The 144,179-nt window shown below is 35.7% G+C and overlaps 3 protein-coding genes across 4 annotated transcripts in view; 2 read left to right on the top strand and 1 right to left on the bottom strand.

The window, feature by feature from the left end:
- Positions 1-18,119: 18,119 nt before the first annotated feature.
- CREBRF (CREB3 regulatory factor) lies at positions 18,120-66,728 on the top strand. 2 transcript variants are annotated; one of them, XM_051978915.1, is made up of 9 exons: positions 18,120-18,216; positions 38,203-38,388; positions 47,050-47,175; positions 48,552-49,638; positions 55,047-55,241; positions 55,966-56,155; positions 56,852-56,925; positions 58,835-58,957; positions 60,978-66,728. In XM_051978915.1, exons 2-9 carry the CDS (start codon positions 38,380-38,382, stop codon positions 61,091-61,093), a joined length of 1,920 nt encoding a protein of 639 aa, XP_051834875.1. In that variant the 5' UTR covers positions 18,120-18,216; positions 38,203-38,379; the 3' UTR covers positions 61,094-66,728. The 2 variants fall into 2 exon arrangements, with proteins under 2 accessions (XP_051834875.1, XP_051834876.1); XM_051978916.1 differs by lacking the exon at positions 38,203-38,388 and having other exon boundaries at positions 18,124-18,216.
- A 17,572-nt stretch (positions 66,729-84,300) lies between these two features.
- On the top strand, positions 84,301-97,922 carry BNIP1 (BCL2 interacting protein 1). The gene is made up of 6 exons (XM_051978917.1): positions 84,301-84,417; positions 90,666-90,758; positions 92,775-92,866; positions 94,035-94,133; positions 94,799-94,917; positions 95,966-97,922. Exons 1-6 carry the CDS (start codon positions 84,334-84,336, stop codon positions 96,160-96,162), a joined length of 684 nt encoding a protein of 227 aa, XP_051834877.1. The 5' UTR covers positions 84,301-84,333; the 3' UTR covers positions 96,163-97,922.
- Positions 97,923-142,751: 44,829 nt separating this feature from the next.
- The window catches only part of NKX2-5 (NK2 homeobox 5), a 5,006-nt gene continuing 3,578 nt past the window's right edge, over positions 142,752-144,179 (bottom strand). The window contains exon 2 of the mRNA XM_051973765.1: positions 142,752-144,179. This exon is cut by the window's right edge and continues 272 nt beyond it. Coding sequence (XP_051829725.1) covers positions 143,844-144,179 — 336 coding nt within the window. The 3' untranslated portion in view covers positions 142,752-143,843.

Consider the following 144,179-nt stretch of genomic DNA (forward strand, 5'->3'; position numbering starts at 1 on the left):
CTTTTATGTATATAATTGTTTGTGTGTTACCTCAATTAGAATGTGAATTACTTAAGGGCAGGTATCATGCAGGGAAGGAACATCCCAAGGACTTAACAAAGTATCTGGTACATAATAAGCACTTGATATTTGATAGATTGATTAGTTGTCTCTAAGAAGCTAGGTTGTGAAGAACTTTGAATACCAAATGGGTATTTGTATTTTTATCCTAGAAGAATAGGGAGATTTGAATTTATTCAGAGTATGATGGAGTTTGAGATGGGAAAGCTGGTACTTTAAGGTTCTGTTGGCATATGTGTTGAGAATGGTTTAGAGCAGAAGGATATTTGAAGCATAGAGCCTAAATTGGAAGCTATTATGCTATTGTTCAAGTCAACAAGCATTTATTAAGTGCAAGTGTGATAAATGCTAAGAAGATAAGCAAAAAACAGCTTCAGCACTCAAGAAATTCACAGCTTAATGGTGAAAAAACATGCAAGCAACTGTTTTTTGCGTTTGGCATTTGCTGGTAACCGGCCTTTGGTATTTGAAGGTAACTACCTGTGAGCTTTACATGTTTGGGAGTGTGGCTGAACAGATATATACAGGATAAAATTGTATATATATCTGTTTGTCTATGTATCCATCTGTATCCCCAATTCAGGTGAGAATAAGCACCCAAACAGTTGTGGATATGTGAATGAAAAGGATGGGCTTATGTGAGAGAAGTACAGCGAGAATTAAGATTTCATTGCTGATTGTATATATTGAGTAAATCAGAATAAAAGACAGAAAAGAAGACTGGGAATCTTGGTGATGAAATATTACTACCTTCTGCAGTAAGAGGGAAATTTGTTCTTAAAAGACATGGATTGGGAGTAGGAACAGACAATTCTATTTTAGTCATGTTTAGTTTGAGATACTTGTGGGAGATCTAATTTGGAATATCCATTAAGCATTTGGTGGTTAGAGTCTGAAGCTTTGTGGACAGACTAGGACTCACAGATATATAGATTTATGAGTCATCTGCAAGACTTGATAATTGAATCCAATGGGAATTGATGAACTTCCAAGTTAAAAAAAAAGTCGAGAAAGAAAAGAATAAAATCTGGTACAGTCATGGAGTTAACAGTGATGACCCAGAAGAAGAGACAGAAATGGTGAGAAAGGTAAAAGAAGAAGTTGTTCTGAAGTTTTATGAAAACCTAGAAGGGAGAGTATCCAAAAACAGGATCATCAGCTATAGGGTGGTCAAGAAAGATGCTTGACAAAATGTTATTTAATTTGGCAATTAAGGGATCATTGGTCATTTAAGAATGAGCAGTTTCAGTTGATAGATGAGGTCAGAAGTAGAGTTGCAGAGGATTTAAAAGAGGGAGAGGAGAAGAAGTAGAAGCACCAAGTTAGAATGGCTTTTTCAAGAATTGCTAGGAGGAAAAATAAAGGAAAATTGCTAAGAGGGCCAATAGGATCTAGTGAAAGGGTTTTTTGTTGTTGACTCCTCCTCTCCTCTTGTCCTCCCTCCCTATCCTGGAAGGATAGGAAGAGTGCTTATAAGGAAGGCTTTTTACATAAGTTAAAATTTTGAATTCTGTAAGTAGAAATAAACTTGTTTTGGGGGTTTATTTTTTGGAGAAGGGATTCACACACACTCTCAATCTCTCTCTCTCTCTTTCTCTCTCTCTCTCTTCTCTCTCTCTCTCTCTCTCTCTCTCTCTCTTTTAGACTTGTAATCAGCCTGAATACTTTTCTCTGAAAACAGTCTTGATTGCTACATAACAGCTGGTCTTTCTTTTGCTGCTGTTTTCCAGTAGTCAACAGTTAAGCTGCTTGCTTTTGAAGCTTCCAAACTCAGCAAATGTTTTGGAGAGTCTACTGTATACCAGACACTGTAGCTATGTATCTTTAAAATTTTTTTTGTTTCATTGCTTGGGAATTCCCTTTCACCCATATTCCAAATCCAGTTTATTACAGTATGACATTGTTGCATTGCAATATTCCTAGATAAGATTGTTTTTCAGGATTTTGTATTGGTTACTTGATCTTTATATAATAAATATTTGTTAGATTGCATATGCTAGAAGAGTAGAGCTAATTTCTGTGTCATATCCAGATCCATAAACTTTATACATAGAATGTTGTTAATCCAATGGTACTGTGTTATGTCAATTAATTCTCACCTTCCCCTACTACTGTTTACTTGGAAGTATTAATATTTTACCAAAGTGTCATTCAATTAAACTCATTGAGAAGTATATTTGATTAATTAGGTTTCCAGAGAATATAGGTTTTTTGAGAGAAATCACTTTTTGGTCTTTGTTAGCCCCAGAATTTAGTGGGTGACTTTGATAACTATTTAGTTGAATAGTGTTTAAGGTTACAATTGTACACAGAAGTTATATGAAAAAAAATACATGTGATTAAATTATCTGTTAATAATTCTACTTTGGGACACTTGCAGTCTATATAGAAGTGAATTTTTGAAAAAAAGTCAGAAGATTGACTTTGAGCTCTTAGCATTATTTGTCTCTTTCCAAAGTCTTACTCCACTTTCCAAAGTCTTAGTCCATGCTTAATCATGGGTGTGGAAATGACCTCATTCTCTTGTATACTATGCAAAACTGAACTCTACTATCATAAGTTCTACCTTAATGGAAAAGCTTCACATTTGTGACTTGAAAGGCAGACAGATAACCACTTTTTTGTTACTTTATTTTGCCACATGAAATTCATGAAAGTTATTTGTTAAAATGAGGAGAGGCAGCAGAAATTGTTATCTGAGTGAGGAAAGAGAGAAACCAGTAAATTCTTTTTGAAGAATTAAACCTGAAAGTGCCAGTCCTATACTTTAATCAATTCTGTTCATTAAGCTTTGCTAGTACTACACGAAGAAGCTTAAAGTGATCTTAACTACCTTACCAAAAATAAAAAATGAGCAAAGACTTTTAATGTTTCAAACCCTGCTTAAACATACTCATATTGAGCTGATGGTTCTAAAAAATAATGTCCTTGTCATTCAATAGAGGCTATTTGATCTCAAAACTAAAAAGGGTGGTTCCAATTAGAATACTTTTGGAGATAAAGGTTTTGGTAGCACGGGGCATCTTTTTAAAACAGAGCCAGATACAGGTTTTAATTTAAATGGTTGGGAGATTGTAAGTTCCTTAAAAGGCAGGAACTGTGTTTACAGTTTCCCCTTTGACACCCTAAATATGATTATTTAGATATTTTCAAAATAAGTAACACAAAGGCACAAATAAGTCACAGGAAGGGGATGTTAGTAAAAGGCAAATCCCTTAACTCTGAGAAAACTGTAAGGAGATTCATTTCACTTTGTAGGTCTTTGTCATTAAGTAGTTTTCCTGATAGCATCTTCAAGTTCCAGATTGGATGCACCTGATTGTCTCTGACTTCCCTTTTTTCTATATCTCCCACACTTTTATTCTATGCACAGTCTTAGTCGAATGAGTTCCTTTCTAGTCCTACTTCTAAATCATAAAAGATGAGTCTTACTAGGCCCAGTACTCTGTCCTCTCACTTAGTTGCCCAGGGGATATTAAGAAAACAATAAAGAGGTTAAGACTTTTGAGGAAGAAGAGATCATGTTCAGCTGGATCCCCTTTCCCCCAAAAAACTTAATTATAAAGGAATCCATATATGAATTGGAGGGACATTAAAGGAAATGAAAGACTTCAACAGCAATATATAGGGGTGAAAGATGCCATTGCAGGTATGGAAAGGAGGCTATATAAAAGCAAAGGAAAGGATTGTATAAGAGGGAAAGGGTGATGGAAAGCTTCCAGTTTAATTAGACAGAATCTGAGACTAATGCCATGCAATAGAGATCCTTTAAAACCATGATCAGGAATTTATACTTTTGAGATGGAATTGGTGTTAAAAATCCAGGACCTAATCGTAGGAAAGGGGTTCAAAAGGAAGTATTAATTACTAAAGGTCAAATTGTAGCACCTAGTGCTTTCATTATAAAGTAAGAGCCAGTCCCTTGAATGAATTAAGAAACAACACCCTAGGATGAATGGTGATAAGCCAAGCCTCTAGATGACCTTTAAAAATCAGTTCTATAAGTGAAGGAAAAGAAGGAAGTCAGATCCAGGCAAGATATGTAGATGTACAGAACTGGAAAAGGAGTTTGCAAAAAGCTAAAAAGGAGCTAGAATAAAAAAGATGAATAGAAATGACTTGCACAAAAAAAAAAAAAAAAATCAGGATTTTAAGGAGTGAGGCTATTTAGGACTGTTGCTCTGATGCTGAAAATCCCTTCTTTTCCCCAAATGTATACCTAAGCACCATTAAAAAAATCTTTATAAACAATGTTAACTTTAGGTTTTTGGCTAGTTAGGGTATATTTATTGGAAATACTGTTGAAAGGAAGTGTTTAGTAGGGAAACATCCCCAAAGAAAAGGAAACAGAGATAGACACACACATACAGAGAAAGCTTTGAAATACACACACACACACACACACACACACACACACACACACACACACGCGCGCGCGCGCGCAAATTAAAGAACAACTTCCCAGAATAAAAAAGATAATCATATCAGATAATGGTGTATGGTGAGGCAAAAAGGAGTAAATGAACAACAGTCTTCACCACCTTATTCCATCATTGCATAATTAAATTCAGTAAATAATGGGGAGCCACTAAAGTTTTCTGAATAAGGGAGTAATATGATCAGAGTTAAATGTAGTGAAATGGGTGGAATAGAGATGGAATAGACTTACAGTGGTCTCCAAACTACGGCCACGGGCCAGATGCAGCAGTTGAGGACATTTATCTCTCTTACCCAGGGCTATGAAGTTTCTTTCTTTAAAGGCCCACAAAACAAAGATTTTGTTTTTACTATAGTCCTGCCCTCTAACAGTCTGAGAGACAGTGAACTGGATCCCTATTTTAAAAGTTTGAGGACCCCTGGACTAAAAGCAGCAACAATAGTAAGATGCCTATTACAGTAATCAAGGTGAGAAAATAGGAGGACTTGATTAATGATGATTGCAATGTACATTGAAAGAGGGAACTATAGCCCCAAAGAGAGAGAGACCAAAGAGGCTGAATCTGATGTGTGGGGCTAAGGCAGAGGAAGGACTTCCTTACTGAATTATAAACTCAGAATAATGTCTATGTCATAGATAGTCTTTGAATTCCTAACATAAGTACAGAGCATTACTTACAATATTTAATGTTTAATGAAAAGTTTGTTGATTAAATGATTACACTTAGCTTCTAAAAGAACTGCCACATTCTTTCTTGGCTTGACATGTGCTTCCCTAAAGGCAGAAAAAAGATTTCCTATGATTTAAATCTCAAATGATAATGCCCTTCATCTATCAAATTTCTTAAGGTTTAATCTCTAAGGAAAATATTCGGAATCCCCTTTGCATTAGATATTTCTTAAAAATTGCTCATAAAAAGGACAGCCAATTTATTGTCGTAGGGTAGAGGATCTTAACTGGAGAATCATGAACTTTTAAAAAATATATTTTGTTATTTCAATATAAGTTGGTTACCTTTGTAATACTATGCATTTTATTTTATGCACTTTGAAGCATTAAAAAAAACCCCAACACAAAAACCCCTAAGAATTTTTTTCCTAGGTGTACTTAAAAAAAATACAGTGAGCTGTAGTGAAAAAAGTGCTACATTAGGAATAAGAGAACCTGAATTCAAGTCTTGACTACCTGTGTGACAGTAGGTATGTCTTTTTCTCTCTCTCGAGGTTTCAGTCTTTTCCTTTGATTTCTAAATTCTATGCTAGCTCTAAATAATGCAATCAGGCATGTCCACAAGTCTGAGAAACAGAACTTTCGTCAAGTTTAGGAAATCAGCTATCTATCTGACTATACCCTGTTTTTATTTCTAAGGTACCCTATTTTTATTTCAGATAGCTGTTACTATCAGCCTGGGCATCCATCATACACTGACATATACAAACCATATGTATTAACCTCAAAAAATCAGCTGCCTGAAATTAGTGATTTTCAAAATGGAGTTTGGGGACTAGCAGATGCCTTTACCAGGGTTAAAGATAACCAAAGACCTCATCCATCAGTGAGTTGGGGGATGTCTACCCCAACCATGTGAAGACTTTTCCCTGTGGAATGGCCATGAAGGTGACTGAAGCAGGTATTGTGGACAGCTTAGAGCTTGATCACACACCAAAGCCATCAACAATTGTCTTGATTTTTGTCTTGCCACTGGAAGAGAGAGTGAAGCTGACAACTTTTTGCAATTGCCTCACGTAAAACCAATTCACTCATGAGTCAAGATATCACCCCATGATGTCATTGATCTTAAAAAATTAAGGACAAACATTAAGCACCTACTATGTGCCAGGCATTGTGCTGAGCATTGGGGACACAAAATAAGAAAAAGAAAGATAGTCCTCCACCTTAAAGGAGCTCACAAATGAATGGGTGAAGACAAAAGCAAGCTGGAACTGGTGAAGGTACAAATCAGAGAAATTCCAAAGTATTGCAGTCATTTTAGAAATGAGGCAATGTTCTGATCTGAGCTTCCTTCTTAAATAGAAATTTTGGAGTTCCTGACTCCACCCTCAATTCAGAGGGAGGAAAACATTGGGGTACCAAGGTGGATGAGAGCTTACAGGATGATGAGGTTTTCTGAATATGGAACTTCTTGCAGCATAGTGGAGAAATCAGATAAGTCCCAGAAGAACAGTGCAGCCCATAAGAAATTAGGAAAATCCAGAGCTGGACAGGATTTGAGAAAGCATCTTGTCCCTCTCCATCCCATTTATAAATGAGAAAATTAGTCTTATGAGGGAAAGTGACTACACACCTGATCATAATTAGCTGAACTTGGATTCAAATGCAGGTCTTGTGGCCTCCAAATATATTGAATCTGTTTGACTTAGGTTTTCCTAATAGATAATATAACCAAATTCATACAAATATATATTATAAACAAATTCATATATAAATATTGTATTCATACATTAGCACATTTTGCCACACATGTCAAATGGTGGATTTTAATATAATTATAGCATGTTCTATGTTTGTTTTACTCATAATACATGGTAAACACAATGATTGCTGAGCTTTGGGAGGTTAGGCTTTGGTTTATGAGTTTGTGTTGTTTAGACTAAAAAGTCAGGCAGAGAAGTCGAAATCTTATGGGAAAATTAGTTATGCATGATGAATGAGATGGAGCAGGGATATATAAATCAATCACATAGTGGGTATAAGTACAAAGAATAAATGAATATAAAGAATGATATTTTTATTCTGCCTAAACTTTTTTTCTTGATCATGCTTTTCCCCCTAATTCTTGGAGGTTCTTACTTGTTTTATGTTGTAAACTACCTCCTGAAAATTCAGCCTTAGAGTTCACTTCCTTTGGGTTGCGTTGCTGTCTCTAAGGTCATTTTTTAAAAATGGGAAAACCAACAGTTAGTTTTTAACATCTTATTGTAAGTGAATGTCATGATCCTTTCCTAATACATAATTGTAACCAAATTCATATAAATATCTAGGGACATTTTGAGAAGACTGGGTATCTGGAGAGAGCCATTAAATTGAAATTTAAGCATAGTTGATACGTCATAGTTTTACTTAGGACCAGACATGGAGTGTGATATTGAAAAGTGGATCTCAGAATCCTCATATCATTTTTTGTTCTTCTGTATGGTCTAACTGTAGTGCTCAATAAAGGTATATAGAACCCATAAAGGTTGGACTTGAAGGGTTAGGCTAGCCTTTCCAACAATCACAAAGACTATTATTTGTAGCTTTTTAAAGAAAGACATCCATTATGGTAAAACAGAGACTTCAAATATTTTTGCCTGGGGAGAAAGATGAAAGGGAAGCCAAATGAAATGTGCATAGACATTTGACCTCTTTTAATTGAGAAGTATCTTTTTACTTTTTATAAGGATATTGCAGATATTTTCCATTTTCTTGGTCATCATTGTTAGACACTGATTATATATGTATGTATATTGAGAGAGAGAGATTTATTGTTAAAAATTTTATTGATTTATTTTCACATTAAAAACATTTCTAGATGACCTTCCATTCTTGAGAGATCTCTTATAACAAAGTAAAAATAATTAAAACTAACAATACTGTGACCTCAGTGTAAAGTACATGCAACATTCCACATTGTAGCATCTCCCCATTTTAAAAAATTGTTTTTTATTTAACCAAAATATATTTTTTTCTCCCTACCCTCCTCCACACCATTGGTGGTGAAAAGGGGGTTGGGGGAAGAGAAGGGAGAAAATAAAAACAAGTTCCCTGTAACAAATATGCATAATTAAGCAAAATAAATTCTCTTATTAGTAAAATATATAGATAGATATAGATATATAGTCTCATTTTGCATTCTAAATTTATCACCTCTCTGTAAGGAGGTAGATAGTATGTTTCATGATCAAACAAGGAATAGAGAAACTCACAAGATAAAAACACTTACTTTCAACTACATAAAATTAAAATTTTTTTGCACAAACAAATCCAATAAAGAACCAAAAGGAACCAGTTAACAGAGGAGAGAAGGGTGGTCTTTATAAATGTTTCTGATAAAAGTCTTATTCCCAAGATATAAAAAGAACTAATTTACATTTATAAGGAAAAGAGTCATTGTCCAACTGATAAATTCCTTAAGGATATGAACCAGTAGTTCTCAAAAAAAGATAGTGATTTGCAGCAATTTTAAAATATCTTTTTTTTAAAAGTTTCAAATCACTATTAATTAGAGAAATGCAAATTAAAACAATTTGGAGATTCCACTTATAACCATCAGATTGGAAAAAATGACAAAAAGGGGAAAAGGTAACTGTTAAGAGTGAGAAAACAGTTTGTAATGGATGTAACCATTCTGGAAAGTAGTTTGTAATTATACACAAAAAGTTACTAAATAGTACATGGCCTTTGACTCAGCTATGCCCCTGCTAAACTTAAGCCCTAGAGAGATCTCCCTTCCCCTCACCCTCTCCTTTAGATGGCAAGCAATTCAATATATGTTAATCATGTGCAATTCCTCCATACATATTTCTATAAATATCATGCTGCCCAAGAAATATCAGATCAAAAAGGGGGGAAAAATGAGAAAGAAAAAAAAATGCAAGCAAACAACAGTAAAAAAGTGAAAATACTATATTGTAGTCCACACTTAGTTCCCACATTCCTCTCTCTGGGTGCAAATGGCTATCTTCATCATAAGATCATTGGAAATGGCCTGACTCATCTCATTGTTGAGAAGAGCCTTGTCCATCAGAATTGATCATCGCATAATCTTGTTGTTGTACAATGATCTCCTGGTTGGTAGAAACTCTTTTTTTTTTTTTTTTTTTGCAAGGGCAAAAAAAGGAAGCTAAAAGGATATCTATCAATTGAGGAATGGATGAATAAGTTGTGGTGTATGAATGTGGTGGAAATCTATTGTATTGGAAGAAATAAAAAAAATAGATGAAAGATTTGGATGAACTTATACAGAAGGGAGAAGAAAAATATATACTATAACACCAATATTATAAAAATGAACAATTTTTAAGACTTTTATAAATTAATAAATAAAATGAGTTTCTCATTTATAGTGAAATTTTTTATTCAGAATGAAAATTTCTGATTGAAATTATTGTAACGAAGTGACATTTGTATATTTGATTTGTACAACATTAACTGAACAAATTCACAATATTTATTATGAATTTTGCTTCATTTTATCCATCGTACTTATAGATGAAAGGCAGCTAGATGGCTCAGGAGATACAACACTCTATAGCATAGATAGAGGGCTTAAAGGCAGGAAGGTGTTGAGTTCAAATGTGAACTCAGACACTTACTAGCTATGTGACCCTGGGTAACTTCTACTTGCCTTAATTCATTGGAGAAGGAAAATGGCAAATCACTTTAGTGTCTCCACGGTCAGAATAGTCCACAGGTTCATGATGTTGGACATACTGAACAAGAAGAACAAACTTGTTGATAGGATTTTGTCAGTAAAAGCTGGAAAATTCTGTGCAAATAAAAAAAAAAAAAGGTGGTGGTAGGGAACACGATTAAGATAGGGAAAATGACTTTTGGATTTACTGGTGGAAAAAAATCTGGCATTCTTTCTGAAGTCATGATTTATGATTATTATATCAATTCTTTCTTCTTTGATTTGTTTTTTGTATTATTCTATATAAGAAGCTCAACTATTTCAAGTGTCAAAAGACATTAAATAATACAAAATAACTAAAACAGATGTAATACCTGGACTTCTTATTTTGGATTCAACTCATACTATGTGACTTTGTGCAAATTATTTACTTCTCAGTGGCTCATTTTCCTTTCTGGTAAAAATCAAGGCAATCAACTAAAGGAGAGGAAGCTAATAAAAGTACCTACCTGTACTGTCTTCAACCAATGTGGTTGATAAAATCAAATGAGAAAATGTTTGCTACAAGTTTATATATATGCAGTTGTTATTGAAGCACAGTTAAACTGAACAGGTAGGTACTTTTATTAGCTTCCTCTCCTTTAGTTGATTGCCTTGATTTTTCTAGTTTTTATTTATGGAGCCTGACTCACTTTTTTCTGTACTAAAAGAAATCCTAAGTATCTTGCATTTCAGCTAGCCATCTTTTATAATTTCATTTGCTATAAATTTTTAATAAATAAGAATTATCATATTTGCTTTGTTTCTTCTCAGTCTGTTCTTCCACCTCATTAAAAAAAAATCATTTTATTTCTGGTTTCACACACACACACACAAAATGTCCTATTATCTTTTCCTTTGTTCCAATTATTTTTACCATCTTCTCTAACAAATAGTTCATTGTTTTCTCTGTCTTACTTCCTCATTGCTATCAATATTTCTGGTGGTGCCAACATACAGTTTGCCACTGAGCAACACACATGCCAAACAAATAAGAAGAGAAAAAAAAATTTGTGCTAGGTTTGCAAACTGAGTGAAATCAAATTGTAGATACAAAAACACTGTTCCTTTGCTTCTTTCTTTTTTCTAATTGGCTTTCAGAATGCCCTCCCACATAAAATAAACTTCTTACACCTCATCTGATCACAAACTCATACTTCTATAGCCCTCTCAGTTTTACAAAGTGCTTTTCTCACAGCCCTATGAAGTAGGTAGTTCAAGAATAAATATCATTGTTTTATAGATAAGAAAATATGAGGAAACAGGCTTAGTGAGGTGAATAGTCACCTAGCTATTAGGAGCAGAATGGTCACGACTTCAAATCAAATACTCTTTCCCCTACACCACACTATCTATCCTAAGAAGATATGATGTTCCAACCAAAAAGTATTTGGGAAAATGCTAGCCCGAAGTGCTATTTTCCCAACAATGTTGGTCCAAGGTAGGATGGAAGGTAGGAGGTAATTTGAATAGTTTTAACTTATCAGCTTGGGGAGAGCAGTTTTGGCTGGCTTCAAGTTAACCTAGATAACTAGGTGAGGAAGTGAATAGAACATTGGTCTGGAGTCAGGAAGATCTGAGTTCAAATCCAGCCACAAACACTTACTAATTGTGTGATCTTGAGTAAATCATTTAACCCTTATTTGCCTCCCTTCTTCATCTGTAAAATGGGGACATACTGGAGAAGGAAATGGCAAACTACTTTAGTATCTTTGCCAAGAAAAGTTAACCTGGTTTTTAAAGTAGTTAAGAGATTTTTTTTTTTTACTCTGAACTACATAAGATATTAAATAAAGGTACCAGATTGAAGCCAGCAAATATTCACATACAAGTCATTTTTTAGACACATCTAATATGGGAATTTGTTTTATTTGAGTATGCTTATTTGTTATAAAACTTTCCTTTTTCTCTCTTTTAAAAAAAAAACTCCATTCATAGTAGGCAGGAGGAAATTAGGAGCGAGAAAAAGTAAATGCTTGATAGTTGAAAAACTAGAATTAAAAAAAAAATAGAAACCATTCCTAGAAACATAAAGATGAAAACTGGTCATCCTTTGCTGCTAGAAAATCTATTAGATAAGACCAAATAAAGGACAAAAGACCATCTAGAATTGGTCAGGACCAGATTGAATGAATGAATGAAAAATCATATATTAATCACTTATATTCCAGGCACTGTGTTAAGTTCTAAGAATACAAAAGACAAACAAAGCTACATTCTTAGTCCCTGCTTTTAAGGAAATGATATTCCAATAGAAGACAATGCTAAAGGAAAGGCAGAACTGCAAAGGGAGAATGGGCTGGTATAGTTTGGAAATATCCAGAAAGTGGTGTGGTAGCCTGGTTTCTGGCAAGCTAAGGTATAAAAACTCATCTATCAGAACAGTGGGTCCAAAAAGCAAATTCTGAATTTACGTGGAAAGAGTTGCAGGTCTGTGCTGCAGGTAGCATATTTTGGAAATGACCAGGAAGTGATGTTTGAAACTTGTCACAATGTGTCCTGCTATGCTCAATGATACCTTTTTTGGCCCATCATGTTTTCAAAATTATCTCACAGGTGGTTATACCAAATATTTTATAGAAATGGTATTGTATACTATTTGCATAGACAGAGATATATAGATAGAGCTATAGATAGGCAGCTAGGTGGCGCCATAGTACACAGAGTGTTGAGCCTGGAGTCAGCAAAATCTGAGTTCAAATTTGACCTTAGACCCTTAGTTTGAACCTGGGCAAGTCACTTACCTCTATTTGCTTCGGTTTCTTCATCTGTAAAACAAGTTGGTGAAGGGAATGGCAAATCAATCAAGTATCTTTGCCAAGAAAACTCCAAATGGGATCATGAAGAATTGGACAAGCCTGAAAATGACAACACTATCACATGCATACACACACAGATATACAGCATAGGATTGGCAGTTAGGAAATCTTGGCTCAAATTTTAGTTCTACCATCAATTTTTCTGTATGTCATTGACAAAAGTCACTTAAACTGTGTGGATTAGATGCCTCAAAACTTTAAAATTATGTGACATAATAGAAATTTGAAAGAAAAGCAGTATTCAGAAAATAGGGAGAATCTGGATAATGTGTCCTAGGAGAGAAGGAAGTGTCATAAGATCATTAGTGTCAAATGCATTAGAGATGTCAAGGAGAATAAGGACAGAAACAAGCCTTTTGGATTTATCAACAGAGTCAACTGTCACATAAGAATGGTATTACTCTATGTTTATTTACTTTGTAAAATCCCTGCAAATCTCAGATCAGTTTCTCTCTTTTCTGATTCCCCTACCAGGTTGTTAAAGATCCTCCCATCCCCTCTCCCCACATTCCTTTCTCCTTTTTTTAATCCACATTTGTTTCTCTGTAACATGTTATTTCCTGCTAGTATAATGTCAGTTTTTCTACTTTCTAACCTAGTAATTCCTTTTCTTTGTCTTTTTATCACTTATGCTGGTGCCCAGAATATGGCATGCACATGTATTTGTTAAATGAATGAAAGAAAAACTGAATGACCTTAATGCAAAATGTTTGCCCAAGTACTTGAATTGGATAGTATTTCACAGTCCTTAAATCTCTTACTTTTAATTGGGGGAAAAACTTTTAAAATGTGGAAAATTTTTTATAGTCATGAGGAGAAAGGGAGAAAAGAGATTCTCTGCTAGTATAAAAGAGAGGGAAAGAAAGTAGTTTAATGCCATGATTGTTAACATTACTATCTTATATAGATCACTTGATGCAATTCCCTAAAACTGATTACACAAGAGCATTTTCATTCTCTTTATCTTCTTGGTAGTACATTCTCAAATATAATAAATGGTGCCAGTAGGCTGGGAAGCCTACTACTATACAATATTTTTCAAGAATCCTTTGCATGAATTGGTGAAATTATCTTTCTTTATCAGTATTAAATGTCATTGGCAGCTCTCCTCCAATCTAGGATTCAATCTAGGCTTTTTAATAACTAGCTCCATTGAGATATTTCTTTGTCAGAGCCAGGAGAATTGTGTTTAGATCGGATTCCTTGAGAAGCCACCAATTTGTGATATGAACTATCATTTTAATGTTATCCTTATCAACAGAATCATCATTTATTTAGATATTTATTAAATACTTACTGTATGCCATATCAAGTAGGAGCTGGAAATTCAAAGACATTGCTGAAATCTGTTAAATGCATAAGTCCTTGGGAAGAGTATCCCATACCCAGATCTTGCGCAGTTCATTCTGGGTACTTCTACTATGAACAAAGATATGCCAAAAGACAAAAACCAAACCATGCATATATCTTATTAAAAACTCAAGAGATTAGGCAGGATATTTCTTCCTTCCTTGAAAGAGAATCTTTATTTTAGATCTTGAGAGAAAAGTTAAGCAGAGGAAATAATAAAGGATGTGGAGTAATTATGATAATTAATTAAGATCTGGTTTGGATTTAATTTTGATTCCTTTGATTTGAAAATGGTTTGAAAAAGATTTAAAAAGAAAAATTTTCCTGGAGATCTTTCATGCTAAAGAAAATTCATCTCACCTTGAAATTTATGAAAACTGAATTTCCCAGTCCAAAATGGTTTGGAAATCAAATTCTCGGTGTCTACAATTGCTGCTAAGAATCATATAAAGGTAATCTAGAACCTGTTCTAACAGATCATAAGGGGACTTTATGTGCAGGACCAGTGAGAGATGAAATTGGAAAGGTAAATAAGAACCCAGATTATGGAGAATTCACAGGAAAATGGCAAGAGTTTGGATTTCATCCTTGAGACAAGGAAATGAGATTTTCTTTTTACTACTTTGTATCAGTCTTCCAAGTTCAAAAGAAGCCTTTTCCCCCAAATGTCATTGCACCGATCAGAGCAGTAAAATCCCTTGATATCAGCTTGATGGTATAATATATATACACAGTGAGTACTCAGTGCTTTATTGAATCACAACATGATGTATTATTTGGGATGTTTGAGATATTTGGGATGGCAAGAGCTGTTTCTAGGTAATTAATGGCTATGCTATTTTGTTTCACGTTTTGTTTCATTATGTCTTTGAATTATATCTTCGTTTTTTTCTAACCATTTCAACTAACCATAAAACTGTTTGGCTATCTAGCAATCAATTAATGACACATATAGGTTGTGCTAGCCAAAATATTTATCATCTATCTGTCAACCTTGTGGTGATGAGTGTCGGCACTTAGGTGAGCTGCCCCTTAGACATTGACACAGTCTGTCACTGAGATGGTACCAAAAGTCTTTTCAACTTGAAAGAACTTGCCAGGTCTTATATTCTGCCTTTTAGAGCCCAGAGCAACCTTCACACCAATATTTCCTAATGAAATTATATAGCTGGCAATCATATATCTCTATCACCTCAAAGGAATTAAAATTGCTAGTGACCCAAAGAGCAATGGAAACAAGCATATTACCAATCCATTCAATTCAGAATGCATTTAAATGGTTGATATATGTTCTAGGCATTGTGCTAAACATCAAGATGCAGACAAAAATGAAACATTTTTCCCTATGGAAAGTTTGGGGAAAATAATTTATATGCAAATGAATTCATACAAAATACATGCAAAATAGTGGATTTTTTTTTTTTTTAATATGGGGAAGAAAGCAGTAGCAATAGGAGTGATCAGGAAATGTCTCATGTTGGAAGTAGAATTTGAGGTAAACCTTAAAGTTATGTAGGCATTCTAAGAGGTGGAGATGACATGTAGGACAGCCTGTTCCAAGGTGTGGAGGTAAGAGATAGAATACTAAGTGTGGGGTACACAAATAGAGAAGTAGAGGCATAGAGAGGAACCAGCCAATCAGAGAAAGAGAATGCAGGAATGGAAGGTATTTCCAATGTAAAATATCCAGTCTACGGATTAGAAATCTGGAGATTTGGAAGTGCAGCCTAGAGGGGACTTCAGATGACAAAAATTGGCAATGACTTAGATATGGAATGTGAGGGAGAGAGAAGAGTCAAGGATAACTACAAAGCTGTGAATTTGGCTGACTGAAAGATAGTGATTTCCCTAAACAGAATAAAGAATTTAGGCAAAAGGTGGGCTTCAGGAAAAAGATCATGAGTAATCATGACTTATCTGGAATAAGAAGAGTAGATGAACTGGTCATTTGTCAAGAGTCTATATACACATTATTCCTCATTATATACTCTTCCATCCAGAGACATTGGACTCCTGGTTGTTTCATGAACCAGACACTCCATCCCTCACCTCGGAATTGTCTCTGCCTATTTATATGAAGTTCCTGACCATCCTGCTTATTTTACTTTTTTACTGATTGATGCTAAAATGGACAGAATGATGCTTGAGTGAAAGATATCATTGGAAGCTGGTGGTTTATTGAAATCTTGTACCCAAGCTACTTCATATGCCAATGTAAAATATTTCTTTGAAGCTCACTCTTAGCTTTAATCAAGCTATCAGATTGGGTCTTCAAAGAATCACTACTTGACTCTTCAGGAATTATTAGCTTAAGAAATTTTTTTATTGTCATTTATGAATCTTCATCTAGTATGTTCCTCCAGTATCAAATAACCAATTACTATCTTCCTAATATCACTTAAAAAATTAACATTAATTAGCCTTTACAAAGAAACATCTATGAGAAAGTTTAGCAAAAACTGAAGTACAATCTTGCTCTCAGGGAAGAGTCTACTCAAAGTTGAAGTGGTTGTGGCAAAATATTCTTCCCTGTCCCTATCCCCAAGTTCACTTCTGGGTGTGACAACAGATGGGAATTGTTGCCTCAGCTGTTGTTAAATTAGGTTAAACAATTTGATTCTCAGAATTGGTTCCTCAATGAGTTCTGTTGTTGCAGCTATAGATAGATTGTAATTGATTCTGGAATCTGATGGTTCTCTCAACCTTTGCAGATTCACAAGTTTATAATAATCTGGTCCCTATCCATTTCTAACACTTTAATGCATTTCTAAGAAAGAAGAAATAGAACAGATACAGAAGAATGAGGGGCATCAAGGTTTCACTTACAAATGGCTAGGAGGAGAAATAAGGCAGATGAAAATATAGGTGGCAGGCTTCTAACACAAACACTACTTTCTTCTCCTACCTCCTGCAATGGGAAACCTAACCACAGGTCTTCTTCTCAATGACCAGAGGGGAGAGAATAAGTTCATCGGTTGTAACCTTTGCACAAACACTCAGTTCTGACTCAGTAGTCAATAAAAATGCTTTTTGCCACTATGAGAAAACCCATAGACAACTGACAATACATGCCCAGGTACTAAAATGAGGGGGAAACGTACCTTTTCATCTGGTACAGCATATCTCAGGTTCAGCAAAATTTTATGTGTTTTTTCAAATGTTCCAATGCAATTCTTAACCTGGGGTGGAAGAATGAGGATTCTGTGAATTTTTTTTTTTAACATTTTTATATTATTTTCCTTTGGTTTTATGCATTTAAAAACATTATTCTGGTCCACGTACAAAAAAAGCTAAGAACTCCTGTTCTAATGACTGGGCTGTAAAGCAGTCTAATTGCCGTTATATTGACATAAGGGAATATGTCAGAGCATTAAGAGTTCATATAGTGATCTTTGGTTAGGAAGATTTTTTCCTAGGATTAAATCAAAAGGAAATAATGAAGTGGCATTAATTGATTATTTAAAATTATTTCCATTTTACAGGTGAAGAAACCGAAGATCAGAAGTTATGAGACTAGCTCGGGGTCACATAAGATGATAAATATAGGGGAGGGGCTGTGAAAACAAGTCTATCTTGACTGCAGGGCCAGCTCTATCTGGCTATCACGATGTCATCTATTTGGATAGAGACACTCTTGAAATCCTGGTAGAGATGATAAAGAGACAGAAAAGTAGAGAACGGATCAAGCAGACATTACTGAGCCTTCCTTACGTTAAGTTCTGTGTATAGGGTTGACTATCTCTAATAGCAACCTGTAGTAATAAAGAGCGAGCCTAGACGTCCCAACTGACACCGAGGGCCTGATACAAAAGGACTACGCTCACGATTCGCAAGTATAGGACTTTTGACACCTCCATCATCACTACTCTTCCTATCCCCTTCTCCCAGTCACCTCCAGGTCACATGACAAGGGTGCCCTTGCGGATTAGACTTCTGATTGGTCGTTATGGGACAGCCTTCGATTGGTCGGCTTCCGCTTTGCCCCCGCCCTCCTCCTCGCCCCGACCCACGTGAGGGGGGAGAGTCACGCGATTTCCGGGAACCCGTCAGGAAGGACATAAACAAAACAAACCCGAAGCAGCATGGAGAGGGGCCGCGGCCCCCGCACCAGGACGGGCCCAAGCCCCTAAGCTCTCCTTTAAACACAGCACCAGCAGGTAAGAGTCCTCGCAGCCTGAGCTGGAAGGTGGAGGCGCGGGTAGGACAGCACTGGGAGCGAGTGGTGCGGCGACGGGGCCGGGGGGGGCTGGCCCCTGGCTGAGGTGGCACCCGGGGCCCTGCTCCTGTCCCTGGCCGGCAATAGGAGGGCAGAAGACTGGGGGCCCAGGGAGAAGGACAAGAGGATGCCGAGCGGGGTGTTGGGGGAATAGGCTAAGCACGGGACGGGAGGAGGGGGCTCCATACTTGAGGCTGTCGCGGGAGGGGGGTGTGTGGGGGGCGGGGAGAGGAAGCGGGTCTGTCGAGGCCCGGGCCACACACCTGCCCCAAGCAGGTGACACGGCTAAGCTCAGGCCATGGCTTCTGAGCACTGGGGCGGGGGTGGTGGTGAAACGTGGGGAGCAGACCTGACCCTGCCACGCTGGGGGAAGGGGGTGTTTATCTGCTCGCTGCCTGTCACTATCATTCTGGGCATGGGTGTTCCAGGCAGGGGCTCTAGAGTCGACTTCGAGGGAAATGGTGGTGCTCTTTCCCTCTATCAGAAAAATTTTTAAAAGGTTTAGAGAGCGAGGACAGGTTGTTACATAAATCCTAGAGATGTTTAGAAAAGCAAAAACTCATAGGCTGTGCAGAAATGCGGGGTTGTCAAGTTGTTACGAAGTCTCCCTGGCTTTTTCTGTCTGGGGGTGATAGGCAGGAGACAGAGTTGCAGGGTGGGGAGGGGTTGTCACTTCCCTCTCCCCCTTCTTCTCAATCTGGAGGAACTGAGGAAGGGTCTTTGAAGGAGATCAGGTTCCTAAAATGGGGCGCTGGTCCCCATTTAGGATATTTTCCGGATGGACCCCTTGCTGTAGGACGTGATGTTTCTGACAGGACCAGGGAAAGGGTGGGAGGGGCAGCGGAGAAAAGGAAAGTAAAGGGGGACTAGGAAGAGGGTGGGGATAGGGAGGAGGAGCGTGGGGGGGAGGGGTCGAGGCGGGGCTGGGGCAGGAGCGGCGGGGGGAGGAGGAAAACAGGGAAGAGAAAAAGAGGCGGAGGAGGAAAAGGAAGAGGAAGAAAAAGAGGAGAAGGAAGAGAGGGAAAGGGAGAGGGGTGGGGGAAAAGGAGAGGGGTGGGGCAAAGGGGAAGGTCGGATGGGGAAGGAGGGGCGGGTGAGAAGCAGAGGGTGGAGCAGGTGGGGGCGGGGCATGGGGGGGCCGGGGCCAGGAGGTTACCCCGGAAGAGGGGGCGGAAAGGGGCGGGGCGGGCGAGGGAGTCTTGTGGGCACCAACTCTCCTTATAGGATAGGAGAAAGTCTAGGTCTACTTTGTTTGGGGTTGATGAAATCCCCATTGGGGAGGAGTAAAGGAGAGGCGATGGCCTGGAAGGCCTTTCTACAGGGATTTGTTTATGTGTCGCCTCAAGGAAGCTTGAAATGCCCCTAAGGCGGGATCCTGATTCCTTAGTGGCAGGCACTGCTGTCCAATCACTGGTCAGGACTGGTATAGGCTCGACTAATGAACGTAGAGAAGGCGGTGCCGGCTCCAGTTGATTAGGCTGTATCGAGGGTGGTTTGGGAGGGGCGGCCATGTTGGATTGGAGGGGAGATGTGTTAGTGGGTCATAGGGAGGAAGGGTGCATGGGCTAGGAAGGATTGGGGAGAAAGCATGAGTTAGGTAGCTGTGCTTAAATTGCGGTTTTCTCAAGCAACTTAGATTGGCTTCGGAAAGTAACCCGGGGCTGCCGCTGACCTACTCTTTGGTGGCGGAGTTAGCACTGAGGATGTTCAAGGGTTTTCTGGGGAAGGTTTCTCTAAAAGAAAGGGATTCCAGATTCTTGACTCTCCGCCCCTGCTCTTCCTTCTCTTATCTCCTTGATTGCTAGACTCTGGAACCACTTTGCTTCAGTTTAAGAAGTCAGACCTTTCAGCCGACGAATACCGTATCGAAGCGACATTAATAAAAAGTGGGCTCAATTTCTCTGTTAGGCCTCAGGGCTAGTCAGTGAGGGGAGTGGGAAATCTGCTTTTCAGGGTTATGAAAGAAAACAGACCAGAATTACTCAAAAGTTGAGGCCTTGTTAATCAGACTCTCTTTACTTTATTAGTTGTCAAGGAATATTTTCTTTACAACGCATAACGTACTTCAACTAAGCATAAAAACTGAGGAATAAGAAAATGAATTGGGTTTTAAGCTTTTAAAACAGCATTTCCCATGTGAATCTTTTCTGGAAGTGAGAAAATAGTAACACATTTTTGCTTTTCCTTTTAGAACAGAAAATATTGTGTTTTGTGCTAATCTGGTTTTAACTGGAATCACCATTACACATTCATTTTTGTTTAATATTATATTAATCTGGATTTTGTATTCTCTCCTCCCTCCTTTCCAACTTTTTAATGTTTTGGCAGATTTACTTCCTGGAAATTTTTAAACTAAAATTAGGTTAACATTCTTTGAGCACACAGTTGCATAGAGTAGAATCTATTGGTGTTTCTTGGGATTGTGCTAACCAGGCAGAAACTAAGTCATGAATCAGAAAAATCCTCTGAGTATAAAAAAGATTATTAGTATTCTAGGTAATATGAAGTTTGCTATATTTATACACTGATTCTCATCCATTCCTGTTTTCCCATTGTATTTCTTCCAATGATTAATTATAGAAATTTTCATTCTACTCAAATTTTTTAGTTTTGTTAAAATTTTGAATCTGATAAGTTATACATTTTTAAGGAATAAATATATATAAATGTTCTATCACTAATAATCCTTAAATCTGTAAGTTTTAGGGTAACATTTTTTAATAGATCAGAAACATTTGTAATTGGTTAATGTTTTTATCTAAATTATAGCCATTTATAATGCCATAGTTATTATATAAGTAAAAAATATATAGTATCTTTGAAATTATGTTTAAATTTAGAATAAACTGGTGTTTTACTTGTTATAGTCTGGGGTTCAATGCTAGTCAGTGAAGTCAGTTAAAAATAATTTATACAAATAGAAGAATGAACACACAGTAAATGAAATTAGTTATAACTTCTCACTTTAAGTTTCATAAATAAAAGAATAAATGTAAGAGAAGAACAATTGAGAGGATAGAGAACAATATCTGAGGCTGGATTTGAACTCCGATCTTCCTAACTTTTAATAAAACCCAATGTTCTACTTACGGTGTTATCTACCTTTTTGGTTTTCTAAATAGCATGAAAGAGGTTTGAAAACATTCATAGATTTTTGTCAATTTATTTCTCATGTACCTTACACATTACTTCTGTATTTTTGACATTATTATACATGTTAAAACTGAGAAATAATAACTGACTTCCTTTAATCCCTGATGAGTTTGTAACCTGCAACAAGTTTACTATGTATATCACCAGCTTATTTTTTTAAACAGAAATGTACTTTCAAAGCTACTGTAGCATATGTGAATATTGAATAGTATCATACGGCTCTAGGATGAAAACGATAACTTGAAGTATAATCTCTTGTATCTTTTGGAAGTTAACTAAATTCACAACATAGTACAGTATATATTTATTTATGTATTGAGTATTTAAATAACAGGTTTTAATAGGATCAGAAAACTGAGTATATTGCATCTGTCTTTAAAACTTAGTTTTGGTGAGTCTAGATTACTTGGAAATTTGTTTATTGTAGCACTTGAAGGAAATGCTGTATTTTTAGTCTCAAGCAAGACTATAATACCGGAAATGCTCTGAGTAGAACATATACAAGGAACTCATCCATGTCTGTCCATAGGTCGAAGGTTGTATATAGTATTTTTCATTGTTGCATTGCTGTTTCATATACTATTCTAAGGCATTAGGAACCAATTTATTTCATTTAGTTAACTATCTTTTGTTCTTTCCATTTTCCATTTTGGACCAGAAATATATAGTTCTTTTGTTGTAGGTATTTGAATAGTGACAGAATATTTAAGAGACTGTTTTTGCCTTAAACTTTTAAAGCAACATAGCACATGACATGATATGTTTTGGTCTCATTTTACAGATTAGTTATTCCTTGAAAGTTCTATGTAAACCAGATGTTTGTATAACAAGTCATCTTTTCCTGGTCATCTCTATTATTATTTTGTTGTCATAGAAAAAAAAAACTACTTCGGTTTAAAGGCATAATAGATATCATACTTAAGAGTCCTAACATTAATTTCAAGGAATAATTCTAATAACTACTTCAGGAACAATTAGTAAAATGGACCTTCATTCTACATGATCTTTGTATACCTTTTAAAAAGCCTTGTATAATCAATGACTTGTTTATTCACTATAGAACTGAGAATTTAAACCTTCTCATATTGCTATGTATTTGCTTCTGGCATTTAGCAAAAATTAGCCGCTTGAAAGCACTTCCGCACTTCCCCTACCCCTAAGCTCAGAGACTTTAAATAGTTCTTGATTTTATATATACACACACACACACACACACACACACACACACACACACACACACAGAGATTGATTCCTAGCTGAATATGAGTAAGTTAGTTAACAGCACTCTCATCAAATTTTCTCCTCTGTAAAATAAGAATAATATTACCCTACATATCTCATTGGATTGTTTTGAGGAAAGTTTTATCAACAGTAAATATTGAACTGCTCAAATGATAAAAGATTTATTTTTTCTTTAATTGTGGGAACCCTGGCCACATTTGACAGAATAATTGGGAATAAAGAAATTCCAACTATGTGATGTCTCATTTAGAACATATTGACTTGTTGATTGAGCAATAGGAGTTTTCTATTCCATTGCAATTTCTGTTAATGCAGACTAGTGAGCTGCAGAATGTTGCAGTGGAGTGATTCAAAATGTGAAGACTTGGATTCTAATCTTAGCACTGCTACTTACTATCTCAGTGATCTTGTACAAGTTACTTCATCTTTCTAGGATTTAGTTTCCTCATCTGTAAAATGAAGAGCTTTAATGAAATGGCCTTTATGATCTTTTCTGTTTCTAAATATATGATAGTTACTTTTTTCCAGCACCTCCCCTCTCTCCAAGACCACAATTCCTGACACATAGGAAGTACTTAATAAATGCTTGACTGACTTTAACATGAAAAATAAACATTAAATGAACATTCTTAGTGAGGGGTTACCTGTGTGCACAATTATACATATTCATAAACCAAAATATTTTGGTAGACTTACTTTGCTTTTATTTTCCATTTTGCTAATTTGGAGAATTAATATAGATAAGTTGGAAAACTCCAAAGTTTAGGAGGGGGAACACATTAACCTGATTGCATTGAGAAACAGTTGAGATCTGGAAGTCCTTGTTTCTAGTTTTAAATATGTTGTTACATTGCTCTGTAACCTTGAGCAGACATCATTTAAATGTCTCAGTTTATCATTTGCAGAAGAGGAATTAATGGTATCTTTCCTACCTACCCTAAAGAGAAAGTTTTAGATTATTTATTTTGGAGAGTAAAAACTCCCCAAAGTCAAAGAGAATGTTATTACTAAAGGCAGTGAACTCTTCTAGGAAGGAAAGTAGATTTTTTGGGGTGGAGTGAGAGAGCTACTCAAACCTTGTTATAGAGAACATTCACTTGTCACCTTTAATTCTGCTTTATTCTATCCCCAACTTCAACTTTTTAGAGAAGTTTCTTGAGATATTTTTCTTATCTGAATTCTATGTAATTCTTATGTTTATTTTTGGAATAACTAAACTATTAACAATTGTTGATGACTTTCTCTGAGTCCTATATAAATAACAAAAATAAGTTTGTTTGTTTTTTTTTTTTTTAATCCTTTTGGATTTGCCTTTCACTTGTGGTATATGTGATCACTAAATGTTTGGCAAGAATAGAGTTATGTTATAGTGAGGGTATTCTTATCTCTCAGGATAGATCAACTAAGCTTGGGGGAATGCACATCCACACACAGTCTTTTCCTGTGGATGTCTGTTATGTTAATTTAGAAATTCATGATACAAAATTGCCTGATACAAAATACAAAAACATGGTACAAAATTACAACCACTAAGAATCAGATAAGGGTTTGTGGAATACATTGCTATTATTATGATTCCGTTCCCCTTTAGATGACTTGTCACCAATACAGGTCTCATTCCTTTTTCAAGCCCTGTTCAAAATTCACCACCTTAATGAAACTTTTCCTAATTAACCCAGTCATATTGCTCCTCTGTTCTGTGTATTCTTGTTACATATTTGTCATTGCCTATGTATCCTTAGTTATCAAATATTCCTTTTCAGATGTTGATCTTATTGATTTTGACAGATAACCAATTTCAGAGCCTTAGATTTTCTAGATTCCCTTATGATTCTTCTCAATGTTCTGATAACATTCTCTACTCCCTTCTTTGACACATTTTTTTTTTTAAATTTTGTGAACTGCTTAGAGATTTTTGGGATGATATCACCTCTATAACTACATTCTTTCAGTGATAGAACTTTCCTTCCTTCTTTGAGTATGCATTACTTTAAAAAACAAACTTATAATAGGTAAATTGAACATATAGTTCACTATTTACTTTAATAAATAATTCATTCTAATTTTAAATAACAAGCTGTTAAAGAGTCTTAACTTATTGTTTTATTTATCCCCTTTTAAAATCTTTGTTATTGTTAATTTCTTTCAGTTGTATCTGACTTTTTGTGATCCCATTTAAGGTTTTCTTGTCAAAGATGCTGGAATTGGTTAGTCATTTCCTTGTCCAGGTCAGTTTACAGATAAGGAAACTGAGGCAAACAAGATTAATGACTTGTCCAGGGTCATAGAACTAATAAATATCTGAGGCCAGATTTGAACTCAGGAAGATGAGTCTTCCTCACTCCAGCCCTGGGACTGCAGCTCAGCTCTATCCACTATACCACCTGGCTGCCCCATTTTCTGTCAAGTTTTAATTTTTATGAAAACCGTTGTTTAAATCAAATTATTTCTCACAGACAGACCAACAGAGACAGCATGGGTTAGTGGATCTAAAACCTCAGTGTTAGGAAAACTTGAGTTAATACTTATCTCCTAAGGTGGTGGCTATTTGACCTTGGGCTAACTACAACTTCTCAGTGCCTTAGGACCAGCAGCTCCAGTCTAAGACTATAATTATCTCTATTGAGAGGGAATTTCCTCAAGGAGAGTGCTTCATGATAATCAAATTACAAGTCTTGGTCAAAAAAGGAGAGGAAATACAGACTGAAATGACACTAACTGAATTACAAAAAATGCCAACTTTAATACCAACAGAAATGCCAACTGTAGCAAATTTAGGGGTTCTTTTAAAATAACTTATCTATTCCTCCACCCAACTAATCCTTTATTCTTATAATTTTTTTTTTTACAATATATTGTCATTTATATTCAAAAGATGCTACAGTGGATGGTGGTATATGACAATTTGGTATGGTAAAAAAATTTTAAATCAAATATTCTTTTTAATAAGTTTTTATTGAAGTCTTTTCTGTTTTTTACATATTATAGTTTCCTCCCCTATTCTTCCTTCTCCCCCTCCCAGACTTCCATCTCATATAACAAAGAGAGAGAGAAAAAAATCAGCACAAACTGATCAATGCATTGAAAAAGTCCAAACATGTACAATGGTACAACACCTGTGGAGCCTACAGGAAAGGATGGGCTTGGAGTGGCCTCTTACATCTTTTTCATTCCAGACATATTCGATCTTTATAATTCTATTACATTTACTTTTTTGTATGTGTCTACTTTGTGGTTTTTTCTTTGATTTACATTATAGTTATTGTATATAGTGTTTTGATATTTTTTGGGGGGGAGTGGGGGGGTCTTTATTTCAGAATATGTAGATCTTTTCATGCATATCTGTATTCTTCACCTACCTCATTTCTTACAACACTAATATTCTGTTACATTCATGTATCACAATTTGCTTAGTCATTTCCCATTTGATTGACACCTACTTTGTTTCTAATTCTTTGCTATCACAAAAAGTGTTACTATAAATATTTTGGTGTATATAAGGACTTTTCTTATTGATGGCTTCTTTAAGGTATAAACTAAGGCAAGTTTGTTTCAAAGAGTTTGGATAATTTTTATATAAAGTGGACAGGCCTTTTTTACAGTATAATTATTTATACAACTGCAAATTACTTTCCAAAATGGTTATATTATTTCACAGCAGTATATCATTCCACAATTCCTTCATCATTGACTAGCGCCATCTTGTTTGTCATCTTTGTTAATTTTCAGGATTGTGAGGTGAAACCTTACAGTGTTTTGACTTGTATTTCTTTTATTATTAGTGATTTAGAGGATTCCTTGATGTAATTGTGAATACTTTGCACTTAGTTAAAAAAAAAAACAACTTTGTTAATATCCTTTGATCATGTTATCAGTAGGATAATGGCTGTTATACATACGTATGTGCATATACATATACACTTATATATGTGTATATATATGTGTGTATACATGTTTTTATCTTGCATACTAAATTCTTTTTTTTTTTAATTTTATAATAACTTTTTATTGACAGAATCCATGCCAGGGCAATTTTTTAAACAACATTATCCCTTGCACTCGCTTCTGTTCCGATTTTTCTCCTTCCTCCCTCCACCCCCTCCCCTAGAGGGCAAGCAGTCCTATATATGTTAAATATGTTGTAGGCATACTAAATTCTTAACAGAGAAATATGATAAAATATTTTTTCTCCATTTTAATGCTTTCCCTTTTATCTAGGTATTTTAATTTTGTCTGTGGAGAAGCATTTCAGTTCTGTATAACCAATTATACATTTTTGATAGTTTCTTTAAAATTCATTTAGAATATGTTGGAGAGTGTGATATAAGATATTGTTGTTCAGTTGTGTCCAACTTTTCATGACTTTGTTTGGGGTTTTCTTGGCAAAGATACTGGAGTGTTTTGCCATTTTCTTCTCCAGTTCTTTTTACAGCTGAAGAGACAAACTGGGCTCAGTACTTGGAGATCGTCTGAGGTCGGATTTGAACTCAGATCTTCCTGATTCCAGGTCTGGCACTCTATCCTCTGTGCCATCCACTTACCCAGTTACCCAGAAAGGTATTGATCAAGCCTGCTTTCACTTAGATTGCTTTCCAGTTTTCCCAGTGATTTTTATAACTAAGTTCTTTTTTTCCTAGATAATTTATGTTTTCCATTTCTCAAACACTAGAGTTATTGCATTCCATTCTCCCCTGTCTAGTCTGCTCCATTGATCTGTCTCTTTATTTATTTTTTAAATAAGAATCAGATGGTTTTGATGACTCCTCATTTGTAATAAAGTTTGAGATTTGGAAGCCTTATTCCCCCTTCATTTCAATCTCTTTTCATCATTGCCCCTGATATTCTAGATAATTTAATTGGTATAACATTAAAAGTATAAATTAATTTTGGTAGCACTGTCATTTTTATTATATTAATCCACCTCAGTTATGAACAGATCTTTATTTCTTGAAGGAGCACTTTATAATTGAATATATATATATATATATACATATATATATATATATATGTATATATATATATAAAAGGCTTTTGTATGCTTTGGTAGGTTGATCCTTAAATATTTTATATTTATTGGAATGGGACTGGGGTTTCCTTTTCTATTGTTGCCTCTTAGATTTTATTATGATGATGCATAAATGCAATTGATTTTTGAGAGTTTATTTTATATCCTGCAATTTTGCTGAAACTCAGTTATTATCTTTACTGATTTCCTAAGATTTTCCAAGTCTACTACAGAATAGGTTACTTATTTGCTTTAAAAAAGCATGTACCTTAAATTTATTTTGACATATTCTTAAGATAGGATACTTTAAAAAACAGTACTACTATAACTTTTTCTGCAGTTTGTGTTTGCAATAGGTACCACAACCATACTCATATCCACATCCATACCCACACTCACATCCATAATCACACCCACACCCCCACCCACACATATAAATTCTACATCTTTGTATTCTCCATTTCTCCATTTCTTCTTCTGTAAAATGAGCTGGAGAAGGAAATAGTGAATAACTACAGGGTATTTGTGAAGAAAGCCCCACATGGGATCAGGAATAGTGGGACATAACTGATCAGACTGAAAACAAAAGGCAGGTAGAAAATGTTTATTTTACCCTGGCATTTCCTGCCCTCTGTCCTGCCATGATTTCCTAAAATTCTAACATTATTGGTTCATTGGTTCATTCCTTTTAGTTAAGCATTACTTTTGACTTTTTAAAATTTTATTTTTATTTTTTATTTTTGGTTGAGGCAATTGGGGTTAAGTAACAGTTAGGAAGTGTTAAGTGTCTTGACATCAGATTTGAACTCAGGTCCTCCTGACTTCAAGGCTGGTCCTCTGTCCACTGAACCACCTGACTTGCCCCACTTTTGACTATCTAAAAATGCAACTATTTCTATGAATTTATTAGATTTTTTCCACCTAAGATGAAGATATATAGTAGCTTTGAGAGAACTCTAGATGCCTGTTTTGGGGATATTGCAACCTTTTTCTCAATGGAGCGTATTCTCTGATTGAATCACTGCACTGCTTGATAGCTCTTGATAATATTGAAGTTATGTCACAGTTCAATATCCTTCTGTTTACTTTTTTCCTTTATACTTATAATAGCACTATAAATTATATTTACAATTGTTAAGCTATGGGGATGGCCACATCTTTGCTTTTATAAGTCATTTGCAGTTCTTTGTTAGAGTCATGACTTTAGTCATTTTGGTTAGCTTTTTTTATGCTGGTATGACAAACAAAATGAACCGAAATTATTCTCACCATTAGTACAAATGTGGAGGAGCCTTCTATTTAACAAGCCAGGGAGATATATTAAGTGACCTTTTGCCAGGGTTGGTCTTGAGTTCACCATATTTCCTAGTTTTTTATAGCTCTTAGAGCTTTCTAGAAAAACTAGTATTCCTGATTACACATCTTCAGAGTAGTAGTACCAGAGAACAAATAATATTCCTATCAAAAAGAATCAGTAGGATGTTGCTAATGTATATTAGTTATAGTTAGTTATAGCACCTCTTTTTTTTTTCTCTCCAAACCAGGATGACTATTAAACTTAAAGCATATCTACATTTTCTAATTAAAACTAAGAATTATTTATAAGGACTTTATAATGGCTTTGGGACGTCTTCTAGAAGTCAGTCTTTTAGCTTCAGCTCTTTCATCTGTAGAATGAAGTATTTGGCTCCTTTTTTTTTTTTTTAATAGTATTTTGTTTTTCCAAATACATGCAAAGATTGTTTCCAACATTCACCTTTACAAAACCTTGTTCTAAATTTTTCTCTTTCTCCTCTGCTCTTCCCCTTCTCCAAAACAGTAAGCAATGCGATATAGATTAAACATGTACAGTTCTTCTAAACATATTTCCATATTCATCATGCTGCACAAGAAAAATCAGATCAAAAGGGGGAAAACACAAGGAAAAAAACAAGCAAACAACAAAAATAGCTGAAAATACCATGCTTCAATCTACATTTAGTCTCCATAGTTGTTTCTCTGAATATTGATGGCATTTTTTCATCACAAATCCATTGGAATTGCCTTGAATCACCTCATGTTGAAAAGAGTCAAGTCCATTACAGTTGATCATTACATAATCTTGTTGTTACTGTATATAATGCCTTCTTGGTTCTGCTCATTCTTCTCAGCATCAGTTCAGTAAGTCTTTCCAGGCTTTTCTGAAGTCAGCCTGTTCATCATTACTTATAGAACAATAATATTCTATCAAATTCATTTACCACAAATTATTCAGGTACTCCCCAACTACTGGACATCCACTCAATGTCCAGTTGCTTGCCACTACAAAAAAGGCTGCTACAAAAATTTTTTGCACAAGTGGATTTTTTTTTTTTTAAAGATTTCTTTGGGTTGCAGATCCAGTAGAGACACTGCTGGATCAAAGAATTTGCAAAATTTTATAACCCTTTGGGCATAGTTCCAAATTGCTCTCCAAAATGATTGGCTCATTTCACAACTATACAAAAAAATGCATTAATGAATCCTCCAATATTTATCATAATCTTTTCCTGTTATTTTAGCCAATCTGAGAGATGTAAAGTGGTACCCAAGATTTGTCTTAATTTGCATTTTTCTAATCAAAAGTGATTTTTAAAAAAAGAATTTTTCTATATGACTAGAAATGACTTTAATTTCTTCATCTAAAAATTTATTCCTATCTTTTGACCATTTATCAATTAGGGAATGGCTTGTATTCTTATAAATTTGAGTCAAACTATATATTTTAGAAATGAGGGCTTTATTAGAAACACTGACTATAAAAATTCCTCCCCCTCCCCCCCCAGCTTTCTGCTCTTGGCTACATTGATTTTTTAATGCAAAAACTTTTTAGATGTAATCAAAATTATCTATTTTTGCATTTCATAATGTTTTCCAGTTCTTTGATCATAAATTTTTCCTTCACATTTCTGAGAGGTAGACTAAAAGGATTTGACTTCTACAGTGCCTTCCAAATCTAAGTGTGGGTCTTCAAATACAATAGGATCAGTGTTAAATAAATATCTGTTGAAGAATATTGAAGGAGAATTCTGGAATGTACTCAGGTGATTCCTGAAAAAATGACAACTATGTGGAAAAAGAATAATGAGTTGAAGAAATGTGACAGAAAACCTCAGCTCATCCAGAGACCCTTGAAGATATTTCTGTAGTCCTGCCTTTTGAGTTTGAGTGCTGGTCTAACAATAAAATAAAGTTTCATTGTGTCTTGTACCATTATAAAAAGTGTTGAAAGGTGAAGGTGCTTCCTCTATTCCAAAATGATATTTTGCTTTGAATTTTTTTTTTGTCTAATGCTTTTATCTTTTATAGCAAAGCATGTCTTCCTTTCCTCCTCTCCCTCTCTCTCTCTCCTCTTTCCTTCCTTCACTTCCTCCCTTGTTCCCCTCATCTGAATTTCAGTAAGTCGTGTTTCCATTTGATTTTGTCTCCAAGGTGGTGCTGATTGTAACTCTTGCTAAAGTCTAAGATCAATAACACTTTGACTTTGTGTTCTTGCACGATTTTAATTTAAATTTATCAAGCCTTCTATATCTATGTCTGTGCAAAGAATACATTTTCTCACTATTTTTATTCAAGAAGGTATTGACATTCAATTTTGGGGGGTACAATTCTATAAAGAAATCAGATCCTTAGGTAGAGTTTTGATCTAATCAGTGTTCTTCCAGGTGACACCCCCTTTATATTTTATAACCCTGTGTGAAGTTACATATTCTTATTCAGTTAACAAGCATTTATGAAGTGCCCATTCTGAGCCAGTTCATTCCATGTCTTATAAAAGGGCTTCTTTAAACTTTTTCCACTCTTGACTCATTTTTACCTGAGAAATTTTACTCAATCCTTGGTATGTATGTATACACACAATACAATACAAATCAAATATTTATTGATAATAAATCATAAAGAAATTGATTTTGAAACAATATACATATAATTTTACCATTTACTAAAGATGAAAGTAAATTTGTATATTAATGATATGGATGTGTTAATTTTTACATAAAGAATTAAATCTTGGTGGAATATTTGATAGCTTTTACTGTTGCCAAATTTTTTCACAACCCCCACATTCAGTTACAGGATCCCTCATGGGTTTGAGACCCACAGATTAAGAAGCTTTGCCCTACCATACCTAATGCTATCATTGCTTTTCCAGACTCTTTTTCTTCTCATCTTTTCCCTGTTGAATTCCTGTCATATCTCATCCCTTTGTCATCATATATGACCAGAAAGGTATGCATTTGTGAGATTGTTGCCTGATATTAGAAATGCAGTACAGAATCCAAAAATATTTTCTGTGTAAAACTGTAATGGTACCATTCACACATAGACTGACTGACTTAGTTTGTAGATAAGAATTGCATGAGAGTTGATTTTGTGTTTGACTCTCTTTTGATAAACAGCTGTGAAAGGTAGATGCTATTATCTCCGTACACTGATGAAGAAACTTTTGAGGCTCTTAGATATTAAAAGAAAAAAAAAAAACAGTTGATTGGATTGTCCCCTTTTCACACAGCTTTTTGTCTGAGGCAATAGTTGAATCAAGGTTTACCAACTCCAAATTCAGCATTTTTTTCACAGTATCTTGTAGCCTCATTAGAGGCATATGAAACAAAATTGCTATATGAGATCTAAGGAAGAAAATGAGATTCAGAAAGGCTTAGTGAAAAGGTATTGTTTGAGTTGGATTTTAAAAGATGGTAAGAATTCAATAAAAAAAGATGAGGGTATGGTGTGAAGAAAAGTATAGAGATGGGAATGTGTGTTTGGGGGGAGATGAGAGGACAGTTATGGGAGTATAAAATTAAAGGGGAACAATAATCTAGAAAGGCAGGATAGTATCAGACTTTGTAGAACACTGAATAGAACTTGAATTTGACTTGGTAGGCAGTAGGAAGCTAGATGGATGATCTTATCCAATCTCTAACAAAAAGTAGATTGGGGTCTGGATTTCTTGGGTGATACACTGGGGAGAGGGCTCTGTGCAGGACTCTGATATGAATATAATTATTTTACCTTCATCTCTTTCTTAGGAACTAATTTGCTGATGAGGAAATGATGCCCAGGGCCCTAAACTGATTTGTCCATTGTCACACAGATTCCTTAGATTGTATATGAAATTGTTAAAACAAAATATACAATAAATAAAAGGAAATAATAGTTAAACATATGAAAGCTATATAATGATCAAGCCTGATCTGGAGAAGAGTTGAGAAAATGCACCTCCTTTTTTCATTGCAGAGGCAGGACTCAGTGTACTGTTTGGTTTTGTAGAACTGTGTGGTTTTTAAAAAATGGTATTTGTTACAAAGGGAAGGGTCACTAGGAAGTAAATAGATTTATCAATATTATGAGGTAAATACTATTATTATCACCATTGTATGTGAAAAATGAGGCAAACAGCTTCACTTTTTCTCATTCTGCTATTTTCTAAAATTCAAACATAAAAACTAACATATTAACCCAAGATAATCCAATTGTTGTTTTTCTATTTCTAAATGAAACCTAGTCCTCAAAACATCTTTTAAAAGTTCAAAATCAAGCAAAGATGATTTTTTGAACACTTAAAGTAATAAACTGGATGTAATATTTGAATTATATTTTTTGAAGTATTTTGGCCCATTTACAGTCAGGGGCCATTTTGTCTGAATCCAGCAGATCTCCCATTCTTCTCAGTCCATTTTATTCTAGAGGAAGACTCTACTTTCATATCTGTTGTTGACCCCATCACAAAAATACTAGTCAAAAAGCTCTTATCATACAACTTGAAGTCTTGCCTTTATCTTTCCCTCCTTTCTGAAATTCCCCCCTCTCCACTACTTACAACAATATTATTTCAGTAAGATAGAAAATAGAGCACTTTCCCCCATTTTTTTGATATCTCATGTTAGCAGAATCACTGATTACATGGAAATTCCACTACTTAATTGACATTTGATTCTCTATTTAAAGAAAAAGAAACGATTCCTAGCCTGCAGAGAGCTCTTGGTTTGTAGTTTTAGTTCTGACTTACTTGGAATTTCTTATATAGTATTTATTTTCAATTTTAAAAAAATGAGTTTGAGGTTCCCATGATTGATAAGGAACTTTTATAGTCAACTCTCCTTTCTTTCCCCTTTGGAAGGATTGGTTTCTTCAGCTTTCCTAAGAAGCTGGATCTCCATGGAGAAGTGGAGAACTGGACTTGAGGGACTTCACAAGAGTCTCAGAAGGATGAGAATAGAAAGGGTGAAGATGGAAAAAGTGTATGTGGGAGGGTCTTCACAGAGTATACTTAGAACACTTTGGCAGAATGAATCTGGAGAATAAACTCAGAGGAATATCTCAATGTACACATATTTTTGAATGCCCTCTTTAAGTCCTGAAGAGAAGATCCTTGGCACAGTTTCAATGGTAAATGTTTCTACATCATTGGTAAGTAAGTTCAGGAATGAGGTGGCAAGTATTTAAATGAGAAGTTAGGAGTTTTCATCCCTTGAATGAATCCCTTGAAATTTTTAGATATATTCCTGTTCTAAAGGAAAAAGGGAAAGCAATAGAAACTTCAGCCTGAATTTATAAGACTAAATCAAAGCAGAGAGTACTTATCCTTCCTCCATTTTTTAAAAAAAGAGTGTCATCTACTCATTTGAAAATTGGGAGTCACTTGAGTGTTTCCCCAGTTTTGCTAGGGGGAAGTACCTATGGTAATAAATGAACAAGTTTTCAATATGGAAAACTGGATTTGCTTTAACATTGCCATATAACTGTAAGATATTGGACAAATACATTTAACTCCTCAGCTTCTATTTCCCCACTTGTTAGGGGATGATGGGAATGATAATAAATATTTATTAGGCACTTACTATAGATAACATACTGTTTTAAGTGCCAGGAATAAAAAGAAAGGCAAAACCATTCTCTGCTTTAAAGATTTGTTATGAGAAAAAGATCTATGGGTGAGGTATAATGATAATTATTTTAGTCAAGGATATTGGATAGTACAGTGGGATAGAGTAGCTAGGGCCTAAAGTTAAAGTTGGAAATTTGTTCCAGTCATGTCTGACTTTTTGTGACCCCATTTGGAATTTTTCTTGGCAAAAATCCCATTTCCTTGTCTAGCTGAGGCAAACAGGGTTAAATGACTTGCCCAGGATCACATAGATACTAAGTGTTTGAGGCTCTATTTGAACGCATATTTTTCTGACGGCAAGCCCAGCATTCTATCCCTGTGCCACCAAGCTGCCCTGGAAGTAGGAAAGCCTGAGGTTTGAATCCAGCCTCAGACACTAACTCCAAACCCTGGGTAAGTCATTTAACTGTTTTTTACTTCATTTCTTCAACTTTAAAATTGTGATAATAGCATCTGCCTGACATTAAATAAAATTAATTAAAATAAATTTGTAAAGCATTTAGCATAGTGCCTGATACATAGTAGGTGCTCTGTAAATACTAGTTATTACTATTATTTATCTCTCTGGTCCTCAGTTTTCTTATCTATAAAATGTGAGGATTAGCGGTCCCTTCAAGTTCTAGACCTGTGAACCTCTGATTGTATTTTTAATAAAAGGAATTCCACTACATTTACTCTTGATTATGAGCAATGTCCTCTATCAGTGCTCTGTAAAAAAAAAAATGACCTTCAAAGTTCCTGAATGGTATTTTGGGATATCAATTCCCATTAGTGTTTCAAAGCTGGGTGGGGGACTTAGCTGCTTTTTAAAAAAATTGCTCATCCATGACCTGTGAAGATAAATGTAAATAAATAGCTTTCTTTTTTGAACTCCAAGGAGCTGGCAGAAATTCCTAGATTCATTGGAGCATGCGCATTAACAACTGTTGAAAGGACCTTAAAATTTATGAGCAGTGAAAGCGTAGGTGTTGCACAGATTGCATAGATGTAGAGTTGTACTTTTGGTGCTAGATCCAAATTGACAATTTGGTTCATTTTCATGAAATTATTGCTTTGCTAACAAACCAGAATTGGGAGACAGCATAGTGTGATGAATGTGTAGTAGAAAATTTGAGTATGAGTCTTTGTTCAGCCACTTAATGCTCTTCTATGTGGTTTTAGGTAAGTCACTTTAATCTCTCTGAGTCTTAGTTTCCTTCCAGTACTTTATCACATGGGCAATTGTTTTTACCCTTTCAATGCTAGAAACACATCTCTTTGAAGGATATCTTTTTGAGTTTAGGTACCATGCTAGATCCTGGAATATACAAAGACAAAAATGGAACAGTCTCTGCCCTCAGAAAGCTTATAAACCTGCAAATTTGATATTCTTCTCTCTGTTGAATTGTCACATTAAAAGCTATGTATCTTTTCTGAAAGTGGTCAATTTTGTAACCAAACAAAAGGAATTTTCATTAGACATCTCTGAAAAATGAATGCAAGTTGTAAGAAATGCATGGAGATGGTGGGGAACTTAGTTGGGGAGAACAGGGAAAAGCAAACACCATTCTGTTGGAGTCAAATGGGGAAGCTACCATGTTACATCTTAGATCTGTTTTTATTCCCATTTTATCTCATCAAAAGGAGTAGAAACCTAGGAATCCAAGAGGAGCAGCTTTATTTTTCAACATTTGATTGGGGGAAGGGTGTATGTCACATCAACTTCTAACAGAGAGCCCTTATTTTAGAACTATTGTGACATTTTTTGAAAAGATCTTTAAGTTTGGATGTTTTGTCTTAAGGGGAGAAATTGAAAGGGCACTGCCCCAAAAGAAGAGACTGAACAGCTGTCTAGCTGTTAAAGCTGTTTAAAGAGGGACCAGTGAGTCTAGAAGTGGGCAGTTTCAACCTGTCTACCCAACATACTCCCCTGCTGCAGGTTAAGGAAGCCCCATACCTGTAGTCCTACCAAAGGAGGTTTCTGAGCTACGTTTCCTAGAGTAGAACTTGGAACCAGAGTGTACTTGGGAGGGATCTTAGGTCCTTCCTTCTCATTCTTCAGCTTATCCTCAATCATGAAACTGGGATCACTGTTCTGAAAGGGCTTTGTGAACCTTGGCGATATTTCAGATTACCAAACTTCAACAGCCTGAATAAGAGGACTCTGGATTCAAAATCCTAAAACCTGGGTGGTCCCTATTCTTACATTAACTCAAGGCTTCAATTTCCTACATTATAAAGTGAAAGAGATGACACAGGATAACTCGCAGGTCCCTTCTGGTTCTAACAGTCTTTAAGTTTTTGAGAATTGGGCTCAATTTGACTCTACCTTAGTAATAGCCTCAGTTTCATTGTAAATTGAATAGGCCTTCTTCTGTGATTCCTGGCAAAAGATTCTTTTTCTTTGGTGCCTCAATTCCTTGTAAAATGAAAATATTGTAGTAAATGAGTGAGAAGCAGTATAGAAACTGGGAGAGGTCCTGAAAGATAAGGACATTTTCCTGGCAGTAATAGTAACAGCAGCTACCTTGTAATATATCTTGGATATATTATATCCACTACTTTCTGGACTTGGTCATTATAGTTATTCAATTTTGTTTCCTTCTAGTGTTACATCATTGTTGTTCATTAATTCATACAAATCTACTTGTTTCTCTAATTTCTCTAAATTTTTTGTTACAACAACAAAGTGCTGCTTTGAATATCATGGCATCGTGGCATATTTTTCTGCCTTTGACAGCATTATAGATCTCTGATAGTTGGGTTGAAGAGTCAGAGGATATAAACAGTATAGTTACTTCTGTATAATTCCAGATTATTTTCCAGAAAATTGAACTCCCATCAAAAGTATGTTAATATCTGTCTTCCTACAGTTTCCAATACTCATTATTTCTTATTTTCATCTTTGCCAATTTGATGGGTATAAGGTAAAATTTCATTATCATTTTAATTTGGATCTGTCTGTGAGGTGGAAAATTTTTTCATATGTTCATTTTTATACTTTGCAATTTTTTTTTAGAAAAACTTCATACCCTTTTACCATTTTTTAGGGGGTAATAGATCTTGATCTTATTTGTGTTATTTCTATATATCTATATCTATATCTATATCTATATCTTAGATATTTGATTTTTAGTTGTGATATTTGATACAGAGATTTCCCCCTACTTAGTGTTTTCTTTTATACGGTAAATTTTTTTTTATATAAAAACTTTTAAATTTTATGTAGCTAAAATCTGATTTTGACTTTTTTGATCATCTCCATCCCTTGTTTGGTTAAGAATTCTCCCACAACCACAAATGTAAAAGATACTTCCTTTTGGTATCTTCTTTTTTTTTTTTTAAAGGAAATTACTTTTTATACTTAATATATTCATTTAGAAATTATTGAGGTATATGGTATGAGATACTGGTTTAAATCAAATATTTTGTTAAATTGCTTTCCAGTTTTCTTAGCATTTCTTTTAAAATAGGAAATCCTTACCATAGTAGATTATATTCTTGGGCTTATCAAACATTGCTACTGTTTTAATTTGTTTCTGCTTTTTTGCTTCTGTTAATGTGATTTTGATTATTTTTGAAAGGTTAAGTTTTTTTTTTTAAAGTTCAGTAAAGTTACTTTTTTTTTTTTAATTCATTAGTTTCATGCAGAACTACTTAACGAAAACAGAGGTCCAAGCGATTGAACTGAAGGTATTCCGGTGAAAATCTGCCACTTATTGTATAAATTATTTTTTATCGTGAATTTAAAGCTGGAAAGGAATCTACAAGCAAGAAAAAAAAGTTTGGAATTAGACTCTCAGGATCTGGGCTTGGAAATGCCTCAGGTAAATCTTACTGAGTGTGAGTAGTCTTTTCTTATATTAGCTCAACAGAAGTCAGTACTATTGGTGTTGTAAATTCCTACATCTCTGGTAAATCTACTGTGAGTAGTCCTCTTTATATTTGAGCTCAGCAGAAGTCAGAGCCATTGGTTGTATAAGTTCTTACATTTCTCTAACTTGTAGAAGAAGGCTTCCCTATGTGTTTGGCCTTATACAGACCAGGTACAATCCTGTGTGTTAATCTAAAAAGGTCATTTTTCTCAATTTTGGCCTGTTGCCCCACTTGGAGTTTGCACTGGGAAAATCTCCAAATATATCTTGCTCTCTATTTCCACAAATGTGAGTAATAGTACCCCCAGCTCCTATACATCAAGGAAACATGTGTTTGGGTGGAAAATAACAATTATTTTACTCTGCAGAAAATTTGGAAGGTACAAAAGGATCATAAAAACCCATAAAGAGCTACATACAACTTAAAAGGCACTTGTAGTATACTTTTTGAAATAAATTAAGTTTGAAGTTGCCAGTAAAACAGTTGTTTGTTATTACAGTAAGATTCTCATCCCTTACACTGTATTCCTTTAAAGTTTAGATTTCATTGATAAAGCAAATATATTTTGGGAATGCTTTTATGAGACTTGCAATGTCTGAAGAACACATATTGATTGAATAGATGGCAAGACCAAATTTCTTATCCCTCTATTATGATTTTCATCTTTAGCATCAGGAGCCTTGTTAGTGACTTTTTCAAGAGAAACCCACTGTTCAACAATACTATTTCACTCTAGAAGGCTAGGTCTCTGAATTCTCAAACTTGGGAACTTTCAAACTTGATGTTACCCAATGATAACCTCCAAGACAAGCACTGCCCAGTAGATTCCTCAATCATACTACATCAGAAATCAAAATCCCCTATTCTATCCAGAAGGTTGGTGGGATCATGAACATTGTTTATGAACTTCCCTCTTGGGCTTAAGAGGCAAGCACATGTCTGCTTCTGCCATGTACTTCTGCAAGAAACACACCATTTCCTTAGCTGTTTTCATCTCTTTGTCTGGGGGAAATCACCTATCAGGTCTTTGGTCCCTGATTTGTGTTTAGAAGATGCTGAATGAATACATGGAATTCCCATAAGTCTCCATGCCATATCAGTTCTTGATGGAGGGTAGACTATATAGGCCTTCTCCATAGCTATGTCCAAATACATGTCTGCTTTGTTGAATTGGGCTATTAGTTTTGTAGGCATTTGAAAAGAAGTTGTTTGTCTCACAAGAGTATAGCTGTCCTGAGCCCTAGTCAGTCAGTCATCTTTGGGCTTCAGGGATTAGAACTGTCTAAATCAGGAACCATCCTATATACTTTTTTTTTTTTTGTATGTGTTTGTGTGTGTGCTGAGGCAATTGGGTTCTAAGTGACTTGCTCAGGGTCACACAGCTAGGAAGTGTTAAGTGTCTGAGACCAGATTTGAACTCAGGTCCTCCTGATTTCAGGGCTGGTGCTCTATCCAGTGTGCCACCTAGGCTGCCCCCACCTTTTATACTTTTTAACAGGCCAATAATGAGCATGCCTCATTAGTAATGTCAAACTTAAATAGAAATGGATTCTTACAGGCAGTTAATTGATTTAGAAAACTACAAATTAACATCACCTATGTTATATTTTAATTTTTTTTAAAATTTTCAATTATATGTTAATCTGATTTGAATTTGACACCTTTGCCCTACACTATAAAGTAGGAGTAGTATTTCTATCAAATTAATATGTTTTATTAATCAATTAAATTGATTAAACCTTTTCCCTTATTTTTTTTTCTCCTGAACTAAACTCTGTTTTTCCTTAACGTCCATTCATTTCTGACCATTCCTCTCATTACACTATCAAGTGATGCCAATCCTGACCTTGAGTCTGTCTTTATTCTGACATGTGCGCCTTGTTTCCCTTTGGCTGTAATTCAAGAACTCAGCACTAAGCAATAAGGAATATGTCCAAAAAAATCAGGAGAGTGTGAGAGTTGATTTTACACTGGCTAGGACAGCTGCTATAAAGACAGAACAGAACAAGTACTTCCCTAAATCAGTTTTTGATCATTAAACTGCCACAGCTATCTCATCTCTACCGTAAGACTCTACATCCATTCTACTCTCCTTCACTTATGCCCATAAAGTGAGCCAAAAAAAAAGTGGTGATGAGGAAACAAAAGAAAAGCTATTTTTTCTTCTAGATCTTTTCTTACTCAGTCCATCATTTTGATATCATTCATACTCTTATCCCCTTGAATAAGGTCATATTATTTTCCTTACCTCTTAACAACTTTTAAAAATAACTTCAAAAATACTTTCTTGGGACATTTTTCTCTTAATATTTTCCCACTGTGAGCTATTCCAATCAGAATCTTTTCTTTTAGTCTAATGTTTCTTTTTTCTTTTTTTTTCCTCCTTCCTTTGCTTGCATCCTTCTTTCTAAACATTTTTCATTTCATCTCCTCCTTACCAAATTGCTTCCTTATCCATTTCACAGATAGATTTAAATACAGAGACAATTTCAGATAGATTTATTTCATATAGAGGCCTAGAATATGTGTTTAATATTTTGATTATTTAGAATTATCATGGGTTCTGGAGTTTGGAGCTTGGAGAAAGTCAAACAAGATTCCTTTAATAGGACTTTTCTTAACGCTTTATAACCTCTAGCCCTATACCAATTCACTATCTGCCTTACTAAGCTAAGCAAGAAGTTGGTGATTTGGGGATACAGTGTATGAAACAAAAATAAATATATCTTACTATTAGTAGGATAGATTCTATAGTTAGAGTACTTACTCCTTTGCTTGGCCCATCTCTCTGAATGCTAGAGTCTATTATCAAGAGACTGAGCATGTGAAAAATTCTACTGACCCAAAAGCAATTATCTAGATTGGCCATTGCTCTCTTTAGTAGCTTCCAAACGTTGAATTTAATTAATTCAATCTGTCTCTGCAAATTACTTGTTTTTGCAAATATTACTACTACCTACATCTGATAATTCACTTAGATAGGCATAATATTTCTAGAAGGAATTTAAAGAGCATTGCTAAGGATTTATAAAGTCTTGACTAAGAAACTGAAAACCTCAAGGGCTCAGAAATTCATAGGATACCAAATTCAAGAAAGGAGCAAGCAATAAAACCCATGGCTTTAGATATTTATATTCAAATGCAGTATACACATACACCTATAACAAGCAGAGTAAACTAGAGATCCCAAATTCGACCCCATATATATACATATAAAATAATCAGGGTGAACTACAGATTCCAATTCAAGAGGACAAATTTGACCCCATAAATAACACTGAGATATAGCTAACTTATGACTTCTGTCTCAAATATGATTCTGAAAGGATATTCCTTATTCAAAAGGAATAGAGTAGTAAAAGGTGGGATGGGGTAGCATCATAGATTAGAGCATCAAGAAGATATCTATCAACAGTGGGAATCCAAGATACAGAGGAAGGAAACACAATAGAAATAACTGGAGTGAAGATCAAATGGAAGCATAAACATAAAAAAAAAATACTTTCATTTGATTATACAACAGACTACCTGGATAGCAAGTAGTTGCAAATAAGAAACAGATTAAAAACCTGGCATGGAGTTATGATACAATAATGATGAAGAACTTAAATTATTTAAAAATCTGCTGAAGCATTGCCTCTTCAAAAGGATAGTAGTTCAAAAACAGAGTAGTTCATAATTTCTTGACTTGCCTTCAAAAAGTTGAGGAACTAATGAAGTACATCTGATTTGATTCGATGAATAAGAAACAGCTGTTTTCAGAGGTACATATTACTGGAACCTTGTAGGGAAAGTGGCTTTTACTTTAGACTTTGTTATATAGAAGAATAGCAAAGTTGGGGATGGTCTGACATAGATTATAGATATGAAAGTTAAAATTTCATGTTTCATAGAAAGGATTGTTAAGCTTCTATGGTTACAATTTGGCAAAGGAAGCCAACATAAGGAGAATAGAAAACTATCAAAATTCTGAAGTCACAAAAAAATCCCAAACTTATTCTGATGATATGGAAAAAAGATTTTTCTATAGATAGTTACATAATTGCACTGACCATCTTAGATTTTTAAAGTTATGTATAGAAGATGTAAGAGCAGATAATTGAGGATAACTGCAGCAGCATAGCATAGTATTGTAAGAGTAATCGGGTTCTATAAGTGCAACTCCTTGGGACTTAGCTACTCAATCAGTACTATCTACTTACATTGTTAGAGGAATTTTCTGGTTGAGGAAATCACAGGTTACACATTCCTGTAAGGAAAAATACTGTGGTGATATAGAGGGGAAGGAGGAGAAGGACTATTAGGAAGTGAATGTAGTATAAATGCATTAATAAAACATTTTTTAATGTACGTATAAAAAAATAGGGCTAGGTATTCTAAAGTTCAGAGTCATTTGGGACTAACAAGGAAACTTAAGAACATCAAAAAGAGGGATTTAATTATAGCAGAGAGAAGAGTAGGATAAAGAAGGTAGAAAACTGGTCAACTTTTATGTTACTTATGGGTTTTTTTTTTCTGTCCGACAAGAAAGAATGGAATTTGAAAAGATTTATAATAGGGCTTGAAAATTAAAGGTAGATGGTAAAAGAGCAAGAGGGAAAGTCAAACAAGACCAAATGAACTGTATTCCAGGGAGCTAAAATAACTGACAATTGTGTTTACTTAAGCCACTTTTAATGATCTTTAAAAGACAATGGAAGAAAGGGTAAGTGCTGAAGTGGAGAAAGATAAATTATCCTGATTTTCAAAAAATGGAGAAGAGTGGGATTTGTAGATGATAGGCCAGTGAATTTAATTTTAATTGCTAGTGAAATTTTAGAGTATTATTAAGGGATAGTTCTGGAAAAGCAGCAATTACATAAAACCAGCATGGTTTCATGAATAGATTGTCAAACTGATCCAGAGAACTGGATTAGATCACATATACACAGTGGAGATCAACACAGCTGTGAGGGTTTCATAGCTATATGAAAGAGAAAAAGATACTAAAGGGGAATCTCAGACTTTATTACTAAAAAAGGGTGACAAAGTCAATAGCTACTAACCTATATGCCTAATTTCCCATCTTTATAAAATTTTTACGAGAACAATCTATATATGCTTTGGGAGCATTTTTGATAAAGTATTCATATGGAACAGGCAGGATTACACAAATGATATTCCACAGAAGTATATGTCTTTACCATTACAAATTGACTGAAAAACAACCAAGAATACAAGATTCTACTATTCTTGATGTTTTTTTGAATATGTGTACATTTGATTTAGTAAAGCAAAATGCTACCTTAAATACTCTCTTCCAACAATTTGTATACCACTTCTACATTAAGATTATTCAGGATAACATTGTCCAAAAACTCTCTGATCATTAATAACAGACAAAGCACAAAAAGGAATACATACAAAAATGTTCAATAGTTTCATGGAGGAAATCCATTGAAGAGGTTTTCATTATGCATAGTGAGGTCCTCCAGATGCCCCTGTTTGTACATGACATTTTGCTGGCTGCAGCAAGCCTTACAATGTTCCTGAGCACTGGGAGAAGGGCACAAAAGAACAGTGCCTATTGGCCAATCATGACATACAGTTCAATTGACAGCCTATAGAGCTCATCTATCAATCAGCATATTTTGGCCAGAGAGGACAAGTCCTCTTAGAATTGGATAGCAAGAGAAATCTGAATTACCTTCAGGAAATTGCAGCATTCCTCTAATGACCCTATATTCCTTTCAAAAACAAAGATCAATTTCAAAAACAAAACTCAAAAACTTAATACCATTATTTTACCTCTTTTATTGTATGGGTACATGTTGGGGAACACTATAGATTCCAAAGGATTAAACCTGAGTATCTCTCAGAAGGTAGGCTTTAATTAATAATGAAAGGAACTATTAAAAAAGAGCAACTGGAGTGAATGATATCATCAAAGAAATGTATGACAAAATAAAAATAGGTTGCTTGTGTGATAAGAGAAAAAGAAATTTGGAATGCTAATTTGATTTGTTAATATCTTTAAAATGTTAGGAAACAGCAGGGAAGGCTTGCTCATTGATCAGAGTTCTGTGACAAACTTCAGTTAGGAAATGGACAAGAGTTGAAATGTATGGGCAGGCAAATATGATTTGCAGTCTGCATCTGAAAAGAACATCCATATTATCACTGAGATTACAAATCTATTTGAACATTATCAAACTAGCCTTATTTCCTTTTTTTTGGTCTAGTTATTAGATTGGTGCTGTGGCTTCATAGTTATCCTAGATTTTAGAAAAATAGTTGATAAAATCTTTAATGTTCTTATATACAAAAGATGTGTTTGAGATATTAGTATTTAGGCAAGATTCAGAACTGGTTCAGTGATTGAGTAGTCATTAAATGTCAGTTTAGAAGGAGGTTTCTAGTGGAGTGGCCTTATGCTATTTGATGTTTTTATCATGTCTTAGAGAAATGTATGGAAGGCATGCTTATCAGAATTGAAGGTTTCACAGTTAGAGATGACAAACATATTGAGAGTTAAGGAACCAAAAAGATCTCAATAAGCCCAAATGAAGAACTAATCTAATAAATGGAAATTAAATAGGAATAAATGTAAAGTCTTACATTTATGTTTTCAGAAATCATTGTTCTCAGTACAAGATGAAGAAAGAATGACTAGTTATCAGTTTTCTGAAAAATAAGATCTGAGAGGAAAGGATTTCAAATTTAACATAAGTCAACAGTATGATAGAGTAACTTGAAAAACTAATTTAACTTTAGGCTACAGGAGAGAGGCATAGGGTCCAGGACTAGGGAATTGATAGTCCTGCAATATTTTGTCCTAATCAGACCACATCCAAAGTATTATGTTTCATTCTGAGCACTATTTAAGAAGAATACTGATAATCTGGATAGAGTCCCAGAAGAGAGCAACCAGGATGGTAATGGATCTTGCCAGATGAAGGTCCACTGAAGGAACTGGGGAATGTAATTGGAGAAGAGACTTGTGTTAGGAGTTTGATAGCTCTTTTGAAATGTTTAAAGTCCTATCTTGTGGAAGAGGTATTACATGTGTACTGGTTGTCTTCTAGGGACAAAACTAAGTAGGCATTGTTGGAAAATTAAGAGGTAAATTTAGGCTTGATGTAAAAAAAGATTCCTAACAATTAAGAGCTTTTACAAAATAGAATGGATTTCATTGGAACTTTACCTCCCCTACTTCCCCCCACTTCAAAATAAAAGTTTTAAAGCCAAGTCTGAATGACTATTTGGGTAGATTTTATAGTGTTCAGGTGTAGATAGGATTAGGTATCCTCTGAAGGTCCTTGCTAATGTTAAGATTGCCACCTTTTTAAACTTCTTTTTCTTCACTTACCTTACATGTACGCAATGTGTCCACATCCGCACTTTCAGATAACTATCAATGTGACTTATAGCATCATCTTTCAAAATAAAGGACAGGTAGAAGAGGCTAGAGCTAACTTCACTTAGTAGATTATTCCACAAATCTTAAAGTTTGATGCTTCCTATTTCCTGGAGCCAAGGACAGTTTTCTTCTCTTGTGGTTGAAACAGCAACAGGGAACTTCAGTTCCCATAAGTCAATATCAGAAAAGGGGTGATGAAAAGCAGAGGCTGTAGGTGATTTAATTAACTGAAATATCTTTTCAAATTGTTGTCTGAAAAATATCCCTTGGCTTTTGATTGCCTATATATAAAGCTATTTTTAAACATTTTCATTGCATACATTTTAAAAAGCACAAAATGCAGATAAAAGTAATTGTGGTTATCTGAACAAAATGATAGGGATTGATTTTGAACCAGTCAGTTTTGTTTTAGAGGCAGCCACTGAGCCAATAAATCCTAACATATAATGAAACCACTCCTGTTTCTATTCTGGTTATTTAAGCTACTAATATATAATAATAATAACAGAGCTCCCCTTCTAATGATCTGCGTCTCTATTTATTTATTCTACTCCTGATCTCAAATCTTCTACCCTCTTCTCTTCTAACCAGAAAATAAGGGTGACATTGATATAATAACAAGATTGAAACTATAAGATACTTTTATGTAGAGTCAGAAGAGGCAGCTCTTGGATCTGGCTCCTATGTTTTTGAGAGGCTCAAACTATCAGTTCTGGGCAGTGACTCAAGTGATCTATTAGTTGTTAATATCATAGTGTGACACTATTGGAGGAAAATGAAAACTACTGCTACAACTTAAATCTATTCATCCCCTTAGAAATATTAGAAAGTCTCCTACTATAGAAAATTAGAACAGAAAAGATCTTTTAGTAGAGTTTATTGTTACAAAATGTTTTCACTGTATATAGCTCTATATAAAGCATCTGCTGAGTAGACTGTGATCCTCTGATGGATAAATAATCTTCTGGTGGTTCAAATTTAATGCCATTAACCATTGCAATTTCTGATACAATGTTCAATTTTAATTACCTTTTAAATCATTCACCTGATGTAGATTTAGATAAGCAAAGCCCTGTTAAGCTTTGCTTGCTAGAAAATACTTTTTAAAAGATAAACTGTCTCAAGCTGTAGATTTTTTTTTTAAGGAGAATAATAAAATAGGAGTTCTTGAAGACTTCAGGTTTTTAAATTAAATAAAATTATTTCATTACAGCCTAGTGTAAGCGGAATGGACCCGCCTTTTGGGGATGCCTTTCGAAGCCACACGTTTTCAGAACAGACTCTGATGAGCACAGATCTCTTAGCAAACAGTTCAGATCCAGATTTTATGTATGAACTGGTAAGTGGTACTTTCTTGGATTCTATTTTAATTGATTTAATATGTATTTTTTTGTGGCATTTTGGTTCTTTTTTTAATTAAAAAACTAATAGGTGGAGAGTAAGAATAAATATGAGGTCACTATTGATTCTAATAAGCCTACTTTTAGTGTTTTTTTAGAACTACATAAACTTCCTGTATTTAGTAAGGAAACATATTTGTTGAAAATTCACATAAGGTCCTTAAGATCCAGCAGGCAAATGAAGAAATAACTGTAATTAAAACTAAAAAGTATTGCATCATATTCAAAAGTATGAAGTTGAACAAATAGCAGTCACAAGTGATATTTGAAAAGGTTTTTCAGTTATATTTAGGTGAGGAAATTCAATACTTTAAATAAGCATTGTTACTATTATACTTGCATTATTACATATATTATACAGCAAGAATGTTGTTTCTACATTTGGGTATGAGAATCAAACTTATGTCCTGAATCTTTTTCTTGGCTAAATTTCAACCCTCCTCGATCTTGTTTTTACTTCTAAGTTCCTTCTTAAGATAGCATAGTTTTCTATGATGAGCTATGTGATATTACTGTGATTACTGTTAAAGAGATACCAAATTTTTCTAAATATAAAGGAGCAAGAAAAAACAAACCTTTTTCAGTAGTGCTATTTATAGAATATCCACTGAAGTCTTTCAGTGCCTCATTGTGGCACAAAGGTAACCTTGAATTATCAAAGGTTATGTCAGTGTAATGTAATGTCCCTCAGGTTTTACCACACTGGAATGGCTTTGAGCACAGTCCAAGTGACAACCTGTATGCAGTCTGAGGATCAGCCTAGCCAAGTGTGGAGAGGCTTATCAACAAAAGATTGGACTTCAGGTGTTGAATATTTTTAGCCACAGAAACTCATGATGACAGTCTGTTAAAGTATAGAGATGCATTGGTAGCAGAAATAACCATATTTGTGATATCATAGCTTCCTTATGTGAAGCATTTATAGTATATAAGTGTATAGTATACATACTATACTATATAATATATAATATTATATACTATATAGTACTATATAATACTATATAGATATAGTATATAACATATATACTATAGAAGAGCTCTTAGAAGAGCTCTTAATATTTATGCCATATTCCAGACTTGAAAGAAGAACATTTGAAAAATTCTAGCATCAAGAACTACTTAAAGGACATATTCCTCTAATTTTTGTTAAATTCATGGAGGCAAGGAAATTATATAGAATTGTATATAAGTGTCTTGGCTTTAATGTAAAGTAAATCGTTAGTGTGGCATTTGTAAATAAGAGAAAGGAGAAAGGGAAATTGTATTTTTCCCCTCTAAAATATGGTGCTGTTTTTTGTCTCATTTTCCTCCTCAGGATAGAGAAATGAACTACCAACAGAATCCCAGAGACAACTTTCTTTCTTTGGAGGAGTGCAAAGATGTTGAAAATCTGGAGACTTTCACAGATGTCCTGGATAATGAGGCTGCTTTAACCTCAAACTGGGAACAGTGGGATACATACTGTGAAGACTTAACAAAGTATACTAAACTGACTAGCTGTGACATCTGGGGAACAAAAGAAGTGGATTACCTGGGTCTTGATGACTTCTCTAGCCCCTACCAAGATGAAGAGGTCATAAGTAAAACTCCAACTTTGGCCCAACTTAATAGTGAGGATTCTCAGCCAGTATCTGATTCCCTTTATTATCCTGACTTGCTTTTTAGTGTCAAACAGAACCCCTTGACCTCTTCATTACCTGGGAAAAAGATAGCAACCCGAGCGGCTGCCCCAGTGTGTTCATCTAAGACTATTCAGGCTGAGGTTCCTTTGTCAGACTGTGTCCAAAAGGCAAGCAAACCCACATCAAGCACACAAATCATGGTGAAGACCAACTTGTATCATAATGAAAAGGTGAATTTTCATGTTGAATGTAAAGACTATGTTAAAAAGGCAAAGGTAAAGATCAATCCAGTTCAGCAGACTCGGCCCTTGTTGAGCCAGGTTCATGCTGATGCAGCAAAGGAAAATACCTGTTATTGTGGAGCTGTAGCAAAGAGACAAGAAAAAAAAGGAATTGATACACTTCAGAGTCACATAACTCCTACTTTGCCTTTTAAAGAGACCCAGGAACTACTTCTCAGCCCTCCTCCCCAGGAGGCTACAGGGTTAATTGTGTCGGGAGAAAGCAGCAGTCTTTCTGCCAGCACATCAGTCTCAGATCCATCCCAGAAAAAAGAAGAGCACAATTATTCTCTTTTTGTTTCGGACAACCTGGGTGAGCAACAAGCCAAATGCAACCCTGAAGAAGATGAAGAGGATGAAGATGATGTTGATGATGAAGACCATGATGAAGGATTTGGCAGTGAACATGAGCTATCTGAAAATGAGGAGGAAGAAGAGGAAGAAGAGGATTATGAAGATGACAAAGATGATGATATTAGTGATACTTTCTCTGAACCAGGTATTGTAAAAAAAAAAAAAATATATATATATATATATATAGATTAACAGAGTTTTTAAAAATTGTTTGAATAGGAAAGCTTTTCTTGGGGTGAATTTTACCTTGTTAGTTTGGAGACTGGAAGGAGTCGGTGGTATTTTGACTATAAGTAGCTCCAACGTTGTTATTTGCTTAAATATTATAGTTAATGCTGTGGGCCCAATTCTTAGTTTATCTTAACAAGCATTCTTGCTTGTCACCTTGTTCATTCCCTTTCCAAAGAGGCTAAGAATCCATTAGTATGAAAGTAATTTTATTTCTGGGTGTGTCTTTCCAGTATAGTGAAGATAAATTAGGAGGAGACCTGAATTGACTTAGTGTCAGTTTCAACTACTCATGCCCATATGGTTTTCATTTATGAAAAAATAAAGGGATTTTTTTTGTTCCTGCTTCAATTTTCATTTGCAGAATATTTTCATTGAGAGAGAATATATAAATGGAGGGGAAGGGCTTAAGGTAATAAAAGAACTTTAGGGACAGATTAAAAAAAAATTTATGTGTATTACTTAAACATGAAAGGGGAAAAATCTTTGCTTGAAAGATTTTTCTGCCTTCAGGGTGTAAATCTTGTGCATGAAAATGATACTGCCAAAAGGCATAATTAAAAATTGTAGAAAGGAATGAAAGTCTTGCCAATGCCATACTTGTGTATTTTGGCAAATTTGTTTAAATAAATACAATTGTTTCATGTAAACTTAAAATAGTAGTTCTATGCAAGACATAACAATCAGTACAGAGGGATTTTTTAAAAAATCTAATCTTCAAAAGATACTCTTTGTTTATAATATTATCTTTACTGTCTTAATTTTTGGAGCAAAAATTTCTGGAATTTTAGTCAGTATAAACATTGATATTCAGTTTCTGATTGTGTAGTTGTTCTGATCTCTTGGTTAGAAGTGGTTTCTTTTACCCAAATATTTCACTATTTATTAGAGACAACCAAGTCATTTTGCATAGGATCTATACCTACCATCTTTGATGTATTTTAGGATGGGGATGGAAAATAGTGGTTCTTTTTTGCTTGCCAGTAAGAAAAATGTTCATCATGGTTCTCCCTGATAATTAGATTTCTGGAATGACTGGGGGGGATTTTCTAGTTGGGAAATTAATTTTGAGCACTAATGGCAACAGACCAGATCAAGCTGACATAATAGTGAATCAGAACGGTTGTTCTGAGCCCTGTGTTTTGACAAAAAGAGAAAAAGGAGAGTGGTGGAAAAGGTGACATTGTTAGCCAGTGATAATAACTGACATTTATATAGTACTTTGAAGGATTGCAAAACACTGTGAAAAACTTCTCATTTGATCTTCCCAACAACCTTGTGAAGCAGGTGCCGAGACAGACGTTATCTCCACTTTACTTTTAAAGAAAGTGAAGCTTTGAGAGAGAAAATGAATTCCTTGTTACAGTACAGCTGTGTGAAACAGATGGGATTAGAACCCCATCTTCTTGACTCTAGTTCCAAGATTCTGTCCCTTATATAGTACTTTGTTCACACACACACACACACACAATTAGACAAAACTGTATTGCTCGTTTACTTATCAGCCAATAAGTTCCATGATCATTAGAGCAAATCCAATAGGAACTTCCCTTCTTTGTCTATGTGTACTCTCCACTCAGGTTATGTTAGATCTTGTGATTTCTTTCCTCTCTCAACATTGCCTTTAATGTTCTTGATTTCACATGTTAAAAGATACTTGGGAAGGGAAGAAAAAAGGAGCACATAGCGTGCTTTGCCTCAAGCCCATTACACCCACCTCAGGGATTGCCGTGGATCCTAAATAAAGACACCCATGCTATTTAGGTTCCTTCAAAAGAATATGCAGTTTGAATTGTCTCACCAGAAATGATGGCACATTTCTTCTCATTCATTTCCTCCTATAACCAGCAACATTTATTTGTGAAGCAACTCATTAAGTTTAGGCAAGCCAGGTTGTGACTATGGAACAGAGTAGTGTTAAGTGGCATTTGTGGGAATCAAATTTTCATCTTGTCTTTGTTAACACAGTGCTAAATATTAAAGGGGCATTTAGTTCTCTTGTTTCCAATTGACTTAATTTGTGTTATGTAGACATTTCTTACAATGAAAATGAACAATTGACTCAGTTAAAAAAAATCAATTCAAAGTTATGGTATTATTTGGACTTTAGCAAATATGAATAATGAAAATTTAAAAATACCTTCTATTTATACAGAAGAACTAAACAAATAACTTTAGCAACCCAAAAGTAAAGTACTGGAGAGAAGCAGAAGGAAATACTTTGAAACAGAAGTGTGCCAATTTGGGGTGGGTTGATTGGTTTAATTTGTGGTGTTCTTGACCAGTTTACAAAGGCTCTTTTGTGACTAGGTCACTTGATGCTGTTTCTTGGCTGATGGCTATACCAGCTCATGAGCCTAAAAACTTAAGGGGTGGAGGGGGCATGGGATTTAGAATAGAGTTTCAGTCCCTGTTCTGGACCTGCTCCCAAGATTACATAGAGCTCATTCAGTAGCCAGCCCACAACTGGAGCCACAACTGGAGTCATGGGTCCAAGCATGCTGGCTTGGGTACCAAAGTGAAACTTTACTTTGTAATCACTATTTACTGACTTCTCAAGAATTTTGTGTTTCCCCTTTCCCCTCAGATATTACTTATTCCCTGCAAATTATTCCTGTCAAAAACAATTTAAGAATTTCTTTTGGAATTATGTTTAAAAATTTAGTACAGCTAAATTTGCTTTTACTGGTCACTTATCTATCTCCTATATAGTATTTTCTGTGATTCTAACAGTGATATTTTCCAGCTTGATAGATACAAGACACAGAAAAATATTTTGCAAGAACGCAAGGTCAAATGAGGAATGTCAAAATTGGTGACTATATAGAGGGGTGCCCAATAATAAGTATGAAGTATACTTCATCAGTAGATCAGTAGATCGAAGTAGAAAGAATGGTGCTTTTAAAGTCTTCTTCTACATAGTTTAAGCAAAGGCAAACTGGACTGTGAAAAATTATATTTTAGAGCTGTCATGAAGCTCTAGTAATTCTTCCCACTCTACCCAATACAATAACTAACATCTTAAACCTTTCTGTTCTTCCATAAGCCCAGCAATGTTTGATGAGGGGAGGAAGTAGCCTCTGAGTTTGGTTTTTAAAAATAAAGAGTGAAGAGGGGAAGAGGGAAGACATTCTAAGTTATGGGGACAGTGTGCGCCAAAGCACAGATATGTTGAGAGCACTGTGTCCTAGTGCACAGACTCAGACTGTCTCATTTGTTTGTAGTAGTATAAAATATATCAGGGTAGTTATGTGAGGTAAAGCAGAAAACTATAAAGGTTTTTGGAAGTCAGCCATGGGAGTCTGAAACTTATTTACCCAGTTGAGTAGTTAGGGATAAACTGAATATTTGAGGGTATTTTGTTTTCTTTTTAAAACTTGTTTTATTAATGTGTTTTTTTTAAAGCATCATTGTTATTTTCCAGTGATTCCCAACAGAACCTATTTTTCTTTATAACAGAGAAGTCAAGTCAAACAAGTTCCCACAGTGGACTTATATTCTTCTTGCACCTGTTATCTCCGACTTCTGTGCTGATAATACGAGGCCATGCTTTACTATAAAGTCACAGTTGGACATTATATTGATCAGAATTTGGAAGTCTTTTGGTGTTTTCTTTTATATTATTATGGTCATCATGCAGTTTTTTCTTCTGGTTCTACTTACCTCACTACATATCAGTTTATCTGAATCATCCCAAATTTTTTTGAATTTTTCACATTCATTATTTCTTATGAAACAATAATATATGATTACATTAATATATCACATATTATACATAATATATCATTTTCATTCATTCTCCAGATCCAATTTTTTGTTATTACAAAAATATTTTAGTCTATGGAACTTTTTATTAATCTCCTTGGGGTATATTAGTGGTAGTGTTGGGTAAAAGGGTAAAATAACAGTTGAACGATTTTTTCCATTAGTGAATTTGAGCAAAATTGTGACACAATCAGATATTAATAATATTGCCTGGACAAAGCATGTTGTTATATGTGCACATGTATATACATACACTTTTATGTACACATACATTGTATACACACAGTAGAATGACTTCTTTTTCCAATGAAAATTTTGAGCAATAGTGATAAGACCAGGTTTATATATTAGAAAGATTACTCTGTTATGAAGACTGAAGAATAGATAAAACAAAAAAAAAAGGAATAGAAAAGCTACAAAGATACTATGTATAAACCTGGTATAGGCACAGTAATAGAGCTTTGTAACTAGAGTAATAACAGTAAGAATAGAGAAGTAAGGAATGGATGTGCAAAAGTACAATAAGTAAAGAAATACCCTATCAACCCAGAAGTTTTGGGAATGGTATTAGCTCCCTAATTTTTATTTTGTTTTGTTTGTAAAATAGCCAAATTGGACAATAAAGAATCCCTTTTGGTTGATTTACCAGTGAAGATCGTATTCAATTAAAAAAACAGAAGCCGCTAGGTGGCGCAGTGGATAGAGCACCAGTCCTGAAGTCAAGAGGATCCGAGTTCAAATCAAGTCCCTGAGACATTTAATACTTCCTAGCTGTGTGACCATGGGCAAGTCACTTAATCCCAATTGCCTCAGCAAAAAAAAAAAAAAAAAAAAAAAAAAAAGGCAGTTTTAAAAGTGGGCAATTAACTTTTATCTGGTGGCCAGGGATATAATAGGTACTAGTAATTTTCTAGAAGAAGGTAGGGAGAGAATAAGAGTGTTTACCCCAGCAACTCTTCATAGCAATTTGTCATCATGGAAATTTACCTGGTTCGGCTATCTGTGAATTTCAATAAAGTTTCTATTATGTCACAAGTCAGAAAAACAATGGAATTCGCTATAGATTGCTCTTTTTTAAAAAAAGTTTAAATATTTTTGACATTCTAGGGTTTGACCTCCCTTTAGATTTTGCTTCATAGTTGTGTGTAATTGACATTTTAGAGAATAATTTTTTAAAAACCTTAGAGAATCTGCCCAGATATCCCAGGATGGTATGATTATTTTGTTTTATTATTAATCACTGCATTTTTAGAAAGTTATTGTTTTCCATATTAAATGTCATTTTGCAATTTGTGCTTAACATCTTTAGCTTATATATCTAGTAGAATAGAAATTTCTTGAGAATAGTAAAACATTTCATTTTTTTTTTGTCTTTGAATCCCTTGTATCCAGCACAATACCTGTTTTCAGACTAACAGAAATTTAATTTAGCAAGTTACAAATAGACTAAGAGTTTATCAGTTACACTGAAGAAAATCAACAAATTTGCTTAAAATTTTGTGCGTTTTTTGAATTTACCTAGTACTATTCATATTTTGAGATTTTTGTTTTTCCTCAAAGGTTATGAAAATGACTCAGTTGAAGACTTAAAGGAGATGACTTCAGTATCTTCGCGGAAGAGAGGCAAGAGAAGGTACTTCTGGGAGTATAGTGAACAACTAACACCATCACAACAAGAGAGGATGCTAAGGCCATCTGAATGGAACAGAGACACTTTGCCAAGTAATATGTATCAAAAAAATGGCTTGCATCATGGTAAGAGGGGATTGTTGTCAAGTAATTAGTACCACTAGTTCTGGAGCACTGTCTTGAGTATAGATGTTAAATTGTATGCTCCTTTGGTGAATCCAGATGTCTGAACAAGAGAAAGAAGGGAGAATAGAGTAGGTGTAGCAGCAAACCAGTTTTCTCATCACATCCACTTCCTACTCACAGGTAGAAGCCCCGGGGCCATACAGTCTCCTTCCCCAATTCTTTCTGTTTGATTCTGATCTTAGGACCTAAAAATAGTGAAGAAATAACAAAGATAGCTACATTACAAATGACAATAGATGTTAGGGGTTGGGGAATAGATTGGAGCATTAGATAAACTTTTCATTTATAATATAGTTGGGGAGGGGGTGGAATGGCAAATTGTTGAATTCATAATCCTAGTGAAGCTACTTGTAGTTAAATAGCACTCACAGATGTGGCTGGGAGTAAAGAAAAGAGCTGGAGGCTGGTATCTCCAGGTAAAGAACCAAGTTTCCCTCTTCATTCACTGCATGATGGGTGGAAGGGAAATATGCCTGCCATTTCTTAGCACTTCTGAAATGAATAGGTGTTCTCTATTTGAATGACTAACCTTTATTTACATGTCATACTTTTTAATCCTGAGTAAAAACCAAGCTTTAGAATAGCAGCTTTGTGAAAATGTATTCCCTTCTGTTTAAATGATTTGTTTGAGGACAGTAGAGTGTTTTGTTTTTTTTCTTAATAGGAAAATATGCAGTAAAGAAGTCACGGAGAACTGATGTTGAAGACCTGACTCCAAATCCCAAAAAACTGCTTCAGATTGGCAATGAACTAAGGAAACTGAATAAGGTGATTAGTGATCTGACACCAGTCAGTGAACTTCCCTTAACTGCCAGACCCAGGTCAAGGAAAGAAAAGAACAAGCTAGCTTCCAGGTAAGTTTTGATAATTTCTATCTCTATAAATGAATTCTCTGAACTAGGATTATTCTTTTAGTGAGCTGTACAGAAGAGACATCTTCAAACTATGTAGAAAAATGCTATATTTTCTACCCTATGGAAACATTTTAAGGTCAGTGTGGAATTTTTCTTTATAATGGGAAAAGTTAATTACATATTAGATCATTCAGTTTTTATACAGTATTGGAAAATTAAATTGTAGTTTTTAGTCTGTTACACTTTAAATAATCAGAATCTATTCAAATTATTAACAAATTTGAGTATGTCAGCACGATACCTAATTTTGTGTTGGGTATAAGTGGCACTAGGAACAGTAAGCTTAGATAGAGTGTAATTGTATTTGTGAGGGAAGTGCTCCTGGACTAAAGCCAAAGGTGAGGCAGGCAAGGGAGGATATGGACCCTGGGACCGTGTTGTCAGAAATGCTTGCCCCGGCATAAAGCACTGATTACTCTGCCCTAGTTACAGTTCTAGTGTGGGGTTACATTTTTTGGTAGTAACAATTTTCCTAGATATCAGGCTTTTGATCCCATAACAACAGAAGACATTAGTTTTTATTCCTTTTAGAAAGTTTCTGATAGTTGGGAGAGTTTAAAGGAACATTCTGAATATATTCTGATTAAACTGATTAAAAAGCAAACAAAAGTTAACTAAATACTTTTTCCTTTATAGGGCTTGCAGACTAAAGAAAAAAGCTCAATATGAAGCTAATAAAGTGAAATTATGGGGTCTTAATACAGAATATGGTAATGTTTTAAGAAATTTACTAGTATTGTACAGAATTATTTTAACTACTCCCTTTCCACTTACCCACTCTTATCATCTTCTCTCTTGCTCAGCTTCTATCTTATGCCACCTTCCTGTTTATCCACCAACTCACCAAACTGTTGTATTCTCTCCCCTATCTGCCCACTGACTCTTTGGAATATATAAATACTTGTATGTATATCTGGTCTAGATGGTTCTACACTATACCAAATGTTATTCTTATTCTTTTATTCATCTGTGAAAACTTATTTTTAAGAATTCCATTCATAATCTCGCTTTACAAATTTGATGCATGGTTTGCATGTGTGATTCATTCTTGAAGATCACTCACATCATTTTTGTTGAGTGAACCATTGATATAAACTTTCACTTTCCTTTAATATAAAAACAAACATGAAAAACATATTGGAATCTTAATACAACATATGCTACACTGAGTAGTCAAACCAGTTGTGCGGTAAAGATAAACAAGAAATATTATTTATTTTAGTTGCTGAGTGGAAAGTTGGCCTTTGATCTATGTACCTAGCCAGAGCTCCCATGGTCTAGTGAATCAACCACAAATGCTTGTTTTGCTTATCTACTTCTAAATGTAGTCTCTTGCATGTGTAGCTAAATATCTCATAGACAGGTTGTGACTTCCATGAAAAAACCATGTAGGTGTTATTGTTCTAGGTAAGAAAAATAAGTTAAATTCATGATTATTCAATTTTAAAAGTTAGTTTATGCTTTGGACACCTGTTTCCCTTTAAAAGTGTTAAAACTGAAATAAGTTCCTTACAATGACACATATGGTGGGAGAGGTGTTTTGAACTAGACAAAATCTGGAGGTTTTACTGTACTGTACTGCAAACACAATATGAATCAATAGTTTAATTTGGCAATATAAAAAGTGAACTCAGTTTTAGGCTTATATATAGAAAGAAGTCTGTTTTGTTGTTACTGTTTTTAGAAAATGTAATAATCCCACTGAACTCTGATCAGATCTGATCATATCTAGATTTTAAGTTTGATTCAAATTGCTATATTTGCAAAAAATATTCACAGACTAAAAACATGTTCAAAGGAAAGCAACTATGGTTGTCAGGAAGCTGGGAATCATGGCATACAAGATCAATTGAAGGAAATGTAGCTGTTGAATCTATAAAAAAGAAAACTTAAGGGAACACTGATAACTGTCTTCAAATATTTGTAAAGGAATTAGACATGTTCTGTTTAGCATCAGGAAATAGAACTAGGTTGAAACTTCAGTAAGGTAGTTTGATGTTAAGAAAAACTTCATACCTGAGTTGCCTAAATGTAGAATCAGCTATTTTGGGTGATAGTGAGTTATTCTTCATTGCCATCTTCAAATATTTGGGATGTTGTAGTAGAGATCTCTCTTCAGGTACAGTTTGGAGTGAATGCTATGTGAAGTCCCTTTCAACTCTGTGATTCTGTAATATGCTATGTCAAAAACAGATAAATGATTAGCCTCTTAGAAACATGAATAGAAGTGACTTATGATTCTGTCACTTATTTTTTCCTGTTGGGGAAGTATTTTGGTCTTTATTTCTTACATCTATACTTGGCCTTTGCCAGATAACAACCAGAAGGATCTAGAACATTCTCAGTATCCAACCAAGATAGAAGCAAAACCCCACCGGAAATTTCAGCCTATTCCTCTCCACCCAAGATTATTCAGTACCAACTCGAGAGTAGTTTCAACTATTCCATAAGTACAGCAAAATTCAGTGATTGCAGACCATGAGTACATTTTAAAAATTAGTTTAATTTTGGAAAAATAGCTTCTGTTAAGTAGTATTTTTTATACCTCTAAATTATAAATTTAACCCCCAAAACTTTCTTTTCAGGTAATGTATTCTCTATATTCTTCCTGTTTTGCAGATAACTTGCTATTTGTAATCAACTCTATCAAGCAAGAGATTGTAAACCGAGTGCAGAATCCAAGAGAGGATAGAGGACCCAACATGGGACAAAAGCTTGACATACTTATTAAAGATACTCTTGGTAAGGATAATTCATGACATATCTTCAAATAATAGAATATATGATATTTGAAAAGAAAGTGCTCCTATTTTTAACAGACATTTTATATGGTGCAAATGATAAATTTACAAATGCTAATTAAATTTATCAAAGGCCAAACTATCTTGTCTTTTTTTTTTTTTACTTTATCATTAGAGTTTTCCTCTTCTTATCTAGAAATAATACTTGGGTAACTTCAGCCTCCTGGAACATACCTGGGAAGACAAGATCATAAAATTCTTCAACTTTTAAAAGTAAAAGAAACATTACTAGCTGCCTTAAGAGTCCATACTTTACCCCATAGAAAAGATTTTCCTTTAGGGCTCATTAACTTGTTTAATATCCTCCTTTTATACAGTTTTAACCAACTTAGTCATCTGGGTTCGCAGGTCATAACAGATTAGAAACAGAAAAATAGGACTGGATGGGGTGCCAAAAGAGGCAAAGACATTAACAGAGAAGTAACAGCTCATAATCAATAGCTGTGGGCCATTAATGTTAGAGCAAACAATCCCATATTTCTCAGCCTCCTAAATTCTGCAAACATTGAGCACCTGCTATAGGAATGGGGGAGGAAAACTGGTTTCTATCCTTATATAGTTTCTAATCTAATGAATAATGAGACTGGTATAGAAATAATTATGATACAAGACAATTATAAATTCATAGGAAAGATCAGAATGATCTGAAAGATTCAAAGAGAAAGGATCATGTCTACTGGAACCATTGGAGAAGGCTCTTAAGAGACTGTGGCATCAGAACTGAACTTTAACATGGGAGAATAGCAATAGATAGAAATGAAAGGGGAAATTTGTTCCAGGTATAGGGAGCAAAGATCCATAAAAGATCGTAGAATTGGGGATTTAGAGTTGAAAGGGATCTTAGAGATTATTTAATATAATTTTCTTATTGTACTAATGAGGGAAAGCAACTTGTCCAGAGTTACACAAATAATAGCTAGACTCAGAGGAGGGAAAGGAAAAGGAGAAGATTAGGGAACCATGAGTAGGCCAGTATGAGAGTACCTGAAGAAAAGTAGTATGACAAGTGGGAAAAAATAATTAAGCCCTGAGACCATCCCAATATAGCCCAGTAGGATAAATAATAATTGACTCTGAGTCATAAGGCAAGAGTTGATTATGTTTATTATACTCTACAGGGAAAGGAAAGATAGGGAAGGCTAGGGAAGGATATATGGTATATTTTAGAAAAAATTGTGTCACAAAGCTAAAAAAAATTTTTAATTGGAAAAATATGTTTGAAGATTGATTTGCTAGAACCTGTGGATTAAGAAATGATAAGGAACAGAAATAACTTGTTGGGGGGTGGGGTAGAGTTTTACTTTTTACAAATCCTTATATAAGACAGTGCCAGCTGGGACTAACTTTATATCTTAATGATATTAATCCTAGGATTAGAACGGGGTTAAAGTTTAACCTTTCGTTTAACACCATGAACCCTTAGAAAAAAGTCATTGAAGGGCTACATTCAAAAAGCTACTTAATGTTTTCTCTTATTAGAGAAGTAGAAAACATTAAACTCAATTGCTTTTTAAAAGAACAACAAAACATTCAATAACCTGTGACAATTTTCTAAAAAGTTCTGTCCTATGATAGAATAACCATTATTCTTAGCTTTTACTTGCTATCTAATTCATAAAACATTAAAGATTCTGTTCCAAATGAAATAAGCAGATATCCACATGGGGTTGAGAACAATTATTCTCTGGCTCATAGAAATAGAAGAAATAGAAGTGATCAGAGCAGTATCCTCTTGGGGCAAAATTAAACCAAGGAGCCAATTCTGATTTTCTTATAGCCCTGAACTAAACTGTAAATTCCTTCCTTAACTTCACCATCCCAGTTTTTAGGATCATAGCCCTAGACTTAGAAGGGACTCTCTTATTTTAAAAATGAGGAACCTAAAACCCAGGAAGGCAAGTAATTTGTGTGGTCATCTAAAGAGTAAGCATCTGAATGTAGCTGTTCATTTCTCTCTTCAGGCCTACCAGTTGCTGGACAAACCTCAGAATTTGTGAACCAAGTGTTAGAGAAGACTGCAGAAGGAAACCCCACTGGAGGCCTAGTAGGACTAAGAATACCAACATCCAAAGTGTAATTGGCCTCAATTGACCACTACTCTCTGGTCAGAATTATGTCTGTGTTCAGTCAGGTTCTTCATTGTAAAATTTCATTCTGTTCTGCATGTCAGTTTAGCATTATGTAAACATTTACAATTAGGTTACATTGTTTTAATAACTAAGTAGTATAAGTGAAGCATGATCCAAAATACTTGATTATAGCATTTTTCAGAGCATAAACCATAATTAAAACTGCTTCTGGCATCGGTGTGGAAACTTATATGTTTATAAGTGGCTATTTAGGACCAGGGTACAAAATCTATAGAAGTCAAACTTGTTTCTGCAAGTGAAAATGTTAGCAAATGCCAAATGTTCTGGCAGGTTTATGCTCTGAATACAACACAAAATTAAGAGGAAGCATTTTTAAAAATTGTCAGTTTAGATTGTTTTTAGAATTATTGCTTTGTGTTTTAATTTTTTTTCCCACAACCATTAATCTCACTTGTACATAGCACACATAGCATTCATGCTAGTGTGCCATATTAGACTTTAATTTTCAGAGCTCAATATGATATATATATATATATATATGTCCGTGCAAGAAAAAAAAAGCATATTCTTTGTGCCTTGTATTTGGGGGAAAACTGTAGCTATAAACTGGTAATGTTTTGTATGATAACCCTAATGAGGAAAAACAAGATGTATAGATGGTGAAAATTATGGGGTTTAAATGTTTTTGTTCCAACTCTTAAAATTTTTTTGAATGTATATAGGACTATGTTGAAATGTAGATATATGCCACAGAGTCTGTGTATTGTATAAAAAAAAAAAAAAGATGGCTCTAGAAAACTCAATTTCGGTACTTGGCCGGAAGAAGACAAATACTTGCACATTAATGCGATTGTTTTATTTTTTTGTACCAAAGACAAATGCAACTGATATGGCAAACTGCCAGTCTAAGTAAAGTTTTGCACAGCTTACATGATACTGTACTGAATGTATGAAAAAAAAAAGGAAAAAAAAAGAAAAAAATCAAAAGGTCAGGGTTAGGGATCTTACTGAACTGTGAATTTTATTTCTGTTTGGGTCCAATTATCTACAGAAGGAGCATTCATACATACAAATATTATTTTGCTGTTCCTCTAGTTCGCTTCCATAGTAGATAAGTTGGTGGCCATTTAGGAGTTTGTAAATCTTTTTTTCTGCACTTATTGTAGGAAATTTTAATATATTTGCATTTTAGTAAGCTATTGGTAAAATAGTTTTCAATTTTGAGGATTTAAAAAGTTTATTTAGCTTGTTGTAGTATACTTCCACCAAACAACCAAAATACAGATTATTTTTATTGTACTTGTATATATATATGTAAAGAAAGAAAAAGCTACAAATATCTAATTCTTTAGTTGCCACTTTTCCAATTGATGTATTATTGTGCATGTAATATTTCCAAGGATCAACACAAGCTTAAAACAAAAAAAAATTTATAGATTTTTATATTTTTGTACAGGTATTTCCAAACTAGCTTCTTCAAACTTACATGTGACTTATTCTTGTTAATTCTAGTTTCTATGATTGAGAGATATTATTAACACATTTAGTTTTTAGGTGCTCTTTTGCTCATATAAAAGTCAGCTTCACTAGTCAGTGTTTAAACTGTGTTAAAGCTTTACCTAAGAGGTATAAGAAATCCCTTATGTCAAGGCAGCATCATTCTCTGGGTTTGTGGACCTTCCCCCTGGGCTATCCCTAATTTTCCTTCCCTCTTCATATTCACGCTCAGATTTTGTTTGAGCTATTACTGGAGAGGGTGGTGGTGACAGAAGATTAAACCACGTTAAAGAATCTATCCAACCAGAATAAAAGTACTGAAAAGTTTCAAACTTAGAAAAGTCATAGAGACCTCCCATTTCCCCCTTGGAGTATTTATTTTTTAAGTACAATTTATTTGTACTGTGTTTCCTTTTTTTTTTTTTTTTTTTTTTAACTGAATCAGATTTTTTTTTAATTAAATTTTTTTATAAGCTTTAGAGTATGAAGGTTTGAGTGAATCCTAAACACCCAGTAATATGTGAACATATTGTACCTTGTTCCTATAGTGCACGCACAGTATCATGAAACTTTATAGAAACTCCAAGGGGGGAAGTCATCAGCACTTGCACTAAAACTGTGATGCAGGTGTTTTCCCTATACATTTGATAGAAACATCCCTGATTAGAGCACACTCTAGAGTAAACAGATTACAAAACAAACAAAACCTGGTTTTGAAAATTTTGTTAGCTTTTTTGGTGTGGGGGAAGGAAGGCCAAGTACAAGTCTATGACTTGGAAAGATACAGAGAATGTGTCTGGTAAATTTTAAAAGTATTGCCAATACCACAGTTTTACAATCAGGTGAAGATCACTTTCATGATAGAGATTCAGCTGATTGATTTATAAAATGACCCATTTTAGCGGCTCTATTTTGATCTTTTTTTTTTTCCTGTCTATAAACCAGAATATGATTTTGGTCTCACATTTCAAAAGAAAAAAGAAAAAAAAAAAAAAAAGAAAAAATTCAAAATCCATGTAGTGGATTACCCTACTCTCTCATTTCAGTGTTTTATATGTACAACTTAAGTTAAATAGTTAAAAGCTTTTAAATAGTTGAGCTTTTTAATGTTGACACTTTATTTTGTACCTATTTATATATGTATGTATATCTTAGAAAAGCACTTTGTTAAAAAAAAAAAAAGATTGCGTTTTATATGATTCCTGCCATTTGCTGCTAAATCTGGGCTGGTCAGAATGCTGCAGCGATACTTGATCTAAATAAAACCTGGCAGTAAAATGTAGAGTAAAGTTAAATCTTTTGACTGTTTTAACTTTACCGTAAAGATGACATAGGCAAGCTGTGCAGCTTTACATTTTAACCAGGGGACTCTGTGGCATTTAAAACCGTCTAGAAATGGTCGTACTTTAATGCCAGTAATAATCTGCTTCCTCTATTGTCATTAAAATATATACATTTAGTGTATACTTATCACACAAACAAATCTTATAAGGGTTAACAAAAAACCCCCAACAACTGTACATGTTCTGTTTTTGGAAATTGTGGCATGTATTTTTGGATGAAGATCATTAGAGAAGAGCTCTCTAAAGGTTTTCAGTGTTCATACATGGTATGCAGATCATAATGAAGTCCTGGATTTTATTTTAAGTGGAGGCATTGTGAATATTCACTTCAAATAATCCCATCATTCAAAAGCAATTTATACACTTCAATTCTAGTACTACTATGATTTAAAAAAACAAAACAAAAAACCTTGTTTCAGATACACTGGATTCTTTATAGAGTTTGTTTCCATATTAAAGCATGCTGTCCAACTGCTCTTGTTAAGATCTTGTCAAAGTTTTGAATTGGGTGCCACACTTTTTCAATCAATATGATTGCTTGTTCTACCGTACCATGTATGATTCTTGTCCTTTCCTATATCCTTCATGACAGATTATGATGTGGCTTTATATTGTGCCTTACTTGTACCTTTAGAACTAAATGTCTTCATCCCCTTCCACTCCCTAAGTCTTTTAACTCTTTGACCTTTTTGGAAAGAGAATCAGAACTGTAATAAAAAAGCATCATGAAGGATTTCAGATGGGTCTGGTTTCAAATTCCCCTCTCTCTTTGTAGTTATTTTATATTTGTATGGAAGACCAATTTTGAATGGTCTTTTGAGTATGAGGGGAGAGGGTTAACAATAATTCCACTACGTCCTTTTTCTCTGACTTTCATGAATTTATCATACAACTTCTTTCTGATGCTTGACTTTTTTTGCTTATTAGCAAATAGTCTGCATTTAAAGAAAGGTATGTTCAACTCATCAGCTTGAAATTTACTCACTTTCATTTTTCCACAAATTTTTTTAGGAGAAGAGTACCAGTTTCTGTTTGTTTCTAAAACAGATGACAAGTCTCTTTTAAAGAAACAGAAGTATAGTACTTTTGAAATACAATGCTGTCAGTTTGGATTTCTTTTTATATATATATATATATAATATTCATACAATTATCTGATGTTTGCCTTCATTAATAAAGCTGTTAGTTTATTCACCAAAATGGCAAGATGGATGTGCTTTTCTTTATTCCATAAATCTTTTTAACATGAAGATTTTTAGCTGCTTTGAGTTAACTTTCTGAAATGAATTCAAGTGGCCTTCAGCAGGAACTAACAAAGTAATATTATGTTCCCATTCTTGTTAATAGTCTTCCTAAGTTCTGTTGAAGCTTTGCCTAATTATGTAACACAAATGTTAGTATCACTCTAGTCTTGAAACTTGAATTTTGAGAATTAATTGAATTATGCCTTCAGTGTTAAAGGAGATGGTTTCAGTTATCCTCTTAATAGAGTTTTTGTCAAAAAAAATTAGTTTCATGGGGAACTGAGGCCATTTTCATAACTTTGCACAGAAATGCAGTTTGCTACTTTTGTTCTTCCCAAGGATCATGACAAATAGTTTCAAACACAGTGCCACAACAATTGTGGATTCTTTGTAATCTTACTAAGGGCATTATGATTTTGAGAAGACTCCATCCTTTTTTAATATCTTAAATATGATATGTAACTATGAATGTCAACTACAGGAATGTTTTTCATTTGAAAGGAAAAAAAAGTATGGGATAAAGATGGTGAAAATGTACTACTGAATGTCATAGGCTTCCATAGAGCAAGTGGTGATTGTGTTGAAACAGTCCCACTGCTCAAACTGACTAGAATTACAGAAAGACTTAGGAATTATAAATTGAATTATCATGCCAAATTCCCACTTTTATTGAGAGAAGGACAAGTAGCTCTTTAAAACTACTTTTAATTGGTATTATAGGGTCAGAGTGTTGGTGACTAACAGAGAATATTCAAGTTGAATATCTTGATGTGCCAAGTTTGGGTAAACCGGGTTTGCCTCTTCCATAACAGTGTAACAGTGTAAAACACACAGGAAGAATGATTTTTGGGTTGGATGGCAGTGTGACTGATGATCTCATCTGATCCCTCCTTCTCTAACCACTGTTTTTTGAAGAACCAAAAAGCATAGATGTATATATATGTGTGTATGTACTGTATCTGCTTTTGGAAAACATTCTCATGGCACTGTATTCCACTGCCTGCTTTCTGATTCTTCTTCCCTAGGATGGTGGCTCCCACTATAATAGAGTTGACCTGTAGGTTAGAATTTGTGGTCAACAGTGAACTCTAATGCTGACAGAACCTAGAAGCTGCAGTTGGGGGGGTACAGAGGGAGGGAAGGTCAAGAATTCCAAGCATTTGTTCATACACTGTGGCCATCTCTTTTGCATAGTTGCTTGGAGTCCTGTTTGTAATGTTGTCAAATATTCTGTAGTTCTTTTCCAACTGGAGCTAAGAAACTTTTTATTGGAATCAGTCTTGTCTCTCTTGTTTAGAAAGAATTTTACCTTGTTAACGCATGAGCTGTTTTAAAAGTTATTCTATTTAAATGTTGGTTAATAGTTGTGTGGGTTTTTTTTTTCTTTTAAGAGAAAAAAAGACACAACTCAAATTTTGACTTTGTTTACTGTCACTTTCCAGCCCCTCTGCACTTCTAGTCAGATACAGACTCGTCAGTGTATGCAACGTCCTTTGTAATTTAAAATAAAAAGATGGAAAGAAAAGGTTTTGAACTGAGTTTGCCTCATGTGTGTTTCCTTCCCTTTTCACTTCTCCCGCCCCTCCTTCCCATGCTACTTGCTACTATTTACTGACACATCTCTTAAGACAATATATATATGTGTGTGTGTGTAGATAAATAAGATAGATAGATAGATATTGGAATCATGTACAAAGTAAAGTGGACTTCAAGATTAAACACTTTCATGGGTTACTATGGCCAAAAGAATTCATCATTTGGGTCAGACCTCTAATAAGAGCTTCTCCAGATTTAGCTGGACTGGTCTTCAAAGAACAAACATAGGTCCATACCTGAAGCTTTTCCAGACTGCTCGATTCTGCCCCAGAGTTATAATCTGTTGCTATAGCCCCAAGAACCCAGGCTCATTTTCATGCTATAATAAGGCATAGTAAGGCACTGAAAGAGAACTTAGGTGCAGGAACCCAAGTATTGAGCATTGTGACTGTCTCTTGACAATGTCTGGCTTCTTCCTTCATCCTTCAATTAGAAAATCAGGATAAATAGAATATGTAATATACATAATACACACATACATATATATGTATACATGTGTGTCTATAGTATATAGAGAGTTATATGTATACATACATATGTATGAACATGAGCAATTTCAAAATGTAGAACAATTTTGTCCTAATTTATAATACAGTGTAGTGAATTCAATTTTTCTTTTATGAATCTTTATATTAGCCCTTACATTATTTTAAGACTCTTAGAATCTCAGCATTGAAAAGGGACCTTGGTAGGCATCTAAGTTTCAGCTTCCTCCAAGTAGACACCCTTTACAACTGATCCGATAAATTCTGACCTGAATATTCAACTTCTGAAGAAATCTACCTTTCTACTTTTCACCCAAAGCCCATTTTATTTTTATATAAGTCTGATTACCAGGATGTTTTTCTTTCTGGGCAGATGAAATCTCTTTCTGTGGTGCCAAGCAGAACTAGTATAATCCCACTTGACTTGATGATCTTTCCTTCAGATAGTTGGAGATGACTGTCTCTCCTTTCCCATCCCATCCTACACTGTCTTCTGTAGGTCAAATATTCCCAGTCCTTCAACTGATCCTTGTATAATATGGTTTCTAATCCCTTTACCATCCTAGTTGCCCTTATAATTTACACATTGCTTTGTTCTGTTGGGTTTTTCTTTAATTTGCCAGTTGCCAGTCTGATTTTTTAAAAACAGGCATAATTGGTCCTTTTTCATATAATGGCATTTGAAAGGGAACTGCAGTCACAATATATAATTATATATTTTAAAATTGAGAGGCATCATACTTGGTCATTGTAAATCTCTTGAGTTATTTGGGAGCTTGTTTCCCTTGTATCCAAGATGCCCAGGAAGAAGTCTCAAAACTTAATTTCTTTGACTCCTCAGGCTCAAACAAGAGGGTTTGAAAAATTCAGCAAAGTGGATGTTGCTTGGAGCTGCTCCAGGACTGTACTTAATAAGAATACTGAAAATAGAAATGTACACAATGGCTTCAACCTTCTAAGGATTTTAGTCAAGCCCATCATCATTTATTAAGCACTTTCTATGTGACAGATACTGTTTTACAGTTTAGGATTCAGGGATGCCATAGTTGTATATTCTTTAATAAAAAACAGCCTGTTCATTGGGTTATTGCTGCTATCCATTTGCTTCTAACACATATTGCAGTATGTAACTGTACTTTTCATTTGTAACTCACAGTATGCCTACCAAAAAGATTAGGATTTAAAAAAAAAAAAAAGAAAAATGGAATTTTGGAAACACCACACTCTTTCAGAGCTATGAATTAATTCAGGACTTTGTTAAGAGCTAACAGGTTTTACACAGAAAACAATTAAAGTCAAAAGTTACAAATAAAAGGCATTTATTTGTTCTCAGGAAGAAAATTCCAAAAAGGACCAAACTAGGGAATAGTTTCTGGTAAAGGATGGAGTCAGAATCTGGGTATTGGAAATAGGTCTAATATCAGTTCAAAATGAATGATTTTAAGGTAGCTAGATAAATCTTAAAAGAGGCAGATCACAGGTTTATCAAGTAAGATCTGGAAGGGACCAAGATCTAGTCCAGGGGTTCTTAAGATTTTTTGTATCAAATGGATCCCTCTGGCAGTTTTATGAAGTGTCTGGATCCGTGTGTGTGTGTGTGTGTGTGTGTGTGTGTGTGTGTGTGTATGTATTGCTTTCAAGGTAAACCAATAATACTGTTTAAAAATTTTTTAATAAACTAATCCATGGATCCCATGTGAAGAATTCCTGATTTAGCCCAAGGCCTTGCATTACAGAAGAGAAAATAAGATCCTTAGAAGAATTAAAGGACTTGACCCAGTTCAAAGCATGAGTGGCAGTTCAAGCACTTGAATCAAGGTCTTCTGAGCAGTGCTGGAAGAGTTAAATAGTTCCATATGAACATTTAAGTTGTCCTTTTCTGAAATTTTACGAGAAAAGAAAAATGAATATAACTAGGCCTAAAAAAGATGTTTCCTGAGTACTAGCTCTGTGAAGAGAAATGTACTAGCTTCTTTTTCTTTCTGCTTCTTTGAACACTTATAGTCATTATTAAAAATTATTAGAATTTCTTAGAATAAATATACAAGTTATGTTGTTTTCTTAACTAACTGCTCAAGGCTCACTTAAAAGCATTAGTGTAATATAGTAGAAAATGTAGTGAACTTGGATTTAGCAATTTGTGGTAAAACTCCCACAATAACATTTATTAGGTTGTGTAACCATGAGCAAGTAATTAGACATCTCTAGAAGTCATCTGTAAAATGAGGGATCATAGAATTCACGGTTAGAAGTGACTCACTAGTCCTCATCCTATTAAAGACTGCCAAGATCACACAGATAGTAAATGGTGGAACTAAGTTTTGAGCCCAGGTCTTCTTCTACTACATCCTCTGGAATATACATAGTCTCTTCTAGTTCTGAAGATTTATGTATGATTTAACTACAAGTAGTCCTAGGCATAATTAAGCACTAATCATTTTCAGAGGGAAAAATGCCCTGTACCAACTGATGTAATTTACTCTCTTCTCCTGTCAGAAAAAAGCTATTATCAGATAATTCCCAGACTATCTAGGAAGAAACTCTTTATTACCATTGTCTACTCCCCCAACCTCTGGATATCTTCAGAAAATCTTTTGAATTATTGATGAGCATATCTTTAGGCAAGTACATCTGGCTCCTGACCCCTCTCTGAGTTGTCATATGGTTCCTGACCCATCCTTCTTGATTTCAAGCCTTTACTTTTCTGCTTTCCCTGAAAACCCCCCAAGGCTATTTTTCTCCTATAAAAGATCTGCTGCTGATGAAGATCTTTGCTAAATTCTCTTTAGGACTAAGCTGGCTAAGAGGTACTCTCTCTCTTTCTCTCTCTCATAGTGCCTTCTATCTAATGGTGTCTTTTTCCTTACTCTAGCTCACTCTGATCAATCTAACCTGCCAGTTAATAGTTTATTTTCCCTTCATGGAATATTTTCTTTTTCCTGGTTAATTGTGAGTTCCCCTGGGAAATTTGTCTTTTTCCTTGCTAACTATATGCTCTCCCAACTCTTATTTCATATCTGCCACTTCTGAGAGTGCCTATTTTGCCTCTTCATTTTGTTTGTAACCTCTTCCCCTAAATAAATATATCTTTTTCCAAAGGGAATGGCCATTGTGAATCTGTCACGTGTTTATTTCGAACTAGGTATTGCTATCTTGTCCATATCACAAACTACTACGTAAATGTCCCGGGTAATATACAATATGCAATGTCTGCAACTCAAGTTTACATATAACAACCTTGATGGAGGCAAGCCCCCTATCCAAAGCTTTAAGCATTGGTATATTGGCTATATTAATTAGATTAGGTGCTTGTGGGTGAAAGACGAGGAACAAGTTCCTCTTGTCAGTTCAAATGCTATAGCTATTTGGGAAGCAAATATAATAACCATAGACTTTAGAGCTTAAAGGAATCTTAAAGATCTACTCATAAGATCTTGGAGATGAAAGACGGAAGCTCAGCAAGAATCCCCTCTAGAACCTGCTCAACCAGTCAAACCTTTTTTATTTAAAGCTTTTTTGTGAAGGAGAACTCACTACCTTCTGTAGCCCAGCCTCCTCTGACACAGCTTTAAGTGTTAAAATGCATTTCCTTACATCAAACAAAAATCTGTTTCTGCAACTTACATGAAGTGGCTACTAGTTTTACCCTCTGGGGCCAAGTGGAACAAGTTTAACATCTCTTCTATAAGCTGAGATTCCAAAAACTTTAAGATAGCTATCATGTTCTCTTTAAGTCATGGGTTCTTAGCTTAGAGTTTATGAATAATATAGATAAAGATATAAAGATATTGACATTGGTAACTATTTCAATATAATTGGTTTTCTTCGCAATCCTATCTATTTTCTGTGTTTAAAAACATTATTCTGAGAAAGTGTCCATAAGCTTCACCAGACTGCCTGATAGATTCCATGACACACAAAAAATTAAGAATTTTTAAAGTCTTCTATTTTCCAGATTAAAAATCTACAATTCTTTCAGCTGCTTCTCAGATGGTATAACGTTGAGAACTTTCTTCACTATTCTGATTGCCTTCATCTGGACTCCTTCCAATTGATCAAGTTCCTCCTGAACTGTGGTACTCAGAACTCAGAACTGGACACTGAATACTACAGATATGGTCTATTCAAGGCCTAATACATATGGACTATCATCTCCCTAATCTTTTAATGTCAATGTCAATGTCAATCTCTCTCTCTCTCTCTCTCTCTCTCTGTCTGTCTCTCTCCACTGTCTCTTACTGCAATTTAACATTGCATTCACACTCATGACTCATTAAGTTTAAGATCCAGTAAAAACTTTACAATTTGTTAAAACCACCAAATTATTTTTAGGTTAAGTACTATTTGGTCACATCTCCTCATTTTGCACTTAGAAAGTTGAGTGCTTTTTTTTTTTTTAACCTAAATATAAATCTTTACATTTATTCCTATTAATAAGGTTTAGATTTAGGAAACTAAAATAAGATTAGGGTTTCTGGTGGTCAGGGAATTAAATGATAAGGCCTAGTGGCAGGTTAGGGGTTCAGGGAACCAAATGGATAGGTTTGACTCCCTTGCAATCCCTGGGATTCTGCGCAAGAGTAGGGAGTTTTGGGGAATCCCTTCTGGTAGCGCAGAGGTTCTCCATAAAAGAATTTACAGACCCGAAAACCTAGATTGATAAAAGAGGTTTATTATGGGGATTGGAAGTAAGGTTAGAAATCCTGACAGAGAGACATAAAGTCTGGTTAAGGAAATAGGTGAGGATAAAGAGAGGATAACACTGGAAGTGAATATTATTCCAGTGGGCAGAGGTTTCCTTGGCATAGCATGGCATAACCTAGCATGGCATGTTTGGAACCTCTGAAAAGAGAGGGTTTTAGTTTGGCTCTTTTATAATGGGAGCTTTAGCTGAAGGGAACTCGTGGATGGAGTCCCAAATATGCTCATTGCTGGGTTTCAGCTTGAGCTGGAATTTGAATTGAATTCAATGAGTTTCAGGACTGAGCTGAACCCCTTCCCCCCCTCCAGATAACAAGGATGAAACTGTGCTTCGGGGGCAGGGTCCCTCATTGAAACAGAATTGAAGCAGATTTTCTCCTTTAAGGATTTTTAGAGTTTCGGGGTCCCCTCTTCACTATTAAATTTGATTCCATCCACAGTGTTAACTACAGTGTGCTAACACTATTAGTCTGTTGGGATCTTTTTGATTTATATTATCCAAATACATAAACTATCCCTTTTAGTTTTGTTTGATGAATGTATTTCTATGTCATTAATGATTACTATTTAGGGATATCTTTATCTTGTCTTTCAACAAGTTCCAGATTCCCTTAATTGTATTATGGTCCAATGCCTATTTCTGTATCTTGTCCAATGTTTTGCTAAAATATAGCTGAAGAACTGAACTTATTTCAGTATTAAATAAATTGAAAAACATAGAGAATGTAAAGAATTACCTATCTGATAAAGAACTTGGAGAACCAGAAAGTGATTTTCCAGAAATTAGATTTAGACCACCTTCTTTTACCATATATCACATCAGTTCAAAACTTCAAAAATTACAAAAAAATCACATTATTTAAAAAAAAAAAGCTAGAAGAGGCAGAAATCAGCTTTATTGTTAAAGCTGGGAGGAATTAACCAAACATAGGGGAAAGGATAACATAACATAAAACAGAGAATTCTGGTTACAGAAAATTGAAAACCTTTTTCAGAAGGAATAGGTAAGATAAGAAAGGAAAACATAGATTGGAGGGAAAAAATCTTTCCATCAAAAAACTCTAATAGAGATCTGAAATCCAAGGTATATAGGGAATCAACAGAAATATATAAGACTAAGCCATTTCCTAAGCCTTATCCTACAGGATAAGTGGTTATAACTATTAACCATATAACTATTAGCAACTATTAACCATGTGAAAATTTGCTCAAAATCTTTCATAATAAGATAAATGCAGATCAAAACAATTCTGAAGTTTTATCTAGCACCTAGTAAATAGGCAAATGAGACAAAATATAAATCAAGGGAAAGTGTGAAAAGTGTATTGAACTAGAGCCAGAAGACCTGAGTTGAAATCCTAACTCTGCCTCTTCCAGTTTGTAATTTCAGGCCAAATCACAACCTCTCTGGGTCTCAGTTTCCTCATCTATAAAATGAGAGAGTTGGACTAGATGGCCTCTAAGGTCTCTTTAATTTCTAGGCCTATGGCTTTATATTTATAGTATTTCCCTAATTCAGCAGGCTATATTTACAAAAAGGAAATAAGAGTACCTTGGAATGATTTATTCTTGATGAAACCAGACTAGTTCTTTATGATCACTGCTTCCTTTTCTAGAATTCAGTATCCATCTCTTTAATAATACAATATAGAATTCTGGCAGGAATAAAGATCAACTTACTGGCCTATATTTGACAAAATCCATTCTTTCTTTTTATTAAAAAAGTGAGACATTTGCTCTTTTCTGGTCTTTTGGCATCTTTCCCATTCTCCATGATCTTTCAAACATCATTGACTATAGCCCAGGAATCATATTCACACAAGTTTTTTCAGTATCCTGGTATACTGTTTTTCTGGACTTGGTGAAATAAACTTATCTAGGACCACTTGGTTACTACCTCCATTCCTTATGAGCCATTTTAGTCTGTTATTTCCAATCATAAGATTATTCTCCTTGGCAGACAAATATGAAGTAAAATAGAAATTAAGCAGGTGTTCATTTTCCCTGTCTTTTATCTTTGTCCTATTAATCTTTAGTAACATTCCAGTCCTTCCTTTGTCCTCTTTCCCCCAGCACTGCTTTAAAAAATGAACCCATTTCTATGTTTTCAGTATTCTTTGCCAGCTTCAATTCATTTTTAAGCATTCAACACATTACAATGAAGTCTTTATGCACACTGATTTTATATGAATTTAGTTATATATCTATTTGAGGAGGAAAAAGAGAAAGAGTCTATAGAGAAGTGAGAGGAGAAAGAAGAAAGTTATGAGAGAGAAGAAAGCAAGAGAGTGGGAGAAGGGAGGGGAACAGAAAAGAGGGGGAGAGATAGAGAGACCCACATAGAAAGAGACAGAGGCGGGAGAGAGAGAGGAAAAGGAGGAGGAAGGGAGGGAGTGACAGAGGAAAAGGGAAAGAGAGAGGGAAGGGGGGAAAGAGAAAGAGAGAGACAGAGATAGAGAGATTTAGGGAAAAGCAATATTTTCAAGTCTTTTCAATAACTCAACCACCCTCAGATCTATCCATTCTTAGATATAGACTTCCTTCTTTTTAAAGCTACCCTAGAGTCTTTCCAATTACAAGTCTTTAAAGGTGTTGTACTATACTTGGCTTAAGGGATTTTCAAGAGTAATTTCTACTAGATTTATTGTGGTAATTTAGAACCAAAGGAGTTACCAAAATAAGTAATTCTACTGTATTTCAGTACTATACCATATTTTTAAAAAAATTCATCATGTGACTTGTCTTTGTTTCCATCCTCTGTACATGTCTTTTTAAAATATTAGGTAACAAATTCCTTATGCATCAACACTGGTTTGTTTAAACAACTATCTAGATATTCTCTTTATCAAAACTAGTTTTTTTTTAATCTTTAGAATTGCATTCTTCCAGCTTCCTGGGTTATAATATATTTTCTGGGTTATTCTTCTCCCCAAGTCACAAAGTTTAGATTCATAGTGGGACAACTACTCTTAGTTCAAGGCTTTTATAGACCTGCTTATAACTCATGAATCTCTATCAGTGAATTTCCCTTTATGGGGTTAAATAATTTGCCCAGAATCACAAAACAATTAAGTGTTAAGTGTCTGAGGCCGGATTTAAACTCAGATTCTCCTGACTCTAGGAAGGCCAGGGCTCCATCCACTGTGCTACCTAGTTGCCCTGAGTTTCCTTTTAATAGTTAGGTAGAGGACATAGTAAACGTCAAGCCAAGATTTAGAGTTTCCAAGTCTTTTTCTCACCTAGAATCCTAAGAACAGAAGTCATAAAATATTTTCCCCACAAGTCTTCAATCTTTGGTCAAGAGACTATCATTCCTATAATTTTAAATCAGTGGTCCAGAAATCCAAAATGCATCTTAACTTTCCAAATCTACTCTCTTGAAATCAACTTCCCATGATAGAACTTCTATTTAGTAGTTACCCATGCTAGTTATGTTCATCTTTAACCTGATTCAATTCCTGACTCTCTAGACTTTTTCTTTTAATCATATGAGTACCTTCTGCTTCTCCCTACTTTTTCAGTTCCATCTTATGTGTTGTCTTCCTCTATTAGCAGGTAAGCTACTTAAAAGCAGGGACTGTCTTTCTTTTTGCTTTTATTTTTATTCCTATTGCTTAATATGGTGCCTGATACATAGTAAATGCTAAACAAATACTTAGGTGATATTTCTTTTTTAGTTTTTATAAATATTTTATTGTAATGAAGCTGGTAGAGATAATGTCCATTCAAAACCCATGTCCCAGGTCAAAAAGTACAATAAAATTTAAAAATAGTAGTTATCTACTATATACATTTCTTCATCAATACTTTATTAATTGCTTATTGGCAATTAGTAACCTCTAGATTTTTCTGACAATATTAAAAATCATAAAATGGTTTTTCCTTCGGAATTGATCATGATTGTAACATGACCTAACAGCTCTTTTTCCAGTCCAGTTGCTTCTTCTGGCTTAGGTCATTAGTTATGTTTAAAAAAAAAAACAAAAAACAATTCTTAATGAAGAAAACATCATTTTCCCACAGTTCAGTTCTCTCAAAAATTCTATTACCCACTGAAAATTATAGTGCAATGTTTAACATATATTGGATTACTTGCTGTCTAGGGGAGGGAAATGGGAAGGAAGAAAGGGAGAAATATCTGAATACAAGGTTTTGCAGGGGTGAATATTGAAAACTATCTTTGCATGTATTTTGAAAATAAAAAGTATTATTAAAAAAAGAAATTTATAGTTCAGCAATGAAGCAATGACACATTAGAACTTTAAGGTCAATATAAAAGTCTGGCATACTGCAATGCACAATCTTAGTGAATATGGAATGTATGTACATACAATTATTATTTAAAAAAAGCAAAGGGAAGTAGAAAGGGGACTGGGTTGATCATAAGAGTACAGTCCAATGAAAACAAATAGTAGTATATCATGAGCATTAGAATTCAAAATACCAGATTATGTAAGGTATACTCCCTAAAATAGGGTGCCAATTTCAATTTAACCCCAAACACCATATCACAAAAGAACTATTATTTAAAAATTAAACAAGGATTGAGGGAAAAGAAAAAACAATGCCAAACTACCAGAAGATTTAAATTGCTTCATGACTCCCAGTTTCTTACTGATAAATTTCTATCATACTCATTTAGAGTATGCTTATCAGCAATTTTCTGACCTTCAAAGGATAATCTGAATGAGTTCATCGGATTACCATCTTTGACAAAATGATTCTTTGAGTTGATTAAGATTCACCTTGAAGTGAATATCACTGCTATACTAGCCTATGTACTCTTATGAGTTTAATGTATTCTCCTTTCTTATCCCTCCAATCCTCAGCTGAAAGGTTTGTTTCCTGGTTAGTGATGGCAACAGCCAATTCTCCACAGGTCTTTGTGAAATATTTTTAGTTATATTCTTTATTTAACTCTTTGCCTTTGATCATCAGTAGTAATAAAATTATCCATATTCCTATAGTCTTCAGTCTCTTGCCCAAGATTTCATAATTCTTAGGAATACTTATATTCCTTCAAGGAGTATCATTTGTGCTTATATGAATCATGAGAAATGAGTGACAGTCATCAAATTTGATAAATCCTGGGAAGTTCCCTGTCATGTCCCAGATATACTCAGATAGACATTAGTCAGGAAGACATCAGATTTCTATTATCAAATCAGTGAATAGCTGCTTTAGTACACCCTATCAGTACCAACCACGATGACTAATCTTTTATTGAAACTCTTTTTTAATAGTATTTTATTTTTCCAAATGCATGCAAAAATAATTTCCAATATTCACCTCTGTAAAATCTTGTGCTCCAAATGCCTCTCCCTAATTCCCTTCTTTTCCTCCCTCTCCCCAAGACAGCAAGTAATCTGATACAGGTCAAATACATGCAATTCAGTCAAACATATCTTTTCATTTGTTATGCTGTGTCAGAAAAACTAGATCAATAAGGGGGGAAAGCACAAGAAAGAAAAAACAAACAAGAGGTCAGCTAGAGTCAAGATGACCTGAATTCAAATTTGGCATCATATACTTAATACTGATTAGTTGTGTGAGCCTGAGCAACTCACTTAATCCCAATTTCTCAAAGAAAGAAAGAAAGAAAGAAAGAAAGAAAGAAAGAAAAGGACAAAAGAAAAGAAAAACAAACAGAAAGGTGAAAACACTATGCCTCAATCTACAATCAATCTTCATAATTCTCTCTCTGGATGTGACTAGCATTATCCATCCCAAGTCCATTGGAATTGCTTTGAATCATCTAAATTGTTGAGAAGAGCCAAGTCCATCATAGTTGATCATCATATAATCTTGTTAAGTTTACAATGTTCTTCTGGTTCTACTCACTTCACTTAGCATCAGTTCATGTAGGCCTTTCCAGGATTTTCTGAAATCAACCTGCTTATCATTTCTTATAAGGCAATAATATTCCAATACCTTCATATACCATTCCTTATTCAGCTATTTCCCAACTAATGGACATCCATTAAATTTCCAATTCCTTGCCACTACAAAAAGAGCTGCTATAAACATTTTTGCCATATGGGTCCTTTTCTCCTTTTTATTATCTCTTGGGATCCGGTGTTTTATAGCCCTTTGGGCATAGTTCCAAATTGCTCTCCAAAATAGTTGGATCATTTCACAACTCCACCAATGATGTATTAGTGTCCCCTCCAACATTTATCATTATCTCTTCCTATCATCCTAGTCAATCTGAGAGGTGTGAGGTAGTATCTCAGAGTTATCTTAATTTATATTTCTCTAATCAACAGTGATTTAGAAAATCTTTTTTTCACATAACTAGAAATAGCTTTAATTTCTTCATTTAAAAACTGCTCATATCCTTTGACCATTTATCATCTGAGGAATGATTTGTATTTTTATAAGTTTGAGTCAGTTCTCTATATATTTTAGAAATGAGGCCTTTATCAAAAATATTGGCTATAAATTTTTTCTCCCAGTTTTTTTGTTTCCCTTCTAATCTTGGCTACATTGGATTTTTTTTTGTGTGTGTGAAAAACCTTTTTAATTTAATGTAATCAAAATTATCTTTTTTGCATTTCATAATGCTAGTTTTTCTTTGGCCATTAGTTCCTTCTTTATTAATTTTTTCTTTAAAAATCCACTGATTTTCAATTTTCATTTTTAAAAAATTTTAGTTCCAAATTCTTTTCCTCTTTCCACACCCTCCTCCTCCCATTGAAAGGGACAGCAATATGACATCAATTACATATATGAAGTGATGCAAAGCATATTTCCATATCAGCTATCTTACAAAAAAGAAAGAAAAAGAAAGTGAAAAAATTATGCCTCTTGGGAGGTAGATAGTATTTATCACTATGAATATTTTAGAGCTGTCTTGGATTATTGTATCAAATTGATGCCCTTAATAGATGATATTTCACCTGATAGCATCTGTGGTTTCACATCATTATTTCTTAGAAGAGAAACAATTATTTCCCTTCAGAGGTTCCAGTTCCATTCTTTTTCAGGAAGAGTCTCCTATGTATTCCTAACTTCTACAAATGTTTTCTGGTCCTTCTATTCTCTCTCTTCCTTCTTAAATTCTTTCAATGCCCCTAGCTCTTCAGATGCTTTTTCTTTTTAAATGCTGATGCTCTTTCATCTTTAGACAGAATACTTCATTCTTCCTAGTAACCAGGAGAGTTGAGACATACTCTGAATCCTTTTACCCCTTTTCTCAAGTGGGAGTTGAGCCCATATTTTGTGTTTAAATAACTGTTGCTTGCCTCAGACAGAAAGACAAATATATTCTAATCTACATATATTGCTGCAAAATTTGCTGGAAGCAAGATCCTGGGTCTTTTAGTTTATAGTGATTCTTGTGGCCAACTCACCTGATGAACTCAACCTCCTTATTTTTCAGATGAAAAAACTGATGCCCCGAGAGAAGAAAGGACTTACCCATGGTCCAGCAGTAGTAGTAGCAAAGCCCATATTCAAACTCAGATCTTCTAACCCAAACCTAGTGTTTTTCTCCTTGTTCTACTTAGGGTCCTAATTAAGCCAAGGAGACCATTTGTGAACCATTCTCTTGGAATAGTTGGAATACAAGTATAGAGATAGGCTTTTCACATGGACAGATTGACAAATGTCAATAAACATTTTGTTAAGTGCAAGAAATGATTTCTACATGACAATTTTTAACTGGAACTAGTGACAATGAAGATCAGTACTTTTGCAATTTTCATTTTAAGAGAATTGTCTTCTCCTTGTGCAACAAGAGAACTGCTCGGTTCTGCAAACATATATTGTATCTAGGATATACAGCAACATATCTAAAATATGTAGGACTGCTTGCCATCTAGGGGAGGGAGGGGAAAAATCGGAACAGAAGCGAGTGCAAGGGATAATGTTGTTAAAAAATTACCCTGGCATGGATTCTGTCAATATAAAGTTATTATAAAATAAAATAAAATATTAAAAAAAAAAAAGAGAATTGTCTTGGGTCCTGAAATATTAGATGACTTACCAAGAGCCACCAAATAGATATGGGACCTGAAGGCAAATCTTTATGATTTTGTAATCTTACATTATTAAGGGCCAGGTCCCTAACCATTATCTCATGCTGCTTCTTGTTTTAGCAAATATACTATGCTAATTAGGTGTATCTTTTCTTGATTGTTTTCTCTTTCAGGATCCAAAAGGCTACTTTTCAATACTTTAGAAAGTCTATGGCTTCTCAAACAACAGACATCAAAAAGTTATCAGTATAACCATGGTATATAAATTTTACATAATAATAGTTCTATATTCTCTGGATCATCTCCCAGATCCCATTCCTTTGGCCTTCAATAAGTTATTGAACCTCAGCCATTTTTAAAGGAAGAATAATATTTAGAACCCCGACACGAATAGTTTATTAAAACTAATGTTAATAAACTATGTTCAATTAGATTCAATAAAATTATTAAATATCTACCCTGTGCAAGATACTGTGATAGGTGCTGTTAGGAGAGCAGACTCAGCTTTCAAGAAGTTTATAATCTAATGAGAGAATTCAGTATATAGAGAGATTAAATATATACAAAGTCATTAAAGAGGGGGAAAAAGTACTTGCCTTAATGATGGGGAGAATACTATTGCTGCCAGTCTCAACTTCATGAAACATCTCTAAAAGGAAAAAAAAAGCATTTTATTATTCAACACAGATTACTACCCACAATGCAGGGGTTTTGTTTTGGATCATGTTGGTTATACCAAGTTCTATTCCCTAGATTCCTATCAATAGATAAGGATCTATTAATTAAATAGCAGAGTCTTTAGTTAAGACATAATAGCAGGGCAGCTAGATGGTGTTGTGGATAGAGCATCAGCCCTAAAGTCAGGAGTACCTGAGTTCAAATCTGGTCTCAGACACTTGATACTTTTTGTTAAGTGTCACTTTTGTGACCCTATGCAAGTCACTTAACCCCATTTGCCTCAGGGGAAAAAAAAGACACAATAGCAAAGTAAATAAGAGAAAGTGTCCCCCTACTCCTCCAGAAACAAAAACTATTATACCTTTGGTGGTAAAAAGAATACTCCAGGAAAAATTCATAGTCTTAGGACTGAATCCTGCCTTTACAGCTATCAAATGCTGTTTTCCCAAGGGTTGTCGCTGTCACAACTGAACTATTATTTCTCCACAGAATTACTGCAGAAGACTAAAGCTCTTACTGATTTCTTGAGTTTTGTTATCAAAGCGCTCTTTTGTTATACAGAGGTGCCTATGGCTATTTCAACTCTTTTTTTTTTTTTCTTTTCTTCTCTCTCTCTCTCTCTCTCTCTCTCTCTCTCTCTTTTTTTTTTTTTAATTAGTTGGGACTACAGTTGCACTCAGCTAGCACAGAAAAGAGCTACTCAGATCAAAATATTTCTTTCTTAGCCTTTTCATTCCTTCTCAGTGGAAATTCTCCTAAAACTACTAGATATTTGGTTGGAGTAAAGTGACTAAATTTTTTTCAACTTTCATATATGCTTGGTAACTATACCAGAGTTTCAACACTTGAACTAGTGATCTTTTCCCAGAAATTCTGAAGGTATTCTCCTTACAGGCTGCTGTTCTCCTTACATGTTCTTTGAAAGGAATTATAACTTTATATCTAAAATGCTATTTTAAAAACATTTTCTTCATAACAATCCTGAGATATGTCTCATAATTATCATTGTCTCCATTTCACAGATGAGGAAACTTTGGATCAAAGAAGTTAAATGAGTAAACTGCCTGGTGTAGAGAAAGAGGTTTTGGACTTTATATTAAGACTCTATTATTAATATATCTATATAACATAAATAATTGCATATTACGTATAATATAATATAAATGATATGTTAATTAATTAATAATATATTATTATATTATTAAGGCTCATGTGACTTTGGGAAAGAAATTTCTCTAATCTTGGACTCAGTTTACTCATCTATAAAATTAAAGTTAAGCTGGATTATTTCTAAGTCTCTTCCATCTTTAATCCTAAAACCTCCTCAAGATCTCATAGCTAATAAATATTGGAGTCCTCAGGATTTCTGACTCTTAAGATATTGGATCTTAGAAATAGGAGGGGAAAGGATTTTAAAGATAATTGAGTTTGACCCCTAATTTGACCAAGGTCACAGTGTCCAAATTAAACCGAGATCCTCTTAACTCCAAACTCAGAACCCTTTTCCCTGAACTAAACTGCTTGCCCACTACAACATGTGTACATAAGTATCACTGTGCCTCTTCTCAAACTTTTCACCTCCCTAATGTCATGGACTTTTTGAGAACAAAAGACAAACAACAGAAGAAGCATTTAAGTGGCCCAATGGATAGAATGCTAGGCCTGGAGTTAGGAAGCTGAGTTCAAATTCAGTCTGATACTTACTAGCTGTGTGACCCTGGGCAAATCACTTCACCTGTTTGTCTCAATTTCCTCAACTATAAAGTGAGAAATAAAACATTTCTTGTCTCACTGCTTGTAAACTATCCTAACAACTCAAGAACATATGGTTCAAATCCTGCCATTGAACTTTCTTTGCTATGTGCTCTTTGGGAATTTCTGAGTTTCAGTTTTCTCACCTGTAAAATGCAGGTGATATTTATAGAAATTAGTTCATAAGATTGTGAGGATCACATGAGACGTCAAGACATTTACCAAACCTTAGCATCATCTCTTCTACTTTGTGCCCGCATAAATGAAAAGAGCTGACGTTTCCACAATTATAAGCCTAGATCTTCCTCATCATTAAAAAAACAAACAAACACTTTTGACTTGATTCTGCCAAACTATCAAACTATTATCTAGCGACTATTCCCTCTAGAAAAAAAAGTTATTTACACTCTTTGTCTTAATAGCCTCACCACAAACCAATTTCTTAATCCCTTAATCTTTGGCTCTTGATTCCACCATTTGACTCAAAATGCTACCTCCAAGGTAACCAATGACTCCACTACTAATTCTAGTGGCCCTTTCTTAGTCCTTATACTTTCTTTGACTACTTTGCCTTTGATTCTATCAGACCTTCTTGCAATCTCTTCACTAGACTTCCATGACACTGTTCTCTTCCTATCTAACTACTTCTTCCAAAGTCTCTATTGCTGAGTCATTACCTCCTAACAAACATGGGCATTCCCATCAAGAGGCTCTGTCCTGGCCCTCTTGATAAATACTCTCTTTTGGTGATATCATCTCTATATAAATCACTCTAAAATCTTATGGCCAGTCCTAATGTCTCATTTTAAATATAATCTGTGTTACCAACTGCTTACTGTACATCTACCTCTGGATGTCCTATATTTGTTTCAAATTCAAATTATTCAAAATGGAATCATCTTATTTTCCCTAGAACTCATTCCTCTTCCGATCCTTATTTCTGTTGAAAGTACCACCACCCTTCCCTTTACTAAGATTCACTGTCTTAAGTCAATCTTGGTTCTTCCCTCTCCCTCAATCTCTTCATCCAGTCCAGTGCCTGATATTATCGCTACAACATCTCTCCTATCCATTCTGTGCTTTTTTGCTCAAATAGCACTCATTTCTGTTTTGGCCAGAAATCTGAGGGTCTAGAACCTTCCCAGATTTATCTATTTGTATATTTGGATTTTTATTTTTCTAGGTGAAATCTATTCAGAAATCTTCCACTGTTCCCTATTACTCCCTATTTTATCCCTATATTGGATAAAATGTAAATTTCATGGAAAGCCCAGCATAATCTGTCTCCTGACAGGCTCGCTTCATATTGCTCCACCCACTCTAATCCAGTCAAACTAGCCTGCTAGCTGGAAGGTTCCTGTTCTAGCTATTCCAGTCTCCCCCACTCCTTCTGACCGCTGCATCGGGGGCCCCCAATATCTGCACTCCTTTCTCACCTCTTCCTCTCGGAACCCCTGTCTTTCTGAAAAGCATAGGGAGGTCTCACTTCCCACCAAAAGCGGCTCAGGAATTACTCTTCCCCAACTTTCTCAATTGCTTTAGATTACTTAGTATTCACTTAACTGGCTACGTGTTAACCACCAGCCCCACTACAGGATGTAAACCGAGAGCGCAGGGATTTTTGGTCGTTGTATCCCGCAGCGCTGGAGCAGTGCCAGGCACACAGTAGGCACTTAAATGCTTGTTGTTAAACTGGAATGATTTAAAGTCAGAAGACGCGAGTTCCTGGTTTCTAACGCCAGCTGTGCCACGTACTAAGAGTATGTTCTCAGCCTCCTCATCTCAAAACGGAGTAAGGCTCCGGAGTATCAAAGGTCCCTGCTAGTTCCAATAGTCCTCCGAGTCTTCAGAGACCTGCCTGTAGACGGCACTGTAACAGCGTCGGGAGAACGCGTAAATAAGGAAACGCAATTTGATTTGGTCTCTACGGAGGCCCGTAGTCGGTCTCCAAGATGGCGACTACCCTGGATGTCCACGTCCGGATGTGTAACCAAGAGATTGTCATATTCGACTTGGAAGTTAAAGCGTTTATCCAGGTAGTGAAACTCTGCTCGAGCAACCCTTCCCTCTCACTATAACTCTGAAAAACCTCGGCCTTCTCCTCTCGTATAGGACCAAGGCGGACCGCACCACGGCCCTCAGACCAGCCTTCCCCACCCCCAGCCCTCCCACCTTGGTCCTGAGTTTCTCGCGCCTTCCCGTCCCCCCTTCCGTTGGCTTCAATCCCGCTTTCCTCCAATGTTTCTGTTGTTCCCTTCTGCATCTCCCTTCCATTTTCATTGGTCTCTCTCGCCCCTTCCCCCTTCATTGGTGAAGTTCCTACTCCTCCATTCTATTGGTTTCAGCCCCTCCTTCGTTTTCATTGGGCCGCCACAACCTGTTCCCGCTTTTTATTGGACCTCGCCTTCGGTTCCCCTCCATCTATAGTTCTATTGGTCTTTTATGCCCCGCCCCACTTCCCAGCTATGCTTCTGCCTTCTAACTTCACTTTGATCTTCCTTCTCTTGGATCGATTGAGACAAGATAGCGATAGAACTAAAGGGATCTTGAACAAGCATCTTACATTTTATAGTTGAGCTCAGTGAGTCTAAGTGTTCTGCTCATGATCACTCACCTGGAGCGGCCAGGATTCCAATCCAGATCTGGTGCTCGCTCTCGGCCAGGGCGTTGTAGGTCTTACTGATCACAAATGTTTATTCAGCCCGCCATGCCTTGTGCTACAAAGACAAAATCAGTCATTGAATAAGCTAGCATTTATCTTGTGTTCCTGGAGACAAAAAAACAAAACACAGAAATAGTCCCTGCCCTCTAGGGGCATTATACTTATTGAGGAGACAATAGGTTAAAAAAAAATTAGGCACCTACAAGAAGTATGGAAGAAGGAAAGTAACCTTATTAGGAAAAACTCTAAGGGTTAGGGGAACTTAACGGTGGATTTTGAGCATCATCTTATAAAACATAAAGGATTTCAAAAGTGAGGAGGAGGAGTATTCCAGAAATAACGGAAAGACATGGAGACAGAAAGTGACTATATTTTGGAAGGAGTAAGTAGGCCAATGTAATTGTATTATAGAATACATGGAAAAGAGAAAACTGGAAAGGTAGGAAGGGGCCAGGTTGTGAAGAGTCTTAAATGCCAAACATTTAGTCCTGGAGGTATTAGGAAGTCACTGAAGATTGTCAAGGAGTGGGAATGCCGACAGACAGGATCTGATAGCACTTTAGGGAAATTACTTTGGCAGCTTTGTGGGGAATGGATTGGATTGATAAGAGACAAGAGACATTGAAACCAGTTGGGAAACCATTGCAATTCAGGTAAGAAATGATGGGTGGTAACTTATGGTTGTTTTATTCTGGAAAAGGATCATCACATCAAGTAGGAGATGTTATGATTCCAAATGAATTGGATTTAAGTGAAGAAGTGCTTTGCAAAGTCAACAGTCTCACTCTCTCTTCTGGAGCTATTTGGATCCAATGGCAATATATAGATCAGAACAAGTTAGAAATGACACAGGATATGGGGTGAAAGGCCTTAACCTTTTTTAGCTAAGGTCTTTCCCAGGTATTATTTTGTTTGAAATAATGTCCACTCGGTTGTTAAGCTTGGGTAAAAATGAGACAAAGAAAGGCCTTTTTTAACTAGTCAAAAAATAAATAAAATCATTGGGGGAGGGAACACTCAAATTTTTTAGCCAAAGCAGAAACAGTTATACTTACTCTGTGCCATTAGAATCCAAACCATGACCAAGTGAGACTGGGTCCCATTTTTGACCTATCAGTGAAAGCCCGAATGATTTGGGTTTAAGGCGTGGTCCATAATAAAGAAAGTTAACCTGTAAACTCCAAGATCTCTTTCTAGGGTTCAGCCATCAAAATTTATATTCCTCTGGGCAGAACTCCCACAGGTAAGAGTATGATTCCTTATGTGGATAGAGTGAGTGATGGGAGAGAAGGGGGGAAAGGAAGGAAAGAAAAAGAGAAGGAAGGAGCAAGCTTTGTAACCTAGCTGGAACTGGCCAGTTAGGTCCCCAGTGAGGCAGCTACTCTACCCTCAAGCAAATTATATACCAGATACTTTGCTAAGGCTGGGAATACAAAGAAAGAGGGTAAAATATTCTTGGTCTCAAGTTCAAGGTTTGATGGGGGAGATTACATGCAAATGATTGTTTAAACAAGATACATACTGGGTAAACTGGAGATAATCTCCTAGAAAAGGTGCTAAGATTGAGTAAGATTCGGAAGGGATTCTTTTTGAAGGTAGGACACGAGCTGAGATTTGATGGAATTCAGGAGAGAGAAATGAGGATGGAGTGAGTTTGGGGGACAGGCAGTGGAAATGCTTGAAGTTAGAAGGTGAGTTTAACCTTCTTGTTTAAAGAGCAGCAAAGAGGCTAGTAGAGTATATGAGAGGAAGTAAGATGTAAGAAGACTTTAAAGGTAGAAGAGAGCTAGACTATTTGGCATTTGTTCACAGGTAATCATATTTTATTAAATGGGGAGTGATATGGCCAAACCTACATTTAAGGAAGACCAGTTTAATAGTTAAGTGGAAACTTGATTGGTAGTATGGAGAGACTTGAAGCAAGGAGACTAACCTGAAAAACCAACCAGGCAGGAGGTGATCAGGGTGATGGCAGTGTCAGAGAAGAGGAGACAGTAAGAGACATAATGCAAAAGTAGAACTGACAGGCTTGAGAAAAGATTAGATATGATAAGTGAGAGTAAGTGAGGAGTTGAGGATGATACCTAGGTTTCTAGTCTTAATGCCTGAGATGATGCTGATAGCTTTGACAATAAGTTTGGAAGCTGGTTAGATTTTAAACGAAGCTAATGAGTTCAATTTTGCATATGTTAAGTTTGAGATGTCTGTGGGACAACCAATTTATCCAATAGGCAATTGGAGATGTAAGTTTGGAGGTGCTAGATGAATAGATCAGATAATCATCAATTTAGAGATGAGAATTGAATCTGTGGGATTCACCTCATTAGATTACCTAGTGAAATACCACAAGGAAGAGGACCCAGGATTGTTTTTCTTCCCAGGTTATTTTTACTTTTTGAATCCAATTCTTCCTGTGCAACAAGAGAACTGTTCAGTTCTGCACACATATATTGTATCTAAGATATATATATATATATATATATAGTATCTAAGATATAACACATTTAACATGTGTAAGACTGCCTGCCATCTAGGAGAGGAGGTTGAGGGAGGGAAGGGAAAAGTCGGAACAGAAGTGAGTGCAAGGGATAATGTAAAAAATTACCCATGCATATGTACTGTCAATAAAAAGTTATAATAATAATTTTTTAAAAAGTTTAGCCACAAAAGAAAGAAGAGATAGAGAATGAGAACTGGCAGAAATGGATGGATCAAGTGATGAGTTTTTTGAAAATGAGGGAGACAAGAGTATGTAGACAGTATGAAAATATCCAAAATACAGGGAAAGATTGATGATAAATAAGAGAGTAAGAATGGTGAAGAGTAAGCAATCTGCTGGAGAAGATAGGATGAACCTGTAATGACCGCGTATTTAAAATCAGCCGGAGTCAGGAATTCAGGTTAAGGGGAAAATCTTCAATCTTTATTGAAGTGAAGAGGTGAATAAGGATTGCGATAGCAAATATAGGCAAGAAAGATTGCGATAGCAATTTGGGCAGCTGCGACAGGAAGCCAGCTAACAGAGGGGGAATCTGAGCTGAAAGGTCCTCGCAATGGCAAAAGCAAGCAGTCTCTCCTCCCCTTCCTTTTCCACTCCCCTGCCTCCACTCACCAAAATCGTCATTTCCTATACAACACATCAGGACTTGCACAAAGAGTGGGCGGGGCCATTCTATCTCCAAGCTTATATATTAATAGAGTATGGTCCAATTACTATTTAGCCTCATGTGCTTGGGACCTCAGTGCATCATCTCAAGCCTCAACCCATTACAGAACCGAGGTCACTTGTACATTTTAGAGAGCTTTATTTTTATGTCCTTAGTGCGCAGTTCCTAGCTTATAGTGATTATAAAATTTTTGTTGACTTACTGATCAATGCAGTACTAGAGCTGTCCATCTCTTGCATTTGCTCTTTTGCATACCCACTTTCTTTGTTTCCAGTGATGCATGTATTTGAATATTGTTTTTTTCATACCATTTCTTGCTTGCAGATCACATTGATAAGTGGTATACCTTACTTCAGTAGTGTAGTGGTTAGAGCTTTGGACATGAATTCAGGAAGATCTGAATTTAAATCTAGCTTCAAACATTTAATAGCTGTGTGATCTTGGGCAAGTAGAGCCAAGTCACTTTCCTCTTCTGTAAAATAGAGTTAATAGCTGTCTCCCAAGATAGTTGTGAAGATCAAATGAGATAATATTTGTAAAGTACTTTGTACAGTACTTAGCATATAATAAGCACTATATAAATGCTAGCTATATTCTGTTATTATTTGTATTATGCTCAACCATACATCTCTTTGTTATCCTTAGCAGCAGCATCAATTTTGACTTTTTAGAAAAGGAATAATTTTCTAATACCTTTGCAGACTTTGTGAGCACATATAAAGAAACTAAATGCTTTTTATCACTTTTCCTATAGCTACTCTATTGTTCAGTTTTATAATTTATAAACTTCTAAGTATGGTGACTATATCTTCTGAATTAAAAAATTATTAACTGTAACTGGCTTTTTTTTTTTTCCCCATTTTTTGAATGGAACAACATATTTGAGTTCAGGAGTGTTGATTCAAAATCTGAGAAGTGTGGTTCTCATAATTATATTTGGCAATATTTCTGATTATTTATTTTCTTCCATAGTATTTTATTTTTCTAAATACATTTAAGATAATTTCCAATGTTCATTTTTTGGTAAGATTTTTTGTTCCAAATTTTTCTTCTATTCTCCATTACTTTCTTCTATCCCAAGACAGCAAGCAATCTGATATAGATTAAATGTATATAGTCCTTTAAACACATTTCCATATTTGTCATGTGGTGCAAGAAATATCAGAACAAAAGGGGAAAAAAATCACAAGAAAGAAAAAACTGTCAAATAAATTTGAAATATACCCTTTGAAGCTTCTGTACAATATTGCAATTCGTTTCTTTCAATCCTCAGTTGTTTTGTTGGTGATAGAATGAGTTGCAAGGGATTTTGAGTAGAGTTGGGTTAACATTAGGATTGAAGAAAAAAGGAAAGAAAGAAGAGAGGTCTGTTGAAATAGAAGAGAATTAAAAAGCAGACTAGTAAGAAAATTATATGTTGAAGTTAATACATATTCAAGGGAAAAGCAAGCTATATGTATTTGCAATTTCATATGTAATGTATCCCCCCCCCCCCGTAAATATTTAGTAATGCTTGTTTTATTTGGTGTTGGTTAGGTTCAGAATAAAATTTCAAACACTGCATTGGATTCTTTAAGATTCATGAAGATTTTGTATATTCTATTTAGTTTTTAGTATTTTATGTTGTGCCATTTAAGGGAGTTATAATATTCATTTTTAAAATACTGATTTCTTTGTGATGTGTTGTCTATTGCATTCCAACCAATTGCTTTCACTTTCAAAAAACTTAAATCTAATTTTGTAGTGGCAAAAGCACTGGGCTTAGGGTTGAAAGCCATTATTTATGTCACTACCAGGCAAGTCACTTTACTTTTCTGAGTTTTGAGTCTCAATTTCCTCATCTGAAAAATAAAGACAATAATAATGTTGTGGAGTTAAGAAGAAAATGCTCATAAATCTGGAGACATTTGTGTGTACTATATATTAAGTAGCTTGCATTTTAATAATTGTTTGGGGCTAATAACTTTGTCAAACTAGAGTAGTTTGTCTCTCTGTTCTTTTCCCTGAAATATTACATTTTAGGAATAATATGACATTTTGAGTTATCTTGTTTCAGAGAAGAAAATTAATAAAACTAGGTAGACATTGAGTTCTACAGGCATGGAATCATAGCATGTTCGAGGCAGAAGAGTCCTCAAAAGTTTCTCTGACCAGTAATTCTTTTGCTTTTGGTTCTCAGAACTTCTTTATCTCATAAAAAATGATTGAGGATCCTCCTTCTTAAAATGCTTTTATGTGAGTTATATTTACCTATGCATACCATGTTAGAAATGAAAACAGCTTAGTATTATGAAAATAGTCTTGCTCTCAAACCCCCCACCCCCACCCCGAAAGGGTCTTAGGAATCCCTGTGGGGACCTGGACCACCTGATAGGACAACCTGCTCATTTTACAAATGAAGAAACAGAAGATGCTTTATTGAGAAGAAAGCACTCATATCTCCCCTGTTTCTTAGGATATTCGGGATTGTTCGGGACCATTGAGCACACTTACAGAACTGAATGCCAAAGTAAAGGAGAAGTTTCACCATTTACGCCTCAGAATACAGGTGAGCAGCCACTGAACCAGGGGCCTCTTGGTGTGTTATAATGAAGGTGGCTGTTTTTCTGGAGACCAGCTGGGATGGGGATGAAGGTTTAAAATGATTAACTTCTTTATAAACTTTATAAAGATCTAAGTGATTTCAGTTCTATATTGACTTACTACAAAAATAAGGTAAAAAATACAGCCATCTGAAACAGCCCTCCTGTTCCAAAACCAAGTTGGACACCTTCATTCTTTATATTTTCTGCTTCTAATTCCCAGGTATTTCTAACCTACTTTTGTCTAGAATTAGAATATAGATAGATAGAATGCTTGTTTCTTAGATGTTTGGTATCTTATGTATCAAATCTAATGTTTAACTTCCTCCCTCTCATTTTCCCCTCCCCCCAAAAAAAGCAAAACATAAACAGTGCCAGAATTTTCTTGGCAACGAAGATTTTTGAAGTAGTTGGGAAAAATGAAACTAAAGAATTACCATGATAAAGGATAGTATTCTGTGTATAGTAAATGCTACTGATTTGTTATGTGTTTGAAAATCTGTATGTTTGTGAATGGGAGTGGGCTAGAAGAGTTGTCTTCACTTCCCTTCTCTTACCAGAACTACCTCAAGTTCTCTGGTCTGTTCCCATTTAAAAGTGTTACTGCTTGCTTCATGTCTTTTTATTGGCTTGGTGTAGCAGCAGCCCTTTTAATCCAAGAATTTAGAGCGAAGAGAGTTTGGAGTTCATCCAGTATAAACCTATCATTTATTGGGTGACAAAACTGAGGTCCAGAGAGCTTATATGATCAATTTTGTTAGAACTCACATTGATTTGTTGTAAGTCAGATGGTTTGTGTCTGTTTTATACTCTTTTCCTTTCCTTTCCCTGGGTTTTTCTCTTCAGTTTTTAGGGTGAAGGCTCCCCAATTCTTCATGGCTAACTTATCCCTTCTTTGTCCTGCTTTGCTTAGTCCTCAGCATTAGTTGAAGAAAAGCAGAAGAAAGTCAGGTTTTGAAAGTAACTCCTAAGCCAATACAATATCAACTCAGACATTCAAATGTTTGGGAAATTGATCAAACAAAATCTCACATATCATAAGATAAATTAGCATAATAACAACATCCTTTGGACCACTTGAATTCCACTGCCAACTTGCTATATGACTTTGGGCAAGTTACTTCCCCTACTAGGCCTCAGGTTTTTTGTTTATAAAATGAAGGGGTTGAGTGAGATGATGGTCCCTTCTGACTCTTTAAAGTGACTAGAATGTTGACTTCCATAGTTACAGTGAATCTGAAAGTTGTTTTTTCAAGTGAACAGAAGAAAGGTAACTTGGGCCATAACGACTTAGTATGGGTGACAGGGAAATACACTTTTCATTGAATTTTTGATGGCACATAATAGATGCAAAACTTTGTAGACCAGAGATTTCCAACACTAGTTTTGTGGCATTCTCTTAAAGATAGGCATAGAGACTGGAGCCATAATTTCAGGAAGTTGAAGTTAAGGAAACTCTGCATGTTAATGTAAGCAGGCATTTTCTCTGCAACTTTTAGTCTTAAAGAGTTGCCCAGAATTCTTTAAGAAGTAAAATGACTTTTTCAAGGACCTACAGCCACAATGTTAAAGGGACAGGCTAATAGGTTGGGACTTGAACTTAAAGTCTTGTTGGACTTTGCAGCCAATTCTCTATCTAGTAAGCTGTCAATTCATTGTCGATTCATTTTAATTCATTTTCATTTGTATATGTCATCCACCAACTTAAGGAGGGAACTCTCAAAGAAACAGTGATAAATTACAATTTTCAATTTTGGGGATAGCAACAAATGGAATAAAATTGTGAACTCTTTATGTCACCAATTATCTTTTATATTTTATTGATTGTTATTCAGTAAGTACATTATACATATCTGCTTTTAACTCAGCTGTCAGAAGCATCCATTTATTTTCTGAACTCCACAACTGGAATACATTTTATGTGTTTTTAACAAATGAATTAGCTTTAAAATATTTTCACACACAATTATTTTCATCTAAAGGAACTTGAGCAGATGGCTAAGGAACAGGATAAAGAATCTGAGAAACAAGTTTTGCTCCAGGAAGTTGAGAATCACAAGAAGCAAATGCTCAGGTTAGTGAAATCATTCTATATTGGTTCTTTTGGATTAATTCACTGATCAGCTTTGTCCATGTGCTGGGACACTTAATGATATAGTGGATAGACATAGGAGGACCTAATTTCAAATTCTACCTTACTTACTAGCTGTGTGACTTGGGCAAGTCACTTAACCTCTGCTTGTCTCAGTTTCCCTCTCTGTAAAATGGGATTAACATTAGAACCTATCTCCCAGGGTTGTTCTGAGGATCTAATGAGATAATAATTGTAAAGCACTTAGTATAGTACCTGATACATAGTAAATTATGTAAACATTACTTTTTCTTTTTTTTTTCTTGTCATTAGGTGATGACTTAATTGTGTTTGTATATCACATGAGTTTCTTTCATCCCCATACTGTTAGGAAATGCCTTCACTTTGCAAATGTAATTGAGTAAATTATAGAAGAAAGAAAAAAACAAGGCTTTTAATCATAATGGAGTAGTTGCTTTATTAAAATGTGAACCTATTATATTTTTAGCCATATTTATTTTCAAACACTTTTCAATATAAATTCTTATAAAATTATAATGGTTAATCTAATTAGTTTGAGTTTGCTGTCAAAATCCCAAATTTGATTCCCAAATAAAGCATTTAATTTTTCTAATATTCAGAGACTATAGCTTTAAATTAGGATATTAATTTTGGAGATTTAAACTCTTGATCAAAAAGGAGTTTGAATTAGAAACCATTGCAAAGCTGTACCATTATCTGAAAAAGCAATTAATGCTGTTTGTCCAAGGACTTTCTCTACTATAAAAGCAAGTGCTTAGACTCTTTATGTCTCTGACTCTTCCCATTCGAAATCCTGTGATCTTGTTCTCTAGTGATGGTAGCACAATAGTATGAGTTTCATATGAAATTCAACATTATGAAATATGACGGCAGGTGGATCTCTGGGATTTTTTTTCTCTTTTATCATTTTTTCATGTTATATGATACAATAAAGGAACAAGCCTTCAGATAATGTTATGTACTCTTCTCTGCAGTGATGCAGAATGATCTCATGAGAATGGGCTTAGAGTGAGATGAGGACAAGGACACCAGACTGCTCCTACCATTGTCTTGCATGATTTTCTTCTATTCACTGAAAGACTTGGCAGCTCATTATCACTAACGACTGCATATATCTTTTTGATTCTAGCAATCAGACTGCATGGAGGAAAGCAAATCTTGCTTGTAAAATTGCAATTGACAATTTAGAAAAAGCAGAACTTCTTCAAGGAGGTGACATGAGGCAAAGGTAATAATCCTTTTTATTATCTTTTTATATAAGGCTCTTACCATGTACTATTTTAGTAGTATACATCAGAAATAGCAAACTCAGAAAGACTAAAAATCCTTAAAAACTCCAGAATGTTATCAGAACCAGATTAAAATATAATTGAGAAGTGTTTAACAAAATTAAAAAAAAATTCTATACAATATAGGTACTATAAGGTTTTCTAAGGCAACATGCTGCCTTCAGGAATCTATTTCTGTTTGAATTAGACACTACTGGTCTAAATTGATACTTCTCAAAGTGTAGTCCAGAAGATCCTGGGGGGAATCTCTGAAACCCTTTCAGAGAGTCTACAAATTCAAAATTAGTTTTTATTTCTAATATAGTCAATATCTATAAATATAATCCACCTTAAAAAAAAAAAAACTCTGGAAAGATCTTCAGTAATTTTTAATAGTATAAAGATGCTAAGAACAGAAGTTTAAGAACTATTGACTTAGATGATCTCTAAACTGTTGTTATTCAGAGAATAACAAGTAGTTGTTAAAGGAAATATATTCATTGCTGGAGAAAACATAAAAGTTTAGGTAAGATGTAGCTTCTGTCTTCTTGGAGCTCTTAGATATTAAATCCTACTTTCAGAAATCCAGTTACTGTAACAATGACATTTTTAATATTCTTTTTAGAAAAACTACTAAGGAGACCCTAGCACAGACTTCCAGTAGCATCACAGAAAGCTTGATGGGCATTAGCAGAATGATGTCCCAGCAGGTTCGCCAGAGCGAGGAAGCCATGCAGATTTTAGGTAAGACCAGAACAAAAGTCAGGAGACCCATTCCTTCCCAGAAGCTCAGTTGCCTAAGATTGTTATTGATCTGAGGCTCTTAAATATATTTTCATCTAATTTCTCATGATGTCTGTGGTTTTGGGGAGGTTTAAAAATGATGAAAGAAGTTGTAATATGCTGACTAGACTGTTGGTGTTTCTATTTTGAATTTCACTAAGAAATTCTTTTTTAAGTAAGAAAATCTGAAACTCTAGAAGGGGATGTTAAAGACCATTTAGTTGATTTTCAATACAGAATAGCAACAGGTTTTTCACTTCCAAGAAAATTATAAAAGGAAAGTCTTTTCAATTACTCTTTTTAAGTTCTATTTTTTTTCTTCCAGCACATCATTTAATAGTCCAACTAATAGTCATACTTAAAATTTGTCCCCAGAATCACTCTCTGAAATGATAAATCATGTACCAGACAGTGTCATTCTTAGTGTGAACTCTATATTGAATAATATAATAGAGCAATATAGAACAAAAGACATGATCTTTGCTGTCAAGAAGTTTACGATTTAATAGACAAGATAGGAGAAACACAAGTGGAAGTACATTCATCAAAATACATTCTAATCATAACAGTGCATAAAGAGTAATGGAATTCTGGAGTGATGGAATATAATGTAGCCAATAGTTCGTTTTGGAAGAGCTATTGAAGCAGTATTTTGCAGGAGAGCACTGATACAGTTATTGTCCTCCCTCAGATCAAAAACTAAATGTAACTGAAAAGGAATCACAGTTTTCTGCCTTTGCACTCTAGTGATTTCTTGAATCTTGACCTCCAGTAGGAGTTGCCATGTGACTCAAGCCAATTAAAATAAAAGCTACCAGCAGATAGGCCAGGTATGAAAGAAAGGTCCCAGGTTTTGTATGGTCTTATTCCTGACTTTTGTCAATCTTAGTTTTAGCTCTGTGGGCAGGAGTTCTAGTGCAGTGCTATACTCAGCAGCCTAGCCAGCAGAACCAGAGCCTTGTTCATTTTCATGATATCTATTGAGCATAGCATCCTGTTTTCATTTCAGCAAATTCTTCTCGAACTATCCTGGATGCGAATGAAGAATTCAAGTCTATGTCAGGAACTATCCAGTTGGGACGAAAGCTCATCACAAAATACAATCGCAGAGAACTGACAGACAAGCTGCTTATTTTTCTTGCTCTAGCTCTTTTTCTGGCTACTGTACTTTATATCCTAAAGAAAAGGCTTTTTCCATTTTTGTAAGATTTATAAGACCATCTTTCTTTTTGACAACAAGTTATGAACCTTTTATTCCTTTGAGGTCAGCCAGTGCTGCCAGTTCAAATACAAAGATGTCAGTTTTATTTATTCAAATTGTTCAGTGCCTCAAATGGAAATGCCCTAGGTTTTGCCAGAATTCTTTCATAAAGGGTAGAAAGAAGATGTGAAAGGAAACATTGGCTTGGGAAGCTTACAAAGATTGTGAAATTCTGAGATCCCCAGATTCAAAATTTTCTGTGACTGAGCAGTTATGAATACCTCTGGGTCCGCTTTCATTTATTTGCTAGACACCTCTATTTTCTTCCCTCCCACCTAGAATGCCTTGAGTTCCAGATTGAAGAGAATTAAAAGGAAAGAAAGATGGAATGGGAAGAAAAAATATAGATTTTTTTTCATTACTACTTAATAAATTTGATAGTATTACTGGACTAAAAAGCAATCTTGTATAAAATGTCACTATGGAACTATGCAAACTATATCTTTATGCTTTTAGCTTCATAAACTTTTAGAAAGATTTCTCTTCAAAATTGCCATGAAGAGGGGTTTTCAAACCTAGATTAGACCAGGAATGTGCAGAACAGATTAAGAGTCTGTCCCACTCTATAAAGTCAAAATCTGAAAGATCCAAAACTATTCATCACCAAGGAGAGCAAGATGGAGCTTGGAAACCAAAGAATATTTAAGTTCTTCCTGGTTTTGAGTTCCATAAAAAGTCAGTGAAGTGGGAACTGGGTGAGAACACTCCTAAAGATGACAAAATCTTCCTGTCCTGCAGATCTGACTGGCCTTTTGCTTGCTAGTTCTTTCGTCACCAGCTTTCCTGATAATTTATAGCCTCAGGCTCAGGAGTGAGGCTGAAAGGAGCCTGCACACATCCCCTCCACCCTGTTACTGCCATCTCTAGGGCTGTCTGGCACCTCTAGCATCTCAGAAAGTAAAAATAGACAAGCAGGCTAGACCAAGGCAGCAAAAACACTAAGTTGGTGAAGTAAGTTAAATGTAGCACAATTTTAGCATTAGTAGTTATAAGGCTTTGAAGAAGCTACGAGAAAGTAATATATCTGTATTGTGAAATGTTAATATAAATGTAAGTCATTAGTATCATCCTTGAATCTAATTATCAAAACATGTAGCTTCTTTGGTAAAGTCTGTAAAATCATTGATAAAATTTGCTTCTGGTTCCATAAGCCACATAGCATCTATTATGAAGGTTACTATGTCTCAGTCAGTAATTCATTATTCATTCATTATGTTTTAGTGAGAGAGAGGACAATTTCTAGAGAATGTTTACATACATATAGGTATATACTGCTAACACACACACACACTTCCCCTCCCCTCCCTCTTTCTCTCCCTCTCTTTTTCTTGTCTCACTCAACTCTCATATATACTCTCTGCCTTTCTGTCTCTCTCAATATTCACACATTCTCTCTCTCTCCACCTGACAGCCTTGCTGTTTAAGCTCACAGAAATGACTGTGCTCAAAAACAGGTTTCCTAAGGGTTGTCAAAAGGAAAAAGTTGTCCTAAATCTTACAAAAAATGGGAAAAAGCTATATGTGTAAAATTACCTAGCAGACTGTATGTGTGTGTGTGTGTACACACATATATGTATGTGTTTACACACATGTATATATTTATACATACCTTTCATACTTGATAGTAAATGATACAATATGTATGCCTATGTATATAATATGTAATATATTCAGATATATTTTCCAATAAAATCTTGTTTTCTCATGGCAAGGAGTGGCCAGGGCCATGCCAGGGGAACACAAGCTTTCCTATAAAATAGGAAAGGTTTTGAGTATGAGTCCAGTCTCACTAGATGGAGAGATACATTTTTAGGAGGTTGGCCAACAGATAGTGAATTTTCCTTTCATCCACAACAACTTCTTAAGATCTACTGAGGCAAAGGAGGGATTGTGATGCATCTGTGTTGCTGAAGAACCCCTTTCTGTCTAATATTTATGATGTCACAGATTCCTTGGAAAAATCACTTCTACTTTTTGAGCCTCAGTTTCTTCATCTGTAAAATGAATATAATTGCATTTATGCTTTCTACCTCACTACAAGGTAACTATGAGAAATGAGAATTACTTTCAAATCCTTTGAGAGCACTTTTCTTGAAGTAAATACATATGTGTGTGTATATATATATATGTGTATATATATATATATATATGTATGCATGGTTTTGATTTTTGTTTTTCCTATTTTACAAATAGGAGAGGAAATGAGAAGAGAAAATAAATGTTAAGTGAAATGAAATAAAAGTTTAAAAATCTACACATAATATACGCATATATACACATAACTACATCATTTTGAGCTTAGAATTGAAGTTTGAGTAAAGAATTCTCAGAATAATTTCTGTCATAGATGTAGCAGAAAGACATTACATAAAGACTTTGTATTCTTAAAGTTTTCTTCCCTATTTAACTTATTATCCTAGAAATCTAGAAGTGTTTATGTTTCACGTTTCCTATTCTTGTAGGAATATAAGAATTCCTTTTCTTATAGGAAACACTACATTATACAAAGTGACATTTAGCTCCTTTGAGAATAAGAACTGAACCCTATTCACTGATGTTATCGTGACTTACATTTTGCATATAAGCTGAAATCAGAGTACTAAATTTAAAATCAACTTCTTGATTCTGGACAGTGCTAGCCCAATTCCATATACATCCAGTAGAGGGCAGTGTTTCACACCCACTTAACTACTAGATCATCTTAAGTGAGATACACAGCATTCAAATGTTAGAACTGAAGTGTAGGGATCAAACTTTCATTTTCCAAATGATATAGCATAAAAGTTATTGTTGTTGTGCTATAAGAAATGACGGCTGTGATTAAATACAAAGAAGCATGAAAAGACTTACATGAAGTGATGCAAAGTGTAGTAAGGAGAGCCAAGAAAACAAAACCATACAATTATCACAGCAATGAAAATGGGATAATAACTACAAGACAGTGAAAAATGAGTGTGTCAAAATGACAACAAGGTTGGCTTCAAAGAAGAGATATAAGACATCTCCATTTGTTTTAAGGGGGAGGAGAGTTTCAGGTATGGATAATGTATTGATTAGTTTTGCAGAATTTTTCTCTTCCTATTTTTTTTAAAAATAAATTGTTATAAAGGATCTCTGGGAGCAGGAAGCGAGAGGGACATAAAGGGAAATTTAAGTAATATGAAAACAAAAGAGAATAAAAATCTTTTAAAAAGAAAATGTATAGGCTCTCCCCAAAGCTAGATTGGAAAAATGTACCATTCATCAAAAATGTACCATCCAATCAAAATTAATATCTAAGCAACAAAAGTGTGGTTTCATGGGGAAACTGTAAACATTGTTTCAACATCTTAATTACTCGATACCAAATTTTATAAAATAATTGGCTACAAAGAGATGTATAATATTAAAAGTTTTTTAAAGGTGTTAAAATGTTATTGTGAACATTCAACTTTATGAATCTACAGAACTCTGGTTCTTTTCATCCAGGGGGGAAATTGTTTTGAAAATAATTTTGTTTTTGATAATTGGACTGTGAAGTGCAATCATATAATTTAGTAAATAATTATAGAATTAAAACATCTGGAATGTATTTCACAGTGTTGCCCTGATTTTTTCTGTTGCCAGTTCTACTTACTACCTGTGTGATCTAAGTCAAACCACTTAACCTCTGTTTTCTTATCTATGAAATGTGGAAGTTGAAATAGAAAATCTTCAAAATCCTTTGCAACTTTATAATATTAAATCTTCCAAGACAATTAAGTACCAATGGTATTTTCAAGTTTCTGATAAAAGGTTTTCCAGTGTCCAGGAAACCATTCTTTTTCACCATCATAAAAAAGTTTCTTTTAATTGGGATCCTACTAGATATAAAGTACTGTGTAAAGCATATGCAAAAATGACATTGAATCCTTGTCCTTAAACACCTGGCCTGCTTTCTTGTGGAGTTTTCTCTTTTTATGTGTACTGTAAATCATAAAATGAACATAGAAATGTTGTGGATGATTGAAGCCCAATAGAAGTTTCCAGGTAAGAGAGATTATTTCTAGCTAGGAAGTAAGATTCAAACTGATCGGATTTGAGTAAATGAGAAGAACATTTCATGTGAGGGGTATGTATGTATGTATGTATGTGTGTCAAGAGGCTTTAGGAAAGTCCCTTCACTTCAGGCCTTAGTTTCCCTACCACGTTGGTGGGGTGCTGTGATAGTTTCCCTACCACTGTGATAGGAAAGGGCTCTAGAAGTGGAATTTTTCTCAGCTTTAATTTTCTCATTTTTACAATATAACGAACATTGGAAAGGAAGACTCCTAAGGCAGCTTTCAGCTCTGAATCTAATATCAAATGTCACAACTTGGTGTGATGGCCACAGTTCAGGATAGAATCTTCTGGCCTACCTTTGACAAAATGGAGGCATAGTTCCTATTTTTACTTATCTTACAAGAATGTGAAAATTAATTTCAATTCATGATATGATGATATTTCATACCAAAATGAACTGACTCTAGGGAAAAGCTAAGATTAGTAAAATAGTTGTTTTCCTGATTCCCAATGCCTTAGGAGATGCAGATAATTGTATCTTCACACTAGACCCTGCATGGGATTTTACACAGAGCTGTTGATCCTGTGTTTCCTCTCTTAATGCAAGGGCAGTGTAAAAATAGCCGAGGGCTAATCTAAGAGATACTGGGAGCAGAAGTCCCAGCAGTGCTGTAAGGAATGATGGAGTGCAAACTGTCTTCTGGTGGGACTTTTAGTGGATTATCTCTGTGTTGCCTTTTCAGCCCAGCATGAAAATGCTCCATATCACACAACAATAGTTTTTTTTTTTTTTTTTTTAAATCTGAGGTATTGGCATAGTTACCTACTTTAAAAAAAAAAAAAAAAACCTGAAATACTCATTCTAAAACTACTGAAATGACACTTGGTCCCTTGGTGAAACTAAACCATTATGTTCTCTATTCTGGTTTGTGCCTTGGAAAATTTCCTAACCCTAATGGGCACTCTTCAAAATTAAAGAAAAGAGAGACAGGGGACATCCGCAAAGAAGAGAGGGAAGAGGAATACTTTTAGGCTATTGATGTTTTTGTAACTATGATGTTTAGTAAGTAAAAAAAATCAATTGTTTGAAATAGACTCTGGACAGTATTGTGACCAGAAGTGATGATATAATAGTTTCATAGAACTGTAAGGGACTTGAGAGAGCATTTAGTCCAATTCTGTCATTTTTACAAGGAGAAAACAGACCTGCACAGTAGTTGTGATTTACACAGCTAGTTAGCTTAAACCAGGTCTTAGAATACCAAATCCAAGTTTTTTGCAATAAGCCACGATGATTCCCCTATGTATGTATAAATCACAAGTTTTGGAAATATAAACAAGTGTTGTTCACCTCTCCATGAACTTAGTAATGCCAAATGCTAAGAATTGAAGTAAATATTGTGTTTTTGATTATTTTATTTTTGAATCCTGTGCTACTATTTCATGGTGTTAGACTTGATGTTCTCAGGGGCAAGAGCTATTGTGGTTCAGAGGCAGGATTTAATTTAGGTCTTCCTGGCTACAAGACTGACTTCTTTGCATGGGGCTCTCTCACTTAAAGAATAGAGACTACCAAATAAATTTCTGTGAGCTTAGTAATATTACAACAGCGAATCAAAATTACTAGTAGAGGAAGAGAAGTTGGTGGGGGAGAGCAAAAAAAAAGATTGGTTTTATTAAGTCCCCATGGAAACCTGAGGCTTGGAAGCAGTGGTATGCTGGTAAATGTTTTAACAACTATGGTCCTGGAGGAAGAAATGTACAGTAAGATACACTTTTAAGTTTAATCTTCATTATGACCTTTTCCCCATTTTTAAAAGTCTAGATTTTAGACAACCAACAAAACAAAGCCTGATTTGTAGAATTTGCTGATTTCAATGGAATAAATGTGCAAACTGAAAATTTAACAATGTGTTCTCAGGGGCCAGCCTGAGTTGGCTCTAGCACACTCTTGATTGAAGGTATCCTTGGCATTCTTTGAGCCTAAAAAATGGGTAAGTGGAAAGCTCAAGGAATATCATATTAAAGATATATTACTATTCTTACTAATGAGAAATGAGAAAACTGTAAGTAGCAGTCAAGTAACATGTCAGAACACATCAATTAATAGGAGGCAGGAATCATGATTTTTCCAGTCCTATCCCTCTTAAACCATTCTTCTGGATTGCCTGCAATTTGTGTGAAGTAACATTTTAACAATTCAGTGATGGGTTTTAGAGCATAACAACAAATTATAAAAAAAGATAAATGTGAAGGATATAAAGAAGGACTAACGGGAACTTGCAGAATAAAGAAAAGAGAACTATATTAAAGACACAGAATCACTTCTACAATTAATAATAATAATGAAAGAAGAAAAGGATTAATTGGGCTCACAGTTGAAATTTTGCTGATTTTTTTTTTTTTTGGTAAAATATGCCTACTTGAAAAATTGTAAGTAATCAATTTTTTGTTATCTTTTTATTTTTTATTGATAATTATTAAGTTGAGAATTTTAAAATTTTTAAATAAGAAAAAGCTTAAATATGTCAATGAAAATGAACTTTCAAATATTAGAGAAAAGTAGGGGCATTTATTTAGATTATCCTTATTCTCATATTTCCAAATTGACAAGTAACATTAGTCACTTGTACATGGAAAATTCCTTAAATGGCCTTGCAAAATAGATTTACTTTTGTCACATGCCAAAAGTACTGTCTAGTCAACGTCAATCAACAAGTATTTATTGAGCACCTATTATAGCATTGTCCAGAGTAGGGAGGATAAGTCCAGCAACTTGTGCTGGTCTTGCACAGGAAAGCTAAGGCAGACAGACACACAGAGAGATGGGAATTTGCAGGGCATGAAACTATCCAGGATGTGTGTACATACTTGTCTGCAGCTCTGTCAGACTCTTCATCGAGAAAAAAGGTCAGATGGTCCTGTCATCTGGGATCTGGTCTTCTCTGTCCCAGGAGACCAGTCATTTGAAACTGGCTGTTCAATATCCTGTTAGGGACATTTATGCATAGCATTGGGATCACTAACCAAGCATTGGCAGCGCATGTTGTTTTGGGGAAATGGAGGAGGTGGGTTGCAGATATAGGACAGATTTTATTTGTGCTTAGGGAATTGATTTCCTCAACTCTGACTCACTCCAAATGTGGGAGGGGCACAGATAATAGAAGCACTATTGCATGTCTAATGATTACAGTAGGGAGATTTTACCACTAGGCATGTTAAATCTGATTCTCCAACAGGATTTATTTCTCCAATGTAATTTATCTCACTTAAACATGGATAAAAATATTTCATAGATTCTATGATACTTTGTCAACATTTTTAAATATAATTTTTATTTGCATTATCTTTGATCTTTTTATATCACCTTCTTTTCCCAAAATAATCCTTCTTGATCCCAGCATATATGCTTCTGCACTGGCATTGGCACTGGGAATACAAAGATAGATAGAATATAGGCTCTGCTCTTCAAGAGCTTGTTCTCTAATGTAGGAAAGGACAAGTACAAAAATAGCTGCCTATATAATTAGGCAAAGCACAAGGATAAACTGAAGAGGAGAAAAATCACAATCAAAAGAGATATGGCCTGGGGATGGAGGGAGATAGTGATGGTCAGGGAAGGTTTAATGGAAGAGGAGGCATCTGAGTTGGACCTTGAAGAAATGGAGGGACTTCAATAGAAAGAGATGGAATGTGGGGAGGACAGTTTCTTTCAGACAAGGAATATGAGCATGAGGAATAAAAGGAACAAAAATATGGGAGACAGAAGGCATTACAAGAACATATAACAGCAAATACTCTAATTTGATTAGAATGTAGAGGCAGCTAAGTGGTGCAATGGAAAAAGCAGTGGGCCTGAAATTAGTCTATGATATAATTATCAGAATAGCATTTTTAAATGCATAAAATTTTAAAAAACAGTTTTTTTTAACAAAGGAAATCTATCATATTCAAATATTTACCAAAATATTTCTTTTAAAAAATCCATAGACCCCTTTCTAGATTGAGAATAGAGAATGCCCGGGGGAAAGCAACCAAAATAGTGAGTTCAAATCCAGCCTCAGATATTAGCTGTGTGATCCTGGGCAAATCATTTACCCTATTTGCCTATTTCCTCAAATGCACAATGAGCTGGAGAAAGAAATATCAAACCACTTGAATTACTTTGTTAAGAAAACCCCAAATGGAATCATGAAGACTTGGACATGAATGAACTAAATGACAACAAATTGTCACCATAGTGATATTTTGGGAAGATTATTTAGTCAGTAGTGTAAAAGATGAATTTGATTAGGTGGTGCAGTGGATAGAGAACCAGCCCTGAAGTCAGGAGGACCTGAGTTCAAATTTGAACTCAGACACTTAACACTTCCAAGCTGTGTGGCCCTGGGCAAATCCCTTAAATCCAATTGCCTGAGCAAAAAAAAAAAAAAAAAAAAAAAAAAAGATTTTGAAGATCAGAGGCAAGAACAGTTAGGGGATTGTTGCAGTAGTCCAGGGTAGAAGAGATGAAAGTCTGAGTTTCAGGTGATTGCAGTGGGAGCAAAGAGAAGACATTAGGTTGTAGAAACAATAGGATTTGGCAAATAAGTGGATTGTGGAACGAGGAAGAGAGAAGAGCCCAAAATAACTTCAAGATTATGAGTTGGGAGAACGAAAATGGTGCTGTGGAAATAGACAAATCTGGGAGCAGAGTTTTTAAGGAGAAGATTAGAGAATCAAATAATCTAATAATTGAAAAGAACCTTGGTGGCCATTTAGTCTAAGTAGGAAGGAATCCCCACAACAATGTATCCAAGAAGTAATCAAGCAAATTGCTCAAAGACCTCGAAAGAGGGGGAAAACCAACCACCACTGAGGGCAGCCCACTTCACTTTGGGACATTTCTGTTTACTAAAAAGTTCTTCCTTACATTAAGCCTAAATCTGTTTTTGTTGTTGTTGTTGTTGTTGTTGTTGTTGTTGTTATATTTTTTACAGCTTCCATGCTTTGCTCCTAATTCTTCCTTCTAGGAGAAAAACCCTAAATAAAGCTCCACTTGACAGCCTTTCTAGGATGAATACAGCTATCATTATCCCCCTAAGGATTCTCTACTTCAATTCTTTCAACCCATCCTCATATGACATGGACCCAAAGCCCTTCACTATTTTGGTTGCTTTCTCTTGGGCATTCTCTAGTCCTTGATCTAGAAAGGGGTCTATGGATTTGTTTTTTTTAAAGAAATGTTTTGGTAAATATTTGAATATGATAGATTTCCTTTGTAAAACAAAGCTATGTTTTTTATTTTATGCATTTAAAAATACTATTCTGATGATTATATCATAGACTTCACGAGGTGGTCAAAGGGAGACAAATGAGACAAATAAGGTTAAGAATTCCTACTCTATGAAAGTTCATCAATGACTTTCTTAACATGGTACCCAGAACTCAATCAATCATGAGCAATTTATTCCTCGACTGCTAGGTTTCAGGCACAATACTCCAAATGTGCTAAACACAATGACACTACTTTTCCTTATTCCTGGAAACCTAATTCAGTCCCAGATGGCACATGGCATTTTTTAGCTGTCATGTCAACACTGCTGACTCAAATTGAACTTGAATTCCACTAAATTCTTTTCACAAAAAAACTGTTTTCTAACCATGCTTCTGCCATTTCATACTTGTGAATTAGATTTTTAAAAATCCAAGTATAAGACTTTGTTTTTCTTTATTGAATTCCATCTTAGTAGATTCAGCCCGATCTACCAACCTATTAAAGTCTTTTTGAATCCTTACTCTATTACCCAATATGTTAGCTATGCTTCCCAATTTTGTATCATGTAGAAATTGGATGAACATACTAGTTATGCTTTAATCTAAGGCGTCGATTAAAACGTTAAATAACACACGGCCAAATACATATTTCTGGCACTCCATCCTTTCATGGTGACATTGAAGCATCAATGACTAGTTTTTAAGTTTACCCATCTAACCAATTCTGAATCCCATATAATTGCATCATTTCCTAAGCCTTATTTCTCCATTTTCTTTACATGAATAATATCAGATACTTAGCTAATATGCATTATATATATGTCTAAAAGTTTAGTAGTTTTATAAAAAAAAAGCAAGTTAATATAACATGAGCTATTCTTTATGAAACTGGGTAATTTTCATTTTCCATTATGAGCATTCATTAATTTTATAGTGACAAAGAACTGAATACTAAGTTGAGGGATGACTAAACAAATATACCTTTAAAAATGCCAAACTCATATTCAGAGAAATCTAAGAATTGTATGAACAAAATGAAGAAGGAAGAATAAGAACAATTTATACAATGATAATAAAATTGTAAAAAACAATTTTGAAAGCCTTAAGAATCCTATCAATGCAATGACCAATTATGATTCCAGAGGACTGATGATAATCTATGCTACCCACTCCCAATAGAAAGATTCAATATGTAAAATAAGCTATAATTTGCTTTTGAACATGAACAAGTTAGGAATTTCTATTGCTTGTCTATACATAATTGTTACAAGAGGTTTTTTTCCCCTTCTTTTAAATCAGGAGGTAGAAAACAAATGGTTGTCAACTGAAAAGTAAAATAAAATAGGAAAATAGATGTTTATCAATTTCTTCTTTAATTATCTATTTTAGGATTTTTTCAGGAATCAAAACCAAACTCACTGAAATATACTTTACAAACTCTGTGATCATATAGCTTCTACTTGAAGGCTTGTGAAGACACATGTCAGGGTGCCCCTAAATCTTCTCTTCTACAAGCTAAACACCCTTGGCTCCTTCAACTACTTCTTGTTTGGATAATGTGGCTTCAGACCTTCACCATTCTGATTGTCCTCAGTTTGTTTGTGTCTTTCACAGAATGTGTTACCCAGAGCTGAACATAATCTGACCAGGAAATAGAGGTATTTCAATTTTGGACATTTTAAGTTTGTGGTACTACATCTAGTTGGAACTATCCAACAGGTAGGTATAAATACCAGACTAGGACTTTGGGCAAAGATTATAAGTGGAAATCTGGATTTGAGAATCATCTACATAGAAGAAATAAAGACTCCAAATATGGTACTCTGCCCAATCACAGAGATATAACATTTTTGTATAAAAATTAAATGAATGGTACAAACAATAAGCTCCATAAGGAGTTGGAGAACCCAATATTACCTTGAGCCTAAAATTGGAGAAAATTTCTTGGAAGAGTGGAGAGGAAACATAGAGTGGGCTGTGAAGGATGGCTAAGTTTTGAATAAAGGATACAGCATAGGCAAAGGATGTAGGAATGGGTGATTGTCCTATGGATAAAAAAAAGGGTGAATTCATAGCAGGATGGAAAAGATGAGTTCAGTTTGGGACAGTATCACTCCTGTTGACCATTTCTAATCTTAATATATAATTAAATATTACATATAATGTATCTATATATTACACAGAATTTTTTTCATGTTGTCGTCCCACATTAGACTTTTTCCTTGAAGACAGTGGCTGTCTTCTGCCTCTGTACCCTTGGGATTAGCATAGTGCCTGGCATGTCATACATATTTATATGTGCCAGGCACAGTGCTAAGCTCTTTATAATTATTATCCTCATATTAACCTTAGGAAGTAGGTAGTATTAGCATTCCAATTTTACATAAAGGAAAACTGTAAAGCAAACAGCATAAATGTCAAAGCTAGTAAGTGCCCAAGCCAGATTTGAATTCAGATCTCCCAACTCCAGGCCAGATGTTCTATTTCTAGCATGCACTTAATAAATGCTTGACTAACTGACTGTACTATGATCTCCAAATGTTCTTCAGCAAGTGCATTTTGTTTTGCCTGGCTATTTGCTTCTTTCCCCTCTTGATTTCTTCTGTTTTAAAACAATTTTATTTTAGATTTAAACAAGAAAAAGAGCATTTCCACACATACAACAGAACACCAAAAAAGGATTCTATAAAACCATGAATCTCCATTTCACATTGCTTTCTATAGTTGAAAAAAGCGTATATAATAAATTCTGCATGTTACTTTTAAACTTTCCTGCTTATCTCCGCTTCCTCTGATTTTGTTTCGTTTTCTTCTTGGCATTAAAATGTTTCAATGGACCTCTTTTTTTTGACATCCCCCTCCCCCACTCCACCTCACTCTATCTTTCAAAATGAGAGTAAAGGGAAAATTATTATAAACAAGTATATATGTCAAGCAAGATGAATTCATGCAGCAGTCATGTACAAAAGTGTCCATACCTTGCGTCCATAACTTCCCCATTGGAAGGGGAGGTGAGTAGCATGCTTCATCATGGCATTAATCACAGTTCTTAAGTTTTTCAAAATTTCATTTTGAATTGTATTCCTGTTTGTGCTCATTTCATTCTGTGTCAACTCACACAATATGGAATTCTCTGAGATTACTCTTTTCATCATTTTTAGAGCTAGAGTTTAATTTGGAGCAACACCAAATAATCAGCAGTAAATCATATTGAAATAAGCAAGGTGTTATCATAGTATAAATATCCTTTTTTTCAATCTCTCCCTTCAAACAGCCCCTCCACAGCCCCATTGAGCAAGTTAAAGGAAAAAAAGCCTAACAAACTAGGCCCACAATATATAGTTGTACAGTTTAATAGTAGCTTTTTTGAAAAATGTGACTCTTCATTTTAGTTCATCACTTTTCAAGAAGTCAGGGGCATGTTTTATCTAAATTCTTTAGATTTATGATTTATCATACATTTATCAAAATTCTAAAGTCTTTCAAAGTGTTTTTAATACAATATCATCATTGTATAAATTGTCTTTCTAGTTTTTCTTACCTCAATCTGCAACAATTCATAAAGGTCTTTTCAGCTTCTTTGAAAACTGTTTCATAATTTCTTATGATACATTTTTTAAAATCAATGTTTCCCAATTGAGGGATATCCTCTTAATTTTCACTTTTTTGTTGCCATGAAAGGAATTGCTATAAATATTTTTGCATGCAGAAATCTTTTTCTTTGATTTCTTTAAGGGATATAGATCTACTAGTGATATAACTTTGTCAAAAGATTATCCCCATGAAGAAACTGAAAACTATTCAAACCAGTTCTACTTGTTCAGTAATGAAGAGAGCCATCTATACCCAGAGAGAAAACTGTGGGAACAGAGTGTGGAACACAACATAGCATTCTTGCTCTCTCTCTTGTTATTTGCTTGCATTTTGTTTTCTTTCTCAGTTTTTCTTTTGCTTCCTTCTTGATCTGATTTTTCTTGTGCAGCAAGATAACTGTATAAACTTGTATACATATTTTGGATTTAACATGTATTTGAACATATTTAACATGTTCACTATTTACTATTCACAATACACTATTTAACATGTATTGGACAATTTGCCAGCTAGGGGAGGGGTGAGAGGAAGGGAGAAAATTTGGAACAAAAGGTTTTTCAAGGGTCAATGTTGAAAAAATTACCCAAGCATATGCTTTGTAATAAATACATACATAAATAAATTATTTTAAAAATAAATAAAAGAACAACTTCCTAATAATTAAAATTGTCCAAAGTGGAATGGGCTATATTGAGAGTTCTTGTAGGTCTTCAAGCAGAGCTGAATGGCTACTTAACATGTAGATTGTAATGGCCACTGAGGTTTGTTTCTACTCTTATTCTGTGATTTTGTAAAAAGACTTGATAAATTCTCTTTTTAAAAAAATATATTATTTTAAATTTATGGAATATAGAACAAGCATTCCATTATTTAGTATAATTTTTGAAAACATTGCATGTGAAGCTGCAAATCTATTATGTACAACTTATTATACCTTTCAAATATATAATGGAGTAAATTTATTTGTAAATTTACTTTTTTCTTATTATATAACTTGCCGAATGCTTTCAAAGAAAGAAGAAATAGCTTTTTTCATGGGCAACAGATTGAAAAAAGAAACTGGAAAATGAGTGGATGCCCATCAATTAGAGAATGGCTGAATAAGTTATGGTATATGAATGTTATGGAATATTATTGTTCTATGAGAAACAATCAGCATGATGACTTCAGAGAGGCCTAGAGAGACTTACATGAGCTGATGCTGAGTGAAATAAGCAGAACCAGGATTTCATTGTACACAGCAATGGCAAGATTATATGATGATCAATTCTGATGGACATGGCTCTTCTCAACATTGAGATGATTCAGATCTGTTCCAATGATCTTGTGATGAAGAAAACCATCTACACCCAGAGAGAGGACTGTAGGAACTGAGTGTGGTTCACAATATAGCATTTTCACTCTTTTTGTTGTTGTTTGCTTGCATTTTATTTTCTTTCTCATTTTTTTCTTTTTGATTTGATTTTTCTTGTGCAGCAAGATAATTGTATAAGTATGTATGCATATATTGGATTTAACATATATCTTTATCATGTTTAACATATATTGGATTACTTGCCATCCAAGGGAGAGGGTGGGGGGAAAAGGGGAAAATTGGAACACAAGGTTTTCTTAGAGTTAATGTTGAAAAATTATCAATGCACATGTTTTGAAAATAAAAAGCTTTAATAAAAACAATTGCACATTTTCTAAATTATTTTGCACACGTGGAAGAAATAAATCAATAGCTACCAAAAAAGGTTATGCCCATTCTAGTAACTTTTTGATCATACACCAAAGTTGCTTTTAAGTATGCTTATTTTCCCACAGATCCTTCAACATTTGTCATTATTTTTATTTTCCTTACCACTCTTATAGGCACAAGATAGAATCTAAAAATTGCTTTAATTTGCATTTCTCTAATTATTAGCAATTTAGAGTATTTTTTCATATAATTGTTGATATCTTGAATTTCTGCCTTTGAAAACAACCTGTTCATATCCTTTGACCATTTATCTTTTTTTTATGTTTTATAATTCTGCAATTTTCTTTTTTTTTTTTTTAATTTTTATTTAAGAATTACTTTATATTGACAGAATCCATGCCAGGGTAATTTTTTTACAACATTATCCCTTGCACTCGTTTCTGTTCCCTTTGACCATTTATCAACTAGCACATCTTTTGTCATTTCTTACTGTGTAATGATAATCCATTATAGTCATAGACCACATTTTGTTCAGTCATTCTTCAATTGTCTGAGGCAAAATAAGGCATTCCCTTTAGGTTCTATTTCTTTTCTTTACCCTCCTCCTCTTATTTTCAAAACTCTCAGGTTCAAGTTTGTTTAGCTTTTATCTATTTCTTCCTTAGTATTATTCTCTTTTAACTGGACCTTCACTGCTGCAAAGCAACCTTTTTTGCCACCTCCTAAATTACCTCATCATCCCATTCTCTGAAGTGATTCTTTCAAACCTTTTCATCTCCCCTGAAGCTTCTCCTGGCTCCTCCATACCCCTATTGCCTTAGTTGAGAACCTTGCCTTATGTTTTATTGAAAGTATTGAGATCATTTGAGGAAAGCTTCCTCTTCTCCCATTTCCCCTTCTAATCTCTAATCTCTCCTTGTCTTCTGACTGCTTTCTTACTGCTCACAAACACGTCCATGTCTTCCTCATGCTCAAAAGACCCTCACTTGACTGATCCATCCATCCACTCATTCCTTACTAGCTATTGTCTCATATTTCTTCTTCCTTTTGGAGCTAAACTCCTTGAGAAGGCCATCTATAAGAGATAGCTTCAAGTTCTTTCTTCACACTCTGCTTATCCCCCTACAATCAGGCTTCCTTCAAAGTTACTAAGGACCTCTTAATTAATTAATGTCAAGCCTAATGACCTTTTTCAAGTCTTTATCCTTCTTCACCTCCTTGCAGCCTTCAACATTATTGATCACCCTCTTTTTCTTTCTTTTTTCTTTTTTTAATTGTTATTTTCCCTACTTACATGTAAAAAACATTTTTTGGTTATACACTACATTTTTAGAAACTATATTTCCTTATGAATTATTTTGGGAGAAAAAAATTAGAATAAAATACTATGTGGGGGGAAAAAACAGAAGAAAAAAAAGTAAACATAGCATATGTTAATTTACATTCAGTCTCCATAGTTCTCTCTCTGGATGCAGATGGCATTTTCCATCCAAAGTTTATTGGGATTGCCTTGGATCACTGAATCACTGAGAAGAACCAAGTCTGTCATAGTTGATCATCACACAAACTTGATGTTGATATGTACAATGTTGTCTTGGTTCTGTTTGTTTCACTCAGCATTAGTTCATTTAAATCACTCCTTTTGTCTTGATGCCTTTTTTTTCTCAAAATTTTTGTGACATTATTCTTTCCTAATTCTCCTACCTGACTGCTCCTTCTCAGACTCTTTTGCTAAATCTTCAACCAGCCCATACCCTCCAATCTTGAGTATCTGACAAGACTGTTTGACTCGCTTCCCTTCTCCCTTTATGCTCTGTCATTTGGATTTCTTATTGTCTCTTATGGATTCAATTAGCAATTCCATGCTGATTATTCGAAGATCTATATCTAGACCTAAGCTCTCTGCTGACCTACAGTTTTGCATCTCCAACAGCCTATTGGATAAATTGGACAAATTGGACATCCCAAAGGCAATCTAAACTCAGCAAATCCAAAACAAAATCAACCATTTCCTTCTCCTCCAAACTTCCCCTCTTTTTATCTTTCCAATTACCTTTGAGGGGTACCATTATCCTCACTAACACCCAGGTTCACAACCTTTGATTCCTCATTTTTTTTTACCCACCATATTCAATCTATTGTCAAGTCCTGTTGATATTACCTTTGCAACATTCCTCATATATACCCCTTTCTTTATTCTGGCATCCTGGCTCTTTGGTTGGGATAACCTATCTTGCTTGGGTTTGTCCAGGGTTTTTGTGCTGACTTCCATATCCTGAAGTTTAACCCCTTTACCCTTCCTCCCTATATTTGTGGTTTGGGGATTAGATCTTCAAGACCCTCTCTGACATCCCAGAATGTTGGAGATCTCTTAGCTGAGCCTAGGATATCTTAGTCTGAACACTGAAGTATCTCATTAGTAACTGGAGGCCCATGGCTTCTCCTTAGGGCTTCCAAAGCTTCATTCTTGGACTTTCTGACTATGCTGAGGCTTTTTCCAGGCATCCCCTCCATTCTTACTGTGGTCAGACCCAAGTCATAAAGGCCATGTGTTGGTCTCTGGTCACAATGGCGCTCATTTTGTTTTTTAAGGCAACAACTTTTTTTAAAGGCAACCCTTTCCTGTTGTCTTTAGACTTCTGGCTAACTATTCAAGTCTGGAGTGGGTGATTTTACTTAGTATCACTTTTCAATGACTAATGAAAATTTCAGGGTGGTACAATGCATAGTGTGTTGGGCCTGAAGTCAAGAAGATTTGAATTCAGATATAGCCTCAGATACTTTCTGTGTGAACCTGAGCAAGACATTTAAGCTCTGTTTGCCTCAATTTCTTCATCTGTAAAATGAAAATAATAATAGCCTTTCATAGTTATTGTGAGGACCAAATGATCTAACAATTTTATAGCACAGTGCCTGGCACATAGTAAGCACTATGTGAAAGTAAACTAATTATCATTATTGCCTTTTCTGAATGTTAGTTTGCCTTCATTCACATCTGGAATGCATGCAGGCCCCACATGAAGGGGAGGGAAGAAGAAGAGATTGAAGACACTATCAATCGGGTGGGAAATAAACTTTTATAGGAAGGTAGACTTTTAGTCTTATGTTTACATTTTTTCTTTCAGCCATACTGCTCATGTTACATAGGGTAACACTACCTTCAAATACATTTGTTCAGAAATGTAGCAGTTACAGTAAATTAACCTTGGAATAAATGTGTTTATATAATTCCAGGTACTACAAAGAATATGGGTTGTCTGCAAGTGAAACCAAATCATTAAAGAGATTTTCTACATTAAAACTTGGGGGGAAAAAATGAAATACACAAGAAAAGAACTTTTGAGCATATTTCTTTAATGATAAATCTCATTGTTTGCTTCATAGACTGTAACCTTTCTGCAAAACAACTTGTCCTGGATTCAGCCCCACAAAGCCCCAGTTGCCCTTCAATAGTCCTCTTATCTCCCTACTCATTTTAGCTAACGTAATAAGTAACTAGCATTTATATAGACCTTCAAAGTTTACAAAGCATTTTACAAATATTATTGTACTTGATCCTCACAACAACCCTGGGAAATAGGTACTTTTGTGACTCCCATTTTATAGGTGAGGAAACTAAGACAGACAGAGGTTAAGTATCTTGCTCAGCATAACACTAGTAAGTGTCAATAGATGGATTTGAACTTGTCTTCCTGATTCTAAGTCCTGGAGTCTGTTTACTTTGTTACCTACACAAAAGTGGAGAGGTGGAAGGCCCTCTAGTCTAATGTCTGCCAGACAAAAATCCTTTTTGCAATTACTGCTATTTAATTGCCTTGAGAGAGCCTGAATTTTACTGTCCAAATTACTCCCTGAGGCAAGTAGGTAGGAGCACTGATAGAATTCTTTCTCTCTCTCCTTCCCTCTCCTTCTCTCTCTCTTTCCTTCCCTTCCTTTTCCCTTCTTCTCCCTCCCTCCCTCCTTCTCTCTCTCTCTCTTAAATAGTATATTTTCCCAAATACATGCAAAGAGAGTTCTCAACATTCACCTTTGTGTTTCTTCTTCTATTTCAAATTTTTCTCCCTCGACTACTCCCTGTTTCCTCCCCAAAACAGTAAGCAATCTGATACAGGTTAAACACATGCAGTAGAATTATCTCTATAAGTGGATCTTTTTTTTTTTTTTCCCCTTAAGTAGGCCTTTTGTTCCTTGTAATATCTTGCATTGATGAAAATCATTATAACTCCATGGTTACTGTATCCAATTAGAAAACCAGGTTTAATGTTGTCAACTCCTGAAGTTATATTTCCCCAGACCTACTCCTATAATAAATTCCTGGCTAAACTTCTTTAAGAATTTAGCCTGCCAATCAATGATGTAATCTTCTTGCTAAACACCTCTCTCTCTCTCTCTCTCTCTCTCTCTCTCTCTCTCTCTCTCTCTCTCTCTCTCTCTCTCTTTAAAGTAATTTAGCCTCATGGATTCTGGGTTTTTTAGGAACTTGCTATCCTTCAATGGCATCTTTCTGGTTAATTATGAGTTCTGCTAGGGAACTTAGCTCTTGTTTTTCCCCTTGTTAATTGCTAAAAAACCCATATAGATTTAGGCCACTATTATCAACATAATAAAATCTTTGCCTCTTGATTTGGAGATGGTAAACAACCTATGACACTGGCTCATAACCTCAATATACTTTTGAGGCCCAACATTCCTCATGCCCCATTATTTAGTAGCCAAACCCCATAGTTTTGATGGTCCTCTACAGGAAGAGTTTGGCTGAATCTCTGAGCTCCAGCAGATTTGTTGGAACCAGCTAAAAAGGAATTATTATATTCGCAGTGGGAGCATTTACAATTCAGAAATAGCCAATGCCATAAATTAGGGCTTGATTTTTTGTTTTGTTGATTGTCCTTAGAGAAAATGTTAATCATGCAGTTTAAACTAAAAAAATGTCTCCTGACTTTTTGGAAGGTGAGTTGATAAACAACACTACCCCTGTTTTAGTACTCTAATTAATTGTCAGCAGTTAAAAAATGTTCTGTCCATGAAGTTTAGAGTGTCCTTTCTGTCACTTCTATCCATTATTTCCATTTCTATTCTTTGGGATTAAACAGAATGCTCATGATAACTTCAAATCAGTAAAGATAAAAATCATATATTTACCCATCCCTATAAGTCTTTTCACCTCAAGATTAAGCATCCCTGGTTCCTGCAACCATTCTTGTATGCCTTGTCTTTGATACCCTTTACCGTGTAAGAAACTTGGTTACTTATAAATACTCTTCAGTTGGTTTATGTGCTTAAAATTTAGTAACCAGAATTGAATACAATAAGATAAAAGGGAAGTCCTATGGAAATAGGAGAATTCAGGTTGAAGCTGGCTTCCTTTTAAATAATCAATAGGTGAGACAGAAAAATTCCCTCACTGGGAATCTGAATCTGAAATGAGAAGATACTTTGGCTTGTCTTTCTCAGATGTATATATAGGATCCAATTTGTTCAGGATCCCATTTCCTTACAAGAAGACAGTTGGCTTCTGATTTCAGATTTTTCTTTGCCTTTGTATTGCTCATTCATTGGCAGTGGGCCCAAAGGGCAGAGAGTAAGTCTTTGAGGGAGGGAGTAGGGGGAATGGACGGTATCTGTGTTTTTCCTTTAGGTATTGACATGGAATCTTTGTTCCTAACTAAGAATATTGTCCACAGTATGAGTTTCCTGTCTCAAGAAACCACAGCAGAACTCCCTTCTTGGCTTCCAAAGACAGCTCTTTAAACTGAAAAGACAAACTACAGCTGTTCCTACACACAAGTTAAGAATTATTCATTTGGGCATGAATGGCACTTAATCACAATAAGCATCCAAGTTCTATACTTAAGGGCACACAATCCTTCCTGCTTTGAAGCTACAGCTGGGGCATTTGTTAAGCTTTCTAATAGAAGAAATATCAGGAACAAGAGAGGCTTAGAGCAGAGTAATTAGCCTGGGACAAAGGAAACAGCTAATATTCTTCAAAACTGAACCTCTGGCTTTGTCCATCCATTCACTCCATCACCAGACATTTAGGCTCAGAGGATTTAGAGCTGGGAGGAACTTGACAAATCATCAAGCCCAAATCCCCTCATTTTATGGGTGTGGAAACTGAGGCCTAAAGGGAATAGAAGTGATTTGTCCAAGATCTCCTGGTAAATAGCAGAGTAAGGGTTGGAATCTAGTTCCTCTGCCTCCAGATCCAGTGTTCTTTTCAGAACATCATATGGCCCTTCATTTTATTAAATGCCTACTGTGTACAAAGTATTGGCCCAGAGGAATTGCTTTGTTCAGTGAGTGACATTTGAGCTGGCTCTTGAAGGAAAGCTGAGGGGAGCAATTTTCACTAGAGAGATAAATAACAGGAGGCAGAATATGCCCTTCTAGGAGCCCCAGAAATTTTGGGGCAGCAAGACAGGAAACTTTAATGGCATTGATGACAGAGAAAGAAGCATTTTAGGGACCAAGTACCCATTTGAAAAGAAGAGAGGGGAGAGAAGTATTTGGGTTTTTCACATAATATTTTATCCCCCTCCCCCATTTACATGTAAAAACAATGTTTGACATTCTTTTTTTCTGTTTTGAATTCTCAGTTTTCTTCTTCTCTCCTTTCCATTCTTCCTTCTCTGAGATGATAAGTAATCTAATATAGGTTTCATATATATGGAATCATGTAAAACAATTCCATATTAGTCATTTTGTGGAAGAAAACTTGAACCAAAAAAAAAGAAAGAAAGAAAGAAAGAGAAAGAAAGTAGAAAAACTGTGCCTTGCTCCGTATTCAGATGTCATCAATTCTTTCTCAAGAGATGGATAGCATTTTTCATCATAAGTTCTCTGGAATTGTCTTAGAGCATTGTACTGCTGAGAATAGCTAAGTCATTCATTGTACAATTGTACAATATAGCATAGTCATTGTACTATATTACTGTTATTATGTACAATGTTCTCCTGATTCAGTTGGCCATTTCCTTCTTCAGCTTACTTTACAAATGATGAAACTGAGGCAAACAGGGTTAAATGACTTGTCCAGGGACACACAATTAACAAGTATCTGAGGCCAGATTTTAATTCAGTTCAATAAGTTTTCCTCATTCCAGGGCCCAAATTCTAATCGCTTCATTACCTAGCTGCCTCTACTTGGGGACTTACTACTACTGCCTTACTAGTTGGAGAATAATGGCTTCTGATAAGCTAAAGTTGTATAACCAAAGCTAGGGAAACTTAATTGATTTAGGCCTTTCTTCTCTTGATCATCTCTTTGGCTGATTTGTTTTTTGATGGTATCCAGTAAGAGAGTATTATAAGGGAAGAAAGTGCTTCTACTAATAAAATCAACATGTAACCTTGTGCATATGGGCCTCCATCATTCTTTGCCCCTTCTATTGCTATGAAGGAAGTTGGAAACTATAATTTTGTAACTTTCAAAAAGGTCAAAGGAGTGAGCCATCTGGGGAGCCAAGATATTATGGGTCTTGGAGTCAAGTCCATCTATGTCAAGTTTTGCAGCCAACTGGACATTGATACACTAAGCATAAAAGAGCAACCTTCAGGATCCAACTTCACAGTGGCACTTTAGCATTTAGGCATTTGGACACGAACTTGGTGTTCCCAATGTTAAACAGAAACTGTGCTAAGTTGAATCTACTCTTCCCAGAGATTGAAGTGGTATAGGAAATAGTGTGCCCCTATGGGGGAGAAATGTTTGTATTTCTGCTTTTGCTCTACCTTCTAAGTAAATATCTATTTATAAGGCTGAGGCAGTTGGGGTTAAGTGACTTGTCCAGGGTCACACAGCTAGGAAGTATTAAGTGTCTGAGGCCAAATTTCAACTCAGGTCCTCCTGACTTCAGGGCTGCTCTGTCTACTGTGGGACCTAGCTGCCCCAAGAACATTCTTTATGTTAATAAAATTGATATTAAAAGGTCATGAAGGTTGCCCAGGAACTCTTGCCAAAACTGAGGATCTCTTAAACTCAATATTATTCCCAAGTCAACTCTCAGGGAGTCCATTTTTATGTTTGCTAGTTTCTGATCTGTGCTCAGAAAAAATTACAAAGGGCAGAATAAAGTAGCCAGGATGGGAACCCTGAGAACTCCTCTCTCAAGCTCTGCTCAGCAAACAAAAGCCCTCATTATAAGTTTCTTCAAGTCCCCATTTTTAGTTCCTATTGATCCTGGGGAAAGGGAGATGGAAGATAAACTAGGATGAGGAGAGAGAAATTTCTTTCTCCATCTTCTCACCTGGCTTTACTGTGATCTCTAAATTCAGGGAAGAAAAAGTGTGAGGAAACAAAAAGGATAAAATAAAAGGGAAGAAGAATGAACTCATTTTTTTTCCTGAGGCAATTGGGGTTAAATGACTTGCCTAAAAAAAAAAAAAAAAAAGTTAAGTAACTTGCTAGTAAGAGGGCTGGTATTCTATCCATTGCACCATTCAACCCCAAGTGCCTCAAAAAAAAAGAAAAAGGAAATGAGAGGTCCTCAGATTGATACATTGTATTTATTTTTTCAACTTTTTTTTCAAAATATTTGTCAGTTTAGCAGATTTCCCCCCTCTGTCTTCATTTTAAATTTCTTCATTAAAAAATTTTTATTTGTTAAATGAATAGTTATCTGGGGGTGAGGAATGAGAAGGAATCCTGTAACAAATTCAGTTGATGCAAAAAAAAAAGTCCCTGAATAAAACTTTATTTATTTCTTTACAAAAAGCCAACCTCATTCCCAGGGAACCAGTCAGAGATCCCCAGCGAGGGACTAAATTGCATGTCTGTTTTCTGAGAGGGGCTTCTTCTAACAAACTTCTATGTGATCTTATTGAGTTAATTGGCAAGGGGGAACTCATCAAATTGATCTGAGGTTCTCCTGATCAACTCTTATTGTAACAAAACTATCACTTTTGGCAGCTTACTCAAAGAGTAGCATGAGATCTCTATTCTAATCTAATCTAATCTAATCACCGTTTCCTGAATGTGTGACATTGGACACACGTCCAATGAAGTCCCTTTTGCTCTGTGGGCCTCTGTTTCATATTCTCTATGAGGGGGTTAGATGAAATGATTATTAATGTCACATATAGTTCTGATATTAAGTGATTCTATTATTGCTTCTTGTGGGCAAAGACAATCCATTTGTCTGTCTCACGGAAAATCAAGACAATTTCTATACAGTAGAGTTTTCTCATTTTCCATTCCATTCCATTCTGGGGTATATTGGATAGGTTTATCAGGACTTCAGCTTATTCATTTTCACTAGGATCATTTAAGCCATTCACAATCTGACTCCACATTACCTTTTAAGATTAATTTTACATTGCATCATTGACTCTATGGCCCTTTCAAAATGGACTATTTGCTGTTTGGCACATAAAATTCCATCTGTCACCTCCCTGCTTTTGCCCAGCTTATTTTCCTTTGCCAAGTAGGCTTTTCTTCCTTGCCTCTGCTTTTTATAATCCCTAATTTCTTTTGTGGCTCAGCCAAATTTTACTCCAGGCCTTTTTTTCTTTTAAATCCTCCCAATCTTTCCCCCTATCCCTATGATTTTGCATTGATTTTCTGCATATTTGTATTTACTTCTCTATGTAGAATGCAAGATTCTTGAAATCAGAGATTTTTTAGGTTACAATGCTTGATACATAAAAATTGAATTGAATCCACAAATGGTAATAATAATACTCATAATATATCCTACTATACTAATTGTGAGAAATGCTTTTTGAAACTGTTTAAATGCTATAAAAATTAGTTATTATTGACAGAGTAATGTGACTTGCCCACAGTCACATAGCTAAGTGTCTCAGACCAGATATTGAAAACTCTATCTTAGAAAACATTTTAGTTTTTATAAATCAGAGTCAGCATATGTATTAATGTTTGCTATTGGTCTAACTAGGAATTGTGAATTTTTTTATATTGGTCCTATTGAGACTGATATCACAAATTTAAGTCCCATTTCTGATTTTATTTTGACTTCTTTTTAAAAGCTTTTTATTTTTGAAATATATGCATAGTTTTCAGCACTATGCTCTTGCAAAACCTTGTGTTCCAATTGTTTTTCTCTCTCTCTTCCCCTCCACTTTCTCCCTTAGAGGCAAGTAATCCAATATATGTTCATGTGCAATTCTTCTATACATATTTCCACAATTATCATACTGTACAAGAAAAATCAGATCAAAAAGGGAAGAAAAAATGAGAAAGAAAACAAAAATCAAGCAAACAACAACAAAAAATGAAAATACTATGTTGCAATCCATATTCAGTCCTCTCGATTCTCTCTATGGGTGCAGATGGCTCTCTCCATCACAAGACCATTAGAATTAGCCTGAATCACCTTGCTATTGAAAAGAGCTACATCCATCAGAATTGATCATTGTATAATCTTCTTGTTGCTGTGTATAATATTCTTTTGGTTCTAGTTCACTTTACTTAGCATCATTTCATGTAAGTCTCTCTAGGCCTTTCTGAAATCATCCTGCGGATCATTTCTTATAGAACAATAATATTTCATAACATTCATATACCATAATTTATTCAGTTATTTTCCAACTGATGGGCATTAATTCAATTTCCAGTTCCTTGCTAATACAAAAAAAGGCTGCTATAAACATTTTTGCACATATGGGTCCTTTTCCCTTTTTTATGATCTCTTTGAACATATAGACCCAGTAGAGACACTGCTGGATCAAAGGATATGCAAAATTCGATAGCTCTTTGGGCATAGTTCAAATGGCCCTTCAGAATGGTTGGATCAGTTCACAATTCCATCAACAATATTTTTGATTGAAAACAACAGTTTTCCCACATCTCCTCCAACATTCATTATTATCTTTTCCTGTCATTTTAATCAATCTAAAAGGTGTGTAGTAGTACCTCAGAATTGTCTTAATTTGCATTTCTGTGATTAATAGTGATTTAGAGCACTTTTTCATATGACTAGAAATGGTTTTAATTTCTTCATCTGAAAATTGTCTGTTCATATCCTTTGGCCATTTATCAATTGGAGAATGGCTTGTATTCTTATAAATTTGAGTCAATTCTCTATATATTTTAGAAATGATCTATTTTGATTTCTCCTCTTAACATATGACATAAAGTACAAAGGACTGAGTTTTGGGAGGTGAGGTTCAAACTAATGTCATAATCTTTGCCTTTGGGCCAAAGCTGGTCAGTGATGCTGTCTGGAAGGTCTGTTTCTAAATTTCTGCATTTGTATTTGTCGCCAGCTTCAGCCCCAAAGGAGACTAGCACTTGGCTATTGTGAGCATCACCTAGTGATAAAGTCTCCTGTGTTCTTGTCTCCTCATGATAAGCTTTCAGTGGACAGACTAAGAGAAGGAGCTTTGCCAATATCAGCCCACACCCAGTCCTATAGATAGGACAGTATATATAGACTAACATGAAAGCTTTCAACAAAGTGACGTGAAAATATAACATAAAGGGATGCTTTTTAACCTGACCTTTCCCTAGGCATATCTCTATCTCCATAAGTTTCATTTCACACAGAAAAGTAGCAAGGGACTGAGGCAGCAGTGATAATGGAAAGACTATGGATACATTTTGAAGTTAAAGTTACCAGTATACAATTGTGGTCTGAACTCAATGGAATTTGTGCTTAACTTTGTGGAGGGTTAACTCAGGGGAGGGAAAAAAGTCTAGAATTTGAATTTGGAAGAAAGGGTCCAACATATGAATTTATTTTCTATGTGACCTTGGTGGTCACTACTTTACCTACCTGAGTTTGAGTTACCTTTTATGTGAAATAAAGAAGTAGAAGAAAATCATCTCTAGGATCCCTTTAGTTTTGAGATTCTGAGATTCCTGTTAAAATGGTTATTTCTCTAAGATCTTTGTGCCCCAAACACAAATCATTTCAGTCCTCTGGCCTAGAGTTTCCTCTCTTGTACAATGAGAGAGATGTCTGCTAAGGTTCCACTTAGGTCAAGATGATGTCCTCTGATGTTTCATATAGCTTTAGAGCTGGAGGATATGCTAGAGGCAGCTCAAACATCTAGAAAGCCAATTATTCAATTTGAGAGAAGGGCTTGACTTTTCTTTGAGTCTCTATGTTAGAACAGTGCTGGAAATATGGTAGGCCCTTAAGTCTCAAAAAACCATCAATTTTACAAATAAGAGTTTGATTTATTGTTTCTAGACTTTAGAACCTGATATAGTAAATGTTAATGGAGGTTACACTTAAAAGTGTGTGGTGCATACTTTTTTTCTGGGAGGGAGGAAGAAAGCTTATTGTTAAACATTTACCAGAACATACCTAATACTAAGAACCCAGTCAACAAGAATTGGGATTAGTGGAGAAAAGCTGTAAAGAACCAGGTTTGGATTTGTTCTAAGAAAATACTTTCTATAACTAGAACCATCCTAAAATGTATCTCTGGACTTAGTGAGTTTCCTCTCACTGGAAGCAGAATGGGTGGATGAGAACAATTTGTTCCAATCACCATGAAGGTAGCTGAAGCAAGCACTGTGGAGTGCTTAGAGCTTGATCAGACATTGAAGATATCAAGGCCATCCACTGCTTCCCAGGCCTTCACCAGTTGTTTTGACTTTTGTCTTCCTTCCTTCCTTCTTTCCTTCTCTCCTTCCTTCCTTCCCTCCTTCCCTTCTTCCCTCCCTCCTTCCCATCCCTGGAATGATCAGTTAGGATTGCTATTCTCGGCAATACAATGATTCATGATTATGCTGAAGGATTTAGAATGAAAAATGCTATCCACACCCAGAGAAAGAACTGATTGTATCTGAATACAGATTGAAGCATATTTTTTTAAAGCTTTATTTTCTTGAGGAATTTTTTTTTTGGGGGAGATCTATGTTTTCTTTCACAACATGACTTTTATGAAAATGTTTTGTATAACTTTACATATGCCTTCTTAATGGGGGATGGGGGATGGAACTCAAAGTTTTAAAAAACAAATGTAAAAATTGCTTTACATGTAACTGAGAAAATATTTAAAAATTTAATTTTAATTTTATAAACTTTCACTTGATTCAATTATTCCCTTTGGGTATATCTCTCCTCTTCTTCATGACTAAACTTGAGAAAACCATTTATAGCATTCTTTGTTGCCTCAACTTCCTCTTCTTTCATTTGATTCAAAGCCCTCTTAGAGCTAGTTTTCAATATCATTGAACTGAAACTGCTGTCTCCAATCCCTTTTCTCAATGCTCATTTTTCTATCCCCTCTGGAGATTTTGATACTATTGATTTCTCTCTTCTTTTTAGAACTCTCTTCTTTCTAGGATTCTCTTGGTTTTCTCCTACCCACTTGACCATTCTTTCTCCATCTCCTTTGCTGGATTCAAGTCGTACCCACTAACTATTGGTATTCACTAAGGTTCTATCCTGGGCTTCTCTTTTCCCTCTATATTATTATCTCTCTTGGTGAACTCCCATAGGGTCAGTTTTCATTTCTATTCAGATGATTTTTAGATCTATATATATAATCCTCACCTCTCTTTTGAGCTCCAGTCTTGAATCACCTAACTGCTTCCTATATATCTCAAACTGGATATCTTACAAGTTTCTTAAATTCAACAAGTACAAAACAGAACTGATTATCTTTTCCCCAAATCTCCCCCTCTTCGTAACTTCCCTGTTACTTTCAGTGACATCATCATCCTTTAAGTCACTGTGATGTTGTTCTCTACTCCACTTACACTCACCCTATATTCCATCTATTGTTAAATCCTATTACTTCTATTATTGTTTCAACATCTCTCCTATATGTCCTTCTTCTCTCCTCAGATACTGTTACCACTCTAGTGCAGGCCTTCATCCCCTCAGGCCTGAACTATTGTAATAGCCTTTTGGAAGGTTTCCCTACCTCATATTTCTCCCAGCTGCCAAAGTGATTTTCCCATATAGTAAGCCTGACCATGTAACCACCACTCCCTAACTCAATAAACCCTAGTGGTCCCTTATTGCCTTCAGAATCAAATATATCTTATGGTTAGCCTTATCACAACCTGGTCTTTTCCTACATTTCCAGTCTTCTTTCACTATAATTTCTTCTATTGACCTTTTTAGTATTTCTCACATTTCATATAATAGAGATTTAATAAAAAACATTCTCCCTTGTGGAAGAAAAACAATTAAGACTTTTTTTCTTAGTCTGAAATTGGATGGGTCCTATCTCCCTAAAAGAGAAGATACTTGGATCTCTGGACTCCAAATTTAAAAAGTCATCACTTTTAAAACCCACACTTCTTATGAGTTAAAGCTTAAATGTATTTACCTAGAAAAAGTCACATGTGCTTCGAAGTGAGTAAGCAAGACAATGGAATTGTTCTATGGATTTAGTTTTGTCTTTCAGTCTTTCCCTAATTATTCACCTACAAAGGAGAGTTAAAGTATATTGGACCTGAAAAATTGGGGTTTTAACACTTGTTTTGTTGGCTAGTAGATTTTATATGAATAATAATTAGATTAGTTATAGGTTCAAGAGATTAAAATGGGAGAGGTACATGGAAGTTTCACCATAAACTTAGATTTAAGTTGTCCATAAAGACTTAAGCTCATTGAAGAAGAAATTTAGTTCAAAAGGACAAGTCAACCTGAGGACAATAAGTTACTGAACTAAAAATGGTCTCTTCTCTGGGTTTTAAAGAGTGTATGATTAGAGCTTCCCACTCTCTTCCCACAATGGTTTTGGCTGGTCTGCCCCCCCCTCCCCCCCGCAAAAAAAAATCCAAAGGGAACACAATCAAATAAGGAGTTTTGTTTTGTTTTGTTTTTGAGAGGCAATTGGGGTTAAGTGACTTGCTGAGGATCACACAGCTAGTACTGTATTAAGTGTCTGAGACCAGATTTGAGCTCAGGTCCTTCTGTCTCCAGGGCTCATGCTCTATTCATCCCACCATCTAGCTGCCACCCCCCACTTTTTTTGACAAGACAATTAGAGTTAAGGGACTTGTCCAAGGTCACACAGCTAATAAGTAGTCAAGTGTCTGAGGCTGCATTTGAACTCAGATGCTCCTAATTCCACATCTGCTATCTAGTTGCCCTGAGTTATCATTTCTAAAAAGTCTTTGACTTTGAATTACAAGAGTAAAGCAGAGTTCTCTCTTCTAACTAGAACTAGAGGAAAAACAACAGTGGAAATGAAAACAGAAAGCATAGAGAAGTTTTATAGCCACATGCCCAGTAAGGACATGCCCGCCAGTATCAAAAAAACGATTCCACATCCAAAGGACTGGATTTGAAGGGAGAAGGGAGAAAGCGATCAGACATTTATTAAACACCTACTATGAACTAGGTACTGTGCTAAGCACTTTACAAATACAATCTCTTTTGATCCTTAAAACAATCCTCTCAGGGAGCAGCTAAGTGGTGAGTTAGAGCACCAGACCTAAAATCAGGGGGAGAGGGAGAGAGAAAGAGACAGAGAGAGGGAGGGAGAGGAAGAGAGACAGAGACAGAGACAGACATACAGAGATACAGACAAACACAGAGATACAGAGAGAGACAAAGACAGACAAACACAGAGATACAGAGACAGACATAGAGATACAGAGACAGAGACAGACATACAGAGATACAGACAAACACAGAGATACAGAGAGAGACAGAGACAGACAGAGATACAGAGACAGACACAGAGAGACAGAGACAGACAGACAGACACAGAGATACAGAGACAGAGACAGACATACAGAGATACAAACACAGAGATACAGAGAGAGACAAAGACCGACAAACACAGAGATACAGAGAGAGACAGAGACAGACAGATAGAGATACAGAGACAGAGACAGACACAGAGATACAGAGAAATAGACACAAACAGACAGAGAGACAGAGTCAGGGACAGAGAGAGAGAGAGGGAGAGAGGAAGGGAAAGAGACAGAGGTGAGTAAGGGAAGAGAAACAGAGAGAAAAAGAGAAAGAGATAATGAAATGGAGGGAGAAGAGAGACAGAGACACACAAAGACAGAGAGAGACAGTGAGACAGATGGATGAGGGAAGGGGGAAGGGAGAGAGAAGCAAACAGAGAGGGAGAGGGAGAGAGGGAGGAGGAGAGACAGAAACAGAGACAGAGACAAAGCGGGAGAGAAAGACAGTGAGACAGAGAGGGAAACAGAGAGATAGAGAGAGAGAGAGAGAGAGAGAGAAGAAGGGAAAAAGAGAGGAAGAGACAGAGAGACTGGCCGTCATTGCCTAATTCAAGGTCAGAAGCCAAAGAGATAAAAAGTTAATTGGTATGACTAAGTTTAACCTGGTGCCTTGCTGGGGAAAGCATTTGCGCTTGGGTTCTTATTTGAGTGTTAATTGAAAATGACAAACCGGATAAGAGTGCCTTCACTCTGCAGAGAGTTTTGCTTAGAGTGGTTGCTTAGCTTAAGAGGCTCCTTTTCTAACTTTGGAAGTTATTTCATGTGTTCTCCCTTGGGACTGGACTCTCTATTAATCTAGGTTTGAAATGAATATCAAATTTTGTTCTGTTATTTCCTCTTCAGGTGACTTTAGGCAAGTCAGTTGACAAGCATTTATGAAATACCTACTATGTTCTAGGAACTATGCTTTTATTTAATTTTCCTGCACCCTAGTTTGTTTGTTTTTTTGTAAAATGAGTGACTTTGATTAGATGACCTTTGAGGTTCTTTCCAGCTATAAAACTTTGATCTTAGGACTTTGAGCTTTTTGGAAGAATTCTACTGTAAGGCCTCTTGCTGCTTCCCACATGTCTTCAAGGTTTTCCTTGATTCTGGTGTTAGAGATGCTATTTAATCCAAGCTATCTGTATGAATATACGTTGTAAATATATCCAGTTTTCTTGAGTAACCAGATGGTTGTTGGGACTTTGTTAATACAATAGTAGGAGTGGGGAGAGGGGGAAATGGTCTCAAAGGAGATCTCAGAGTTGAAAATACCTGACTTCTTAATGCACTCTTAAGAGGATGATGTCCTTCAAAAGGTAGAGGATGCAATCTGGAACACTTCTGTTTTAAAGCCTGGGAACATTAAAAGGGCCACAATGGAATAAGTGGGAGCTAATTGCTTGCTCAGACCTACCAGTCAAAGCACCTGTAGTCCAACCTCTGCTTGACTCCTGTCGGTTTTTTGCCTGGGCTACAAACCCCTCTGGCTTTTGCATGAAAGGACCGAATACAGCATGAATTCCAACATCTTGATTTCAGCCACATATTGGAACAGCTGCATGGAATAAGCTGGATTGCTCAGCAAGTGAAAGACCGACCATCTGGGTTTGGGGAAAATGATTAGCTTTTGAAAAAAGAAATTGCCATCCTTAAACCAGGTTCTTCAGCTTTGAAGATAATTCCTGTAAGACCAAAGAGTTAATTTCCTTAAGGGGAAACACTTTCAGGTTTTAAAAGCCATCAGTTGAGGGAAAGGGCTACCATCTCTATCCTTCTTTATAAACATTATTAAAGAGGGACCTGGTTTTGTTTTTAACAGGTTGATCTTCTGTCTGTGCTTTATAAAAGGAGGAAAATGTCAAGTTAAACAGATGTCAAAAATTTTACTTTTTTTTTTTTAGCAATATGAATAAGGTTGGTTGAAATAAGAGTCTCTGGTGCATCAATCTATCTTTGATTTTGTGTTCATGAAATAAAATTGTCAAAGTCGAAAGAGACCTCATTTTTCCAGAGACCCAAAGAGAAGTGACTTGTTTATGCAATGACAGTGACTGATCTACTGGAATAAGTTTTCTAATTTCTGGTGCAGTTTTCTTCTCTCTCATGGAAAACAGATTTCAGAAAAGCAATGGAACAAAAATAAATGGAGTAATGGGGATAGATGAGAGATGAGGGGAGAAGGGTTGTAAGTCAACATAAGAACTAGAAGAAAAAAAGGGCAGAAGTCATAAAGATGAACACAGAAGTACATCAGGCATTTCAGGTTTTAGTTGATGCAGCTACAATAGTTTTTGAGATAATGGATTGATTTGCCACCACCTTAGCATAGGCCACCGAGCTACCTAGATAAATGGGTAGATAAATGGATGATAGATAGATAGATAAAATATTTATTAAGGCTTTACTATAGAGTCATACTTTGTATGGGGCTGTAAACTCCATAAGAATAGAAATTGTGGCTTATTTAAATTTTAGTTCCCCTTTTAAACTGGGGGAAAATTAAAAGGAATAGAAAATAAAGGTTTGTTCATAAAAAAACATTCAAATGAATAATGTCTCCATTAGCTTAGAGTACTCTGCCATACATATAACAGGTTCATGATGAGAACTCACTTTTTGAAAGAATGAACAGGTAAGAAAAATTCTCTATTATTCTACATGTATTTATTTGAACACCATAGATGACAGGTGCTTAAGTTGCAGTCTGTTAATAGATTCAAGAAATCTTTAAGAAATTTAGGTAACCTTGGTTTATTTAGGCTAATCACATGTATGTAATGAAGCATCTATCTACAGATATACTGTATATATATACTGATATATAGGGAAAGAACACTGAACTTTCATTTCAATAAGACCTGAGTCCTAGTTCTCTGAATTATTAGCTGTATTATTACATTCAAGTTATTTGTCCTCTTTGAACTTCAGTTTCTCATCTGTAAAGTGGAAATAATAATACTTGAACTGCCTACCTGAAGTAGGTAGTTGTGAGGAAAATGATTTGTAAACCTAAGGTGTAGAGAATGGATCTGAGAGTTCATTGCTATGGGTATTTCCAAATAAGGAAACCAACCCTACCAATGCAAGTGCACACCTTCTCTGGAATTTGTACTATTCCTCCCAAGCTTCTGAACATATTAATTTATTTAAAAATGCATGACAATTGTCCCCAAAATCAGGACTAGTAGCCTTCCTCAGCTTTGGCACTGGATCTTGGAAACAGGGGGAGACAGATTTTTATACAATAAAATAAAGCTAATTATTTAAACCCATTAAATTAGGTAATCTGATTTCTAATTGGGGGAAAGATTAGGGAACTTTTCCAAGTTGGAGAAAATCTTATTACATTCTTTGAACCTAGTCCTGTGTTGCTGGGAAAATGGATCACTTCTACCTGCTGCTTAGAGACCCTTAATTAGGGACCTAGGTTATGCTGACCAGAAACTCAGTCATAGCCAAAGATTGATGCAGGGAATTTATAGTTTCAGAATTTCCTAAGGGCACTGAGAAGTTAAGTGGCTTCCCAGGCTCACACAGTATTTTCTCAGAGGCAGGACTTGAACTCAATTCTTCTTGATTTTGAGGGCAGCTAACAGTTCATTAATGTTGCCATATTATCTCTCACAATACCCCCCTGCCTTCCTTTGGATGGCATAAACATACATATATTTATATATAATATATACACATATACATATATGAACTATTATTATAGTAGTTAGAATCCAATAAGTACAATAGACTTGAAGAGAAGGAATTAAATGAGTGGACCAGAAGATTTTTTAAAATGTGTATTTCATGGTCAGATTCTTGAAGTAGTCAGATTTGTATGGATTTAAATGAAGGGAGGAATGCTGTATAACAGATAAGACAAAGGATTCTCTTTGTACATGGTGGCAATGGAGAAGTCCATTAAGTCCAAAAGAAAGGCCACTTTACTGGAATGGAAGGTTTGGTCTGGAATATGATTCAAATTAAGGTGGAGCCAATTGGTAGAGAATGTTGTAAGCAGTAGATCAGAAATTTACATTGTTTGACTAGTGGATCATAGTAGATCATATTAAGGTCCCACAGTAGAAGTAATGACCATAAAAAATGACTTTTGCTGTATAATGTTTTGGAATGAATGGGGTGTGGAGGGGGAGGAACCATTTAGAAAGTCGTAGCAATCATGGAGCTAACTAGTATTTGAGTGAAGGATAGGTGGATTGGTATTGAAGGCAGACAAAGCAATTGTACTTGGTGAAAGAGAAGGGGAAGGGGCAGGTAGGAAGAAAGAGAGAGAGAGAGAGAGAGAGAGAGAGAGAGAGAGAGAGAGAGAGAGAGAGACGAGAGAAACACAAAGACAGAAAGACAGACCCCCAGAGAGGGATAGAGACAGAGACCAAGAGATAGAGACCAAAGCAAAAAGACAAAGATACCATTTATTAAGCACTTTCTATGTACCAAGCACTGTGCTAACTTTTGGCAGATAAAAATACAAGTGTAGTATTTGGGAATAGAAATACAAGTAAAGAAGACACTGTCTGTCTTCAAGGAGCTTACATTCTAATAGAAGAAGACAATAAATGAAAGGGAACTGAAAAGGATCCACATAGGGGCATTGTGATATGGTATAGTGATGAAGTACAGAGTATGAAGAACTCACCACTGGCATGATCCTGATTCTCAAACAAGTTAAGAGGTTTTGAGGGGTTTTAGTGGAAAAAATCATCAGGAAAAGATGCCTTGTTTATATCCTTATGGATTTGTCTTCACTCTCCTTTCCACTTCTCTCTCTGCAGGGGTAAAAACCAACCACCCATAGGATCGTTGACTTCAGAGCAAGAAGGGAGCTTAGAAATAAATATTGTTCTATCAGCACCTCAAGAACTACTCTCAATCTGCAAATATCTGCATTGTTGAATTGTTGAAGGTAATTCCACCTACTAGGGATGATTTATATTGACTAAATCAGTAGTCATCCTCCCTATTTCCCATCTATATATCACCACTGTCACAAAAAAACATGGCACAGAGGCAAGAGCCCTTAATTGCAATCAGAAGACCCAGGTTCAACTCCTGTGTGACCTAGTGTCTTGGAAAGTTCTGGGTTTGGACCTGGGAGACCTGAGTTTAAATTCAGGTATTGGCCCTTATTTGTTCCATGATCTTGGGTAATTGACTTGACTTGACCTCTTTAGTGCTTGGGTATCTTTGTCTATGAAATGGGGGGGGTCTGATAAGAGGCTCTCAAAGGTCCTTTCTAATGTTTCTACAATGGTCTCTAAGATTTTTTAGAGACTGTGCTGTTATTTATAGAAAGTATGGAATCTTTAGTTTTTGAATCTACATAATACCTCTTTATTGTGCATATAAAAAAGATACCATGAAATAACCCAAAAGGAAGACTATAGAATCCAGATGAAAATATTGCCCTAGATTCTACACTCTAGGTGTGTTTTGTTCACGAAGTAATGCTACGTCTCAATTAGGATGGGGGCTGGGTAGAGCTACACTGGCTGTGCTGAATTTCCGATGAACTCGACTGTGTAATCTGGTTCCTGTCTGCCAAAAGCCATCCATCATCTCCAGCTCTAACCTTGGAGCACCGCCTGTTCCAGGCAAGGCTGGCAATTAGCATGTAGGGTAATGAAGACAGGCAAGTATCTAAGGGGCTTTTCATTAACAGATCAAAGGATAGAGTAAAGTGCTGGACACATTAATGGGCACAACCAAAACTCAACTTGCCTTGAAATAGTACCACAAGTGTGTGCTCACACTTAAAAATAAAAAGTATTCACTGCAATAGTATATAGAGATTATCTTCATTCCTACCTTGAAATGCAATGATCATCATTGGCAGGTGCTCAGGTGTGTCCCTGATTCTCACATAGGTTAAGAGGTTTTGAGGGGTTTTAGTGAAAACCTATTTGGAAAACGTGCCTTATTTATAAACTTATGGAATTGTTATTTATAACTTTAAGGAACTGTCTCCACTCTCTTTTCCATTCCTCCCTCCCCTCATTCCTATGCAGGGGAGTAAAAACCATTATCCAGACCATCAGATGGGGAATGGCTGAATAAGTGATGGTTTATGAATGTAATGGAATATTATTGTTCTATAAAAAATTATCAGCAGGATGATTTCAGAAAGTCCTGAGACATGACCTGATGCTAAATGAAGTGACTAGAACCACTAGAACATTGTACAGAGTAACAAGATTATGTGATGATCAACTGTGATGGACTTGGCTCTTTTCAACAATGAGGTGATTCAAGGCAATTCCAATAAATTTGTGATGGAGAGAACTATCTGCATCCAGAAAGAGGGGACTGAATGTAGATCCCTACATAGTATTTTCACCTTTGTTTTTGGCTTGCTTGCTTTTTTCTTTTTTCCCTGATTTTTCTTGTGTAGCATGATAAATGTGGAAATATGTTTAGAAGAATTTTACATATTTAACATATACTGGATTAATTGCTGTCTAGGGGAGGAGGAGGAGGGAAGGGAGAAAAATTTGGAGCACAAATTGCAAGAATGAATGTATTTTGAAAAATAAAAAATCTATTATTATGTAATTTTTTTTAAATAAAAGGAACTAACATGTTATATATTAGTGCAATCTCCACCCTCCCTCCAACTATCCACAAGATCATTAACTTTAGAGCAAAGAAGGGATCTTAAAAATTGTTGAGTCCATCCCCTCCATCTACATTGTAGATGAAAAAACTGAGGCCCAGAGAAGTGAAGTGACTTGCCCAGGATCACAGAGGTGGAGAGTGGAGACCTGGGATTCAGCTCTAGATTTTCTGACCCCAGATCCAATGCTCCTTCCACTATGCCTCATTGCCCCTGATGCTCAGTCAAAATTTCTTTCTGGAATATTCTGCGTATTGACTATCAACATATTTTTAGGAAGTTTTCTTTACTTCAAACCTATACATGCCTCTTTGCAATTCACCTCATTTATTACTCATTCTGTTTTCTGGGGCTAAAGTGAACAAGGCAAATTCTGCTTCCATGGACAATCTTAGAAATCTTTGTCTTCACCTCCCCTTTTCTTCTCCCATCCCCATAATCCCCTTCATTTCCACTATCTATCTCAAACAGAGTCAGACAAACAGACATGTAAGAGGTCTAGAAATGAAAATGTGATCCTAAAAAGTACAGGAGGGGATTCAGACAAGATTTTTGCTCATTAAGTTTGGCTCCTAGGCACAAGACCCCACTGCTACTGAATTCTCAGGCCCCACTTTCTGCCTGACTGGCTGAGCTTTCTTTTACCTTCTAAGAATAATCCTTTGTATTCAAAGTCCAAACTTCCCGGAGTTACTAATTCTCAAAAGGCAGGCTAGCCTCTAAACCCAGAAGTGAGTATCCTTCAACTTGAGCATCCCATAGACTGCATTCTAAATGGGTGTATGATGTAACCAAGTGTATTACAGTATGATACAAACACCCTTTGGTACAGACTGTCATGTCAATCAAACGAAAAAGAAATATAAAAAAGAAACTATTGGATCCCCAAATCACAGAGTTCCAAGATTGGAAGGTATCTCAATGACCAACTAGTCTGGTCTATAGCTGAGAAAAGGATCTCTTTTACAATGCATACTCTATGCATTAAGCCTTTGCTCAAGTTCTTCAGTGAGGGGAAATGACTACCTTCTGGTGCAAGCTGTGACATTTTAGATCATAATCATTATTACTTTTTATTATCATTATGCCAGCATTTACATAGCACTTCAAGGATACCTCAGTTGATTCTCACAGTAACCTTTCGAGGTAGATACCATTATTACATTTTACAGATTAAAAAAAAAAAACTTAGATTGAGAAGGGTTAAATAACTTGCCCAAAGTCATACCACTAATCAATGTTTGTGGTAAAATTTGAACTCAGATGTTTCTGAGTCCAATTCCAACAAAATTTACTCACATTATATGAAGCTTAAACTTGCCTCTTTGCAGCTCCCACCAATTACACTTAGTTCTTCCCTCTAGGGACAAGTAAAACAAGTCTAATCTCTCTTCTGATAGATATTATGTCTCCTCACTCCCCCACCTCTCTACTTCCCCACATCTAAGTCTTTTCTTTGGATTCAACATGTCCAGTTCCTTGATATCTTCCACATATTGCATGATTTCAAATTTTTCTCAGGATGCTCTCCAACTTATTAATGCTCTCTCCAAAAACAAGCATAAGGAATCAAACACAATAGTCCATATGTGGTTTGACCAGATTGGGGCTGGAAAATGATTGGGCATTATGACTCTCTTAATAAAGCCTTGAAATTTCGTTTGCTTTTTAGGCCATCAAATCACAATTGATTTTTATTTAACTTTTAGGATGAAAGTTACTGAAAACCATAGATTTTTTCATATAAACTGATATCTAGTTGAGTCCTTCCTATTGTGTGCTTGTGAAGCAGATTAAAAAAAATCAAATGTAAGACTTTACATTTATTCATATTAAATTTCATTTTATTAGTTACCTCAAATATTCTAATCTGTATATATACACATAGTCTATATACATATATAAGTAGAGAGAGAGAGAGAGAGAGAGAGAGAGAGAGAGAGAGAGAGAAAGAGAATGCTTATCTACCTATTTAAATATATTTGGCATCTTGGTTATGCTACATAGTGTGTTAGCTATCCCTCTGAGCTTTGTGTCATCTTAGATTTATTATAATAATTATTACATTATGTATCTAATAATAATAATTAGGACTTGGAACCATTATCTGGCATCAGAGACCCCTGAGGGCTGCAAGATTATTGAATATATACACATTAGAAATTGTCATCTGGTCCATATTTCATGTCAAAAACATATGGATTATGATTTGGCATAGTAAACATTTTTTCTGTAAATTGAATAAATGATTATATATATGTGCAAAACATTTTTCAAATTATGCAGATGCTGTTGTGATGAATAAAATGCACATTTGTTCAGAAGCTTTATTAAATGTTACTTCCCTTTTGTTGCCCTGTATTTTCTCATAAAACAAACTAAAATTACAACTACTATAAAATGGGAAGAAATGAGTTGAAGTTAAAATAGAATTCTCCCCTTTCCAGAGGCTGGGTGGGGCAAGGCAGGTATTACATATTGAATATAATGTTAGTCTCACTAGATATGTCGGGTAGTTTTGCTACCTCTCTCCCTTCTCTCATTTGCATCCTTTTTCAAAAAGCAAAAGAACAAAAACAAGTGATAGCTTACTGAATACATTCAAAAATAAAACTGATGTGAAAAAGAAGCCAAGTTTTTAAAGGAGTCCTTCTGCTGGAAAAGTTTGGAGCTCTCTAGGCTAACATTTATTTCTATATAAGATAAAATGTTGCTAATGCTTATGAGCTTTGTGCTCTTGACCAATTTTTTTCCCCCTGAGTTTTGGTTTCCAAATTTGTAAGATGGAGATAATATGGACATTACCTGCCCCAAAGGTTGTAAAATTATGTGTTCTGCAAGCCTTAACATGCTATCTAAGCATGAATTATAATATAGTCTGGAAATAGAAAAAAAGATGGGCCTGAGGGATAGAGACTTGGAGGTATTTTTTCTCCAAATGGCTGGAAGCATGACCAAAATCTTAGGTTAATAGGGATTGGCTTCATTCTCTAGTGTTTCTAATTTCTCAGGGAACCTATCTGTACTAACTCCTAATTAGTGCTGGATTTCACTTTCATAGGATCACAGGATTCAAGTTGGAAGTTGTTTCTTTGCTTTATAGATAAAGAAACTGAGTCTGTAGTGAACCCCTCATCTTTTCTTTTCCTTTCCTCAAATCTATTATAATATCTGAAATGTTTTATTCTTTTGTTCTTTTGTCTTCTTAAAATTTAGTTTCTGAAACCTTTCAAGGAAAGAGGGATTTAAATGGCTGAGAAAGAAATTTTAAATTAACATTCTTGGCAGTCAGTTTCTTGTGGGATGAAATTTCTCTTGATTCTCAAACTACAGCCAGACCACAATCCAACAGGGATTTGCTTCAGGGAAGGCCAAACTTTGAGTTCAGGGGCTCTTTCTCCATCTGGGGCTGCCAACCAGACTTCATGTGATCAATCTGACTGGGAGAATCATTTTCTGGGTACAAGGGCCTATTGAAAATCCTAGGACCTAGAGAAGAATTGAAAATAAAGTAAATGGCCTAAAATCTTAAAATCACTTTTTAAAAAGTGAGAAATTGAGAAGGGCAGTGGATAGAGTACTGGACCTGGATTCTGGAAGACTTGAGTTCAAATGTGACCTCAAACACCTGCTGTGTGACCCTGAGCAAGTCACTTAACCCTGTTTGCCTTAGTTTCTTCATCTATAAAATGAACTATAGAAGGAAATAAGAAAACACTGCAATATCTGCCAAGAAAATCCCAGATGGGGTCATGAAAAATCAGACATGACTCAATACCACAATAAATTGAAATACAGTGTGTGTGGTTAAAGAGCTTTGGGACTTTTGAAGACTTGGTACAAGTCACACCTCTTACCTATTTTGTGAATGCAATGAAGATACTTACTTGTTGTCTCCAACCTGGGAGGGAATTTCCCCAACCAGAATTCTCCATAGTCATGCAATCACAGGTCCATAGTAACAAAAAACATATAGAGTCACAGAATAAAATGACATAAGATATTAGAATTGGACCTTAAAGACCATCTAATCTCATGAGATCCAAAGTGGGAAACTGATTAATCTAGAATCATAGAATGGATCAATGAGAGGATTAGAATTTGAACAGTATCTAGAAATCTAAAATAATTTCTTTCCTATTTTTCTCCCTTCCTCAAATAAATTCCCCCAAGAAAATATGACAGGACTAGGACCAAGTATGGGCCCCTGAGAAAGACTACTGCTGTTCTGGCCAGCAAATTCCAGTAGGAGAAGGTGCTAGCAGAAAAAAGTCTTCAGGGACAGAAGGGTTAGCATCTCTGAAAATTTCTCATCTTATTTCTTATCTCAATTTTCATCCTAAAGCTCACTGCTATTATAGTCACCCCTTTGGTGACTGACTCCTAAATATATTTCTCATCTACACTCAGAGGCCACCTAGAAGCTCCCAAGTGGAATAAATCACACAGTAGGAAAAGGACTTTTGACATTTCTAGTCCAACTCCTTTAACTTACAGTTGGGAAAATCGAGGCTTTAGGAATCATGACTTGTCTAAGGTCACCAAGGCAGTCAATAGTGGTGGTAGGATTCTAATGAGTTCTTGATTCCAAATTCAGCTAATTCCCCGATCGGTATACTTGCCACCCACCCTCGCTAATTCCCTCTTAGCAACTTGCTTCTGGATAAAGACTGGTCTTGGGAGAGTGTGAACCTCAGTGCCCCTCAAATTCTCATCTCTATGTCTGGTGGTGTTCCCTTCCGGGCAGCCTCAATGCCATTTTCAAGGATTAGGTAGTTGAGCTAAACAGTCCCCTATTCATTCTGTTCTAATCCTCCCCATGATACCCCTTCTGGACCCCAGATGGCTTGGCTCCGAGAGCCCTTTCTCTAGGCCGCCCGTCGAGGGAGTTACCGGGGAGCTGGGACCAGTAGAAGGAAGAAAGAGATTGCTGGTAGGGAAGGCGGTAGTCTCAATAAGGTCCTTCATCTTTCTCACACTCGAACCTTTCCGGAAATCTGCCAAGTCCGTAGAGCCCAGGCGAGGGTGGGGCTGAAGCTGGCCTTGGTACGCGTATTGTATTGCCTGCTCTCCGCTGTGACACTGCTGTTCCAAGCCTGACATCTTCCTCTGACTGGCATCTTATTTTCTCAAATGAGTTTCCAGAGTACGCAGAGAATTGAAGACAAAAATCTATTTTATTTAAATGACGGCTGTTTGCCCGTCTGAGAGAATCTTTGTGTCCTTGCCCTGAGCTCCAGCTGAGAAAGCTCAGCTTTCTCAAGCTTTATTTAATTCAATAGGTATGGATCTTGTAGTCAATTACAGACAAAACGTTATTACCCAATTAAAAGACACATAAGATATGACTCTGACCCGAAAAGCTAGAGGCAAAAAACATAATGTGTGTCCACGGGTAATATTATGTATATGGGTTATATACTTATTTCTGAAACTCTCTAAAGCTGTAAATTACAAGCCAGTTGCAGACTTGAGTAGGTAATTTCTTCACTATTGCCACCATTGCCATCAAAGGCCAGAATTATATCAATGTGTATATAGATGTACATAATATTTTAATCCAGATTTGTATGTATGAGTAAATATGTACATCTATAAATGTTTATACACATATATCTATACACATATGCATGTATAATCTGTATGTATGTATTGCATACATATAAATATCTCTATATAATATCTGGACCTGTGACTTTACCTGTGCAGGAATCTTTCTAGAGAAGAACTGATTTTTACTAATAGGCTGGGAATTGGTTTGTAATTTATAACCTTAGAGTGGTGCCAGAAAGAAGTATTTGGTTTTCCTCTAACAGACATTTCCCCTTTCCTCCAATTACTTAGTGACTTTAAATTTTGATTAATTTTCTGCTTGCAGTTTATTGTAGCATATAGAGTAAAATCTGGATCTAATCTAAGTTTTGGATAAAGTGCTGTCCATTTTCCCAATCGTTTTAAAATTTAACAATCATGCCCTTTCCCTGATATTTTGTAATATTTGTTAAACTCAATATTATTCTACATATTATGCTTTTCATCCCCACCACCACTTTCTCAACTTTCTAACACAAGGAGAGAGTAAATTATATGTGAAAGGGCTTCGAAAAGAATATCTGGTCTCCAATCCCAGCTCTTCTCATGATTAGTTTTATTACATCGAACCAAAAAACAAAACAAAACAAACAAACAAAAATCCCCAAACTCTGGGTCTCCCAAACAAAGATCTTGAACTAAATTTCTGAGAAGACTCCCAGATATTAGAATCTAGTGGTCTAAGTTTAAAACGCTATGAAAATGTAAGCTAATGATTTTTGTTTGGTTTAGTTTGGTTTACTAAAAAGTGAATCTTCGAGTGTCGGAGGTAGTGAGAGACTGTCCACTATAGATTTCGGCTTCCCACTCGAACATCCTACCGTAAGACCATTTCTTGGGTTCTTTAGATCACGAATGTTCCCCCAAAGTGTCCCAAGACAAAGACCAAAAAAAGATTTCTTTTTAGGTTGGGAAGCATCGCTAGAGCTGCAGGTGAAGTTGGGGAGAGGTCAGGGAATCAGAGACAGAGATATAGAAAGAGAGAGAGACAGACAGAAACAGGGAGAGATTAGAGAGAGACAAAGAGTCACACAGAGAGAGATAGAGATAGAGAGACTGAGAGAGGAAGAAAGAGACCTAGAGACAGAGTGAAAGACAAAGGTTGACAAAGACAGTCAGACTGAGAGACAGACGGAGACTGAAAGACTGAAGCAGGCAGAACCAAGAAGAAAGAATGAGGGACAGAGTCAGAAAAACAACGACAGAGAAAAAAACATTTGGCAAAATCCCGGAGGGTCGCCAGAAGTGGACAGTCCATAGAATCTAGACTAACAGGATGATAACAGGTACAGGCCTGCGGCTGGAGCAAGAAGAGGCTTCGGGGAAGTAATTATCACTCTTTCTCACTTGAGAGGAATCTCGTTATTAGTTCCCCTCTTGACCTCCAGGCACCGTGGGCAGCGGCCTAGGGTTCAGTCAAATTCTGACCGCTGACTCTGGAGAGCGGGGGATAGACCTTCCTTCCCCGCCTTTCCGCCCCCCACCCCCACCCTCCAGTATTTTCAAACCTGGAGTTTGGAGCTCCCTGGGAAATAAGGTCTCTGCTATTCTGGTGATAAGAGGTGTAGTGCCTAGGCCCTCGAGTTCTCGCCTTCTCCACCTGCCTGGCCTAAACTGAGGGAGCTGGCGGCTCTCTGGCCAGGTCCCAGAGCCCCAGCCGTCCAGTCTCCTCCTCTGTTTACTGATGGTCCAGATAGCTGAGGCAGAAGAGCGCGACGGCTTGCTAGCTAGTCCCAGGGATCCGCCTTATCGCCGGCGGAGGCACCAGGAGGATGTTTTGACTGCTTTGAATTAAATTGTTTGTTGTTTCTCGCCCCAGTAATTGACAATTGATAGGGGTTTTTGAGGAGCCGAGAACTGCTGGTCTTCCGGAGCCCAGCTTTTACTCTATTCTCCCTTATCCCACACTCGTTCGTTTTCTTGGTCGCTTTCACAGGAATTCCTCGAACCCATTACCCTGTAGCAGATCTGCCCTGCAGTTAGAGATCTTCCTCTAACAGTGGAATTTCTTAAAATCCACACGGTACATAATATTCCCTCCGGAATATATCTCGCACTGTCCAGCGGCCTCCCGATTTAGCAAGAGACTGAGTAGTCCTAAATCTTCTCTTAAAAAAAACAAAAACAACCCTTTCACCAGCCCCCTCAGGGTATTAGATCTTAATGACATTTGGGGGTATTTCTAGAGCCCCAATTCCTCCAAGTGGAGTGGATTATAGGGCACGCCGTGAGGTAGAAAGAGCTCAGGCCTTATATAGTTAGAGCTCCAATCTCTATTGACACAAGCTTTAGAAAGTTATAGCAGCTCACTTAATTGTCTGTCTCACCAGTGAAATGAAGAACAGAATGCTCTACAAACCTGAATATACTATATAAATGAGAGGTATTGTCCCACGGAAAATCGTTAGCCTCAGTTTCCCCGCCTTTAAAATGAGACCGTTGGACTAGAAGATCTCTCCCTCAAGCATTAAATTCAATGCTCTTAGTGTTTGGACACTGGTGTAAGAACTCAGCTCTGGAGCCAGTCTCCAAAGCTGGTCTCCAGAACTGAGGCGCGATCCTGCAAATAAAAAGTGGGACTTGTCAAACTTCCGATCTCCGTACCTGACCACAACGCTGAGTTTTGAGGCGAATAGACTAGCATTTGGGAGTCGAACTGAGTCATCTTTGAGTCAATTCTGTAAACCTATGTATACTCTAGACTCGAGTTTTGTTTTTAGGATCCTTGAGGATCCTAAATATTTGCATGCTTGTCTTTGCAGTCCAAATACCTGGCATTTATTTAGTACTTTAACAAATGTTTATCGATTGAGTTCTTAAAACAGATTCGAATTATCTCACACGAAAATTAAATTGGTCTTATTGACTACAGAGAGGCAAACATATGTGTAACATACATACACATAAATATATTATATACATACATGTATATATGTACATATGTGTGTATATATGTGTATGTATATTATATATATTTGTATGTGTATGTATGTATGTGTGTATATATATAGACGGGATGTGGCGTGGGATGGTGGAGAGGGAGGGGAGGAACAGCGCTAGGATTTAGGGAAGTCCCGAAAGTTGAGGAGGAGAGAATGAGAAGAAAATCGAGATAGAGACAGCTTTGGTGGTGGAAAGAGCCTTGGATCTGTTAAAACAAATCAGATTCCATTTGGTCTGTGCCTGTCATTCATACTCTCTAGGCCTTAGTTGCCTTTCTACAATTCCTGTGTAAAATGACAATCTTTTTTTTTTCTTTTTTATTCTTATACATGAAATTGTCTTGGTAGAAGAATAACCCATGATTCACTTCGGCCAGTCCAAGACCTCTCCAAGAAGGAGAGGTCTTTAAGAACTGCGGTATTCAGGACTGTACTGCCAAAGAGTTTTGGGGATTCTAGCTTGCGTTTTGAGCGCTGGGTGACCACTTCTAGAAGAGTGGGGCCCAGGAACCAGGAACCCAGGAACCTTCAGAGAAAAGGTGAAGGGAGGCAATTTCCTGTTTGTACGTTTGAAATTGTCGAAGAGTCTTTGTTACAAAGGTTGGCTCACTGGTTTGGATGGAAGGAGGAGAACATATTTAGAAGGGGAAAATGATGTGAGACAAAAAATACCAATAAAAATAAGGTGGGAGGGAAGCTAAAAAACAAACAAACAAACAAACAGTGGAAACAATATTCGAGAGCTTGGTTTGCTGGCTGCTCAGCCTAGACTCAAAGGAGCGGGGGCATCCAGGGAGGCTCTGGTGGGTAGGGAGCTCAGCAGTGGCGGGGAGGTTAGCTGAGTGATCAGTAGAGGCCGGCGAAGAAGCACCACAAAGTTGGGTTAAGTGGAGTGAAGAGTAGTATAGTACATGTTGGAATCTCAGCTGACACTATTTATGTGATCTTGGTACAGTTATCACATCGTTCTGAACTTCGGCTTTTCTCTTCTGTAAGATACTATTTGCATCACCTACCTCGTTGGGTTGTCGTGACTCATACAGCTACAATGAAAAATATACATCAAGAGGTTTATCAGTTGGAATTATACTGTTATTGTACTTGTTAGAAAACTTAAAAATTACTGTAGCTGCTCCTGATATCCGCAATTACCCAATTCTACTGAAGAACGCCGTTGGGAGCTGAAAAAAGGAGATACCGCTGGGTTAGTTCACGCTCTTTAATGACAGGTAGGGGCGGAGTGGTTTGGGGTCTCTTTTCTTACAACGAGGAAACACTTAAATAGGGCCAGCAGCCTAGCCAGAGAGGATGAGCTCATATCTCCAGCTCAGCAGACACAGTAGTTCAGAAACCAAAATCGGAGGCAGTCCCTTTGATTTGGGGGAGGGGAATGAGAAGTGGGAGTGATAGTGAGTTGGAAGGGCCAAATTTTGAGGGACCTGTTTCGGGGTATTATGGCATCCGTTATCTAACAAGATGACTCTGGGATTCAGAATACTGATACAACTTTCTCTCCTCCTTCCAGGATCTGACTCTAGAAACCTGTTGATTTTAGATGAGTGAGGAAGGAGGAGCTCTGACTCCCTTCTTATGCACTTATTTTGGTTGGAAGGGAGGGGATCCATAGACCCCAGCCTCGATGCTTGTAAATCTGGCCACAGATTATATGTTTTCTGAGTGATACTGTTGGTAGCCAGATGCCCTGGCCCCTGCCTGAGAGCTAAGCTAGCCTCCCAGGAGCTGTAGGAGAGAGCAGTTCAAGGGATTGCAGAAGCTGCAGGGGCTGTAGACGGGCTTTGGGGAAAGGGGTTGCAGTAGCTCTTTCTGGAGATTGGTTCTGGCTGCTGTGCGCTCCACCAGCAGGCAGAGGGCTTTTCCTTTCTATCCATCGTTGCGGGCCCAAATAGCATAGATAGAAATTCTCTTCAGTCCCGGAACACTTTTTATCTTATAGGAAGGACGACCCCATTCATACAGCCACTAGCTTGGTGCCGACTCTTTGTCCAGAGTCCCAGGTTACTGGGGCAGTACAAATCTCCGAGGCCCTCTTTCCTTTCCCGCCCCTCCTGGTCCTCTTTTCTCAAGCAGTCCAGATTAGCTGCAGCTCTCAGGTTTAAGCCGATAGACTTCCCATCCCACTCTAGCTGCCCACAGACTCCCTACCTTTTCAGTCAGATGGGTAATGGGGGAGGGGTGGGGAGCAGAAGGACTATGGGGGTCGAGAGAGCCTGGAAAACCCGCACTAGGACCCCCTTCCCTCCCTTTCTCCACTCCTGGAAAGCCGAAGGCCTCTCTTCCTACCAGGCCCGGATCCCATGCAAAGTGGAGACCCCCGCGTTGCTTTGCGGAATGGGCGTTTGCACTGCATTCAAGTCCCCGACACTGAAGTTCACGAAGTTGTTGGCTGCTGCCGAGGGCTGCACCGTCTGTACCGAAGGATAACCGCAGTTGTAGTTAGGGTTGCACGCCGGGCCGCTGTAGTTGGCATAGGCTGGGTAAGCATTGTAGCTGTACGGGTTGATGCTAACGTTGTAGGGGGAGCTGTAGGGAGAAGAGTCCCCCAGGCAGGGCTTCCCGTCTCTCACCAATACTGGCACAGCTATTCTCCTGGGAGGGGGGAGGCCCACCATCTC

The sequence above is a fragment of the Antechinus flavipes genome, chromosome 2, assembly GCF_016432865.1.
Source record: "Antechinus flavipes isolate AdamAnt ecotype Samford, QLD, Australia chromosome 2, AdamAnt_v2, whole genome shotgun sequence".
Classification (NCBI taxonomy): domain Eukaryota; kingdom Metazoa; phylum Chordata; class Mammalia; order Dasyuromorphia; family Dasyuridae; genus Antechinus; species Antechinus flavipes.

Bases quoted from the DNA above. Each gene is read 5' to 3' on its own strand.
- CREBRF (XM_051978915.1), top strand. The intron at 47,176-48,551 runs GTAAGTGGTACT...TTTCCTCCTCAG, and splicing joins CAGATTTTATGTATGAACTG to GATAGAGAAATGAACTACCA. The intron at 49,639-55,046 runs GTATTGTAAAAA...TTTTCCTCAAAG, and splicing joins TGATACTTTCTCTGAACCAG to GTTATGAAAATGACTCAGTT.
- BNIP1 (XM_051978917.1), top strand. From the start codon at position 84,334: ATGGCGACTACCCTGGATGTCCACGTCCGGATGTGTAACCAAGAGATT. The intron at 92,867-94,034 runs GTTAGTGAAATC...TTTTGATTCTAG, and splicing joins CACAAGAAGCAAATGCTCAG to CAATCAGACTGCATGGAGGA. The intron at 94,134-94,798 runs GTAATAATCCTT...TATTCTTTTTAG, and splicing joins GGAGGTGACATGAGGCAAAG to AAAAACTACTAAGGAGACCC.